Genomic DNA, 144,179 nt, shown 5'->3' on the forward strand with positions numbered 1-144,179 from the left:
AGAGACAAGAGCATGATATATATCTCAGGCCACTCTCGGCAGAATAATTTAAGGATCCCAAATTATCAGGCAGTTAGATCTCATCAGATCTTTTTTATTGTTCTTTTTTTTTTAAAAAAAGATTTTATTTATTTAACAGAGGGGGAGAGAGAGAGGGCACAAGCAGCAAAGGGAGAAGGAGAAGCAGGCTCCCCGCTGAGCAGGAAGCCTGATGCAGGGCTTGATCCCAGGACCCTGAGATCATGATCTGAGTTGAAGGCAATTAACAGACTGAGCCACCCAGGCGTCCTTCATCAGATTTTAATGGTGACTAAGAAACTTTACGAACCATTAGAACTTTGGTCAGCAGTACATAACTTAAGGCAATAATGTCTCTGTAACAATTTAGCAAAATAATATGGCAAGGAAAAACAAAATATTTTTTCAGAATTTTGAACAGCCCCCCACCGCGTTTCTTTTCCTCATTTTTAAAATGCAGACTGCATCCCAAACAAGTTATTTAAATATTAACAATGATCAGATAGGCTGCTCCTATCCAGGAAGGTGGCATGAATAAGAACCCTTGAGCTCTTAAGAACCAGGACTCAATTTTTTAATTTGTGAGGGTGGGAAAAAACCACCTACCCTGCAAATTCATTACGAAGATTAAAACAGAAAGCCTAACACAATGTCTAGCATTTCATAAACAAACTATTCTTATAATGTAAAAATTTTTTTCTGGACCCTGGGTGGCTCAGTTAGTTAAGCGTCTGCCTTAGGCTCAGGTCATGATCCTGGGGTCCTGGGATAGAGCCCCCACCTGGGGTTCTCTACTCAGCTGGGAGTCTGCTTCTCCCTCTCCCTCTGCCTTTTCCCCTCGCCCCTGCACCTCGCTTGTGCTCTGTCAAATAAATAAAAAGTATAAATAAAGAATGCATTTTTTTCAATGAATCTTAGTAAGAGATGCTGTGTTATAATCAAATCATAGTGGCTTGCAGAATTTCTCTTACTGCAGTAAATGGCTAAGAGGTGGTATCTTTCTAAAAAGATAAAGACCTCCTCCTTCCAATTTTCCCTGTAAAAACTGTATATTGATTATAAACTAAAAATACAAAATGGAATAAATTGCCATACCCAGGCAGGCAGCCTTTTAGTAAAATTATTGGTTAAATTTATTTTAATAAAGTTCCCGTCAAAATCTTTCAACTTTTGAGAGGTGATTAAGATGCTTTTATGATTTTCATCCGAAATGTTCATCAATCCTCAAAGGTAGTGCCAAAATCACACAATGAGGGAAAGCAACCATATTTCCCCATGACTTTGCGTATCAACAAAGAACATTTTTTTCAAACCTTTTCCCATGCACAAACAGTAGTACTGAACCTGTGATTCTGATTCATTATAGAGAAAACAAGCAGAAAAATTAAGTGACTTGTCAAGGTCATGTTACATCAGATACCGCAAGTTTTGAGAGGAAAAATAGTAGATTCTAAAAATTATAAAAATGAGCTTGACATTTATCACTTACCAAATTCTAGGGCTGATTAATAAACAGACGGCATGTGAGCAGTTGGAAAAGGAGGTAGTGTGGTTTCACTGAGAATAAGGCATTTCCAGCTAACTTCATTTCCTTTCTTGATTTAATATATTAGCAGATTAGGCTACATCCACAGACAGTGCAATCTGCTTGTCTGTCAAACATGACAAAATTTCTTATAGTGTCCTTTTAGGAAAGATGAAGAACCATGAGCACATAAGTGATTGGCAGTTGCTTCTACAGCTGTCCCTAAAGTACTGATTAATGGATCAAAGTCACCTGGAGCACAGGCTCTAGTGGCATTCTCACGAGGGTCTGCATTTCATCTTGTTCTGTTCAATATTTATCATAAACTTGAACAAAGCCACTAAATACTACAGGCATGCTTCATCAAAACTGAAATGGACACAAGGCCAAGAGAAAGAACCAGAACTCGTAAGGACCTTTAAAAGTAAAATCAAGTAAGGATGAATGCAGTGCTTCAATTAGGTTACAAGAAACTGTCTTAAATAATTTTAGGAATGGATTTGGCTTGCCAGCAATGCCTGTAAAGCTCAGCAAGAGACAACAGTATGATATGCTTCCCTAATGGTGATGGTAACAGATAACATCAACATATTCCAATCGTTAACAGTCATGAGAATCACTCTGAAGCTGGCAATAAAGCCTCTAGACCCTGCTCTTGTCAGACCACCGAAGAACTGTGTTTAGTGCTGAGCAATGTATTTTAAGAGGGATTGAAAGGGCCAATGCCAGGTTGGTCTGGATTGGACATCATGTGAGAACTGAGAAAAATGTGAAGTCTGAGGGAAGGTATGAAGAGGTGACCATACAGAAGAAACAGGGCCTTTCTGTCTAGTGTCATGTGTGCTATTTATAAACACATGTGGGTGACACACTTCTAACAATGAAATCCGTCCCTTGTGGGAGTGCTGAGTGGCTCTAACTCTGGAAGCAGTGGTTGGATAAAAATCGTATGACAATTATAAAAGGATTTGACACTAGAGAATTATAAAAGGATTTGGCCCACTAGGTGGGCCAACCCTGTCTCTAGCTCCAAGGCTATTTTCTAGCACGTATCTATTCTATTAAGGAGGAAATCACAATTCTAAACATTCTAAAGCTTCTAAACAAAATGATTCATTTTCTAACTTAATATGTGCATAATCTATCAGCACTCAATTTACCTTCTGAAATGGGTGAGGTCTTTGAACCCTCTGGAAGTCATGAGGAATCTTCCTCAACAGGTAGATTTGATAACAGTCCTATGCCTGTTCTGGAGGAAGCCACTGAGGCGAGGTGGGCCTCTGTCCCAGAGCTTTGAGTCAGGACAGAACTACGCAGTCCTGAGTCAGTGTGGAAATCAGGCTCTGCTGAACCCACAGGATTGCTGAGAACATTTAGGGAGGAGAGGGCAGGGACTACTCCTTCAGAGCCCTTCCAGGAAGTCCATCAACCACTTCTGTATAGCTGGGCTATTAGGGCTTTCTTGGGTCACAGTTCAAGGACTATGAAATCATGTGCCCAGGAGCCTATTCCAGGCTTTTTTAATAGCTGTGTTCTTTGCCATTAATGCTAAATCCTCTAGGGGTTTAAATTATAGAAGTGATGTGACTGCACATTAATTAAATATTAGAAATGACCACTGAGTACATCCTGTTTATTGTTTATGATTTACACGGAAAATGATGGACTGGGGTTGTTGAACAATAAACCAATCAATACATTTAGACCTGGGCTTTTGAAAACTTGCATTCCATTTTAACAGTTCATATATATTTAACAGCTTATATATAAATCCAAATCACAAATAATCTTAAGAGTTAGCTCAGAGATAAACAAGAAACACAATAGAAAACCACATGGATCTACCTTTAAATATCAGCATTCATATTACAAGGAAGAAAATGTTTAAAAAAAATAAAATTATTAGGTCAAGTCACTTAACATAGAGAAATAAGAGAAACAATATTTTTGTCAATATTTATACTTATTCCTAATTTACCTTCATATATTCTTAACTTTTCCAAAAGGATCCAAACAGTATTTCAGAGGATCAAACAATATTTTGGTATCTGACCTTTTCTACCTTTGTTTGTATCAACTTGTTACAATGAAAATCCTAAGATCTGAATTTTCTTAAAAAAATTTTTTTTAAGCCAACTCTTACTCAACTTTTCTCCTTCATAGCAGCTGTTTATAGATAGTAGGGAGCCAAGAATGAAGGATAGAAACAGATGGAAAGCAAAAAGTACAGTCGCTATCTTAAGTTCAGCTCTCAACACTACTGGCTGAGTTTGGAACCAAAACCTCTTAACAACTGGCAGATAATAGCTAAATCTTAACAGGCAAAGGAGAAATATTTTCTTTGGGACAGCTGCTACTAGGAGAAGAAAACTGATGTCCCTTAATACTGCCTACATATAATTTGTGGCTTACTACAGAGCAATCTGTAGCAATGTCAGTTTAACCAGTAAGCATCACAACTGATCAGTATTACTTAAAGGAAACAAACAACAAAAAAGAAACAAGAAAAAGAAAAGAAAAAAATAAAAAAAATCACACTAGCCACAAAGTTCCACAATATACACATGAGAATTAATTTTAATCTGATTTGACTCCTTGACACTAACTGATCATCAATGAAATATGGTATGGAAAGATCACAGAGTAGAAAACAAGCAAAGATTAGTTTATACAACAGTGACTATATACATCAGAAGGAAAACATGCTAGCTAATGCAACATTAAGGCCTGAATGTAAGCATTTCCAAAGTCACAGAAGCCCCAAAGAACCCCTAAATTACAAAGTCACCACATTACATGCATGCAATGTTCAATTTTGTTTTACCCATAAAAGGATACACAGTATTTTGCTGTAAATACCAGACACACATTTACAATATATGCAAAAATTAGAATGCAAGTGTTATGTTCCTTATATTTAAGCCTCAAATGTGCCAACAGTGAAAATTCATTTAAGAATGGAGAAAAGAGATGGAATATAAATACTCAGAGAAATTACACAAATAAAATGTAATTTTGCATTTGGGAAGCCATATAAATTTTCCTTTTACATGTCCAAACTAAATAATGTACTACTCAGATGGATGTACACTCACTACATGCTTTACAATTTTACTTGCTCAAATGTGGTATTCTAACACCTATCATTCTCGGTACTGATAGCAAATCACATCTGGAAGTTAAATATTATGTCCATCTTTGTACATATTTGCCTACTGGGTGTAATCACCTAAATGGAAAGCTGTGCAATCTTATTTTGGGATTATATAATTATGGATGACCCTAAAGGCCGAATTTCCCATAAAAACAACTAAGGAAAGCTCATTTCTTCACTTTTATAGAAGAATTGGAACAGAACTGTTTTATTAGAGGGCAAATCTGGGGTCAGGGTCTTCTTTTCCCTTTTAGAGAAAGGAAAGTAAGAAAGGAACCATGTTACATGTTCAGTTCTGCTCATAGTCACTAGGTTCATCATATAATCTACTCCCTTTTCACCCAGGGCTTAATTTGGTTTAATTCGAAACAACCCATTTTTATTATTTATTTCCAGGTGAATAATTTTATCAAAATAAATGAGTGTAAAGAAACAAACGCTGAAAATGTACTGTGAATAATCCTTGTTCAGGAATACTGTAAAGGAATAAATTATAACAAAGGTTTAGATATGTTGTAAAAAGACATGGCCAAATCTGTCCTATACCCCATCAATTTTATGCTTTATACAGATTGGTACAATTAACCTTCCAGTTTTTTAAGGATCAGATTTCCTCTTGGGCTACAACAGAATGAATGTTTAAACACTCTGATGCATGTTTTCAGACTTTCCAAAATATTTCAGAACCAAAATTACTTTAAACAAACTGTATCTAATATTTATAAATTTATAAACACACTTATTTATAAATTTATAAATTAAAAAACCAGTATTTATTTAACAAATGTGCCATGAATGTTCTCAAGAGTAACTGTAACCAGGCAGAAAGGGAGAAAGGATTTCATAAGGCCATCTAATTCACCTCATCATACCAAACACTGAGCACACTAGATTGTTCATAAGCTTTACTAACCTTACCGGAAGCACCAACCATAGTAAAACACTCATGCTTTGCTAACCTTACTTTAAGCACATCCACCATTTAGAAAAAGGAAAAAAAATTATTCTACTGTCTAACCATTCCAAGGGGAATTACGTTTAAGATTTTAAAATTTTGCGATGTTTAAGCCAAAATTTTGGCCTTGGTTTGGCATTCTAAAACGTCCTAATTTTAAACAAAGATGGAAGAGTAGACACCTTCCTAAAGAAACCACTCAGTATTAGGAACCAAGAGGTTCTGATGTAGCAAAAGCAAAGCGACCAATGAAAAAAGCATGTTTTAGAATTCTTTTTATTTCCAATGAAACCAAATTTTACTACTGTTGTGATCACAGTCTTCACATTTGATGCAAATAGGAGAGCTTAATTATAATCACTTAGTGGCAGTACTTCGGACAAAACCAATAATATGTGCCACATATATGATTATTTCTTCTGGAGAGAGTTAATTTGGTAAGCTTGACTTTACAATACCAACGTATTCAACAAAAGAAAATGGATGCACTGCTTCAACATTCAGCCTGAAAATGTTTAGTACTTTCTGTGAACCTAAATTTAGTTTAGAAAGGTTAATATTCTTCTTTCTAAACTATGGCATAGACTATATATAGCATTTTAAATTTATTTATATATAATTATTTGCACATCAGATTGAGAAGGAATTTGCAGATTGACTTTGACAGAGTGATGTCATTCAAGGGTTAAGGTTTAGGGGGCTTCCGCAGAGCTGTCGCCAGAAGGGGGGGCCTCCTGGTCAGGCTCGGAGGATGCAGCTGCCGATGCCTCGATGACGGCAGGTGGGAAGTGGCGGCGGCACACGGGGCATGTTCCCGACTGGAGGGGGAGGAAAACAAGGTCAGAGCCAAAGGAAGGGTCCTAACTGCCATATAATATCTTAGCAAAGAAGAAAAACCAGTATTGGTATCCTAAAAACAAATAAAAAAAACTTAAAAAACAAAACAAAACAAAACAAAAAAATCAATCAACTTCAAACCCACCCAATCCAGAGAGGCAAAATTGTGATGCTATTTCCTCTTTATCCCAATCAGATTCTAATTTCTTTGAGGGTGAATAGCGTCTCCTAATCGTGTTTGTACCTTTCAGGTCAGTCATCTTTCATTCAGGATTAACAGAGAGTCTACTACACTCCTTGCTCAGCACTGGTGCTACGGTGGAATGTGAGCAAGGAGTCACAGTGCATGTCCTCACCTGAACTGAATTAGCTTTATTATTTACTCCCATGATGCCTACATTAGAGAAACCACAGACCTGATTAATTCACATATTTGTTAACACCAAATCATCCCCTAGGACGGACTTCCCTTACATATACCGAAGTCTCAAGTGTATGTCAAAACAGATGGGCCTCAGACCTTTATTAGCCATCCTTTTGAAAAAGATATGGAGAGTGAAGTGCCTTCTAACTGATGAAAGAAATCAACTGTAGAGCTAGGAGGGAAGATGGGACAAGGAAAGCAGTCATACTGTGAGTACATCTTTGGACCAAAGATGACAGAGATGTGTCATCTGGTGATAGATTATCCCCTCAAGAATATGTTTTCTCCCCCAAAGAGACAGCCCTGATAGAAATCGCACTGTTGAACAAAGATTTGTATCTTGGGGATCTTTTCCCCAGAGGAAAGGCTTTTTCTTGACGGGAAAGAGACGAGGAGATTATTACTTGGGGTCATAGCCAAGTCAATGACAATTCAAAGCTGTACAACATATATAATGTTTACAATTCAAGAATTTAATTTAGCAAGCATTTATTGTGCACCTGCCATATGGTCTGGGCCTGAACAACATTTTAGAGTCAGATGAGTGTGGTCTCCATCCACCCCATACCAGCTGTGTAGCCTTGGATGAGTAAAAGTCACTGGAAAATGTGAGTAAGGATATGTCCCGCTATGTCCCAGAGTTATTGTGAGAATTAAATGAGAAAACACACAGGTCATGTACCAGTGCCTGACACATAGCAGGAACATTCAGATCCTTCTTCAGGCTTAGATACTACCATGAGAATTTAAATAAAGGGGATATGAAGGACAAAAAAGGTGGAATTTAAGCTGGCCCTACCTAGATCATCTAATCTTACAGATGGTACAGGGGGAAAACTATGCCAGCTAAGCAAACATAAACAAATGTACAGAGGAGTAAATGTAAACAGACAGACTGGGGGCTAGATCACAGAAGGCCTTGAAAGCCGAGAGAAACTTCAGATTTTATAATGGAATGGTGAACATTTCTGCATTGGATTTTACAAATCTTAAGTAGAACTCTGACAACCATGAAGTGGCAGTAGAACGGTAGCAAACAGCAAAGAAAGAGAAAGGAAAGAAAGGAGGAAGAAGGGGAGGGAAGAAGAAGGGGAAAAGGAAGGGAGTGGCTGTAGGGAAGAGAGGGCGTTATATCCCTATGTAAATAAGCTGTGAAAGTGATCTGGAAATTTCTACCTTACTGCCTGTAAACATACTTTATGTAAAAATAAGAGTGCACAGAGAGGATTTAAGTAAGACTCTTTTGTTCTCAAGTAATTCAAATGTAGTTAAAAATTACTGGGTAAATATTTAGGGAGAATATATATAGCTGGAACAGGAGGTACCTGGTAGGTTATTACATATTTCTCATATACATTTTCAAAGACAATGATCTGTATTAGCAGAATATCTGTATATTATTACAACACTTTGAGTAGTGCCAAAGGCTTTTTTTTTTTGCTTATGATGTTTTTGAAAACACAAATTTCAGGGATGTGATTAAAGATCTAATTAGCTTTATCCTAAAATGATTTTTTGATATTGAATCATTTCCAAAACTGATTAAATATGTCAAGCAATTAGTGGTCTATATTATTTTTTAGAAATGTTAGTAAAATAGTTTCATATTATCATTAATCTGTAATCACTAAGAGGTAATCAATTTTTAACACTTAATTAAAAAGTACTGCGAGTATGCAGCTGAATAAAATAGGCTTAAAAGATACGAACTATCATCATTAACTTTCAGGAGAACTATTAAAATATTAACTTCAAAAAGTAAAAATAAAACTCACTTTCTGTAGCCAAATTGAGACACAAGGTTTGTGAAAGAAATGGTGACAGGGAAGCTCTGTTGCTATATCATCCTTAATATACTCGCTGCAACAGATTGGACAGCACTGCTCCTGACCAATTGCTGAAAACAAAAAATACTCTGATCAATCCCACAGAGTTCAATTTTAATAAAACTGAAAATCAACATATTAACTCACAGATGATACTTATGATAGAAGAACCAATCTTCAAGAAAGTAACTGCCAAACATGTTTCTGTAATATACGACAATTCGGAATGTAATAAATATTCCTTTCGTAGAAAAGCTGGCTGGGGCACATTTGCTCCAGCCCACGACTTAGTAAGTTAAAAATATTCTACTAGGTGAAAGTTTGTCAGAATTTGGTTTCAGAGAAAAACTAATGAAAATTTCTAAGTCAGTATTTTATCTTTCACGTGGATTGAGAACATACTTACACATGCAACGTGTCATCTGACATCAGAGATTAACTCTGCCCTTACCAGTGTGGTCTTCAAGAACAAGGGTCTCTGGAAGACCATCAATGCTTTCCTTACTGGCTGGTGGATTGGCCACCTCAACATCCACTGCAAGAGACTCTAAATGTGCCAGGGCAGTCTGAAAAAGAGGTCACAGTTCCTTGTTAGGAAACACTTTAAAACAGTAACAAAACACTATTTTTTAAGGTATCTTTCAAAATTATATGCATCACTGTTCTTCCGCTGCAGTCCGTCCCTTTTGTCTCCTCCCAAAAGGAACCACCATCACACCAAAACAGCAAAACACACACCAAAAGAAGCACCGAACTCTTCACAAGATCAACAAAAATCTATCCCGTCTCAACAACCATCTACTTGCCCACCATTTTTGTATCTTCAGAAGAGTGGTTACCTCTTCCAACTTACGAGTTCCTGTGTGCAATCAGTAACATGAGAGAAAGTAAACACTTTTGGACAGGCTCAACCTTTGAAAGATAAGGTTACCAGATGATGCTCAAGGCAGAGGAGCAAATAATGTATTCCTGAACGGCTGTATCTATCAGTGGCATAGAATCAGCACACCCACATGACTAGTTCACTAACACTACTAGGTTATCTGGGATGTGAACTTTTATTAGGGCTTCGATGTCTATATAAAGCTACTATTCTAACAAGGATGAAAAGAAAAGAACAACAGATCATATGACCTCCTAGTATAATCTTTTGTGGCTTGATTAGCCCTTCCGACTACAATTAAATTAGAACTATAGGTGGGACTTGTATTCATGGTACCTAAAAGGGAGAAACCCAAATACCCATCAACAGATGAATGGATAAACCAAATGTGGTTGGTAAAGTATACAGTCAAATTCAGAGTATTATGATACTATAATGTGGTAATGCATCAACTGCTTGATACTAGTATAAAGATTAAAGGACAAGAGTTATCACTATAGCTACAATAATTTGTTTATGATATACAATATAAAAAGAGGTAAGTTGTAACAACAAAAATATAAAATGGAGGAATAAGAATAGAGTTTTTGTATGTAACATAAGTTTAGTTGTTATCAGTATAAAACAGAGTGTGAAGATATTTTATGTAAGCCTCATTGTAACCACAAAGCACAAATCTATGTTAGATTCACAAAAGATAAAGAGAAGGAAATCAAACAATACCACTATGGAAAATCGAATCACAAAAGAAGGCAGCAAGAGAGGGAGAAAGGAAAAAGAGAACTACAAAATAGCTAGACAACAATTAATAAGATGGTATTAGTTAAGTCCTTACTTATCAATAATTATTATAAATGTAAATGTACCAAATTCTCTAGGCAAAAGGCACAGAGTGGCTGGCTGGACTGAAAAAGCAAGACCCAATGATATGCTGCCTACAAGAGACCCACTTCAGCTTTAAGGACGCACAGGCTCAAAGTAAAGGGATGGAAAAAGAAATTCCATGCAAATGGAAACCAAAGAGAGCAGGGGTAGCTACATTTGTATCAGAAAAAAGAAACTTCAGGCCAAAAGTGGTAACAAGTGACAAAGAAGGTTATTTTTTAATGATAAAGGGTCAATTCATCAAGAGGATATAGTAATGACAAATAAACATGCACCCAACATTAGAGAACCTAAGTATATTAAGCAAATAAAAGCAGATCTGAAGTGAGATTATACAACAATAAATAACAGGAGGGCACTTTAATACCTCACTTTAAAGAATGGATCATCCAGATAGAAAATGAAAAAGAAAACATTAGACCTGAAGTATACTTTAGATAAAACAGATCTAAGAATATACAGAACATTCCATATAATAGCAACAGACTACACATTCTTCTCCAGTGCACACAAAACATTCTCTAGGATAGATCATATGACAGGTTACAAAACAAGTCTTACCAAATTTAAGAAGACTGAAATCATACCAACTCTCTTTCTGACCAAAATGGCAGGAAACAAAACAATCAACAATAGAAAGAAAATGGGAACATTTACAAATATGTGAAAATTAAACAACACACTCCAAACAACCAATGGGTAAAAGAAGAAATCAAAAAATATCTTGAAACAAAAGCAAATGGAAACATGTCAAAACTTATAGGATGAAGCAAAAGCAGTTCTGAGAGAATTTTATAGTAATAAATGCCTACATTAAAAAAAAAAAAGATCTCAAATAAACAACCTAACTTTACACTTTAAGGAAATAGAAAAAGAAAAACAAAGTCAAAAGTTGGCAGAAAGAAATAACAAACACTAGAGCAGAAATAAATGAAATAGAAATCAGAAAAATAATATAAAATATCAAAACTAAGAGCTGGTTTTTTGGAAAAAAAAACCAAAATGATAAATCTTTTAGTTAGACTAAAAAAGAAGACAAGACTCAAATAAAATGAGAAATGAAAGAAGAGAGGTTACAACTGACACTACAAAAATAACAAAGGATCGTAGGAGACTACCATGAATAATTATACACCAACAAACTGGATAACCCACAAGAAATGGATAGACTCCTAGAAACATACACAACATGCTGACACCAAGAAGAAATAGAAAATCTGAACAGACTAACATAAGTAAGACTATTCAATCAGTACTCAAAAATTTCCCAACAAAGAAAAGCCCAGGATCAGATGGTTTCCCTGGAAAATCCTATCAAACATTTAAAGAATTAAAGCCAATCCTTTCCAAGGTCTCAAACTCATTTTTTGAAGCCAGCATTATCTTGATGCCAAAGTCAGATTAGGACATAAGAAAGAAAATTACAGCCCAATAACCCTGATGAACAGAGATGTAAAAATCCTCAACTAAATACTAGCAAGCTGAACTCAACAGCACATGAAAAGGATCATACACCACAATTAAGTGGGATTTATCCCTGGATGCAAGAATGGCTGCAACATATGCAAATCAATAAATGTGATATACCACATTTATAGAGTAAGAGATAAAAATCATATGATCATCTTAATATATACAGAAAAAAAATTTGACAAAACATCATTCTTTCATGATAAAAGCTCTCAACAAATTAGGTATAGAAAGAATGTACCTCAACATAATCAAGCACCCATATATGACAAGACCAGAGCTAATATCATAAGCAACAGTGAGAGGCTGAAAGCTTTTCCTTTAAGATCAAGAACGCCCACTCTCACCACTCCTATTCAACACAGTACTGAAAGTCCTAGCCAGAGCCATCAGGCAGGAAAAGGAATAAAAAAGCATCCAAATTGGAAAGGTGTATTTGTTTGCAGATGTCATCTTTTATACCGAAAATCCTAAGGACTCCACCAAAAAGCTGTTAGGACTAATCAACAAATTCAGGGAAGCTGTATGGTACAAAATCAAGATAACAGAAATCAGTTGTGTTACTACACATTAACAATGAAGTATCTGAAATAGATAAAGAAAACAATTCCAATCACAATGCATCAAAAGCAATAAAATACTTAGGAATAAACTTAACCAAGAAGGTGAAAGATTCCATTTACTGAAAACTGAAAGATGTAGGAGACAAACATTAAAATGTCCATACTACCCAAAGCAATCTACAGATTTAATGCAATTCCTATCAAAATTTCAATGGCATTTTTCACAGAAATAGAAAAAAATCCTAAAATCTGTATGGAACCACTAAAGACTCTGAATGGCCAAAGCAAAGAACAAAGCTGGAGGCATCACTTTCTGATTTCAAACTGTGCTACAAAACTGTAGTAATCAAAAACAGTACGATACTGGCATAAAAACAGACACATAGACCAGTGGAACAGAATCAAGAACCTAGAAATAAATCCTGGCATATATGGACAATTAATATTTTTGACAAGGGAGCCAGGAATATTCACTGGGAAAGGATACTGTCTTCAATAAATGATACTGGAAAAACCGGATAATCACATGCAGAAGGATAACTGCATGCATGAAATTGGACCTCTACCTTAACGCCATTCACAAAAATTAACTCCAAATGGATTAAGGACTTAAACATAAGACCTGAAACCATAAAATGTCTAGAAGAAAACACTGGTGCTTGACAATGAGCTTGCCAATGATTTTTTGTGTATGACAACAAAAGCACAGCAACAATAACAAAAATAACTAAGTGGACTACATTAAAAAGCTCTACATGACAAAAGAAACCAGTAACAAAATGAAAAGCTAAACTAGAGTGGAGGAAAATTTTGCAAATCATATCTGATAAGGCGTTGATATCTGAAACATATAAGGAATTCATACAACTCAGTAAAAAAAAAAAAATGATTTTAAAAATGGGTAGAGGAAATGAACATTTTCCCGAAGAAGACATACAAACGAGTAAGTACATGAAAAGATGCTCAGCATCACTAATCATCAAAGAAAGGCAAATCAAAATCACGAGGTATCACTTCACAACTGTTACAATGGCTATCACCAAAAAAACAAGAAATAGCCAAGTGTTGGCAAAGATGTGGAGAAAAGGGAACCCCTTGGGGACTGGTGGTGGGAACGTAAACTGGTACAGACAACAGTATAAAAGTTCCTCCAAAAATTAATAGGACTGCCATATGATCCAACAATTTCACTTCCGAGTATATACCTGAAGAAAATGAAATCAGGATCTTGAAGAGGTATCTGCACTCCCACGTTCACTGCAGTATTACTCACAATAGCCAAGACAGAGAAACAGCCTAAGTGTCCATCAACGAATGAATGGAGAAAGATGAGGTACCTATATATACACACCGGAATATTATTCAGCCATAAGAAAGGAAAAAAAAAATCCTAAGAGAAATAAGTCAGACAGAGAACGTAAGTACCGTATCATATAACTTAAATGTGGAATCTGAAAAACCTGAACTCACAGAAACAGAGAGCAGAATGGTGAGGAGTAGGGGAAGCGGGGAGATGGTGGCCAACACTTCCAGTTATAAGATGAATAAATTCTGGGGATCTAATGTATAACATGGTGATATAATTAACAATACTGTATTATATACCTGAAAGTTTCTGAGAGTAAAAGTCTTAAATGTTCTTACAAGAAAGAAATGGAAATTATGTGAGGTGATGGAGGTGTTAACTAACCCTAAAGTGATAATCATTTTGCTCTATGTAAGTGTGTCAAACCAACACTCTGTATACCTTAAACTTATACAATGCTATATGTCACTTAAACCTCAATAAAGCTGAGAAAAATGTGGTATATACATACAATGAAATATTATTCAGCTTTCGAAAGGAAATTCTGACACATGCCACAATACGGATGAACCTCTAAAGCATATGCTAAGTGAAATGAACTAGACACAGAAGGATAAATACAGTATGACTCCACTCAACTGAGGTACCTAAAGTAGTAAAACTCACAGAGACGTGAAGTAGAACGGTGGCTGCCATGGGTTGGGGAGAGGAGGGAGTAGGGAGTTACTGTTTACTATGTACTTAATGCTACTTAACTGTACACTCAATAATGGTTAGAGGGATAAATTTCACATTACGTGTATGTTACCAAAATAAAAAGCAAACTGGGCCTCCCATGTAGGAGGAGGATTCTGCCTGACGGTTAACATTGCCCTCTCTTGGATGGCAGACATAACCTTTGGTATTCTCTTCAGGATTTAGCCCAGATAATCTCACAATGAATTGTCTTTCCAAATAGGATTTGAGATGACTTACAGTAGAGGATAGGGCCAAGGCCTAAGCAAAGTCAGAACTAAAAAAGGAGAAAGCAAAAAAGGTTCATCATAAGAGTTAGTAAATATAGTTACTAATACTGAACACCAATTTGACTCTGAATTTGCACAGACTGCAAAAAGAAAAATGGTGTGCCAGAAAAGGAATTACTGACACCAAATTCACCTTTCATTTCTGTTCTGTTAAAACAGATCTGGGCCTTTTGAGTATTTTTCTCTTGTTGGCCAGCATGACCTTAGGTTTTGTCAGTAGAGGGCTCTAGAGAGCTCTCACAGAAGGACTTTGCTTCTTGGTTCTAGTGGGCTTGCTGGCCAGGCCCTAGTAGCGTTGTTAAGGGTTCCCTGTGGTGGACTTCTGCATCACAGATGACTTCTCCAGCATGAGGCTCCTCCAGTGTGAGTGGCTTCTCCAGCGCCCGGCTCCAGAAGCACATGCCATTTCTCCAGAGCCTGACAAATGCAGTATAAGGTAGCCAGCAGCCTCCCCTGGCACCTATCTTGGGTGGCTTTGCAGCGGTGTGCTTCCAGTTAGTCACCTCCCTATGAACAGTTTCTCTAGCACTCCAGAGGGCAGATTTCCAGCAAGTTCGGCCAGCAGAGCCACACAAGCACTTCTCCAAGAGCCATGGCTGTGCCCTCCCCAACACTCTGGATCTCAGCCCGGGGCGGAGGCTGGGGTGGGGTGTGTGTGTGCTCTATCTCCGTCCTAAGATTATTCCGTAAAGCTGCTATTCCTGCTCCCGGCCAACAGGATGGAACGTTATCAATCCAAAGCCTGATTACAAATAATCACATTAATCACAATCAAACTACCACTGCGGTCCCTTGCAATGAAGTGCAAACGAATACATGTGTCTTGGGAGCCCAGGTGCCTGCTGCACTTGACCTTATGGCAATAATGACTATAAAATCTAATGTGGGATGGGATCCTTTAGAGTACCCCTGCTCACATACGAAGATAAAAAGACAAACTCGGGCCCATTAACTCTCAGAGCCAGGTACCATGTAAGAATCACAGATTCCATGATAGCCCTAGAACAAACATCTTACCTCTGAAAATCAAACACAAAATGTAATTGTGTGAACTGCTGAATGAAAATGAGAGTTTAATTTTGTCTTGTCAAGTTTCTCAAAAGTTGTATCACTGATTGGTTCAATCAGGAATCTGATACTTAAAATGGGAACATCTGGTTGGACTCAGAGGAAACAGACTATTTTGAATTCCCAAGTCACTCAGAGCCTCCTTTTTTCAGTAGTGCTTCTATGTACCCTCCACAGACCAGCTTTCCTCAACTTGAGAATCCTGTGATAATCTCGCTTGGAGTGGACATCTCGTATGCTCAACAGTGAAGTTATCAGAAAACGACAACATCCAAAAAAAGGGGCAGGATGACTGAGAACACATACTCTTCAGGAATGTAGGTTCAGGTCACTCCACCAAGTAAAGAATCCTAACCAGCTGAGATTCTTGCTGAAGGCACAGAGAACATGGAATGGGTTCCCGAAGAAGGAAACCACAGCTATCAATTATAGCCTGTGACCAAATATAAAAACAAGGACTAGTAGGTTTTGCATATTTTCTATCTGCTTGTTCTGTGTTTATTTGTATCTGCTAACCATTTTCTTTCTCTCTCCTTCTCATTTTTATTTCATATAGCAGTTAACTTTACAGTTTAATCTTTATGTAAGAGAATATTCAATGTGCCTGACAGAACTTGTAGAGTAATTAATATTTAGTGATGGATATAATGACCCTTGGGAATCTGTTCATCTGCTCATTCTTGAGAAAGGGTGAAAACTTCATTTTAAGAATAGCTATATCTCATTAGGTGGAATAGTTGCATTGCTGTTGAAAGGAGTTCAAATGTGTGTAGAAAGGTGTATATGGGATCCAGTTCCCATATACAGGTGTATATGGTTCTCCAGTTATCAATTACTGCTCCTCAAATCTAAATTCACTATTTTTGCCAGCTCTGTGAAATGGATTTGGGCTATTTTTTTCCTCTGATAGCTGTCACACCGTTAATTAAACTTTGTTCATCGAAGATGCTGCAGAGACACTGCAGAAGGAAAACGGCTTTGCTTCTAATCCCAGTGTGCCTGCTTGACACAGGCTCCCATGGTATGCATGGTTTTCTCCAGCAGCAGATTTCTGCAATACCCACAGTTTCTCCAGCATCTAGCTCTTGTAATGCATGCTGCTAGCAGAGCTTGGTGGCCAGTAGCTTCCCCCAGCATCCACCCTGGACAATTCTGTAGCACAGTGCTTCCGGTTAGACATCTCCCTATAAATAGCTTTCCCTGGCAGCACCCCAGGGCTGATTTCCAGCAAGTTCTGCCAGTGCAGCACTACAGTGACTTCTCTGCCATTCAGCAAGCCACAGCTGTGCCATCTCCATCAAAGTGTGAATCCCAGCCCTGGAGTAGATTGGGGATTCTTTCTTAGGTGATCTGAGCCGGACATGTGGTGGCCATTCCTTATATGTGCTTTTTCTATATTCTTTAGAAATATCTTTATTCCTTACTAAGTAAATCCTTGTTACTCTAATCCCCCAATTATAGTTAACAATTCTTTAACCTTTCCCATCAGGAAACAGAAAATGGAAAGTAATAGCCTATTACTTGTCCCTTCTTTCTCATATAACTATAATCATGAATCTCCTCCGATTCCCTGTGTACTTCTCAAGACAGACTGTAAGTATCCATCTAGTACCACACATTAAAAAAACAGGGGGATACTATTTATAGCAAGTTCCATTTTTGGTAGGATACTTACACTTTGATACATGTTTGTCTCAATAGGTTCATTATTCCTTTCTGATGATTATCTGCACATATGCAGTGCTAATACATACCCGGAATTTCACATATGTAAAAATAATTTATTGGCTTGGTGCTGACAAATACTTAAGGTGATCTGGAGTCACTTATAAGCAACAAGAGCAAGAGAGACTGCTTTAAAAACACTGCTATGAAAATCCATAAAAATACAAAAATCTATACCTCAGGCAGTATAATATATTTTCCTAAGTTAGCCAAGTGTTAGAAAGACAACAAGATAGACTAAATAGCACAACTGGAATATACTTAGGTTTAAAGTAGCATAATCTTTTGTCAGTACAAAATTTAGTTTTTAAAGAATAAAACACAATTTAGTTTTGGAAGAATGAAGATTTGTAACAAGTGATTTAATACTGATTATGAATATCACTGAACCAGATTTGCTAGATGATTACCACCTGTTTGACTGATCTGATCTTTCAATACAGCCATTTATTGAGAGCTTACACTGCACCAGCTATTTTACTAAGTGCTTTAACATAATGTCACAATGATCCATAAGGTAAATTTTATTATTCCCAATTTGTAGAAGAGGACCTGAAACTTAAGGTTAAATGAACGGTGCAAGGTCACACAGCCTAAATGAATCTATCTAACTCAAAAGCACATGCTCTTACCTCACGTACTACTTTCCTAAAGCCAGTGTATATGAGGTGCTCTGTAAGTGTGTAAAGACTTTCCAGAGGTCCATGGGTATGGAGAGTCTTAAGAGACTCAATTTCAATTCAGTTAACTTTCTTTCATAACCTTTCCTCAAACTAATCTTCCTAAAAATGTACCTGCATCAAAGTACCATGCTGGTTCTCAGTTACCATATTCTTTTTTATATTAACCTTTTCCTCACTTTATAAATAAAAGCATACTTCTTACCCATTCAAAGGGACAATCTGAAATACTGGGGTCAAACTGAAGTAATGACTGAATAACATTTTTGTAGGTAGGTTCCAGTCATCTGCTTTCAAAAAAAATTGGAGGATCTAGACAATCTGTCAAGTTGATGTGATTCTGGCAATATCTCAGAAAAACTAAGTGACATTGCTATGATAAACTCCTTCCATCCCCATCAATTTATTATGTGAATAAGGTTTCTCAAGCTTACATTCATAAAGATGAAAAACAAAATTGATGTTGAGCTATATCTCATTTTAGGAAAAAATAGAATTCACTCATAAACGTAATAAGGAAGGAAAAAAGTCTCCCTCTATCTCATTAAGAAATACATTTCTGGTCAAATTTTACTTTATGTTTCAATATTTATCAACATTTATAAATTTGTTTTTATTAACTGGATTCTACAAACAATTTTAACTCAGTCTAAGTCAATTTTTTTATATTTAATTTTTTTAAGATTTTTATTTATTCATTTGAAACACACAGAGAGAGAGAGAGAGAGAGAGAGAGCGAGCGAGCGCGAGCATGAGCAGGGAGAGAGGCAGAGGGAGAGGGAGAAGCAGGCTCCTTGCTGAGCCAGGAGCCGGATGCGGGGCTCGATCCCAGGACCCCGGGATCATGACCTGAGCTGAAGGCAGACGCTTAACCATCTGAGCCACCCAGGTGCCCCTGTATTTAAATTCTTGAACATGTTTTTATTGCTAAGAGGTATGAAAGGGTAAACAATATTGTTTAGAGTTTATGCTAAAAAATTTTAGATGTCAACATAAATGTGCAAAGGGAAATATTTTTTTCAAAACTGGTTCGGAGTAAAAAGCTTTATTATCATTGTATCAAACAGTTAAAGATCTTAAATATTTTGTCCTGTTCGTATTCAAATTTGAAACAAGATATGAGGCAAATGTTTATTGTCAATATTTTCACCAAAAGCCTCTATCTGGAAAAACAGATCAGTCTGGTATTAGGAAAATAACAGAAATGAAAACAACCAATGCTGCAAAGAGATCAGGCTGCTTGAGAAAAAAACAAACAAAAGCACACAGTTTGTCTTATTAGTTGTTTTTGTTTCATTTAAAGAACGCTGTTAAATATTATAAATTATTTCAGCTTCATTTTTCAAAATGATTAAATAACTGAATACCAGACACAGAAAAATAGATTTCTAGAGAGTGATAAGAAGATGGAACTATACCGATTGTCAACTGAATTCAAATAAAATAAAGCAGAGCACTAAATCTGAGGAAGTTGCTAAGCTGTAGTGAAGGGAGACACTTAGCAGCCCATTAGTCAGATGCAGGAGGACAGATGGGTCAGAATGACCCGTCACTGGGTTCCCTAAGAGCAGCAGCCAACACTGCGGGGACTCTAAGTTTTGGCCGCTCTGCTAGTGCCTTTACATGGTATGACCCCCACCAATCCGACCAATCTTTCTGCTAGAAGCCAATCAAATGTCACATTTCCTACTGGTAACAAATAATAAAACTTCTATTTTAATTCTCAAAATTTCTTTTTAAAGATATCTCTATACTGTAGGAGATCATAAACCACTAGCATACTAATGGGAAAAACTGTGTAAGCACTGTGAAACCAGACTCTAGGATGTATATATTCCATCGTGGTCACTTAAAATTTAACTCAAGGAAGTTAGTGATCCTTCATCTTTATATATTATATGTCTGATACAAGCTATTACACTGTGCCACTATTTCATGTGTCGAATTTAGTAAGGCAAGGAATAATCTGGGAAAAGTCCTAAGTGTATTGTCTTATGATGTTCTTTCTGACTTTTCTCCTAGTACACATCCTGCTATGGTTACTTTAAAAAAAAGATACACCAAACAAATCATATAACTGATCAACGTTCTCCATGGAAGATTACACACATGTAAAAAAAGTGATGTCGGGCGCCTGGGTGGCTCAGTTGGTTAAGCGACTGCCTTCGGCTCAGGTCATGATCCTGGAGTCCCGGGATCGAGTCCCGCATCGGGCTCCCTGCTCAGCAGGGAGTCTGCTTCTCCCTCTGACCCTCTCCCCTCTCATGCTCTCTCTCTATCTCATTCTCTCTCTCAAATAAATAAATAAAATCTTTAAAAAAAAAAAAAGTGATGTCAAGGCAAAGCTACCTTAAGTGTGTGTCTGTGTAGACAGATAGGTCGTTCTATCTACCTAAACTACCTACTCTCTAAATTATGAATGGACTTTCTAACCTCAGAAAATTTCAAGATAAAATGCTATTATAATGTCCCTGAAAGTTCTCTCATTCATTTTTGTTCTCTTACTTTTGACTCATTCAATTATTTTTCTACTTTGGAAATCATTTCAGAAATAGTAACTTAAAAGATGTCTAATAATGAAATCCACTAGTGCAGTGGAAGTTCCCAAACATGAAAAGTTTGGACTTCTCACCTTAGGCAAATACAAGTAAGCACTTGTGCTTTAGTCAAATAAGGAAAAGAAGGCAAGACAAAACTTTGTGCCACACTTATTTATGTACATGGAGATAATGGGAGTAAAATGTCTAACTTCGTTAAGCAGCAAGGTAGTACTCAGAAGCCATGAGGACAAAAAAAAAGTGATTTGTAATATATCCTTAGAGATCTTCAATTTCATTTCATAAATACACCTGTGTGTGTATATAAAAAATATTCAGATTTACAGACCCAGATAATTCAATAAAGGAAAAGTGCATTTTCTAAATGCAAGCAAAACATTTTCTATTCCGCACTAACTAGGAAATACTGCAAATTCTAGGCAAATTGGCAGAACATCTAGAGTAATTTATATACATATACTAGTGGCAATCACTATTCAGTAAATGTTACTGATGAAAAATTATTCACCTCTTCTTAAAAGCAGTTAAAAAAACCTTTAATTTTTATAATTTTGCGTCCCACCAACTTATATATGAGCATTAGAGAGTCACTAAAATACCTCCATAGCCTGGGCTAAGCGTTCTTCCAGTGCCATGTAGGTGAGGAACTGAGGATCCACATAAGAAATCGCTTCAGCAACTCCTAGTCCATCTGCAAAGCCATCAAACAGGCTGAGAAAAAAAAACAAAAACAAAAACCATGATTTGGGAAATTTTTATGAAGACATAATTATATTAGCAATTAGCAATTACCAATAGGCCAATATAGTATAAGCAGAAAAGGTTAAATATTTTAATGATAAATATTTTAATATAAAAATATTTTTATTTATTTTTTATTTTTTTTTAAAGATTTTATTTATTTAATTGACAGAGAGAGAGACAGACAGAGAGAGAGGAAACACAAGCAGGGGGAGTGGGAGAGGGAGAAGCAGGCTTCCCGCCGAGCAGGGAGCCCGATGCGGGGCTCAATCCCAGGACCCTGGGATCATGACCTGAGCCGAAGGCAGTCGCTTAACCAACTGAGCCACCCAGGTGCCCCTAAAAACATTTTTAAATAAATAAAATATTTTAATATAAATCTTGTGTGGTGAGGGGCAGGAAGAACCCAACAGAAAAGTGAAATACTAAGCATAAGGAGTTAGGATACCACTACCTCGCCCAGTAAGCTGCCATACTCACGACACAAAATTTCTAGGAAAATTCTTATGATTCTAGCTCTACCTCTGGGGATTACTTAGGACTGGGATAAAGGTAGTACTTTTTCCCTCCTAATTCTTTCCCATATTATTTCCCCTTCTGTTTGTTTGAGTTGCCAACCTAAATTTACATGAGAACATGGTAAAGACAATTACCTCATTTATTTCAATTCTATCATTAGTCAAAGCCTCTTTTTCTTCTCTCACCTTTTGTACTGCTTAATTACTTAGGCCCTAAAAATATTTTATTTTCTCAAGTCTTTCTATGCTCTTGAGAAGTAAGCCTCCTCCAACATTATTCAGATTGAAAAATATTTAGCTCTTAACTGTTCATTTTTATTATTATTATTATTTTTTTACTAAAGGACTGTAATCCCCTTGAAGAATATAAGTTTTATTCTGGTCCTAATCTCCTTCCACCACCCCTAGACAGAAGTAGATTCCTCCTTTTCCTCTAGTCTTGGAAATACCACATTCTTCAAAATTCGGAAACCACGGTATGTCCTCAGTCCTCTTCTTTCTAATCTTGCCTACTTGGAAATTATATTCAAGTCCATTTCCTCAGTTATCCTCTCTGTAAGTTAATTCCTAAACCTCCACCTAATTCCAAACACTCTTCAGCTCTTGACCTACATTTTTAGTTTTCTGTAGGGCATTTTACCTCGATTAACTCTCACCACCTCAAAACCAGCATCTCCAAAACTGAGCTTATTTTGTCTAACTAAAGGCAAATTTCTGTTGACTTCTGTGTTCCTATGAGAAGTCGAGTACAGTCAGGAACATCCGGTAATACAAACTAGCTCAAAATAATTTTGATGTCAACTTTTGTGCCATCATTAAAATTACAAATCTATTGCCAAAAGATACAAAAGTATTCTTAGGAAGATTAAAGCTCAGTAGCGTGTAACAATTACCAGACACCACCTAGTACAAAGGAACATTCTCATATAACCACAGATTTTAAAATTAAAATTTAAACTACAAATTAGTGAATCCAACCTCCCTTGCAACACTAGAATTCCTTCACCTAGCAGTGAGATATAGAGCAAAGACGAAGAGCCCCGGAGTTATAAAATAGAGATTTAACTCCACATTTAACTGAGTCATAGTTAAAGAATGTGAAAAATGTATTTAACTGTTACTCTGTTTCTTCATCTATAAAGCGAATTAAATGAGTCGCTGCATGATGCCTACACATGCCTGGCACAGACATGGCACCAGAGCAGGCATTCAAGAAACAGAACCAGTTCCTCCATGGGGAAAAGACACTGCTTTCTGGGATGGTACCTGCCAGTGTGGAAGAGCCCTGTCAGAAGTCTGACTTACGTGAAATAAGTGCTCTAGTTTTGCCTGCTGAAGCAACACCAACTATGTCCACAAAACTTCAAATGGTTAGAGTCAACTATCTCCTAATTCTTTTCTTCTCTAGACTAAACAAAGCTAGACATTCAAAGCAGAGTATCTGCTTGCAAATTTGGTCACTGCAAAATAACCAGCTAATATTAAAAATTCTAGTATCATCCCTCTGGCAATCACCACAGTAGTAAGTGTTTCAGACAAAAAAATCACTAATGGTACTAAAACTAGTAGATGGAAGTTTGATAGTTTGAAAAAAAACAGGTTATTTACATAGTCTCAAAGTATTTTCCCACTAGATGTTTATTATTTGTTTAAAAATATGGCAACTGTATAGTGAAGAAATCTGAAAGGTAACACCTTAACCAACTGATCAGAATTAAAATCACCGGTAATGGGACAATTTGGCATTATGTGCCTTCTGATATGAACTAAGAAAAACAAAATATCATTTCTATGGTGTTCCTGCTGAAAATCTGTAACTTGAATCTAATCATAACATCAAATCTAAACTAAGAGATATTCTACAAAATAAATGGCCTATACTTTTCAAAAATGTCAAGGTTATGAAAGACAAAAACTGAGGAAATGTTCCAGATTAAAAGTGACTAAAGAAACATGTTAAGCAAGAACAATGAGTGGTCTCAGTTGGACTAGAAAAAAATTCTCTAATGGCATTCATTAGTAGGACAACTATAGACATTTGAATAATGTCTGTAGATTAGAGAATAGTATTGTTATCAGTGTTAACTTCCTGATTTTGAAGATTTTACTTTCTTATATAAGAAAATGTTCTTGTTCTTCAGGACTTCATTCTAAACTACAGGTAAAGAGGCACCTTGTTTGCAACTTACACATAAATGGTGGGGGAAAAAATATAAATATAGAAAAAGAAAGGAAAGAGAGAATGATAACACAAACATGGTAAATGTTAACATCTAGGAAATATTAGTGAAGAATATATGGAAATTCTTTGTATTATTTTTTGCCACTTTTCTGTACTTTTTGAAGTAATTTCAAACTTGTTTAAAAAATTCATGGTCGTATCCACAGGGAATTAATTTCCCACAATCATATTAAGTTAATAATTATAACCCCAATTTCTTACAGGAAAATAGAGAGGTCAAGTAGTTACCAAAAAATAAATCAATGGTACAGTTGGGATTTGTCTAAATCCAAAATCAACTCCCACGACACTAGTTTATAAAATACTCTCCGGGTATTCAACAACACTTCTGGGAGGGACATCATCAAAACAAATAAATACACTTTGATGGAGAATTTTTTCCGTTTTCTTTTAAACTAAAGAATCAAAAAGCTTCAACTTTTTTTAAGTTGTGGTGAAACAACAAAAAAAAAATATGTTAAATTTTGGCTTTAGAGGTAAGAATTGCTGCTGTTTGTCATGGCTTTTTAGCTGTCAAAATGACGTTATTTTAATCTGAAAAATCATATTTTTACCTTATCAACCTGTAGCGACTGCCACATAAATTAATATAGTACCACATAAGCAAATAATGAGGTGATGCCATATCTACAGAAAATTCAAAATAGTAACCTTCAAAATTCTGTCTTAAAGATCAATGTTAAAATGCTTTCCGTATTTAAAAAAACTACTTTGACGCTTCCCAAATTTGGGAACAATCAGCAACATCTCTAAAATCTTAACACAACAGCCATGTCCAGAAAGATCATCAATGAATTAGAACCAAAAATAAAGTTTTCAACTTTAAAAATTATATTCAAGAAAGACCACAATTATTTCTTCAAATTTTTATGTGGTACAACCTTTTTTGAAAGTTATTTAGAAATATATATCAAGATCTTAATAAATACCACTTATCTCAGTAATGTCACCTCTGTTAAACGCCCTAAGGAAATAACCTGAAGTACAGAACAAGTTATATGAGCAGAAAGGTTCACTGCACTATTTCAATGGGGAAATGATCATTTAAATTTTAGTGCAACTACAGACTAGAGCATCTACATAATGGAGCTGTAAAAAATTGTTTTCATAAAATTTTGAAAATGTCCAAAGAAATTATTTCTTCATATTAAACCATAACTGCCTCCCAACATGCAGAGATGATGCTAACTGAATTGACAATTCTGTCATCTGCTGAGCATTATGAGGAATGACTTTGCATAATGGAGACAGAAGACAGCAGCATAACAAGTTCAGAAAGAGGGTAACAGGCAGACAGAGAGAAGGGGGGGGAAGAGATAGGAGCACCAAGATCAGCAAGACCAGGACCGGGGAGCCACTGCTTTTCCAAAAAGTCTGGGAAGCCAGAACATGGGTTTTAGAGCCAGCAATGTTTAAGGAATTACAAACTGTTTGTGTGGCTGTGATGAAACACCACTTCCTACTTCCACAAAATGGTCAATTTAAAGTCTGCTTTGCACATACAACTTTCTTCCCCTTGGGAAGTGAGAATAGGAAATGGTAAGGAAGATTTCAAGGAGATGCTGAGTTTCATATCTGCAACAATTTGGAGAAGCACAAAGAAGTAGCTACACACACAGAAGGTACAAAGGAGGACTCAAAAACGTAAGTTCTAGAAATCTGCAGTTATCAGGGGATGTGAATAAGTTTTTCTTATCTTTACTGTTCTAAATTTTCTGTAATGGAATTTTAACTAGAAAAACAAAACAAATTCTTAAAAATACATCTGTATAGAGATAGAAACAAATAGTACCAAGCCATATTTTCTCCAGAAAAAGTAACAAGAAGAGATTAGTTGGACCGTATATCCTCTCTACATCTCAGTTAACTAGCTGCTTCAGGAGGTCTGCTACACATTTGAAAGATAAATCTAACTATAAACCAAAACAATTAAATTATGACCATTATATTATGAGACATAACAATTCTATAATCCACTTAATTCATAGGCTTCTTTTATTTGAAATTCATTATTCTTTGTCAGCATAAAGTAAACTGATACTTTCAGCATTTCTGGGAAGGTACAATTATATTTTCCATATTTTGCATACAGAGAAGGATAACTATATTCTTATGATTCTTCTGATTTAATCACACGTTTTGAAATTCTTCAAGTAGATTTATTAAGGACTCTTTTTTTTGAACGATTATATGAAGGGCTATATTTAGCATATATAGCTAAATGTAAAAATTGGAAACCTCAAACCATGAGTTTATAAATAACTAGGATGTAAGGTGCGCTTTAAGAGAGCCAAAGGCTAAAGAGGAAAAGAGGTCACTGCCTGGAGTAAGTAGGAGGGAATCTACATAGGAAGTGGCATCCAGAATGAGCTCTGAAGAGGAAGCCTGACAGATGGGCAAATGAGAACACTTCTGAGAGATCCGAGATACAGTTTTCGTAATTTAGAATCATGAACAAATTCTATTCAATGAACAATTAACCATGGTAATAACACTGTGTTACATACCTCCAGTCCACATCCAGGTCTTCACTCACACTGGAGTCATCCTCAAGGTTATTGTTACCATCCAGCATGAAAGCTTCTGGCTGTGCAAATTCATTGGCAGGCTCATTTCCCTCATCACTGCTGCTTTCATTGACTTCATTGTACTGTAACCAAGGAATTTCTCCCTCTTCCAAGGATGTCTGTTCCCTAATACAAACATTTTAAGGGAAGAAAAAAATACTATTTTAAAACACATCACAAAATTGTTCTCTAAAAAGAGTTCTATTTAGTGCAAATAGATTATTCTTTGAGTTCTAAACTCTTGGTACTTACATGATTCTAAAAGTCTGATCTTATAAGTTATTTAAAAGGTAAGCAAATTTGCTATAGGGTCATATGTATGTAGAAATAGCTCCCAATTACATAAGGACCTATTTTATTTTATTTTATTATGTTATGTTAGTCACCATACATCAGTTTTTGATGTAGTGTTCCATGATTCATTGTTTGCGTATAACACCCAGTGCCCTCCATAAGGACCTATTTGACAAACAAATTACCTATGTTCTACATTTCCTCTTCGTGCAGAAGAAAAATAAGAAAAATTCATTCCAGACAATTTTATTTTTTACACAGTGCTCTTGAGGGTGCCTGCACGGCTTAGTCAGTTAAGTGTCTGACTGTTGATTTCACCTCAGGTCAAGATCTCAGGATTGTGAGGGGCGCCTGGTTAAGTGACTGCCATTGGCTCAGGTCATGGTCCCAGGGTCCTGGGATTGAGCCCCACATCAGGCTCCCTGCTCGGAAGGAAGCCTGCTTCTCCCTCTCTCACTCCCCCTGCTTGTGTTCCCTCTCTCACTGTCTCTCTCTCTCTGTCAATTAAATAAATAAATAAAATCTTAAAAAAAAAGTTCTCAGGATTGTGAGATCGAGCCCCACACTGGGCTCCTCGTGGAACCTGCTTAAGATTGTCTCTCTCTCTCTCCCCCTCCTCACACTCCTCACATCCTCACTTCTGGTCATTTACGCTCTCAAATAAATAAATAAATAAATAAACAAACTAAACCCTGCTCTTGAGTAGTTTCCCTTCACAGTTGAAGTCCAAATTCTTCTGCCTGGCCGACAAATCCCTACACCATACCTGCTTTCTCCTTGGCCCTCTTCTCCAACTGTTACCTCTCACCACTCTTCCCCCTATTTACTATATTCCTATTATTCCTTCTACCTTTGGAACACATGGAGAGCATTTCCACCTTGGGGCCATTTCCTCTTCTTTCACCAGGTTTTTGCACAGCTATTCCCCCCTTGATATTCAGGTCAAAGTCAATGTCAGCTCCTCAGAAAGGCCTGTCTTAACCACTCATTTTTAAGTAGCTGTCCATCACCACGTAACTCTGCTTATTTTCATTATAGAACTTACTTCTACTTATCATTTTCTTGTTTATTGTTAGTCTTTCTCCCACTAAAAATAAGCTCACAGGAACAGGGACAGACAAACAAAGAAAAGAAAAAAGAAACATTTCAAAACAACAAAAAAAAGAATTATTCAGTAAATGATATTAGGACAACTGAGTATTCATCTAGAGGGAAGGAGGTTAAATCTCTATGTCATTATTTACCCGTTAACAAATTCCAAATCCACATTTTAAAAATGCATGTGCACCCCACCACCACTTCTAAAACAATGAAAGTATTGGGAGAATCATGAGAGAAATTTTTACAAAAATCTCAGTGTCATTGTAAGCATGATGTAAAACCCAGAAGCCACAGACAAGATTGTTAAATTACACCACTTACACATTAAAGAAAAGTCAAACACCAGAAGTACGGACACAAAGATCAAACTGAGAAGAATTAATTATAATACATGAGCAACTAAATCAAGGCTGCAATGACTGAACCAAAGGTACTTTATGAATTTATAACTAAGAAAATTATACCGGTAGAATTTTCTTATTTATATTTCTTTTATTTAACAGAAAATACTGTTTAGTATATCAAAAGGAGGTTAATTATTAGAGCATAGTTCTGACAAAGATGAATTTTAGTTTGGATTTTAAGAAGAAAAATAATATACAATAACACATATTTCAAGAGCAGTTCTAATCAGAATTCTCTTCATTCTAATGTGCAAATTTAACTTTGGGGATAAAAACATTTATGAAAGAGATGTAGATGATGCCCACACATAAGAATCAACACATTTTAAAGACACAGAAATAGTATCTCTTTATACACCTAAACCCGCAAATATTTCTTTAATCTCAGATCCTAAGCAACACTTCAAAAACAACAGGTTTGTAAGATTCAGTATCTAATATCGTCTAATAAAATCAGAGAAATTAGCATAACAAAACATGCTTAATTTGTTGAAGGTTTAATATCTAATGTATAAAGATAGCGGATATTTTCTTTTCATGCATCATAATTAGGTCCAATGAAAAACAAAACCCAAAATGGATTTAAAATACAAGGTCAAAAATTCCTAAGCAACAGTTCTTTGTTTCTACCTGTATTAAGGCACTCACCATACTGTTTTATAACCTTTCTGGTGACTCACCTGTCTCCTCCCAGACTGGGAGCTTTCCAAAGGCATATAGTGCTGTCTCTCATCACTGTAGCTTCACCCCTTTGCAATAAGTGCTTAGCACTCAATAGGTACTCTCTATTTGTGTTGCAAATGTTAACAATAAATCCTTGAAAAACAATCTTAAAAAACAAATAATTTGGGGATTAAGCCTGGAATAGCCCTTGGAAATTTTTGTTCTTTCTAACGTACTCCTACAAGAAATGCTTTTCTTTTTCCTATTATACACACATCAAAATGACTCAGTTAGTACTCTGTACTCAGATTTAGAACATAAAACTTAGATATACTGGTGAAAATGTTTCAGTATAAGAAATAAATATGTTTTTTTAATTCAAATAAAACTAAAATAAATTATTCTGAATATAAATAATTTATAACACATCATTAATACTCTATATAAGGAATTCTTGGCTACATATTTTGCTTTAACATTTGATTCTGTTTTTAATTAGTCATAATAATGTAATCATAGAAATAGAAAATAAGTAGTATATAGTATACACTTTCAATTAATTACCTAAAGTTCACATCATTTCATACCATTTAACGCAAAATTTACCAGGCTAGAAGAGTGGCACTGTGCTGGGCCAGAGTTGGCTTGATATTGTAACAAAAGGAATTTTGCTCTTTACAAAAAAAAGAAGAAAAAAAGATTCTGAACAATAGGGTCAAAAGTATCTTTCATATTGTGAGCTAACAAAACCAATATCCTCATGGGAACGTAAGCATATAAGGTAAGTTTAAATGCTTCAGAAACCTTGAAAATATTTAAAGCACTATCTCAGTCTTCTCTCTCTCTCCTTATACACATACACATTTACACACATGCCAGACATACCACATGTAACACATTCACAAAAATTTAGACCTTCAATGTCCTTTCTTCATTTTGGTAATTCAAAAATTAATAAAATGCCATATCATGTTACATAGTAATTTATGAGATTTAAAAAGACATATTATCTAATCATGTCTCCAAATGGTCAATTCTAAAACAGGATTCCAGTAGATGGAAGATGTGGAAGCCTGTGCCTATCACAACCACCACTGATGTCACAGGTATTTCAACTGGGAAGGGAAATTGCCAAGTTGTCCTTTCCTTTTGAGCACTTCCAGCACAGCATGGAGGAAACGAATGCTGCTGCCCCGAGAGGAAGCTGAAAATGCTTCAAAATGTATCTCCCCAATCTACTCCCAGTGAAAATCCTAGAAGACCATCATCATTGAATCTCTTGACTACAGGCTATGCTTTAACTCAAATCTTCAGATAAATAGACTGATGTTCCCTTTATGATATATGATTAAAGATCCCCATTCTTCAATAAAAGAACCTAAATTTAATAACATGTGAATAGCAATATTAAAATTATCAAGATATATTAATAAGCCAATATGAAGTATCTTAAAGAAATTTTCATTAAAAAGTTTTAGAATATGCTAATATATAACCATGCATCATAGAATTTTCTGAGAAATGAAGAAAATGAAAGACAAGTCAAATAAAACCTCTAAAATACTAACTACTCTGATTTTATATTCTGAGTGGTTTCCTTTAGCTAACTGATCAGCAATTTGAGTATCCGTATTTGCAGCACAAAATTTCAACCTCTGGGTTAATTGCAACATTTTAAAGGGCTGAGGCTTTCATGAAATAATCCATATTATAAGAAACTTCACAAAATCCTGGACAGCATAATAAGCATTCCTAATTAACTGGTATTTAATTAACTGGTTTTCATTTTATAAGTCAAGACACATGTTAAGTAGTTGCTAAGCTTGAGGGATAAGCTCATTTTTAATACTTCTAATTGCAGAGCAAATTTTTTAAGATTTCAAATCCCTATCTTGGAATTAAAGTACAAAGGAAAGTAAGTGAAATTTGAAATAAAAGTCAAAAAAACTTCAAAAGGCACTTATAAAATCAATGGTACCCTGGTTCCATGTCATCCAGTCACAAAGGATGGACCCCCAGCACCTAATCTGAAGAACTGTTTGTTTATTCTAATAAATTCAGTGTTAACAGGAAAGGCGAAATATTAAATTTTTATTAAAACATTTTAAGAATATTTATGTAAAAAGTTTGTAACGTCACCAAAACAGCAGGAAAAACTTGAAAGATACACAAGTGTGAGATACAAATTTAAATTCAAAAATACTAATTTAAAATACTAATTTCAATACTGTCCAGCAATTATTCAATGTTTACCTAGTAAGTTTGTTGTCTAGCTTTCTGAAAGCCTATTTCCCACCTTTTCTTCTCTCTTCAATTTCACAATCGTCCTATCCTCCCCACTCTCAGTATGTAGTAACAATAAGAATACCGAAGTCACCAACGACTCATCTTTTCTTCCCACTGGAGAACCTACGGGCTTACCCACACTTGTACCTACCTTCTACCTTCCCATTAGTTAACAATGGAAGTCTCTGCTCCTAAAGGCCCTCTCCTTAGCTGTGGATCCTAACCCTTCTCATCTTCCAAGAACTTCACTTTATCTTTCCTCTAATTATTAGTCAGCTATTTTCCTCTGCAACATTCTATAAGCAAACAATCATGCTTCCAGTTTTTGGGGGTGAGGACATTTTCCTAGGCCCAACATCCACCTGTGGCTCCTTCCTCCCTTTGTGAAGAATTAGGTATGGTGACTTTCTCTACTCTCTCACCTTCAATTCCCTTTATTTTTTAATTTCTTTTTCCCCCCAAATGTAAAATATATACCATCTATTTAAGTTATAAAGCATATTCTATTTAACACTCATAAACCCACCACCCAAACCAGGAGCTAGACAGAATATTATCACTGACTAGCAAACACCTTGTACACCGCACCTACCCTAACCCCTCGGCTGCCCTCCCGGGAAAAGTACTCTCTGGATGCCACTGTCATTCCATTGTTTTTTGAAACAATTTTTACTAGTTTTGTATACTTAAACAAGATATTTAACTTCTGCTTGCTTTTAAGCTTTGTGAAACAGATATCATACACATTATTTTTCCAGAAACAGCTGTTTTCATTCAGTAACATATCTCTAAGATTCATTCATGTTTTTGCATATAAGTGTGGCTGATGCATTCCCACTGCTGTATAATACTCCATGTATGAATATACCACTAACTTTTCTCCTATGAATATTTGGGTAATATCCAGTTTTATAGCTTTCATGAAAAATACTGTGACGAACATTCTTGTACACAACTCCTGGGCCACATGGGGAAGTTTCTCCAGAGTATACACTTAAAAAGTGATACAGCTGATAGTCTACCATGCAAATGTTAAAATTACTACAAATTTCAGTGCATGTGACTTACTTCACACCTCAAAAAGCATTTATATCCTCCAAAACACCCAACATTATCAAATTTCCTAATGTTTGCTAATCTAATGGGTAGGTAAAAAATGATACCTCCTTGTGATCTTAATGTATACTCCCTTGATTACTAATGATCTAAGTACCTTTTGATATTTTTACTCACCATTAATATTTCCTCTTCGGTGAATTATCTGCTCAATTATTTTGAATATTTTGTAATTAGACTGTCAGTTTTTCTTTCTGATTTCTAGGAGTTCTTTATATCCCACACATTAACAATTTATATTCTATAAATATATTCGACGAGTTTCTTTCCTTTTCATTTTCAGTTCCTCTTCTTTTTATGTCTTTTGTCCTTTATTATTTTCACATCATATCATTCCCACCAAGACCTCTACTACGATGGCTGCTGAAATGGTGCTATGAGCACCCTTGTCTTGCTCTTGATTTTAAGGGGGGAGGGTTTAATGCTTCATTATTGAAAATGATTACTACTGATTTTTTTTTTTTTGTAGATACCTTTTATCAGGTCAAAGAAATTCTGTTCTGATCCTAGTTTCTAAGTTTTTATCATGTTGAGGTACTGAACATTACTAAGCGATTTTTTCCCTCTATCTATAGAATCTATCATATGAATTTTCTCCTGTATTCTGTTAATGTGGTGAATGACATTTACAGGTATTCTACATTAAAACACCTTTATATTTCTGGAATTAACTCAGATTGGTAATCGAGTTTTACCTTCAAAAAATATATACTTAAAAATTCAGATTTCCAATTCTGTTTGGGATTCTGACATGCCTTTAATGAAAGACATAGTTTTTTTTTTTTTATTTGAAGATTTTATCTATTTGACAGAGAGAGAGAGGGAGCACAAGCAGGGAGAGCAGGAGAGGAAGAAGCAGGCTCCCTGCTGAGCAAGAAGCCCCACCCAGGACCCTGGGATCATGACCTGAGCTGAAGGCAGACGCTTAACCAACTGAGCCACCCAGGTGCCCAATGAAAGACATAGGTTTATATTTTCCTTCACATACTCTTTTGGTATTAGGGTTACACTGGCCTTTTAGAATGATTTGGAGAAACAGCTCTTTTTCTTCTCTTACAGAGTGGAGTGACATGATCCTCGAAAGTTTAGTTTAAGAAAATTTAGCTCTAAAACCATCTGGATTAGTTGTTTTCTCCACAGTAAGATTTTAAACCACTGATTACATATCTGTAATATTTATAATATTATTCAGGCTTCCATGAGTTTTGGTGAATTTTTTTTTCCTGGGAATTTGTCAATTTCTTCCAAGTTTTCAAATTTACTGGTACAAAGTTCACAGTACGCTTCTTACTCTATTCAATCTTTATTGTATTTGTGGCTGTGTACACTTTTGTATTTCAGTATTATTTATTTGTGCCTTGTCTTTATTTTCTTGTTCATTATCCAACTGGATTGTCTATTTTTCTTAATCTGTTCAAAGTACCACCTTCTGATTTCTTTGATCCTTTCTATCATAACTATTTTCTAACTTACTGAGTTTTGCCCTTATCTTTCCTAATTCTAATTATTTCCTTATTTTCTTTAAGATTCCTTTTCTATTTTAAATTAAATGTGTAGTCCCTCCATGTTCAAGTTTTCTTTTCTAACTTCTTTTCTATCTTAGAAAGATAAATTTCCCTTTACCAGTTTCACTGCATTCCTCAATTGTGGTGGTATTCTCATTATCAGTAAGTAGAGAGCATTTTAGACTTCAATTATAATTTTTTTTTTTTGTCCTACTGGTTTTTTAGAAGGATGAACAACTTAAAATTATGGATTTTTAAATTTTTATATTTTTGTTATTTATTTCTAAGTTAACTGCATTGTGGTCAGAGAATATAGTCTTCAGGATACTGATTCTTTGAAATGTGTTAATCTGTGCTTTGTAGCCTAGTACATGCTCAGTTTTTTGTGTTTGGTATTCCACAGGGTGGAGTGTTCATTAAACCATGCTTAAATGAGTTATTCAAATCTGTTAAAGATGATGAATTTCTTATATTCATGAATTATAGGTAATTGAGAAAGGTATTTAAAAATTTCCCAATATGACAGTAAATTTGTAAATATTCTCTAGTTTGGTTAAATTTTGATTTACATATTTTGAGTCTATTTTATTAGGTGCATTCAAGCTTAAAGCTGCTACATTTTACTGGTAAACTGGACTTTACTACATACTGACCTCTCATTCTCTCCAATAATGCTTTTTTAAGTCTACTTTGCTAATGTTAATTTAACTGTTCCAGTTTTGTTTTGTATTTGCCTGAAATATCATTGTCTATTCTTTTACTTTCAATCTGTCTGTATACCTAGGCTTTAAGTGTATCTTTTGTAAAAAGCATTCAACTTTAAAAAGATAAATCCAACTGATTTGAAGCTTTGACTTTTACAAGTAGATTAGGCAATTTATATTTGTTACAGGATTTGTTCCATCTTACTTTTACCCCTCTTTTTCCCCCCTTTTTAATGATTTTTTCCTTTCTTTACTTTTATTTGGATTGACTTTTAATATTCTTTTTCCATGTCTTAATTCCTTTTTTCCTCATCTACAGGTTTCCAATACATATACTCGATGTTCTTTTTTTGCTGGTTATCCTTGAAATTTTACCATACAAATTTAACTTATGTCAGAAGTTAATTCGGAACCCTCTCCCAAACAGTACACTTCAACTTTGATCTTCCCCCTTTCAACTAAAATACTATTGGTGTCCAGTGTTTTAGTTCTGTCCGCATCACCCCTCACTTTTATTTTTTTTAAATGAATTACTGGGCTTTATTATTGTATGGTATCAATGCAAGTAACTGATGACTTCCACAAATGTTCCTGTTTACACTCATATATTTCTATATCTAACTATAATCTGGGATATTTCCCTTAAACTTAAAAGTTAAATATTCAAGCGTCTACTTATCATCTACACTGCATGTCTAAATGGCACTTAAAACTTCCAAAAAGCATTCTTACTTCCCATTCCTCTCCCCAGACCTTCCCATCTCAGTGAATGACAGTAACTACCCACTGTTCAAACCAAAAAACCCAGCCATAACTGATTCCTCACTCTCCCTCATCTCAAACTCAGTCCCTCCTATTATTTATAACTCAAAAATATTCTCAAACCTGTTTACGTTTTCTAATCCTCACTACCATCCCCTAGTCCAAGAGCCTTGCTCAACTTTCTTCTCTTTTGTACTTCAATACCTTTCTAATTCAATCTCCAGAGACAAAGCAACTAGAGTGAATCCTTTAAAAATCTGTGTCAGATTAAGCAATTAACTCTCCACTTAAGATCTCCCTATGAATAAATTCCAGATGCTATAGACGCTATATCCTGCATAATCTGGTACCTGCCCACTTCATCTCCTATCACTCTTCTTTTCACTCATTCACTTCAGCCCCACTACCTCCATACATAACAAACCCTTTCCTTTTTAATCCCTCTGCTCTTATCTTTCCTTTTGCCCAGAAAGCTCTTCCTCAACCAAGAATTCTTATCTTTTAGATCCCAGCTCAAAAGTCAGTTCCTGAGCGTACTCCCTGGCCACTCTAATTAATGTAGGTCCCTACCAGTTACTTTCTATCACATGAGTGTTTTCCTTCCTTCACAATAATCATCACAGTTTATAATTCATCAAGTTTGTATTTTGCTTAATACCTGCCTCTCCCACCACAATGTAAGCTTCAAGCTGGAATCTTAGTTTGTCTTGCTCATTTAATTCCAGGATCCAGCACAACGCGTGGTACTGATTAAATGCTCAATAAATATTTGTTGAATGAATAATTACTATCACAAATTACATACAAAAAATTTAATAATACTTAGTAAACTATGTAATAGTGATTCAAGAAGATCAAACATAAAATCAGAAGAGAAAAAACCACCATTTTCAATCACTGTCAAAACAATTATGTTTGTAAATTTCTTTCTTGACAGATCTTCTAATATATTTTATTCCTTATGGAATTCATCTCAAGTTGGAAATTTATACCTTTTGAGAAGTACAAATTTTAATGTTAGTCCAAGCTGAAAGTTATGAAAATATATCTACCAAAACAGATTCCATGAAAGACTAAAAATCAGAACCAATTATCAGAAAAAACATTTAAATTAACAGATACTACCTCACAATAAAACACAAACCTAGGTTTCATAAGAAAATACTGACAACCTTTAATAGAATAAGCTATTTAAGTAAAATATTTAAACAACCTTTAAAGGAATAAATAAGCTAAACATCAAAGGGCTAAAAAAAAGCATACACATTGTTTTAGCAAAGCAAGTATCACACTTATCCAGACCAAAAAAAGAGACAAACGCACTTATGCCTCTCAACATAAAAATCCTATGTCAATAAAAAATAAATTAAAAAAAAAAATCCTACATCAAATATTAGCAAACAGAATCCAGCAGCTCACTGAAACAACAAACTATGACTATGGGATCATGTTTGTTTATCTCAAGAAGACAGGGTAACTATTAGGAAATCTAGTAACAAAATAATTCCTCATGATCATTAGGTCAAAGGCGAAAAATCACTATGATCATTTCCACTGATGCTAAAAACACTTTAATAAAATTTGACAAACATTCTTGCTAGAAACCCATAAAATAATAATGGGGATATTTCCTTAGTGTGATTTAGAAAAGAAAATTGTGTCTGTGTGCGTGCGTGCACGCGTAAATCAACCTAAAAGCCAGAATCATTCTTACTTGGGAAATATTAGAGCAAGGGTTATAAACCATGCCCATGGGTTATTTCCAGCCCGCCACCTGTTTTTATAAATAAAATTTTGTTGGAAGACAGCCACACCCGTTCATTTACATATTGTCTATGGCTACTTTTACACCACAGCATGGGAGGTGAGTAGCTGCAATAGAGACTGGCACACAAAGCTGAAAATATTTACTATCCAGCCCTTCACAATGTAAGTCTGACAACGCCTGGAACTAGAGCATTCCCATGAAAGTTAGGAAAAGACAAAGGCGTTTACCAGCAATCACTGATTTCAGAGGTATCATCGGATGCAATTAGACAGAAATACTAAGACTTCAACTTCTGTAACTTTCTCCATTTCTGTGTTTAAATCGCCGAGTTCCCTCTTGCAGCTGTCCTTCCCCTGCCATCGCCTCCAATGTAGAGCAAAAGCAGCTCTAATTCACTCACACCTAACTCAACCAAAACAATCTTTTAAATGCCCAAGTTTTCTTTAACGCAAAGTGGAAATATATACTGTATCTCAAGAGAAGATAATGAAATTACTAGAATTTTCAATCTAATTGTTCTTTGCAAAATACCAAAAGCATAATGAAAAAAAAGATCAGTAGAATTAATGGTCCTACACAGGGCTTGTACATGCAGTTAACAGCACACCCAACAACTGAATGTCATGGATACCATTCTCGGACAATACACACAAAAATAATAAATCTCACTGTTAAACATACCCTTCCTGTAGAGACAATTCTTGGTTTTCTTCTTCAGGACCACTGCTATCACTCTGTAGTTCAGGTTCATTCTCATCTTTTCCTGGCAAAGTTTCCCAGCTTTCATCACTTGACGACTGATCTTTTTCTGTACCAGAAAACCGATGAGGCAAAGAGGCAGACCATTCTCCATCACTGCATTCTGAACTGCAAATTCAGAATAGAAATACAATAACTGTCACTATTTGTGCATTTGTCATTTGGAGGCATCAGAGTATACAGTGGACAACTGATGCCACACATGCTTCATCAGGTGCCAAATCAATTTAAAAAAATATTTTAAATACAGAAATAAATACATCATTCAGCAAAATGTAACTTTTTCAGATGAATAAAGCATATGGCAAGTTATAGAATATCAATTTATTATTTTCTTCACTAAAGTAAGTAATTCTGGGCGCCTGGGTGGCTCAGTTGATTAGGGACTGCCTTTGGCTCAGGTCATGATCCTGGAGTTCCAGGATCGAGTCCTGCATCAGGCTCCTTGCTCAGCGGGGAGTCTGCTTCTCCCTCTGACCCTCCCCACTCTCATGCTCTTATCTCATTCTCTCTCTCAAATAAATAAATAAAAAATCTTTTAAAAAAATAAAGTAAGTAATTCAGTCGTGCTTAGATACAGGTTCTTTAGTTTTTAAACCAGGTATTTCTAAGTAAAATTTTAAATATAATTTGGTAATCATAAATGCTTTCTGAAATAAATAATAGATTACTCATCCGACCCAACTAAAACAATTTTTTTTAAAGATTTTTATTTATTTATTTGACAGAGAGAGACACTGCAAGAGAGGGAACACAAGCTGGGGGAGTGGGGGAGGGAGAAGCAGGCTTCCCACGGGGCTCGGAGCAGGGCTCCATCCCAGGACCAGGATCATGACCTGAGCCGAAGGCAGATGCTTAACGACTGAGCCACCCTGAAACAACTTTCTAATTACATACTGACAACTGGGGACATATCCTCTATGAATAAATTTCCACTGTTAACCATGTTTTAAAAGCTTAACCATTTTTTCCCTTCCTTTTCTTACGAAAGACTTTAAAATGAAAGGAGATTCAAATTCATAAAAAGCTGCACTGACTAATCTTTACTGAAGTCCTTTGGTAGGACTGTGAACACAAAATAAATTTCAATGCAAGAGAATATGTAGATAAGGAACCAAAGGTATGATAAAAGGGTTAATGAAAAACCTCAGAAAATGACTTTTGGTTATATTTAACTTTGGTTAATTTGGTTACATTTAACTACTCTTTAAAGTTCAGTTATCTTGTACATATTAATGGTGAAAATAAATCTTAAATGCCCCTTCCAACAATACCAACCATTCTGGTCAAGAATCCCCTTAAAGATTTCCCTTTGTGCCTTGATTGTTGAAAAACAAAAAAAAAATAATAAATTTTAGTTTGTTTCTGAAAATGATAATTAGTAAGAAATAACTTTTCTTTATGATGATATATTACTAATGGTTATATTATTGATATATTAACTAGTTAATGAGTTCCTCCTTCTATAGGCAGATGAACCCAAGAGATCAAGATGCTATTAAGGAAGAGGAGCACTAATGTAATCTCTGAGAAGTTAGAGGTAAAAAAATAAAATCAACTTCCAATCTTTAGTAAATGATGGGCAGCAGGGCACAAACATTCTAGAGAAGCGAATGCTATATAGCTCTGGTATAGCAAGTAAAAGGTGTTCCTTCAGTTGGACAGACCCTAATTGCTTTTATTTTATAAAATTTTCTGTAACCCCAAAAATAATCTAAGATCAAGTAAATCATTTCTAGATTTGTGCCAGTGTAAAAATCTAGCAGCAAATAGTCTTAAAAGACTTCTTGAACTAAGTTTCCTTGACTAGGAAGCCTCTCAAATTTAAAGCTATATTACCAGCTCCAATTTTGGTATGTCATTCACAATTAGGCTAAGCTTTCTTTATTAATTTGTGGCAACTTTACTTATTTAAAAGAAAACCTCATATTTAAACATTTTATGATCCTGTCCAGAAAAACAATACCTAAAAACCTGAATTTTTTTTAACTTAATGAAATAATTGATGGACTATTTCCAAATTTTAATATAAAAAGAATGCCTATGATCAATAGTCAATATAAAGCCTACGTCACAGATTGGTAAATTCAGCCTTTCGGCCAAATTTGGCCCCTCTACCTCTTTTTCTTACGGTCTCTGGATTAAAAATGTGTTTTTTCTTTTATTTACAAGTTTATTTTTAATTCTGCCTCTTAGTCAGCAAAATCTAAAAATATATACTATCTGGCCCTTTAGGAAAAAAATCTGCAGATCCCTGCCCTGTATCGTTATTACTCATTATATATAATCCTCACCCCTAAGTAGGTAACTTTTAAATATATATCCCTAGCCCTAACCACCTAGACCTCCGGACAGTTTTAGATTTTCACCCTCCTTTTTATAAAACAAAACTTATCTGACAGATAAGTCTCTTCTTGATTTTCTATCTGCTAACAGTATTTCCCTGCTCTCAAGCCGAAAATCACATATATTTGATGCCTCACAAACTCCTATGTTTAAGTCCTTTTTACTTTCCATTCTTTCTGTAAAATGTCTTTTTCTCCATTTCTCCTAAAAACCTTGGCTCCAGTATTTTTCTCCAAACCTAGACCTAGACTGTCAATTATTAGTTGGTATCCCTAAATTTAACCTCATTCCATCCTCTCACTTAAAAGATGCACTTTAAATATCACTATTGCTTCAATTTATATCAAACAGTCCATACATAATATTACTCCAAATCCTTCACTTTTTTACTAAAGCAGTATTTCACAAAATTAAGCCATTTGCCTACTGCCCTCACAATTTTTGCTGCAGTCATACATTAATGCTGTGTCTTAAGGTACAGTAGTTGAGAACACAGGTTCTGGAGTCCGTCTGCTTGGATTTTAATCCACCACTTATTAGTTGTGAAAAAGTTAGTTAACCTTTCTGTGCCTTTATCACCTCAGATATCAGGTGAATTTAGTAACAGTACCTAATAACTCACTGAGTTCATGTAAGTAAATGAATTAATACCTACAAAACATTTTAACAGTGCCTGGTAAATAATAAGCCATCAGTAACTGTTAGCAAATCTTTAACAACTTTTTTTTTTTTTTTTTTACTCAAATACTGTATTTCCTTTTCAGGTTTATGGAGATATTTAAGTGAATACTGTAGATAAAATGTTTAGAACAATTTTTGGAAGATGGTAAACATTTAGTAAAGGTGAGTTACTTTATTATATAAGCTGTCTGCTTAGATATTTCAACTGGATTTCCAACCAGCACACCACCATTTTCCTCTTCTCTCTAATGAAGAAAATCTACTCTGAACTCTTGGTTTGTCTTACTGAAATGTCAAGATCAGCCTCCTGGTCACCCAATCTGCTTTAGTCTTAGTCTCTTTTTATACCAGGGGTCAGCAAACTATGTCCTGACCCATTAGCCAAATCTGGCCACCTGTCTTGTTTTTTAATGGCCTGGAACCTAAGAATGTCTTTTTTTGTTTTTTGTTTTTTTGTTTGTTTGTTTTGTTTTTTTTTGCATTTTCAAATGGTTATATAAGTACCTATATAATATCCTTAATTTTGCCTTTCGGTCCACAAAGCCTAAAATATTTACTATCTGGTCACCCTTTCAAAAAAGTTTGCAGACCCCTGAGGTTCAGAGAAGACATAGCAAAGAAAAACCAAACATAGGTCAATGGAAGAGAAATCACAGAACAGGAAAGGGTGAACAAACTGCTCAACAGAAGCACTAAAGTAAAAAAAAAAAAAAAAGTACCAAGAAAAGTCAACTGGATGTGAGAAAGAAGAGGTCACTGTTCACATCAGAGAATATAGAAATAATACTGGGAGTTAGATTTCAAGGCATTTAAAAGTGCAGAGTGGCGGTATAGAAACAGTGGGTATGGAATATTTATTCTGAAAATTCAGGTGGAAGAGAAAACAAACAGGCAAGTGGTTAAAGGAAAAGCAAGATCAAGTGAAGGTTTCTCCTCAGGATTTAGAAAAATTACAGAATGAGGTGGAGGGAAGCAACTTTGGTCGAAGAATAATAAAGTCAGGTGTCAGATATGACTATAGACAGAATGAGACTAGTCACCTCTCTTCACTGAAAAAAAAAATTCAAAATAGGAAAGGATACTAACATGTTGCAATATGGAGAAAAGGAAAACAAGAAAGTTCAGATTTAATTATTTTACTATCTCCAGGAAAGCAAGAAACAAAGTTATTTACTAAGAGTGACAGGAGTGTATGGAACTGAAAGCAGAGAGAGAAAAGATTTAAAAATAACTTTTCAAGTAGAATAAGCAACAGAACAAATAGGACACAAAACAATTGTGGAATAGTGAGGACCCATTTGTACTTGAATATAAAAGCAAATATTTGAGTTAAACATTTTAAATTCTCAAAATAAAACCTAAGTACCACTTTGATTTTCATATATATATATATATATATTTTAAGATTTTATTTATTTGACAGAGAGAGACACAGCGAGAGAGGGAACACAAGCAGGGGGAGTGGGAGAGGGAGAAGCAGGCTTCCCGTGGAGCAGGGAGCCCGACGCAGGGCTCGATCCCAGGACCCTGGGATCATGACCTGAGCCGAAGCCAGACACTTAACGACTGAGCCACCCAGGTGCCCCATTAGTATCGTCTCCCATTAGCATTTAGAGCTATATTCAAAAGCAGACAACTGTAACTTGAATGTTACATTTTACATATTCAAATGTGAACCAAAAACACTTTTTTCACATAATTAAATTACATGTGATTTCTAGACAAATAAGATAATTTGTGTAGCACGAATCTTAGATAGAAATAAGATACAGAAGTATAAGCATCCATAAGCAATCTTATTCCTTAAATCCCCCAAAGAACTGGTTTGTTAGTCTTCCCTGGCATTTATTACATCCATAAAAACTGAACTATAGAGGAGCCTCAAGAAAAGTGAAATTTTTGGATAATTTTGTTATCTGACCAGCAGAGGATCAAAAACACTTTCTGAATTTTACTGAAAATACTCTGGATAGAAACTATGTTAAGACATAACATCTTCAGACAGTACACTGAACATAATCTAAGCAGTCTGGGGCATTTTACCGGTAACAATGAACTATGCTGTAATACACTGATACAAATGGTAGTTGTCCAAATCTATAAGGCTGCTTAATTTAGTAAATAAGGCCCAGATGGTTCTGAATTGTGCCTGCCTTTTACAACTTTCCAGTCTTTTCCCTAAATATCAGAATATTGTCATCTGTAACTCCCTAACATGCCTGAGGAACAAAGCTCTTTATCCCTAATTTACTCCTTCTAAACTTTTACGAACTTGGAAATAAGATTAAAAGGTTTGCTAAAATGTTACAGCGTATGCTTTAGGATCTTTGCTGGCTGCTCATAGATGCTTTACTTGTTGGGACACAGGGATATCAGAGGAACTCCTTCTGCAAGGAGCTTAATTTAGTCTCATGATAATTACCTTTGTTTTATCTTCCTCATAAGGCTACTGAACACCAAGCGAACAGGGATCATTATTTGCATTTACAGTGTACCTGGCATAAAGTCTGATACCTAGGAAGATTTCAATAAATCCTTTTTGAATATAACAAACTGAAATCAACTAAATAGCTGATACTCCTTTTATTTTCCCAACATCATCAACAACAAAAACGCTGTTCCGACATTTTTATCTTAGGTAAGGTGTTTTTGTTTTTGTTTTAACATTTTAAGCAATGTCAAGGCTTAGGGCAGAAAAACTCTGAAACCTCAACTGCTCTAAGAAACGGTCAGTGGGTGGCATGCCTCTTCCTTCACTTAGACCCAAGGTTAAAATGTGCTGGCACGGTTAAAAGGTTCTTTTAAACTCAAGATCTTGTCATGAAACAATTAAAATTCTCAGGGTATATTTCAAAAGAGCAGGACGTTAACCTTAGCTCTTTGGTCTAATTCCAAGTCTGGTAATTACATACTGCCTATTAAAATTCCCCTTGCAACTCTAATTTAGGTGGTATTCAGTTCCTGTCAAACAGCTCAAAGCAATTCTACCAGCTGTGATGCTTATTCCATAGAGTGTTATGTTTCAGATATAATTAAGTGATCACTTAAAAGTTTTCAGGGAGGAAATAGATCATGCATTCATTCAAATACTTTTCACTTTTAAAGAATATATGAACTATGTATTTTTTTAACTGTATTTTTAAAAAGTGGCCAAAATTCCTATAACTAAAAATGATTTTAGTTAAGTTCTGGATAAGAGGGTTCTATTTGTAGCTATTATAATATAAACATGACAAGAAAAATTTTCAAGTACAGCATCTTTAGGTTTTATAAAGCAAACTCAAAAATTCAAAGCAAAGGGTATTTATACTTTCTTTCTCAAGACACTTACTGTATAGTCACTGTGCTTCCCCATTTCTCCAGTCTGCTTTTATCAGAACTCAACAAGACTATAGCAAAACATCAAGTAGATGAACAAGTGGCAAAACGAAACTAAGTAGGAATGTATGGTTATTAAATTTCACCCTTTATCTGACAGCATATTAAAAGATATTCTGGCAACTGTGATCCTTTGCAGGGAGTTGAGGGCAGAGGAACTGCAAACAGCATAGAAATAGAAATATTCCACAATCTGTCCAGACTATTGCAATCTGGTCCTAAACCTATCTCAAGGCTTACAGATGGCAAAAGTGAGTGGAATCCTAGGTAAAACCATTATCCTTGAGAACTTATTCTGTGATGGTAGTCTTAAACAAACAAACAAAAAACCCCAAGTGTTTCTGGCATTTCAATGTGTCTTAAAGACTGCTCCAAAATTAGTTCCATCTTTTAAGCACAACCCAACTTCAGGTTCTATAAATCAATATATTATTAAAAAGTGAAAAAAAAAGAAGTTTCTATTAACTGTGTTTTCTTCCTCTGTATATTCTATTTGTAAAAAAATCTATCATTATTTAGAATACTGACACATCACTTAAGGAAACAAATTATAATTAAACATACTAAGACAATACCCTATAACCAAAGTCTATAGTCATTCGAGGCAAATAAAACACTAATACTAATGACACACACACAAAAATCAATTTAAACCAAGAAAACTACCTTTGAGGTTGATAAACAAAGCAAAAGTTTCATCAATTTTATTAGATGACATTAGGCCTGACTATAAAAAGCAAGGAGAAAAAAAATAAGAGGTTTTTATTTTTGATTAGTGTGTCTCCAAAGATGAAGGCATGGCCGACTTAAATTATTTTCTTCAAGAAAGCAAAAATGTAACTGGGGTAAAAATGCAACCCTCTTATACTTTCAAAAAGACAAGTTATCTAAGATGGTAAGTTGATGTTATTATTATTTTTTAATAGTAACCTAGAGGTATAGTAAAGTTTCACAATCCAATCCAAAAACCTTAGGGCTGAGTATGTTTTGAAATTCAGATTTTTTTCCCGAGATTTAGAAATACTACTTAACAATTCCCAGTGGGCTCCAACCCAACCCAAAAACTCAGTAATCAAACACTTTCATATTTCTACAGCAAAATGTTAGGAATGCTTCAGAAAAGGCCTCATGTTAGTTCAGATCCAGATCTGCGTCAAGTAAGTTAACATCAATTCAGGTTTTGCTGTCAATTTCCATTTTAAGAACTCTGTGGATTTTGCATAAAAGATTGTGAAACTAAACTGGAAAAACAGAAATAAGTTAGGCAAAGGTTCTTAACTAATTTTACCCTTAAGCTTAAAAAACAGTAGGTCATATAAATACTGTCTGCTAACCCTTGAAGTTTACAAACTTCGAGATAGTAGAAATTATATTTCAACTGTTTCTACAAATTACTTACATTGTATTATAGAAGCATTATCCGTATGTCCAAAAAAACCCAATATATTTTATTAATTTTATGACATGAAACAAAATATGTAAAATGTATTCATATTTAAAAAGAAAAATTTCTTCCTTTGTAGTACTTTCTAGTTAAAAAAAAAGTAACTTATTTCTACAAGTTAGTAAGATCTTGAAACTGTACTGTAAAACTGAGCAAGGTTGGCTTCAACTAGCTCAAAGGACATGTGAAAGCCTGGGCTCCGGCGTAATGAAAAGTCAGAAGTTGAACAAAAGAAATTTTCCATTTCTCTCTTCTTTTTATGGTCTTACAGTTTGGGGGTGGGGGGGAATTCTATATACAAGGAACCAGAACCAGAATGCTTATTCTAAGAAAAGCTGTGAGGCACCTGGGTGGCTCAGTCGGTTGAACGTCTGACTCTTGAATTTGGTTCAGGTCATGATCTCAGGGTTGTTAAGTTTAAGCCCCAAGTCTGGCTCTGCGCTGGGCATGAAGCCTGCTTAAGATTCTTTCTCCCTGTCGTTCTGCCCTTCCCCACCCCCACCCTCCTCACCCTGCTAATGCTCTGTCTCTCTCTCTCTCCCTCTTTAAAAAAGAAAGGAAGAAAGGAAGAAGGAAAGGAAGGAAGGAAGGAAAGAAGAAAGAAAGAAAGAAAAGTTGTATGTTTTTTTGAGAATATCCATTTGGATTGGGCAATAAGTAGAAACGCAAATTCCAGCTCCAAAATTTACTAGCTTTGTTACTCTGGGAAGTTAACTCGTCTGTACTTCAGTTTCTAGGTCTATAAATGGGGGAAATAATAATATATACCACACTGAGCTGTGACCAAAAATCAAATGCTACATAAAAATAGGTAAAAAATAAACCTAAGGATAAAAAGAGCAAAAAGAACAGAGAAACAGGTACATTAATAAATACTGGCAAAGTTAATAAAACATTATCAAAATTTTCTATAATCTCAATCACTTTTTAAGCCCCGGATGGATTAACATAGGATTTTTTTAAAAATATGATAAATGCTTACCTTGCATTTTATTAAATGAAATACTATGAACTGAAATAATCAGTATCTCTATCCTTCTGTAATAACTAATAACCATTATCTGAACTTACAATTTCTATAAACTCCTGAAATGCCCCAAAGAAAGTTTCTGTAAATAACTAAGCAGTAATTTGCAAGTGTGGTTAGCACTCAGGAACTAAGAATATTTGGCCAGTCAAAATACCCAGTTCCCTGACCACGTCATAGAGCACATCCATCAGACCTCATGGTTACTCGAGATAAACCACTCTGCTTACTATACAATCTGACAAAGCACGAAATCGTACCTATCTTCATCCTTGTCATACAGTTGGTAATAATCTCCACAGCCATTCCAAAAGGTGGTATCCACCACTTCTTGCCTTCCTGCTGTGGCTCCACTTTCCACTGTTATTTGGTTATGTTCTGCTTCCCTGTGCGTAACTCTCGAGTAAGGTGGATCCAAGAACATGCAGTCATGTTCTCCATCGTAGTCATCACATTTTATTAAGAGATCATCTGAGCCATTTTCTTCAACTTCCAAAGCCTCCCTCCATCTCTGAACACTTCTTTGTTTAGCCTCATGCCTATTAAAACCTGTTTCTTGGTCCACCTGGCTTGAACTTATCAATTTTCTAACTTTGGGCCTCACTACCTGTTCAGGAAAATTTCCCTGGTTCTTGGCCTTATCACTAGTATTTTGTTCACTGCAGATATGCCCGGGAGCACACATTGCATCTTCAGCCGCATTTTCTCCCTGACTCTCCTGGCTAGTATCATTTTGTTGTTTCTTTCTAACAACTTCATCTTCAGAAGAGGACCTCTGAAATTCCTGATTGTTCTGATTGACAAACTCAGTATCACCAGTAGAACTTTTGACTAAAGGTGCTGAATCTAACTCTTCAAATTCATCCCTTATTTCACAGTTGAAAGAGGGAACTGGTGGTGAAAGACCAGCGTATGCCTCTACCTCTCCATTTGCCAATTCAAATATTGTATTGCCCAATGCTTCCTGATATCCACCACCTTCCACAACTTCTGCAGAAAGCTGAAGACGGTCATTGGCCTCTCCATGTGTGCCATCTGGATCGTAAGAGTCAGTCTGAACCAATGAAATTCCATTTTGTACACTTGAAGCATTGCAAGCTTCTGTAGTATATTCTCCCTCAGAGTGATTATGAAGATCTGTACTGCTTCCTAAAGTCTCCCTGCCCTCCTCACTATGATGTACTGCAGCAAAGGATGGACTGCTCTCAATGGTTTGATTCAATGTTGTATCACAAATGGGAATTTCTGTTTCACTTTTTTCAAATAAAGTGTCGTTGGGTAAAGAAGAATGAATTTGATCCGATGGACTGGAACCTTCACAGAGAACAAAGAAAACACATTTGGAGACATATTTTATTTAATAATGACTACTTAAGTAGAAATTATGCCAATTATTACGCACTTGAATACGAGTAAATTCCTCTGGCAGGTACCGCTATGCTCCCTCCCTTAACCAAGAGGGCACACTGGTAACCCTATGAGTTCATTTAAGCCATTGTATAGCCCCTTAATATCCTCTCCCTCAGGTGTTTTTTGGAGGTTTTTCACCGAAATCCTGATACCTAAAACATTCTGTAAAAGACATTTAACAGGAGAGGCATAAGTCAAGTCATAGGGTAACAAATCTGCCCTCCCAGTTGTTAGGGTGCACAATTCAAACTTAACTTCTTTTATTATGGGCAGGTAAAAAAACTTCAATAGTACTTTTGAGAGATAAAAGAACAGGTTACAGATCTAACAGAAATGAAACTTTATTGTGTTTGATGTCAATTCAGAAGATTATATCTCAGTCTCCAGATATAAAATATTAGATTTCTATCCCCAAAATGGATTTTTTATAATAACATCTGTAATAATGAGTTAACTTTAGATATGCTATCGCTATGACTACAAAACAAAAAAAAGTCAACAAGTTTAATCTCTTTGCCATAGTTTGTCATAATCTTCAGACAATAATAAAATCATATCTATTCTATAAATCACTTTAAGCTTGACTACCTTTTATTACCACTAATGTAATAATAAAAAAATGAAGATATTTGAGTTCTGTTTGAAGATATCTTGTTTTGTTGGGACAAAATTTATAAATTATAAATAACTAAAGAGCAGTCTCATCATATCACAGAAAGGCTTCTTTAACAGAATGAACTTATTAGCTAATAATTTAGACTCTTGTCTATAAATGACAGTAAAAATAATCTAGAATTATCGAATTTGCTCAGGATAAGAAGACGACCACACTCTAGTCCAAAGATGTGTAATTACAGTACAGGGATATCTGCAAATACTTTCCCAAACCACTGAATAATTAAGAAATTTTACTTAAATAACTATTACTTGACATACGTATTTCATAAAAAGATTTTAAAAAATCAAATTAGCCAAGCTAAATTATTTGGAGATACAATTAAAACAAAAAAGCTATTAAACATAATATGCAAGAAAAATATATTCAGTTCACATTAAAAAGTTTTTTGACTGAAAGATGATCTCCACTGGCTGAAGGATGTGATAAGGTAATCACTGCCATGGCAATGTAGTTATATTTTAATAATTGGCTGTATTCTATTTTCTTCTATGTTTAAATGTATATAGTATTCATATTAAATTCAAATATCAAAATAGAATTTCTTGATAGGAAATGTACATTTGTATTTATAGACACATAAAACCCACACATAATTTCAAATATTACAAGATCAATTCCTACATGCTTATTAATAGCTCTTATATAATCCCATGTTGCACACCTGAGGAATTTTCCTTTGGAACATCATCTAGTTCCAATACTTCATAATCATCACCAGCCCGACCTAAACTTCTTTCATGCCTGGTCATACATGGTTTAAAACTGACATATGCATGTCTTCTTCCGTATCTCCTGCCTGTGATTGTCTGATATCCTCCTGCTGGTTTGGGCCAGGCAGCTTTGCTGGATTCTTGATCCATTGCTGAAGAACAGAGTTAAAAATAAGAGAGGCATAGAATGACTTTTATTGTGGTGACCAGCAGGGTAATATTTCAACATATATGCTATTACTTGCCAGATCATGTGCTACTGAACATCCAGTACACCTTACTAATACTGTAAAACATACTTGAAAAGTAAACATGAAATACTGTGAGAGTTATGTGCCTCTTTACCCCCAAAAATAGCTCTTAAAGTTTGGTACCTTTAAGGTATTTTAGATTTTTATGATGTAACCTACTAAAAACAATTTTTCATATGCCAAATTCATACACCATATTGCAAAAGTTCATTAAAGATTGGACAATGATCCTCCAAATTATCTAAGTAAAGTACCTTATGTATAACTGCTAATACTTATTTGTTGAATTACTAGCACATGAAATGATGGTTTCAATTACATTAAAATTGACTGCATTCCTATCCAAGGTAATAGCTAACTTCTTTAACTGGCATCTGTACTATCATAAAGAACCAACTGGACCATAATAAAACATATCCCAAATATTAGGGTCAGAGAAAATTCTCCAAAAGAAAACAGCAATGAGCCAAGTCAAAGACATGCTACCTCACCTTCCAAAACTACCAATGGTATACACTATGGTATCAAAAGCCATCAACATTTGAACAACTTTAATACTAAGTTCTGATGGCTAAAGGATATATAGTAGTAAACAGTAGCACCTTGAACTAAGAACATTACCATGCCATATATAAAAAGTTTAAATTTCTTTAGTCAATTAGATTTTACATATATTATACAAGAACTAAATATTTTCTCACAGTATATGAAACAATCAATGGAACAATTACATATTTTTGTTTTATTGCATTAAAATAAGAAATAAAATTGCTTCCAAGCACAAATGAAAAACATGTATGTATTTCTAACAAGCAGTTATCAAGTTTTACATTATGTTTTTTAATCCCCTCAACAAACCTATAAGGTAGATATTGTACTTCATTTTAAAGATCAAAAAAATTAAAGTTAAAATTCAGTCTTTAGTAACTGTCCAGTAATTGAATAGTATGACTCCAGAACCAGTACCCTTAACAACTCCTCCAAAGGAAAAGTCTCCAAAATGAAAAGCACAATAACAGCCAAGAGGGTACGGAAAGAAAATAAGAATTTTTATTTATACTTATTTTCATATCAAAAATTAGAAATTAAGCTTTACAAATATTCAACATATTGATCAAAAATGGCCTTAAATAAGACCATGATCCCAACTCATATACAGTATTCAAGGTATCTAGAGAGAAAAATACAAAGTCCTCAATGTAGAGGAACTGACAAAGACACTTTGCTTACCTGCTGGCTCTTTTTCAGTATACTGTGACATATATGGCAGTTTTCGTGTACCCAGTTCAGTGCAATTATGGATGTGATTTAGTTTTTACTCACACAATGAATAAGCTGCAGAAGATTCCTACAAAGAAACCATGGATTAAACAAAATAATAATGCAAAACACAAAACAGAAATGGCAGAACTAATACTCCTCCTAATGAAGCTCTTCGTTAGCCCCGTAATATCAGAAAAATTTACGATCTGATTTGACAAGTCCATCAAAAAACCTTACAACTATCAAGATGGCTATTTGAAAAGTTACATCTCCTCTTGAAAAACTTAAGTATTTATCATCCTTAAGACTGACAATGATAACAAGACACATATAATTTAAAAGTAAATAAGCAAATATATTGGAAGAAGTGTTTACTGAGGTATGTAATCAAAATATCTGGGAGTCTACTACACTACGCTCTCTTTGCTTCTCCACCAAGCAGTAGAGTTCCTTTAGCCCTGGCACTGTTAAAAGAAATTAACCCTAAGAGTACAGACTTTATTTTTAAAATGTATAATGGTTTATAACAATTAAAAATCAATGTGTGTAAATAATGATATTCTTTACAGTCAATTTGTCATTCAGATATTTTAATCCCAAATAAGAACCTATTTTAAATTAGAAAAACTAAGTATTTTATTATCATGTAACAAATATAAAAAGACCTTCTTTTGTTTTGAAATTAATACATTTACTATTTCAAAAGTTGAAACCTGTGCTTTTTTTAAAAGTGTGGTAAGGGCTTACACTTCTATTTAAACATCTTATTTACTTAAACAATGGAGCTACTGCTAATTGCCTAACACTTATTAGAAGATGATAGTTCTGCAAATGAGCTTAACCGTGTATGTTATCTCTCTAGCCACAGATAACTATATGTTAACATACATAAGAGTACACACAAACATTCTCCAATATAAATTATAAATTCAGCAACAGATTGTGATCCTCTAATATATCTGAACCAAGTCAGACTGTTAGCAACAACTAAAGGGTAAATAATAGCAAAACAAAACAAAACCAAAAACTTCCCACACTGGCAAAAACATAAGCTCTAAGTAATACTGTTTTAATACTAAGAAAAATGATCTGAAATAACTTGAATCTTCACATATTCACAGTACTGTACACGGCAATTGTAAAGCATGACCACGGATTTAAGTTCACGAGTATTTTACCTCGTCTTTTTTTTTAGACTAAAGCTTTTTTCACTATGTTCCAGGCATTATTTCCAGGGCTGAGGAAATGGTAACGAACAAAGTGGACAAATATTCCTCCCCTCCTAAAACTACAGTATGTGCTACAGACACTAAACAAAACAACAAGTAAATAAATGTATGTTAGACAAAACATACTGTAGAGCAAAATAAAAGAGTCTGAAGAGTTGCTGAGGGTATACAATGAGAAACGGGGTGGTTAGGGGAAACCTCACTGAGAAGGGATCATCTGAGCAAACACCTTGTGAGGGAGAGAGCCATGTGAAAATCTATGGAAAGAACATCTCAGGCAGAAGAAAATGTTCCTGAGGTGAGAACTTCCAGAAGTGATCACAGCAAGAAGTCTGGGATGGAATGAACAAGAGAGAAAAAAAAACAGATGAGGTGAGAAAATTAATTAGGGTGGGCAGGTGGAGGGTGAGGTGGAAGAGATCACATAGGCCCTTATAGGATAATGCAAGAAATGTAGGTTTTATTCTGAGTGAGCTGGAAAACCACTAAAGAGTTCTGAACGCAAAATAGATACTACCTAACTTCTGTTTTAAGAGGAAGGAACACTCTGGCTACTGTTTTCAATAGACTGAAGGGGAACAAGGCCAAATGCAAGGAGCCTGGTTGCAGAGCTATCGAAATCATACTGCCAAGAGATGACAGTAGTTTAAACCAGGGTAAAAATAGAGGTGGTGAGAAATGGCCAGATTCTGAATAAATTGTGAAAGTAGTGTCAACAAAATTTTCTGATACAGGTTATAAAAAACGGTAAGGAGTCAAGGTTGATTAAGTTTTATAGCCTGAGGAACTAGAAACTTATATAAGAGTTACCATTAACTGAAGTAGGAAAATTTGTGGAAGAAGCGGGTTTGGAGAAAATATCTTCAGTTTAGTTTTAGATGTGTTAAATTTGAGGCATCTATCAGACATTGAAGTAGAAATGTTAAATAGGAGCCTGGAGTTGACTAAAGAATGTTGAGCTGCCAGTATAATTTGGGAGTTACCAGTATACAAATAATATTCAAAAAGGCGTGAACTTGGACAGGACATCTAAGTGTACTTGGGAAAGGAAAAAAAGAGTCCTGAGATGATCCAACATGAAGAGGCCTTTAGGAAAAAAGAAATGTCAGAAAAATTGACAGAGGCCAATGAGAGAAAAGGAAAATCCAGGGGTGTGGATGCCAAATGAAGAAAGTACCTCAGACAGAAGAACTGATCCACTGTGCCAAGTGCTGCTAAGAGTTAAAGTATGAGGAGGATCTATAACTGGCCGCTGAACTTAGTTAACATGGAGGATACTGAAGATCCTGACAAGGGCACTGCTGGTAGAATGGTGGATGTAAAGCCTGATCAGAATGTTGTAAAGAGATAGCGAGAGAAAAGGAACTGGAACTGGAAAGCGTACAAAACACTGAAAATCACTGTTTCTGAATAATAGGCTGGTTTTGTTTTTTAAGATTTTTTTTTAAGATTTTATTATTTATTTGACAGAGAGAGACACAGCGAGAGAGGGAACATAAGCAGGGGGAGTGGGAGAGGGAGAAGTAGGCTTTCCGTGGAGCTGAGAGCCCGATGCGGGGCTCGATCCCAGGACCCTGAGATCATGACCTGAGCAGAGGGCAGATGCTTAACGACTGAGCCACCCAGGCACCCGTTTTTGTTTTTGTTTTTTTTTAAGTAAGCTCCACACCCAACATGGAGCCCAACTCAGGGCTTTAACTCACGACCCTGAGATCAAGACCTGAGCTGAGATCACAGACACTTAACTATGTTGGACACTTAACCGACTAAGCCACCCAAGCACCCCTTAAAAATCTGTCTTTAATGCGATTCCAATTGCTTCCTAAAGATATTCTCTTCTGAGCCCTCCAACCTCCTCATCTAAACTTAGTCTACTTGTTTTCAAGGCCTATGACCCTGGCTCTGATATCTTTTGATTGTACTTCTGAGTTAAGTCCACCGATTTGAATCCCATGTTCTCGTGTGCATGCGTGTGTGTCTGTCTTTACCAGATCAAACAACTGTTTCAGAAATTTTATGTAAGGAGATAAACTCGGGGTCCTTGCATGCCTGAATTTTCATTTCTCCCTCACACTTTAGGTACAGCACAAGAAAAAACCATTTTTTCCAAACTGTGAGAGACATTGTTTTCCAAACTCTTGAGAGACATTGTTTTCCAACATCCCATGTTGCATATGGCATCCTATTCTGCCCATTTCTCATTTTTTGGTTAACTAAACCAATTTTTCTCCCTGGAATATTTAGGATATCCTCTTAATAAATGATATTCTATAATGCCACAAGGACTTTTTAAGGGGCAGGCCATTTTAAAATTTCTCCTACACGGCCCTGATTGGGCTGTTTTAAAGACTTGTGTCGGTTTGTCTCAAAGATGTCCTTTTTCAAAATTCCTATTTTCTCTGTATTTGGCCTACCTAGATTAATCCTTTGCAAACTTTTCTTTCTTATTTTCACTCTATGGGATGGCAAACTTCATCCACTTTTACTTCCAGCCTTTCAGTATTCTCTGTTATAATCTTTAAATTTCTTGTACTTTCTTGTCCTCTGCTTCTTTTATTATTTTCAAAAGTGCCTCATGCCTTATGAATAAAATGTAGAATAGAATCTCTCTGCAGATACTAATTATTTTTATTTCACCTAAGGCCAGCTCTAGTCAAGTATTCACAACAGTGTTATCTCATTTCCAAGTAAAAAAAGTATAAAAAAGAAAAAAAAAAGGCAGAACAGGGGGGAGAGAGGATGAATAATAAGAAATAAATTTGTATCTCAAGTGAATGAGAAACCTTCAGTCTGAGTTCTTTCTGAAGAGATGTTTGCTTTGCTGAATTAGTCTCTTGCTCCTTGTACTAATCACATAATAAGTAACATGATTCCTCTCGACTTGTGAAAATTATTCAATTCAAACGCTTTGGGACTTTTACATATTTCTTACTAAGGTAAGAAATAAAGCAAACTATATACATATGTTGCTGTAATCAGCAAAGTATTAATTCTAGATCCTATTAACCTAGCAGTCATCCCTTTATCATTTTAACTAGGATAGATATGCCAGCAGCTACAGCGAGACAATAAAAACAACCTTCAAAAGAATACAACGGAAAGCTTGGGTGTGGGATACACACCTCCCACAGCAGAATTTAAAGAGTGGTGATTTTAAAGACAAAGGCCTTGTTTTATTTTTACTTGAATGCACTATTGATGCACTGCTTCTAATACATTGTCTGACAGTATGTTTTTATTTATTTTTATTTTTTTAAAGATTTTATTTATTTATTTGAGAGAGAGAGAATGAGAGATAGAGAGCATGAAAGGGAAGAGGGTCAGAGGGAGAAGCAGACTCCCTGCCAAGCAGGGAGCCCCGATGCGGGACTCGATCCCGGGACTCCAGGATCATGACCTGAGCCGAAGGCAGTCGCTTAACCAACTGAGCCACCCAGGCACCCTCTGACAGTATGTTTTTAAATGGCTGCTGAACAAATGGATGAAATGAACAAACAACAATTCTGTTCTACAAATTCTTTGATACTTCTTCAAAAAGCAGAGACGAATCTGCACCACTTCACTGTGGGTTGTACTTAGTGACTTGTTTCTACTGAAGACAATGTGATAGTAGTGACAATGTATAATGTACAAGATTAGGGCATAAAAGGCATTGTGGCTTCCTCCTTGCTCTCTCTCAGCTCACTCTCGCTGGGAGAAGCAAGCTGTTATATCAGGAGATCATTCAAGTAATCCTAAGGTCCACATGTTGAGGAACTGGCAGTTCCTGCCAACAGCCAGAAGGAACTGAGGTCTTCTGGAAACAGCCATGTGAATGAACCACCTAGGAGGCAGCACCTTAAGTCCCAATCAAGTCTTCAGATGACTGCAGTCCCAACCTATATCTTGATTGCAACCTCATGAGAGACCTTGAGACAAACCACCCAGCCAGGGTGCTCCTGAATTTCTGACTCAGACACTATGAGATATAAATGATCAGAGCTAGTAAGTCTATTGAAGCATAACAAATTATCCTGCAATAAATAACAAACACAAATAATTTAAATTACATGCACTTAGATACTGGATTTTCTTATACTTCTACCTATTACTAGAACAAAGATTTTCTAATGCCAACTCATGAAAGTATATTTTCTCCCTTTTAAAAGATCTGCTTATTCTCAGCATAGGAAGTGCCATGCTAGGGTTGACAGTATCAAAATGAATTATAGTGGTGTTTTGCTTGTGGGCAATGTCAGACCTGCTGCTTAGCTCCTTTATTCTATTTATCCTCTAATAAATATTCACTACATAGCTACTGCCATCAGGAACACTTACTTTTAGAATTTAAATCTAGCTGACTTAAGTTTTAGGCAAAGGGAAGGAGAAATCAGCTGAACTCCCAGAGAAGAGTTTCAACTAAAAGCTTGGATCTATACCCCTAGTGACCTATTTGCTGGGAGCCAAAAATGACTCACTTAAAAACAAACAAAACAGAGGTATAACTGACATATTAGTATAGGGTATACAACATAATGATTCGATATTTGTACATTGTGCTAAATGATCACCAAAGTAAATCTAGTTAACGTCTATCACCATAAATAGTAACAAAATTCTTTTTCTTATGATGAGAACTTTTAAGATGTACTGTAGCAACCTTCAAATATACAATATGGTATTATTAACTACAGACACTATGCTGTACATTTCCCATGACTTATTTTGTAACTGAAATTTGTACCTTTTGCCCCTCTCCACCCATTTTTGCCTGCCTCCCACTACCACCTCTGGCAACCACCAATCTGTTCTCTGTATCTATGAGCTTTTTTACTGATTCCACATATGAGATCATACAGTATTTGTCTTTCTCTATCTGGCTTATTTCAGTTAAGTATAATGCCCTCAAGGTCTATCCATATTGTTGCAAATGGCAGGATTTCATTTTCTTTTTTATGGCTGAGTAATACTTCATTGTACACACACACACACTGCATCTTTTTTCTTCCCCAGGAAAATCCCTTCCTCTTTTCTTTTTTCTTTCTTTGTGTAAAACATTCTCTCACAGGTCTGAAAATTAAAGGTCCAGAATCAAGGTGTCAATAGGGCCATATCTCTTCCCAAAGGCTCTAGAGGAGAAAGCTTTCGCACTTCTAGCTTCTGGTGAATGCCAGCAAACCTCTGCATTCCCTGGCTTTCTACCATATCTTCCTTAACCATTCATCAATCAATAGACAGGTTGTTTCCATATTTTGGCCACTGTAAATAATGCTGCCAAGAATATGGGGGTGTATATATCTTTGTTTTCTTCAGATAAACACCCAGAAGTGGAATACCTGAATCAGATGGTAGTTTCCATTTTTAATTTTTTGAGAAACCTCCATTCTGTCTTCCATAGTGGCTGCACCAGTTTACATTCTCCCCAAGAGTGCCCAAGGGTTTTTTTCTTTTCATATCCCTGCCAACACTTGCTATGTCTTGTCTTTTTGATAAAAGCCATTCTAACAGATGTGAGGTTGGTATCTCATTGTGGTTTTGATTTGCATTTCTCTGATGATTAATGATGTGGAGCATCTTTTCATGTACCTGTTGCCCATCTGTATGCTGTCTTTAGAAAAATGTCTGCTCATATCCTCTGCCCATTTCCTAACTGGATTGGTTTTTTGCTATTGAGTTGTATGAATTCCTAATATATTTTGGGTATTAACCTTTATCAGATATATAATTTGCAACTATTTTTTCCCATTTAGTAGGCTGCCTATAAATAACCATTGTTAAACTATCTTTCCTAGAAATAGAAAAGTAAGTTGAGAAACAAATACAACTTAATCCAACTATTTGAAGGGCAAAGTCTTGATTACTCTTTCAAGCCCACTGGAAAATTTGTTTTATATTCTCTCATATTTGCCTTTATAAAAATGCCTGCAAAATGCCCTAAAAATGTTTCTTAAAATTCCTCATAAAACAATCTTCTAAAATTATATAGCCTGAATTTCCTTTCAGTAAAATAATTATTTGACAAAATTTTGGTAATTATTACTACACTTGAGTTATAAATTCAATAATACAAACTTTATGACAAAATGAATTTATGACAAACTATGACAAATACTGCTAGAAAGTTATTTTGTATATGTTGGAACCAATTACATTTTAACTGAAAGATTTTATTTATTTGAGAGAGAGTAAGAGCGAGAGAGATCACAGAGGGAGAAGACTCCCCGCTGAGCGGAGAACCTGACACAGGGCTCAATCCCAGGACCCCAGGATCACGACCCGAGCTGAAGGCAGACGCCTAACTGACTGAGCCACTCAGGCGCCCCTTAACTTAATTTACTAACATTATCTCATCTTTCTATGATGAGCTGCTAAGGCAAAGTAAATATTCCAAGAGATTAATAAAGTATCTACTTTGAACAACAATCTAAGCTTGCTCTTAAATTATTTCTCATACTTTCATGTTTTCAATCTATCTCTAGATTTTTCCCATCTCCTAGGCACAAGCACAAAAGGCTGCTTTTACATATAGACAACTGCAAAATATTCCACTAAATATAACTACCAGATACACAATAAATAAGGATTAAGGTGGTATTATTCCTATATACTGCTATAAACAAGTAGACACATTAATAAAATCAACTGCAGCAAATCAAATAATGTACTATCAGCCACTGGACTTTGAAGTTACAGGCTGCTACACAAGAAAACTTCCAGGGTATGACTACTAGATTCCGTAAATGAACAGCTGTAGAAATGACAATAATAGATAAATCAGAGAGAAATTTTAAAAGTATAACTGTTAAACTTCTGAGATCAAATGGGTTTACTATCCCTAGTAACACAAAGAGATAATCTGATAAAAGGCTAAGCTTACTTAAATACTATCTTTCAGGACAACTTTTCTGTAAATTATTGTAAGAGCTTTAACAAATTCAGCACTGATATAGTGAAAATTTCACTAAAAATATAAAATATATGTAATCAGAAACAGACCTTTAGATAGTCCAAAATTTTTATATTTAAGTAGATACAAAACTGTATTTCCAACTTGTTCTGGCAAAGCCTCTATCTCACCAAAAATGGTTTAAAAAATTGTTTAAAAAATTGTTACAAAATGGAGCTCCATGTCAGGCTCCCTGATATGCAGGGAGTCTGCTTCTCCCTCTCCATCTGCCCCTCCCCCCACCCTCTCAGCACCCTACGTGTGCATGCTCTCTCTCATTCTCTTGCATGAGCACTCTCTCGCTCTCAAATAAATAAATCTTTAAAATAAATAAATAGCTGCTACAAAATGCTATTTTTTTAAAAGACTACCCATAGAAAGAAATCTGTGAGGAAAGAATTAAACAAGCATATAGCCAACACACTAAACAATATTTTCTATGGTTTACTGGAAATATAATTGGCTATGGGGGAATTAAAAGATTAAAGTCAAAGACAAATTGAGATGGAAGAATAAAATACCAATCCATTAAAAAATAGGATGAAGAATATTCCTCAAATTTACCTCTCATTTAGATAGGAAGATCTGATTCAGATGTGGCACAACAAAGGGCCCTGCTCAACCCACCATCCTCTGGGATGCCAAGTCAAATCAGTTCCAAATAGAGAAACAACATAGATTTATTTCCATGTCAATGAGCCAAGAAAAGAAGAGTACAGGAAAAAAGGAAAATAGAAAATTCAATGTTATGCATACCAAATGTAGCAAATTTCATTTGATGATAAAAATTCACAAAATGTGTTCAGAACAAATTAATATACCTGTGATATTTAGACACTTGTATATGTGTTAACTACAAAAAAAAAAGAGCTTATATGAGTGGGTTTGGAGAAACAAAGAAACAAGCATGGCAAAATGTTGAAGCAAGATGTATAAATGTGGTTTCCTTGTACTCCATAGAAATTCACTTAGAAATTTTCATGATAAAACTTTCAAGTATTCTCCTTTTCTCTGCCATCATTTGTTGAAGAACTATTTAAACAAAGTACAAAACTCTTGAGCATACATTATAGTTCAATGAATGTTTTCTTATGTTATATATCTGAATAACTACTACCTAGATCAAGATATAAAACATTACCATCATTTCAGAAGGTTCTCTCTTACCCCTTCCAACTCATTAAACTTCTCTCAATCCATAGGCAACCACTTTCTGGACTTCTACCCCAGATTAGTTTTTCCTGTTTTAAACTACACAATTGGAATCATACATATGAACTTTTTGTGTCTGTCTACTTTCGCTGAACACAATGTTTCTGGGATTCATTCATGTTGTTATAAATATTCTTACACATATTTTTTACCTTTCTTGGGTAGTATGACCTGGAAGTACAGGGCTATGTTTAGCTCTAACAGTTCCTACCAGTTTTCCAATGTGACTGAAACAATTTTCATTCTCATTAGCAATATATAATAGTATCAGTTGTTTTGTATCTTCAGCAACAAGTCTGGCCATTCTGGTAGGAGTGTGATGGTGACATTTCTTTGATGAATAGTAATGTGGAGCAACTTTACCTGTGCACACTGGCCTTTCATATATCTTTTATAAAGAATCTGATCACTTTTTTGCATGTTTTTAAAAACTGAGTTTTTTGCCTTTTTCTTTTTGATTTGTAATTTACGTATATTTTCTGGATACAAGTCGTTTGCTGGATTTATTGCAAATATTCGTACAGTCCGTGGCTTACCCTTTCCTTTCTTAATGATATATTGAAAAATAGAAATTCTTAATTTTATGCAGTCTAATTTATCGATTTTATGTTCTATTTAAGAAATCTTTGCAAAGGTGATAGGATATTCATCTAGGTTTTCCTCTATAAGCTTCATAATTTTAGCTTTTACATTTAGATCTATGATCAAACTTAAACTTTTGAAGATAGCACCAGGTATAAATCAAGGTTTATTTTATTACCATGTGGATATCCAGTTTATCTAACAATTTATTAAAAGTAAATGCATTCTCTTCTTTAATTTCAGTGGAGCTTTTGTCATAAACCAAGAATGGTTTATATGAAGGGCTATTTCTAGACACTCATATTCTTACATTGATCTTTTTATCTACCTTGTTGTAATACACACTGTTTTAATGACTGTAAATTCACAGTAAGTCTTGACATCTGAGACATTGACATTTTGATATAAATTCTGGAATCCATTTGACCAAAGAAAAACAAAATTCTGGGATTTTCAGACTGTTCTGAACCCACAGCTCAACTTGAGGGAAACTCACATGGTAACAATATTGAGTTTCCTACTACATAAAGATGGAATATTTCTCTATTCATTTAAGTACTTTAAAATGTCTCTGGGAGCACCTGGGTGGCTCAGTCAGTTAAGCATCTGACTTTTGACTATGGCTCAGGTCAAGACCTAAGGGTTGAGAGCAACTGAGCCCTGAGTCAGGCTCTGTGCTCAGCATAGGGTGACTGCTTGAGATTCTTTCTCCCTCTCCCTCTGCCCCTCCACCCCCACACTCTTCCCTTCTCTCTCTAAAATAAATAAATCTTTAAAAATAAAACGCTTGAGCACTGTTTTATCATTTTTAGTATAGAAGTTTTTCCCAATTTTTATTGTATTTATTCTTAGATTATATTTTGATGTTATTCTTTTTTTTTTTTTTTTTTAGTATCTATTTACTTGGGGTGCCTGCGTGGCTCAGTCGTTGAGCATCTGCCTTCTGCTCAGGTCATGATCCCAGGGTCCTGGGATCAAGCCCCACATTGGGCTCCCTGCTTGGCTGGAAGCCTGCTTCTCCCTCTCTCACTCCCCCTGCTTGTGTTCCCTCTCTCGCTGTCTGTCAAATAAATAAATAAATAAAATCTTTAAAAAAATTAAAATAAAAAATAAAATAAATATTTACTTGAGAGAGAACGAGCACAGAGGGAGAGGAAGAAGCAGACCCCTGCTGAGCAAGAAGCCCAATGTCCTGGGATCATGACCTGAGCCAAAGGCAGATGCTTAACCAACTGAGCCACCCAAGCGCTCCTTGATGCTATTCTAAAGATACTTTTCTAATTTTATTCTACACATTTTTGGCTGCTAGTATACAACTTACAATTTTTGTATACTGGCCTTGTATAACATGTATAACGATGTAACTGAATAGAAAGAAAGATACTGGAGATGAAACAAGGCTTTTCATTGAGTATGTTAACTGTACATTTTCTGATACTTTTTTTTTTTTTTAAAGATTTTACTTATTTGAGAGAGAGAGAGCCACGCACAAACAGGAAGAGGAGGGGCAGAGGGAGAAGCCAACTCCCTGCTGAGCAAGGAGCCTGACACAGAACTCCATCTCAGGCCCCTGAGATCATGACTTGAGCCAAAGGCAGATGTTTAACCAACTGAGCCACCCAGGCACCCCCATTTTCTGATATTCTTTAGGAAGTTAAGGATATTTCCTTCTACTGATAAGTTGATAAGGATTTTTACCATGAATGGATGTTGAACTTTGTCAAATGATTTCTCCATATCTACAGAAATGATCCTATTATTTCTCTATATTGTTCTATTAAAGAGATGAACTACACTGATTAATTTTAAAAACATTAAACCAACCCTGCATTCCTGGAACAAATTTGTGATCTATATTATCCTTTCTATGTATTACTGGATTATTTCAGTATCTATGTTCATGATAAATACTGGCCTATAATTTCCCCCTTTTTGTCATGCTCTTGTCAGTTTTTCCTATCAAGATTATGCTAAAATCATAAAATGTTGGGGGTGATGTTTATTTTTTTCCTCAGAAGAATTTGTGTAAAAGTGGCAGTATATCTTACCTAATTGTTTAGAATTTACCAGTGAAGCCATCTGGACTTGGGGTTTTGTAGAAAAGTTTTTATAAAGTCAACTTGTTTAATAGATATTAGGCAATTCATTTTCCATTTCCCATGTCAGTTTTGGTAAGTTGTGTTTTTCAAGGCTTATGATCTTTCATTCACTTATCAAACATTAATATAAAGTTCATAATTTCCCCTTATTATAATTTAATATCCATAAGATCTGTATTAATGCCTCCTTTTACATTCCTGGTATTGGTAACTTGTGTCTTTTCCCATTTTTTTCTTCATCCCTCATTACAGATTTATTACTTTTAAAAAGTCTTCTCAACAAACTGTAAAACATTTGTTGTTCCTTAATTTCTACTTTTATATATACTAATTCCTTCTTTCTAGTTTCTTTGGGTTTGATTTGTTCCCTTCAGTTACAAGCTTAGACTAACAATTTTTAATCTTTTTTCTTTACTAATATATGCATAAAAAACTACAAAGTTCTCTCAAAGTACTGCGCCAGTTCCATTCCATAAGTTCTGGTGCAACATTTTTGTTGTTTTTCAGATTGAAATGTTTTCTAATTTCTATTGTGACTTCGTTTTTGATTAATGCAGTATTTAGAAATGTCTTGCTTAACTTCCAAACATATGGGGCCCTTCTAGTTATTTTTCTGTTACTGAACTGTAATTAATTCCATAATGATCAGAAAACATGCACTACATAATGCCCATCTCAAATGTGATACTTCTTTAAGAATTATTTTGTCAACTGTCCCAAGTGCACTTAAGGGTGTAGTCTTCAATTGTTAGATATGTTGTTGTATAAATGTCAATTACATCAAGTCGATTAATCATGTCATTCAATTATATTCCTTTACTGATTTTTTTACATAACTGTTCTATCAGTTACTTTAAATGTGTATTTAAAGTCTCAGCTATGAATACATATACATCTTTCCTGTTAGTTATGCTAACTTCTACATTCAAAAGCTGTATTATTAGTTAAACACACATTTAAAATTATTATGTCTTCCTGATGAATTGACCCACTTATTATAACATATTCCTCTTTACTTCTTATAATACATCTTGTCCTACAACTATTTTGTACAAGATTAATATAGCCACATCAGCTTTCCTTTGGTGTTTGCGGACAATACTCAATTCTTTTTACTTTCATCTTATTTGTATTTTTGCATTTAAAGTGTTTTTCATAAGCAGAATATAGGAGGGTCTTACTTATAAGGCCTAACAATATTTGTACTTCCATTGAAGTGCTTAACCCATTTACATTTAACATAATTACTAATATAGATGAGTTTAAGTATCATCTTTCTCATTTGTTCTTTGTTCCTTTATTCTTCCTTTCTTGACTTTAGTACTGGTCAAAAAAAAAAATTTTTTTTTTTTTTTTTTTACTATTCCATTTTATTTCACCTACTAGCTTGTTTGATGTATCTTTTAGTACCAACGTTTCAATGGTTCCCCTTGAAATTACAAAATGCACCCTTGCTATATTCTGAATGTTATTTCCTAGAAGCTCACGATAAAGTATCTTTCCTAAAGAGTGTTTTAAGTTTTCTCATCTCAGGTAATTATATTGGGGAAAGACAAAGTGTGGGTTGGATTAGAGTACAAAATCTCTCAGAATTGCAGAAACACAGAAAGTTGGCATCTACTCACAGGCTCTTATTCGTATGTGCTGAAAAAATTGGGAACCAGGCTGAAGACTAAAGAGGCACCTTCCAGAGTGGAAGGAAGGTACAAAGGAAAAGAGTAAAATCCTACCTGGGCCCTTCACCCATATGGGGGAAAAAAACCCTTACACTACTGACAGAAGGACACCAATCACTGTCTTCCATTGTGGCTAGGGGAGGAGTAAAGAAAAAAGAATTTATTTCTGGAATAGAATTAGAAAATAGATCAAGGATTTCAAGAGCTGGAAATGCAAATGAAAGAATAAAAGACACATTAACAGTGACCAAAAAAAAAAAAAAAAAGCATTTTATGGGCTCATCAAAGGACGAGGGAGGGAAAGTACATATGAACTTCAAGACAGGTCATGAAAAATTACTCAAACTGAAATACAATTAAAAAAAAAAAAGGTGTGGGGAGGACACAAAAAAGAGCCTCCAAGAATTGTAGGACTATATCAAATGAACTACCATCTATGTAATGGGATTCTCACAAGAAGAGAAAGTGATGCAGAAGAACTATTAGAAGAGAAATTTCCAAATACGATTTAAGAGATCAAACCTTAAACTGAAGAAAAGCTCAACAACCACTCACAAAAAGCCCTATAAATAGAATACATGCACACCATGAGACAAATATTTTTCAACCTGCTATGAAAACGGAACATTAAGGAAACATTTTTGATGCAGAGGAATGAATTACAACTGACTTGTCATCAGAAACCGTGCAAGAAAACAATATATATGGCATATTTAATATAAGAAAAACACCGTGAACAAAGAATTCTATACCTGCAAAGTACTTTGCAAAACAAAAAACAAAAAAACAAAAGTACATTATAGCCAACCCAAGAGATGTTACCAGTAGACCTGAACTACAAAAAGAGTACAAAACAGACATTTGATTCTACGAAGAAATGTGGAACTTTAAATTATCTTCACTTTAAGGGAATATAGAATATATAGAAAATGTAAAATATATTTTTCCTTATTTTTAATTACTTCGAAACAGATGTGTGTGAAGTAGCATTCACTGTCCAAACTTTCTGAGATGATGGAAATGTTCTATCTTACACAGTTCTATCTGAAAGCTAAAAGCTACATGTGGCTACTAGGCGCTTTAAAAATGGGCTAGTACAGAGGAAATTAATTTAAACTTAATACTAACTACTCTAAATTCAAATGAAATAGTCACACTGGCTAGTGACATGATGGACAATGCAGGTCTAAAGCAAACATAGTAGCAATGTATTATGAGCTTATGGCATATGTAAAAATAATATATGTAGCAATAATAGTGCAAAAAATAGTTAAGAAGAAATTGGCAATTTACTGTTGAGGAGCTCTGACACTATATAAAAAGTTGTATAACACTGCCTGAACATAGAAGATGTATAATAGAAATCACAGAGGAACCAGTATTAAGAGTTTTAAAGAGGCAAAATAAGTATAAGTAGTGAGATAATAATGAAGATAAAAATACAGAACATTCAGTAGATAGATTAAATAAAAAACTACTAAGATGATAGGTTTAAATCCAATCACATTAATAATTACATTAAACATAAACAATCTAAACAACCTAATTAAAAAGCCAGGCTGTCAGGATGGATTAAAAAAAACAAAAGTGGGTTGTCTATACCAAAACTACTTTAAAATATAATGGCATAGATGTAAAGTAAAAGGATTTATCATGCAAACATAACCAAAAGAAAGATAGAGTGGTGATACGAACATCAGATAAAGTAGACTGCAGAAGAAGGAATACTGTCAGAAATAAGGAGGCATATTATATAATGATAAAGGAGTCAATTTACTAAAATGACTGAACAGTCCTAAATATATATGCACCTAACAACAGAGGTTCAAGATTCATGAAGCAAAAATTGTTAGGAAAGAAAAAATAGATCCACAATTATACTTGGGACAGTTCAACTCTTCTTGCAATGATCAACAAAACAAGTAGACAAACCCTCAGTAAGGAAACAGAAAACCTAATAAGCTCCATCAGTCAACTTGACCTGACAACTACAGAATACTTAATGTAAAATATAAAATTTAATATGAAATACACAACAGAATACTCCACCCAAAAGCAGCAAAATACACATTATTTTGAAGTACATATGGAACATTTACCAAGAATGACCATATTCTGGGCCATAAAACAAACTTCAAAGAACTTAAAGGAAATTATACAAAGTATGTTATCTGCCTACAAAAAAAAAATAAACAGAGAAATCAGTTACAAAAAGACATTCACCAAATATTTGGAAATTAAAACAATATACTTCCAATCATGGGTCAAAGTGAAAGTCACATAAGAATTTAGAAAATATCGGGGCAGCTGGGTGGCTCGACTAGTCGTTAAGCGTCTGCCTTCAGCTCAGGTCATGATCCCAGGGTCCTGGGATCAAGTCACACATTGGGCTCTCTGCTCAACGGGAAGCCTGCTTTTCCCTCTCCCACTCCCCCTGCTTGTGTTCCTTCTCACTGTGTCTCTATCAAATTAATAAATAAAATCTTAAAAAAAAATTTTAGAAAATATCAACATAACAAAATTTTGGGAGACATCTAAAGTAGTGTTTAGAAGGAAAAGATGGTCTCAAAGCAATGGCCCAAGTTTATACCTTAAGAAATCCTAACAGAATGGATTTAAACCCAAAGCATACAAAAAGAAATAGTAAAGACCAAAAATCAATGAAACTGAAAAGGTTTTGTTTTTTTTTTATGCAATGAAACAAAACTGGATCTCTGGAAAAATTAATAAAATTGATAAGCCTGGACACAAACTAATAAAGACAAGAGAGGACACATTGCCAACACGCGGAATAAATGAAAAGACATCACTACAGCAGCTACAGACACTAAAAGGATAATAAACAACTCTATGACAATGAATAGATGAAACAAACTCCTTCAAAAACACAAACCACTAACACTCACATATTAAGTGATTCATGCAATCAAAAACCAAAAGCTTTCAAGAAGTAGATAACCCTAATCATCTTATACCTATTAAAGTAATTGAATTTATCCTTTAAAACTCTTCAAAAAGAAAACTCTGGGCCAAGATGTGTTAGCTTGCAAACTCTAACAAAAATTTATGAAACAAATACCACTCATCTGAAATTTTTCAGAAAATATAAGAGGAAGAAACACTTTCAAACGCCATGAGATTAGCATGATCCTAATACAAAAAATTACATGAAAAAGCATCCTTCGTGAACATAAATACAAAAAAGTATTCAACAAACTATGAGTTAAATCGAATCTACAAATTTATAAAAATGATAATACATCATAACCAAATGAGGTTTATCTAGAGAATGCAAAGTTGCTTCAACATCTGAAAATAAAGCAATGTAACTCATCTTATTAACAGACCAAAGAAGATAAACCATATGATCATCTCAATAAATACAGTAAAATTTAATGTCCATTTGATAAAAATTCCCATCAAGGACAGAATGGGAACATCTTTAACTTGATAAAAGACCTCGTATACTTAATATGGTAATACATAATATATACAAAATGATACTTAATATATAATAATAACTTGATAAAAGGCCCTTTTATACAATAATGAAAGACTGAAACCAATAAGTCACTTCTAAAAAACTTTATGGAAAAGCAAAGAAACTAGAATAGCCACAATGATTTTGAAAAATAGAGAAAGACAAATACCACATGATTTCACTCATATGAAGAATTTAAGAAACAAAACAAACAAGTAAAGGGACCAAAAAAAAAGAGAGGCAAACCAAGAAACAGACCATTAAATATAGACAACAAACTGATGGTTATCAGAAAGGAGGTGGGGAGGGGGGATGGGTTAAACAGGTGATGGGGATTAAGGAGTGCACTTGTGATGAGCACCAGGTGATGTATGTAAGTGTTGAATCACTATATTGTATACCTGGAAGTAATTATTACACTGTATGTTAACTAACTGGAATTCAAATAAAAACTTCAAAACAACAAAAAAGTAAATACTTCAAAAAAAAAAAGAGTAAAGCTGGAGTACTTGCACTACCTGATTTCAAGACTTACTATAAAACAACAAAATAATCATGACAATGTGGTATTGGCAAAATGATACGTATAAAGATCAAGGGGTTAGTCCAGAAATAGACTCATATGTATATGGTCAACTGATTTTTTACTATGTTAATTCAGTAAGGAAAGGAAAGTGTTCCTAACAAATGGTGCTACAACTGAGAAAATGAGCCTTAGTTCTTCTCACACCACATACAAACATTAACTCAAAATGCATGACACACCTTGTCATAAAAGCCAAAACTATAAAACCTGTGGAAGAATAGATAAGATCTCCATTAACTTTGCATTGAGCAAACTCAGAACACAAACACAAATCATAAAAGGAAAACTGATGAACTGAATTTATTTTTTTAATTTTTTAAATTATTTTATTTTATTTTATTTTTAATTTATTTATTTGACAGAGAGATAGCGAGAGAGGGAACACAAGCAGGGTGAGTGGGCAAGGAAGCAGCAGGCTCCCTGCTGGGCAGGGAGCCCGTTGTGGGACTCGATTCCAGGACCCTGAGATGATGACCCGGGCCGATGGCAGACACCCAGCAACTGAGCCACCCAGGAGCCCCTGAATTTATTTTTTTTAAAGATTTATTTATTTATTTGAGAGAGAGAAAGAAAGAGGAGCACAAATTGGAGCAGGAGAGGAATTGGGAGAAAGAGATTCTCCAGCAAGACTCCTGGCTGAGTGCAGAGCCCAATGAGGGGCTGGATTGCCTGACCACAAGATCTCAACCTGAGCTGAAACCAAGAGCTAGACGCTTAAGGGGCTGTGCCACCCAGGTGCCCCTGAATTTAATCAAAATTAAAAGATCCTCTATTCTGAAAAGTTTGGAAAAATAAAAAGGTAAGCCTCAGACTGCACTGTGTATGTATGTGTCTGTGTGGGTCAAAGGACTTACGCAAAAATATTCTTACAACTCAATGAGACAAACAACCTAATGTTTAAAAATGGGCAAAAGATTTGAACAGATACTTCACAAATACACACAAATGACCAACAGAACATTTTCAGTGTCCTTAATCATCAGATAAATGCAAATTAAAATTAAAGTATGATACTACCACATACTCACTAGAAAGGCTAAAATTAAGAAGACTGAAATAACCAAGTGTTGATGAGGGCATAGAGCAACTGGAACTGTAAAACAGGAAACAGGGTGGCAGGTTTTTATATTTAAACATTCATTTACCATACAATGCAACAGATCCATTTCTAGGTATTTACCCAAGAGAACAAAAATCTGTGTTTCACACAAAACTTATGAATGAATGTTCATAGCAGCTTTATCAATAACAGCCCCAAACTGGAAACAATCCATGTATCTATAAATAGGTGAAATGGTCAGCAAATACTGGTAAATCAATACCGTGGACTACTACTCAACAACAAAAAGTTATGAATCAGTTAAACACACAAAAGCATGTATGATTGTCAAAGACATCATGCTGAGAGAAAAAAGCTAAGTGCCAAAGAGTACTTATTATGTAATTACATTTATACGAAATTCTAGAACAAATGAAACCAATTTATAGTGAGAAGGAGAGGACAATGGAATGGTATAAATGTCACTGTACAAGGCAAAAGGGAACTTTTGGGAATGACAGATATATTCTATATCTTGACTGTGATAATGAAAACATTCTACTCTTGAATGTGGTGGTGGTGACAGGGATGTACATATTTGTCAAAACATACTTAATTGTGTATTTTAAATACACACATTTTGTTGTATGTAAATTATCCTCAATAAAGTTGATTCTTTAAAATGGAGCTCTCTTGGGAAAATATTAACCAGGGAATATTGGTGATGCCTTTTAACCACTAAAGTCAAAAACATCAATAAAATTCAATACCCACTTATGGTTTTTAAAAATGTCATCAGAAATAAAAGAACAAAAAAATCATCTTAGAAAGCCAAGAACAGAAAATATTTTAACTTAATATTCTCCATTTATCAGAAAGTTTCAGCAAACATCATAACTGATGCTAAAACATCAGAAGCATTCCCTCAAAGTCAGAAACAACACATTTTTAGCTATCCCTGCTATTCCAAATTATATATTTAGTATACTAGTCAAAGCAATGAGGAAAACACATAAGTTATAAAAAATGAAAAGAAAGCCAGAAAGCTTGAATACTTTCAGATAATCACCAGCTCAAGTGATTAGATACATGATAAACAGAAAAAACACAAAAGTTTTCCTATAACCAGAAAGAGAGAGAGAGAAAATGTTACCGAAAGTTTCCATCCACCAGAGCAAATCAAATCATAAGATAGCTAGGAATACTAGTAAGGAATGCCATACATATGGGGGAGGAAAAAAAAAACAACTATAAAACTTTGCCTAAGAATATAAAGCAAGACGTGAATAAAAGGGAAAGACATACCATACATGCATACAGAAATGAGGGGGAAAACTCAGTATCATAAAGGTTAGTTTGCCCCAAATTAACCTAAAATTTCAATATAACATCATTCAAAAAAACCTAAGGATTTTTTTTTTAAGATTCTATTTATTTATTTAATTGATAGAGAGAGAGAGAGAGGGAACACAAGCAGGGGGAGTGAGAGAGGGAGAAGCAGGCTTCCCGCCAAGTGGGGAGCCCAATGCTGGGCTGGATCCCAGGACCCTGAAACCATGACCTGAGCTGAAGGAAATCCCTCAACCAACTGAGCCACCCAGGTGCCCAAAACCTAAGGATTTTTTTATTTAACTTTTAAGCTGAGTCTAAAGTTTATCTGGAGAAGAAATGCTTAAGAAACCGTCAAGAATAATTCTAAAAAGAGGAAGAAATGGTTATCAAAATTTAAAATATGCATACCATTTAACCCAGCAATTCCATTTGTAGGAATCCATGCTCCAAAAATAATCAAAAGAAGTTTCCCTAACAATTCACTTTAAAAATAAAGGTAGGATTAGAAGGGGAAGTGGGAGCTTCATTTTTTACCTTACATTCCTCCAAAATGTTTGATTTTTTTAAATTTTTTAAGATTTAAGGTTTGTAATTAAAAACTAATCAAATTAAAAAGTTGTCTTCAAATAAAGCATTATTTGTGATAGCAAAAAAAACCTAAATGTCTTTCACTAGAAGGTTAAATAATTATAGCTCATTCAAACTCATGAAATCCTACTTAACCTTTATAAAGTATCAGAGAGATCTATGTATAACAAATAAAGATGTACAAGACATATAAACAAGAGAAAGAAACAAGTGATATACCAATGTGTTTGGTATTCCTCTCTGCCCCCCCAAAACCCAACTTCGCATGTACGTATGTGTGTTTAAAAACACATTTATAAAGATGCACAGTAAATGGTTAACTTTAGACACTGGAGTAGGACTGGAGGATGAGAAATGTTCACATTTTACCTAATAGTCCTTTTTCTATATTGTTAAGTTTTACATCAAGCTTGAATGTCTGTGGTTAGTTTTCAAAACTTAAACTTATTTCATATAAAAATGACATGAATTCTAGGAGACAAAAAACTAAAAAAACAGTTAAAACGTTTATTTATCTTCATATTTATTTACATACTCTTCAAATGATGTGTAGTCTTCAGCAGAGGTGGCTGCCATTTTAAGGAAATTTAACTGACCAAATAGGTCATGATAAAAATAATACAGTAAGCCTTTTTTTTTTTAAAAAAAAAACGTGAACTTCACAGAACCAGCAGACTCAAAGCAGCGTCCATGCATACGCAAAAAATTTTTACGCCTGGAGAGGGGAGTCTCCTAAACAGATTCTTCCTCTTGCAAAAAGAGTATTTTACCTCCTCCCTTTTTCTTCAACTTGGTCTGGGCGACTTTAAAACTCACCATTTTGAATGTGCGCAAAATGATTAACAAGCAGTAATCTCAGAGAGGCCCAAACTGAAGGTGGCTCTACCAGAGGAGTGCTCTGACCTGACATCGCTAACCGGCAGAAGCATTGATGGAATGGTGCTAATATCGGCAGAAGAGCGATTGCTATGGTTTGTATAGGGTGTCTGCGTGCCCAAGGCTCGGTGACAATCGGGAAAAATGCAAATACAGCCAGGAGAGCGACCGCAACGGAAGATTTCGAGAGGGAGGGGGGCTGCAGGCCTGTGGCGTAAGATGGATCAGCTCTATGCGGGATGACTGGAAATGGGCAGAGAAGGCGGCTGTGAGGTTTTGGTGGGGTCACACTCATACAGCCGCCAGTGTCGGGAGAAAGAAAGCGGGGTCCTTGGCCAAGGCACCAAGGACAGCAGAAGAGGCAGCAGGGAAGAGTGGCCGGTGGAGACCCCCAGATCTATCGATGCCATTCGCTGGGGGGAGCGGGCGCGGCGGCCACGGACTCGAGCGCGGCCTCAGGTCCGGGTTGGACCGGGCCCAGGAGGCGAAGAAGGCCTCTTACAGCCATCAACCCCACCCACCATGGCCGGCGCAGCGGGCAGGGACAGGCCCTGCTCCTTCTCGAGGACAGAAATTAAGAAATGGAAGGGGTTGAAGGCAGCAATCTCCACGCCCCGACCCTCACATTCCTGACATCAGAACAAGCTAGATTAAAAAAAAAAAAAAAATCCCCTCACCGAACTGTGCAGCGGCTCCGGAGCGAGAACAGCGCTCGATCCTCCACCCGCCACCACCGCCTTCTTCTCCGCCTCCGACTCCTCCCCCGCGGAACGCGCAGCGGCAGGCGGCGGCGGCGGCGGCGGCGGAAGCAGAGGCGGAGGCGGCGGCGCGTCCCGCCCCTAGCGCCGCGGTAGAGGCGAAGGAGGAGGACACGCAAGCCCCGCCCCCGAGCAACACCGACCAATAGACTCAAAGGACCTCTGCGGGGGGGGGGGGGAATCCACCTATCCAATCGGAACCCGAGGGATGGGCTCACGTCAATGGTTGGGACGTGGCAGAAAAAGGGAAATATACTTGGACTGTGTCTACTCCCCGGACCCCCTTCTGGCTCACAAGGACTTCACCCATTGGCCGGAGAGCGGAAGGATGAAGCTACACTCCCCCCAACTCCGGCCCAGTCTGGGCCCACCTCCTTTCCCTGCAGCACTGCGACTTTCGGGCAGGGGGCGGGGCACCAAGCTGGGGCTGGAACAGCACGGCCTTTTGTGGTTTGGCCTGGGAGAATAGGCGGGGTCTCAGGGAAACGGAAGGGGGTGTGGAGAACTAAGGGAAGGGCTGGCGCAGCTAGACTTTTTCAGAAATCCCAAAGCAACAACCAAAATGGAGGAATTAAGATCAATCCTAACTCTACTGGAAACCTGACTAACAAGGTTAAGGTCTCCTGGCATAAAGCTCAGTCCGTTGCAGTTCAGATATGGGTGGGACAAGAAAAAATAGAGGGCACGTTTGCCCACCCTGACTCTGCGCACTATGTAGTGCCTTTTCCCCTCCCTCCCTGCAGTGAGACCCTTGCATCCTCATTTCAGATTCTCTTCGGGCGGGGGATAGGGGATGCCTGCGTTTCCTCTCTATAGCCCTGGGCTGACCAGAACCTTCCAGTTTGCATCTAGAGGCTAGTCGGCTGTCAAGCCAAGAAGTAACAGCTCCCATCACATGCAACCAAAATAAATAACTACAGCTGTAGTCCCTGGACATCTTGCTTAATTTAAACACGGGTTAACAGTTTAATCATGTCAGTGATGCTAAATTGTTTCTTCGTCCCCCACATGTCCTTTTTTTTACCCCCATCCCGAACATGTCTGCTTCTCTGATTACAGTCCTGCTCTCCTCCCACCTTATTCCCCAACCCCCTCAACTCCTTCCATGTACACGCCCAGTGCCCAGGATATATTTATCGCGTCCCACCCCCAGGAATTAAGCGCCCCACTCCTTGTGCTGTCCCTGGCAACTGCAAAATCTGCTAGTGAACCGAGACCCTTTTTTTTTCCTTTTGATTAAAGCAAATTATCCAAAATTTACTATGGGAACTTTGGTTACGAGAATTTGCTATAGACATTTTGTGAAATCAAATCTAAGTTTCAGCCCACCCTTGTAGTACATTTCTCACCAAGAAACCGTTTCTCACTTGATGTTTCTCTACTTTACACATGTTGCTCTAGAAGCTGTGGCTCTTTTCCATCCAAGTCTCTCCCTCTTTGAAAGATAATTCGTACTTTAATCAAACTTCCCTAATCTCCCTTTGGGATGTTGCATATTGATCCAATTGGATATACTAACATGTTTGTTAGGGCAGGGTTTCTCAAATTTCAATCTTTTCATACCATACCTGTGTGTGTATAATACTAACAGTATTATTTATTATTTTCTTTAAATGTATTTTTTCTTCAATTTCTTTAAGAGGGAAACTTTATAAAAAGACTATGATGGAAAATCTCCATCATCTATCCTAGGTTGAAAGTAATGGTAAGAAAAGTAGACAAAACAATTTTTAAAATAATAGCTACAAACTATTGCCTACCAACGTCTCTGAGCCTAAACTGAGCCTGTTAAAAGGGGAGGTTACCAAGCATTAAACACATTAAAGATCAAGCATGCAAATGGCATTTTTATCATTATGTAATCAAAAGATAGAAAAATAGAGCTAAAATAGGAATCACTTTCTCACTATGTGAGTCACTGTTTTTAATCATGCATGCATGCCCCAATTGAAGTCATCCAAGGCATCAGAAGTGACCTGTTACTCTTTGGGAAACACTGTGGAGGCCTAAAGCCTGTATTCTAGAATCAGACAGACCATATTCTTATAATAATTCCTGCATTTATAGCTGTATGCCTCTGGGCAATCTATTTACCTCTCTGGCCTCAATTTCCAATTTAAATATGGGAAAAGTAATAATGTCTACTCATGAGTCATTGAGTAGATTAAAAAACCTAATAAAGATAAAGCATATCATACCTACCATGTTGTAAGTACTAAATACATATTAACTTATGTATTATTTTATTATATGTATATAGAGATGATAATATGTATTATTGGCTTATACATATAATTACTATTGATTCCAGAGTTAAGAAGCACTCCCTAAGGCAATGGGTTGAAGGTATGGTGTAAAAGAGTGGTTCTTAAAGAGTGATCCCCAGACCAACAGCATCAGTATTACCTGGGAACTTTTTAAAAATGCATATTCTCAGTTAGGTCCTGAATTGGAAACTGTAAGTGTGGAGCCCAGCAATCTGTAGCTTAGTGAGCCTTCCAGGTGATTTTGATGCATGTGAGGTTTGATGCCCACAGATATCATAGAAAGAGGATTGACTGATCAAGGAGTGAGAGGGCCTGAGTTTTAATTATATAGTCTTTAAGTGACATCAGCAGAATGGAGGCATAAGGACCTCTGAAAATTCTTTTCTCCACTAAAGCAGTGAGAAAACTGGCAGAATTGTCAGAATAAACTTGTTCTGAATTCTGGATATTAACCAAAGGCTTGCAGCAATCCAGAAAGCATTTATTCAAGAAAACAGCTGAATCTCAGAAAGAACAGCAAACTTTTGTGATGTTTTGACTTGTTTTAACCCAATCCCTTCGACTCCAGCTTGGCTGTTGCCTTGAAAAACAGTAGCCCACAATCATGGTGAAAACCAGCAGCCTGGCAGCCCTCTAATGAGGCTGAATGAGATTGGAGTGCCTTCAAAACCTAACTCTAAGAGAATAATTTTACCTAACTGGTGGTTCCCTAGAAGATCTCACTTGCAAGGCTGTCTTTATTTAATTTGATTCAGAGGCAAACCAGTGCAAAAAGCCTTTACCCCAGAAGCATTTGTCAAAAACAATGAATGAGAGGGAATCGATTAACTTTCCAGTCACTTTAGGCAATGGAAACAGTTGGGACAAACAATAGACTAACAAAAAAGCTTGGAAAAGTTGGAGAATGTCTGTAGGAGCTTTGAAAAACTCCAACATATTCACAGGAATCTAGAAACCCATACACATTAGAAACCCCCCTACATACCCAGGCGTGTGTTAAACTGTACATAAAATCAGGAAAAACCCAAGGAGGCCAGAAGCATTCACCATAGGCTGACCTTGAGGCTCTGTAAAAGCCAGAAATGAAGGCTAAGAGAGAGTTGGCAATGCCTGGCTTAGTGTTGATACCATGGCCCAACAGACCTTCAATAAACACTGGAAGACATAATGGGTCCAGACATTTAAGGAAATCTGTCTAATCATAAGCTGAGCACTAAGCTAACCAAGCAGAATCTTTCATGGCCACACACAACAAAGAATACAGACTTTATGCAGGTACTTCAGAAAAGTCACTGAACAAATAAAAAGGAACTATAACAAACAGCAACAACAAAAAACCCCAGGTAGGAAGAAGAATCTGATTACCAGAGTTTCTACATTATGTTTTTTTAAATGTCTGGTTTTCAACAAAACCAAAAGTTGCTTCTTCAAAAAGATCAACAAAATTGACAAACCTTTAGCTAGACTGAACAAGGAAAAAAGAGAGAATACTCAAATTACTAAATACTCAAATTACTAAAACCAGGAATGAATTACTACTAGAATACTCAAATTACTAAAACCAGGAATGAATTACTACTAGCCTTACAGAAATTTAAAAAAAATTATAAGGGAAAACTAAGAACATTTGTACGCTAACAGGTTAGAAAACCTTGACAAAAATGGACAAACGTCTAGAAAGACACAATCCAGAAAAACTGACTCAAGAAGAAATAGAAAATCTAATCTTAGCCTTGTCATTTATGACCTGAATGACCTTTATTTATGTTGGTCATTTAATTGTCTTGAACCTTATTTTCTTCAACTAAAAAACAGATATAATAAAAACTATGCCATACATTTAAATGAGGGGATAGAGAGGTTATGTTAGATATATATTAGGTATATTAAGATACTCTAGCCACTGAAACAACTAAAATCCTTAAGACTCCATAGCACCTACACAAGATTACTTATTATTAAATGACCATTCAGTAGGATGGGTGGGAAGCTCTGCTTTACATATAGGGACCTGAGCTCTATCATCTTTAATACACGGCTTTCATTTAAAGTTTGAGTACCAACATCTAGCCAATAGAATAAAGGAAGCATGGAGGAAAAGAATGTGAATGATTTCTGAGGTTTTTTATTAGCCTAGCATGGACACAGTTTAGTTATTAGTGATCATGACCAGCAGGTCACCTTGTACCTATGGAGGCTTCGTTTTAGGCTGTTAGACTACTCTGGTTTTGTCCTTACTATTAGGATGTAGACCTTATGCCTAGGATGTGGTTCTGACTCTTAGGCTGTGGCCCTTTTTGGGGTCTCAACTGGAAACCTGGGATATTTACTAAGATCCCTCTCTCTTGGCAGGACTTAAATTCCTATTTTTGACTCCCAAACTGTATGGCTACTGAAACCTCTGCTTCATTCTTTATAATCTCTGTCACTGTTTTCTGCTGGGTTTCTTGGAGTCTTGCTCTTTGCCTGCATCGTTTAAGAATCAGCCAACAACTTAAAGGGAATTTATATGAAGGTTTTGAGGTTCCTTATTTGCAGTTCCTTCCTCTTAGGGATTTTCTACTATAGTTCAGCCATTTTGGCAACTCTGTACTCTGACCTCTTGTCTTCTCCGTGTACTAAGATTACCACATTCTGCTTGAACTCTAGTCCTTGGTACCCCAATTTGGTGTATACTCTTAGGGAAAAAGCCAGAATAATGTGAAGCTCACCTTGTGTTTAACTTCTCTCAAGAATCATAGGCTATCAAGTCCTACCTGCTTTGTAACTCTTCAATGTCTTCAAACAGTCGTTTTACATGTTTCCACAGTTTTTACAACTGCTTTCAGTGGGAAGGTTAGTCGGATGGAAGTTAATTCATTGTGGTTGCAACCGGAAGTCCACCAAATGGTTGTTTTAAAGTTTGAACAGGGAAATGCTTTTCTAGTCTAGACTTATAGTTTTTTAAAATATTTTATTTATGTATTTGAGAGAGAGGAGAGAGAGAGAGAGATAGCAAGAGACAGCATGAGCAGGGAGGAGAGGGAGAAGCAGGCTCCCCACTGAGCAGGGAGCCCAATGTGGAGCTCAATCCTAGGACCCCGGGATCAGACCTGAGCTAAAGGCAGACGCTTAGCCGACTGAGCCACCCAGGCGCCCCTAGACTTATAGTTTTTTTATCAGTAGAATTCCTTCCAAATCTTAATAAAAGTTCTGATATTTTTCTCCCATGCAATTTTATGATTTATTAGCCATATCCAAAGTTCTGTGCCAGATTTAATTCTCAAGTCTGGTTTAATTCTTTGCATCTTAACCTCCATGCCTCTCTTTTAATTTAATGGTGACTACTGTCAGGTTTGGGTGAGAAAGCCATACTCTTAAACCGGACTTTTTCCCCTAAAAGTTAGTCTTCATTGTCCTGTGTTGATCAAAACTTTCCTTAGTCTTTTATCTACAGGTTAGGGTCTGGTGGAAGTCCACTTTTCCAGTCATTTGCAGCCCCAAAGTTTCTGGAATTTCTCTATTTTATTTCTATTTGCATACACCCATTTCTTGTCTGAGCTCATCTCTTTGATCTCATACTTTGCTAAACAGTCAGTAGCAACAATATACACCTCTAACATTCTGTTTTCAAAACTTTTCCCCTGGAGTTACAGACTGAAGACACTTTATCTGCCTCCCAAATTACCACAGGGATAGCTGTTTTTTTAACTAAATGCTTCGACATTGAGTAGTATGGATTTCCATCTTTCAAGCATCTGAAATCAGTTGCTTCACCACTCACTGACCAACTGCTAAGTCAGTGCCATGTATGTACAATATTTTGTTACAAAAAATCATGTATTAATTAAGCAACCCTAGATAATGTAACAGATAAAGTCTAAACTGTTATGAAACACTCACTGGAAGTATATTTCCTGAAGACATAAGCTCCACCTAGTGATGAGAGAGAGAGAGGTGATCGGGGAGGGGTCCTTCTTTATAGTGGGATTCAATGACCCTTGCTGGCAGAGGAGGAGCCATCTTCAATCATGTGTTCCAAGTTTATGCTGAGAAACCCCACCAAATAAAGAACTTTGACCAGCTGCAACCTGGTTGAAGGCAAGAGAACAAAAGAGGAAAAAAATGAAACAAGACAAACTGAAGGTTGCTGGAGGGGAAGCGGGTGGAGGGACCGGGTAACTGGGTGATGGACATTGGGGAGGGTATGTGTTGTAATGAGCGCTGGGTATTATATAAGACTGATGAATCATAGACCTGTACCCCTGAAACAAATAATACATTATATTATGAATTTATTTATTTATTTTAAAGATTTTATTTATTTATTTGACATAGAGAGAGAGAGAGAGCACAGGCAGGGGGAGTGGCAGGCAGAGGGGGAAGCAGGGAGCCGGATGCGGGGTTCCATTCCAGGACCTTAGGATCATGACCTGAGCCAAAGGCAGTCGCTTAATGACTGAGCCATCCAGGTGCCCCAATTAATTGAATTTAAATTTAAAAAAAAAAGAGGGGAAAAAAAGAACATGAAATAGATAGTTGAAAAAAGAAATTATAAATACTCAACCAATTACAGCCTATGATATAATTTATTCTATGGATTACACCTGTGGTTCTCATACTATTGAAACTGCACAAGCAGCATCAGTCAGCAACCCCTAGGAACTAAATGGAAATTTTCATGCTATATCCTAATCTTACTGAGTCAGAAATATTGGGGGTGGGGCCCAGCACTGTAGTTAGTGAACCCTCTGGGTGAATCTCACGTCGCTAGGATTTAAGAACCACTGGGTTTCAGGGCATCAACATAGGACTGAGAAGTGGGTGTGGTGATTGATACAGATTTTGGTTCTCTCCTTCCCCAGAGAGACTAAATACAGTTATACGGTAGCTGTTTTTGTGTGAAAGTTTAACCGTGAAAAGAGTGTGGGGCTGTACTATGATGGACAATAAAGACTGGCTTCTTCAGCCTTCATTCCAACCTTCCAACATAGCTTTGCACGTTGGAGAAATAGGAAAGTTAAGAACTTCACTTCTTAGATCCTGTTGCTGCTGGGGTTACAGATGTGGGAACTACAGTGATGGTTTCCCTGAATCACGGAACAGCTCTTAACGGCTCTGTTTTTCGGCTGATGGCAAGGGCAGAAGTTCTCCCGGTGGGACCCAGTTTTTCAATGTGATTTGGGGGATCGTTCTTGGATGCCCAAATTAGAGCCTATTTCAGCAGCTCTACCAGCCATTTTGTAGAATATAATAAATCTTTTTTGCTGCTTAAACTTGCAAGAGTGTGTTTAGTTTTCTGAAACTGATTTTGAATAACAGTAGGTGACCTCTTTTTTTCTCTGTGAAAGCTTTTAGCACATTTTCTGTATCTTTTCTGTTCTAAAATTTTGTAACAATTTGTTCTAAATGTGGGTCTATTCTGATTCATCTGTTTAGGCATTAAGTAAATTTTTTCTTTATAAAGAACTAAATCTTTGAGTCCTGGAAAATTTTTCTATATGATTAGATTACTAATTTCCTCCCCTCTCTTTTCTCTTTTTAGATATCTTTCAATTCTTTTCTCTCACCCTTTCATCCAATTTTTCTCTAGCTTTCTTAGAGTTCTTAAACTTTATCCTTAATTCCTTCCATTGAATTATTTTTTCAGCTATCATATTTTTAATTTCTAAGTTTTCTCCCTTCTTAGGCCATACTGCTTTTACTTTTTTGGATATAATAATCTTTTCTTGAATCTTTCCAAAGTTTCTCCCCCTCCTCAGTTTTATTGAAGTATGACTGACAAATAAAATTATATATATTTAAGGTATATAATGTGATATTTTGCTATACATACACATTGTAAAATGATTACCACAGTCAAGCTTATTAACATATACATCACATCGCATAGTTACCTTTTCTTTCTTCCTTTTTTTGATACCCTTTCAGAAAATTTCAAGTATATAATAAATTATTATCAACTATAGTCACCATGCTGTACATTAGGTCTCCAGAACTTGTTTATATAATTAAAAATTTGTGCTTTATGACACTTTTACCCTGATTCTTTCACCGCAATAACCACCATCCTGTTCTCTATTACTATGAGTTGACTTTTTGAGTCTCCACATATAAGTGAGATCATGCAGTATTTGTCTTCTTTACCTAGCTTATTTCACTTAGAATAATGTCCTCCAGGATCATCCATGTTGTACAAATGGAAGGATTTCTATATTTTTTGATGCAAAATAATATTCCATTTTTAGAGGTACTCATTCACTATTTCTCACTTTCCCCAATGGGAGAAAATGTGGATCAAACAGGTCTCTCTTAGTCCTGATCTGTGCTACCTTGGGGGAGGGATGTCACAGGTAATGTGAAGCTGTTCTTCCTACCCTCTTGAACACACACATCACATTCTTGGATTTTCTGCTCCAATGTCTCCATTGGACTCCTGGACTCCCACCAAGGTACTCTGATCTGTGTGCGGTTGTCAAAAATCAGCATTCTGTGGGGGAATGATAAGAGAAAACTCCTATTCTGCCATCTTACTGATCCTAAAGATTCTAATTAGAGGTTTATTTTATTGTTTTTAAAGTTCCCTTCCATTCTTTGAAGTATCTGTTTCCTTCAGTGTTATTTACAGTATTTTAAAATCATTATTCTTTTCTTAACACAAGCTTTCCTCACGTGTATGATAACCCTTGATTTGTGTTCTGATTTGAAGGTAATAAGTAAATTATAAGTTCAGTGAATGTGAGTGGGGCTTGTTGAAGGGAAGACCTCACCTTAAGGACCACTAGCTCTTTTGCTGAGAGAATCATAAATACTAAGATGCCAAAATTTTGATTCAGGCCCATCCAGTTTCTTCAGGGGAATGAAAACATATTTAAATTTTTGTCTTGAAGAGACACTTAACTATTTTATTTTTCTTCATTCTGTAGCTTTCACATAGAACTACACTGTGGATTATAGGAGCCATTAGCCACACGTGGCTACTGAGAAACTGCATTGAAGCGCCTCTGAATTAAGATGCACAGAAGTGTAAAATACACATCAGCTTGTAAAGATATAGTTCAATAAAAAGGAAAATATCTCAAAAATTGTTAGATTTTTTATATTGATTACATGTTGAAATAATATTTTAGATATGTTGGGTTAATTAAAACATATCAACATTAATTTCATGGTTTCTTTTTATTTTTTTAACTTGGCTTCGATAATATTAAAATTATGAGTGTGGCTCAAAGTATATTTCTATTGCTCAGCACTTACATAGAGTTTTCAATGATCTTTCTTCAGTTCTGTATCTTCTGCTCTTCATAGTTCTCATTCCTAACTTTCTGAAATATCAAGTATCTCTGAAGTTCTTTAAGTGTGCTTGTTTCCCAGCTCAGCTCTAATAACTCCTTCCAAGTATTCTTGAGTATTTAGCTTTTTTTCTACCTGGCTCCAGTTAATTCCTCCATCTGATCTTTGTTTTATAAAAATTTTTGAGATCTCACATGTGCTGATGCCCTTGCTCCCATTATCTTTATAAATTATGGTTTACACTTTTAAATCTCTTTAATATTACTTTCATGTATATTCAGGAGGAAGAGGAGATAACATGCTGGTTTGAACATACGCTTTGACACAAGAGATTATTCCAGCCTAGAGGACGTTCTCTGGATCATAAACCTGGGTATGCGCTTAGTATTGCCTGGCACAGAGGACTAAAAACAGTAGAGATTCGGTTTCCAATGGGTCTCACACTTGTAAAAGAAAGGAACTATACAGTTAAATGGAAAGTGATGAATCCTATTTCCTTATGATGGAGTCTATATCAGTTAAGATTGTAATTGACCAAAACTGGTTAATTAAAGAAAAAATGAAAATTATGGAAGAAATATTGGGTAGCTATAGAGACGTGTAGAGAAGACTGGAGAAGCAAGCTTGGGAAACTGGTGGGAACAAATAGAGGCTGGGCATGCAGAATCATAGCCTGAGGCATGCTGCATAACCAGCCTGGTGAGGACACTGCTATGACCCCACTGAGCACTGGATGATACAGCCTACACCAGCACAGAATGGAGCTTGTGGCACTTCTGCCACTCAGAATTGGCTGTTGTTGCCAGACTAATTCTTCCCTGACTGCTTCTTTACAACTACTAGCCACTCAGTCAAAGTCCCTGGAGAGGGCACCTGACTACTGAGCCAAGTCATGTGCCAGTAGAGAGTAGGAGAACAAGTATCTGGCATTTTCTGTAACTATAATGGGAAGCTCTGCCTCCCCTTAAGATTTTTATAGTAGGGGGGCACCTGGGTGGCTCAGTCCTTAAGCATCTGCCTTTGGCTCAGGTCATGATCCCAGAGTCCTGGGATCGAGCCCCGCGTCAGGCTCCCTGCTCTGTGGGAAGCCTGTTTCTTCCTCTCCCACTCCCCCTGCTTGTGTTCCCTCTTTCGCTGTCTCTCTCTCTCTGTCAAATAAATAAAATCTTAAAAAAAAAAGAAAAGATTTGTATAGTAGTGAATTCCTCAAACAGGAAAGAGGTTGAGATTGAAGGCAGCCAAGAGAACTGACACAGATACTTCAGAAGAAATGACATTTCAGAGTACAGAACCAACATTCAGTATAACTTTTAGAAATGTGAATGTTTAGATACCTTTAGAAAATATATTCTTCTAAGTTTAGTTGTTGCAAAATGAACAAATGGGTTTTGAGATCTACAACACTATCACACAACTAGTGAAAATATAAAAAATCTGAAGCTTTAGAAGGAAGAGTTGACACCAATTGGTTCAGCTTCTTACCTGATGTGGAAGTCCTTCCCTAACATCCATTTCAACATTTATAGTATTAGGGGGACCTCACTGAAATAGGATTTCATTTCAATTCTAAGTTTTTAGAGGTGGAATATTAGAAATTTCCTCCTTATATAAGATGAAAATTTCCTTCTTGTAGCATCCACCCATGAGATCTAGATCTGATGACTCTAGTTACTCAGAACAGAGCAGAGTACTTAGAAGTTTTATTTTAACTACTGGGGTCAGACCAATATTTGATTCTGGCCTTAATTCCTAGTAGCTGAGTGACCTCTTTAATTCTTGTTTTCTACATCTGAAAAATGAGCATTGTAACAGCATCTACCCTAAAGAGTTATTGTAAAGTATAAGAAGATAATTTAGAGCTTAAATCAGTAACCAGCATATAGTGAACATTCAAAAAATATTAGTGATGATAATGATTGATTGATTGATGACAACAGCCCTTCTGAAATTGAAAACAGCTGCCATGGAAATTTGGAACGATATTGGAGGAAAAACAGTTGTAATTCTGATTCCACCACTGACTAATTCTTTAACCTAAAAGAAGTTACCATATCATTCTTTTTACAAAATGAAATATTTGAATTAAGTTGTCTTAATAAGATCCCTTTCAGCTCTAAATTTCTGAAACTCTATATGCACTTATGTCATCTGTTTTTATTACTGAACATTACCAGTTTCATCAACTGTACCTCATATATCTTGATCAACAGATTTACCATAACCCCTATCACCTTTCCTCAGCAATGCTTGTCAGTGTTCAGGCTATTATTTTATTAGCAGGTTTGTTTCTTCTACAAAATTCTTATCCATATTTAAAAAATTGAAAACAGAGTATAAGGCTATACATACAAAATACAACAGTATAAAGCTATGAACCATATGGCCTGCATTAACTCTTTATGGAAAGACAGTAATCTTACAGAAGCAAAATTTGATAATTGACATGTAATGTTTTAATTTTTAGAAAGATTTTATGTATTCATTTCAGAGAGAGAGAGAGTGCAAGGGGGGAGGAGCAGAGGGGGAGGGAGACAGAGTGGGGGAGAAAAACTCTGCCCACACTGAGTGCAGACCTTGACTTGGGACTCCATCCCACAACTGTGAGATCATGACCCAAGCCAAAACCGAGAGTGGGAGGCTTAACTGACTGAGCCACCCAGGTACCCCCATTATGTTTTAAATAGAAGTCTTGGATTCCTTGATATATATACATACATATTTTATATAGTCTATATGTTTGATCCCACTCATCTATAAACTTCATGAAGACAAGATAACCGTCTACTTTGTTCAGCACCGTACCCTGCTATTTAGCAGAGTACACACACACACACAGACACACACAGACACAGACACAAACACACACAGACACACACACACAGGATGAATTGAAAACACGCAGCATTTGAGCAACCCTCTACGTCTAAGCAAAGACTGGCATTTTCCTCTTCAAGTGCTCATCTTGCTTTGGGGGAGTGGTGTTATTTAGAATTTCGAATGGCAGTTCAAAAAAATATGGTGCTATATATTTTGCTATATTAATTTAATCCAACCTTTTCAGCCATTACCAAACCTTTGAAAAGTCAATGTTGCATAGACTTTCTATTACCAAGAGTTTGGAAATGTTGACTTAGAGCTGGGAGTAAGTATCCAGAAGTTGCTCTTGTAGAATACCCCCTAATTTTGTTTTGGAGAGAGACTAAGTGTGGATGAGGACACTGAGCAAGAGAGATATTTTGGACTGCAGGGCCTTTATTACGCAGATAATATTCAGCTTTATTCAGCCATACATCTCCCTTTCCTCTAGCCCAGATGGTGAAATGACTCATCGATTCCACCGGCTAGAAAAACAAGGGAGACAGAAGAAGAGCTGTTATAATCCAGATAAAAATGGATGATGTTTCAGAAGCAAGAGGAAAATATTTCTAGGCAATGATGATGGTACATTGATAGTACTTGTTAATACTTTACATTCCTTTTCAGATTCACAGCATGAGTTTCACATTGCTTCTAGGATTCCTGAGTAGTTCTGACCAGGAATTCTTTTTCTCTTCATCATGTATGTAATTTGCAAACATTTTTGACCTTCAAACAACTTACTTTACTAATGTCTCTTTTTAATAGTTTTTTTTAAGATTTTATTTATTTATTTGACAGAGAGAGTGAGAGAGCACAAGTAGGGGAAACAGTAGAGGGAGAGGGAGAAGCAGGCCCCCCACCAAGCAGGGAGCCCGATGCGGGGCTGGATCACCTGAGCCAAAGGCAGACACTTAACCATCTGAGCCACCCAGGCGCCCCTAATTTCTCTTTTTAAAGCCTAACTGTCAACCTTCAAATCTGTGACTTTATTACTTTCCTTGAAAATAATTTTAAATTTTATGTGGAACATATTCTAGTTAAAGATGTGGTTAGGATAAATGTGTAATTCTTTTACTAAATAACTGGGGAAAATGGTTACTGGATAGGTAGAATAATGAGCTAAATAATTATGGGATCTGACAGACAAAAATGAGGAGAGAACGATAAAGAAGGTGTTGTGTATGCTTGCTTTTTTGGTTGCTATTATAGGAGATTATGCTGAAATCTGTGTGTAGGGGTTTTTAGATGTATCATCACAGAAAATCTTGAATCTTGCATCCTTCTCCAAAGATCTGAAAAAAAATTGATTTCTAGGAAATCAGAGTGGTCTTTCACTAGAAAGTCAGCTTCTAACGCAAGAGAGAGTAAAAATAACTAGGTAGGATTTGTTCTTTAGTGTTAATGGCATAACTGTATCTCTGAATCTGACTCCCTATTCCATTTGCTCCCAAAGCCATTAACCTGAGCCTCCTTAACTAGCTTCAATCATATTATTCCTCAATCCTAAAACATTCCATAGCTATATATGCCCTGTGACACTAGGTAAAATCTTTCACTTGTGCACTCAGGAGCAGTGCTACACAGCTGAGCCTACTTTCCTGTTGTTATTTTGTGAGTGCAATTTCATGTTCTATGCCAAATAAACTAAACTTTTTCTATTTATTTATTTGATAGGGGGAGAGAATCTCAAGCAGACTCCCCGATGAGTGTGGAGCCTGACTCAGGGCTCAATCCCTGAGATCATCATCTGAGGCAAAATCAAGAGTGGGACGCCCAAGTGACCAAATGTGACCCAGGAGCTTCCAAACTAAACTTTTTCATAAAACATACAATTTTTCATGATTTTATAATAACATAGCTGACACTGCAATTATTACCTTTCCCTGCTACAGTGGGCATCTCCTGTTTTGTCTGCCTAACATTTATTTCTCCTTCTTCTGATAATAATATCTAGATTTTTTTATTGGGGAAGAACCTCCTCTCATTGTATACAATCTTGGTGGGTTCCTCAATCAAGATGTCCATCCCAACTCTGGCTAAGGAATGGACACACTACTCAAGGTAAACCAGTCAGATTCTATCTTTCCTTGGAATTTGAATCTTGAGCAGCATAAGAATAAAACATAGTTGGAGCTGATTCATTAAGATAATAGTGTCTATTAAAGATTATCTATTATCTCCTACTTTCTAGATATCTAAAGCTGCTATTTCACATCTTTTCCAACACAAACTTATTCAGCTTCTCTGTAATTCTATTAGCTAAACCTTTATCCACCTAATAAATTCCCTACCTGCTTAAGTTAGAGACAATTTCTATTGCTTGTAAACAAAGAATACATGATGGACCCCGTGGTAGGCGGAATAATGGCTCCTCAAAGGTGTCCATGTCCTAGTCCCCAGAACCTGTGAATATGTTATTCTACATGGCAAGGGGGAATTAAGGTTGCAGACGAAATTAAGATTCAGCTGACTTTAAGATGAAGAGATTATCCCAGGTGAGACTAATGTAATAACACAGTACTTAAACGGGGACGAAGGAAGCCGAAGAGTCCAAAAGAGAGAGAACACATCTTGGGACAAAAACATGACCCACTATTGCTGGCTTCAATGATGGAAGGGGACTATGAGCCAATGAATGTGGGCAGCCTCTAAAAAAGTTGGAAAACGTAATAAAATGGATTTTCCCCTAGAGCCTTCAGAAAAACACAGCCCTGCTGACATCTCCATTTTAGTCCAGACCTATATTGGGCTTCTGACCTTCAAAATTGTAAGATAATAAATTTGTGTGGTTTTAAGGCACTAATTTTGTGTTAATTTATTACAGTAACAGTAGGAAACTAATACAGACTGATAAAATATGACTGTGTAAATAAATCCTATATATCTTTCAAAGCAAATAATACTTTCTCCATGAAGTCTTTTATTTTAAATTATCTTTTAGTTGTGAAATGTCTCAAACATTTGTATGAATTGAGAGAAATTTATCATGAATATACATGTTTACCACTCAGTTTTGCCAAATTACAAAATTTGTAATATTTGCTTGGTGTTTTTGGAAACAAATAAGATATAAGAAAGTCCCCTGAGTGCCATCTTCCCTAAATATATCTCTTAAACTGAATGTAACATTCCTGTGTATACTTTTCTTAATTTTACTTATATATAAACAATGCAACTTTCTCTTTCACATTTTTACCTCTATAAACCTGTTAATCAACCATTCAGCAACTTATTTCTTTTCACTGGAAATTGTATTTTTGACTTTTATTCATAATGAAATATATAAATCCAATTTATTTGTTAAAATTTTGGTATCTGGGGGTGCCTGGGTGGCTCAGTCAGTTAAGCATCTGCCTTCAGCTCAGGTCATGATCCCAGGTCTGGTGTTGAGCCCCACGTTGGGCTCCCTGCTTGGCGGGGCATCTGCTTCTCCCTCTCCTTCTCCCTCTCCCTCTGTGTGCTCTCTCTGTCTCTCGAGTAAAATAAGTAAATAAATCTTTAAAAAATTTTTTCGTATCTGATAGTATATAAGCAGTAACAGACTCCCTCAAAATACAGTGGGTTCGGCGCCTGGGTGGCTCAGTCGGTTAAGCATCTGCCTTTGGCTCAGGTCATGATCTCAGGGTCCTGGGAATGAGCCCTGCATTGGGTTCCCTGCTCAGCAGGGAGTCTGCTTCTCCCTCTGCCCCTCCCCCTGCTCATGCTCTCACCATCTCTCTCTCAAATAAACAAAGTTTTAAAAATAAATAAATAAATAAAGACAATGAATCATGGAACACTACATCAAAAACTAATGATGTACTGTATGGGGACTAACATAAGATAATTAAATTAAATTAAATTAAATTAAAAAAATAAAGTGGCTTAAAGCTAAATAAAAGTATAATTCTTTCTCACATAATAATCCAGAGGTGGGTAGTACAAGGCTATTCTCCCCTCTTCAACATGTGGTTTCCCTCTATGGGATGAAGATAGCTCTATTCTAGCTCATCCCCTCTTTCCAGACAACTAAGAGGGTAAGGATAAGAGTAAGGTAGTTCCATCGTTTTTTGGTATAACTAGGAAGTGACATACATTGCTTCAGCTCATATCCCATTGCCAGATCTTAATCGCGAGTTCACATTCAACTGCAAAGAAGCTAGATAATGTGACCTCAAGCTTGGCGGAAAAATGCCCAACAATAATTTGGGAGTTTTGTTTCTAAAAAAGGAGAAATTTCAACATTCTCTTTTCATTAAAATATACCTAGTAGAAAGGAAATCATCAAGGAGAGAGGGAACCTGAATCCTATCAACTGACAGAATCCAGTTGCTATTGATAAAGCACTCTACCCAACAACGGCAGAATACACATTGTTTTGAAGTGCACAAACATTTACCAAGAAAATCATATCCTGGCTCATAAAACAATATGAACAACTGTAAAAGAGTGGAAGTCATGCAAAATACAACCTCTAGCCATAATGGAATTACACTAGAAATCCGTAAAAGAAAAAATGACAGGAAGATCTTTAAACATTTGGAATTTAAAATACACTTCTAAATTCATCAAAGAATAATTCTCAAGGGGAAGAAAAAAATGTTGAACTGAATGAAAATACAATGTAGCAAAATCTGTGGGATACCACTAAAGCAGTACTTAGAGGGAAATTTATAGTATTAAATATTTATATAAGAAAAAGCTTAAAATAAATAAAGCCTCATTCTCAAGAAACTAGAAAAAGAACAAAATAACTCAAAGCAAGTATGAGGAAATAAATAATAACATAAGACAATAACATTAAGACAAGAAATGAGTGAGATTGAAAACACAAGACAATAGAGAAAAATCAACGAAAATAAAAGCTATTTCTTTAAAAAGATTAATAAAATTAATAAATCTGTGGGCGCCTGGGTGGCTCAGATGGTTAAGCATCTGCCTTCGGCTCAGGTCATGATCCCAGAGTCCTGGAATCAAGACCCGCATCGGGCTCCCTGCTCCTTGGGAGCCTGCTTCTCCCTCTGCCTCTCTCTCTCTCTCTCATGAATAAATAAATGAAATCTTTAAAAAAAATTAATAAATCTGTACTAAGACTGACAAAGAAAAATAGAAGACACTGATTACCAATATCAGGAATTCAAGAGAAGAGATACTTACAGACCTTGCTGAAATTAAAAGATAATAGAGGATCACTACAAAAAACCTCTACACACATATATTCAATAACTTGATAAAATGGACAAGTTCCTTAAACTAAAAGATGAAATATATAATGAACAGTCCTATAAGTACTAAAAGTATTGAATTAGTAGTTTAAATAATCTTCCAAAAAAAAAAAAAAAGCCAAAACACACTCCATGCCCAGATGGTTTTAATGGCCAAAGCTGTAATAATTTAAACAACAAAATAAAGTAGTATTGTTTATAGTTCAGAATATAAAATAAATATCTGAGACCATACTGAAATAAATAAATGATTAAATAAAGTAATAAATGGGAGAGAATAGACAAATCTGTGCAGAAGAATTCCAAATAATTTATGATGAAATTTGGAAGTTTTGGGTTCGTGAATGGAATGGCTATGAAAGAATTCCTGAGAGGTTTTTGGTGCCAAAAAGGTGTTTTTATTATAGTACGGGGATAGTACCCGTGGGCAGAAAGAGCTGCCCCTGCACGCTGAAGGGAGGTCATTATATATTTTCAGTTTGGTGGAGGGAGTAGTAGTAGAGATAGTGTAGCTTTCTAAGGAATATTTGTATGTTGAAAGCAGGGTCTTACAGGACCTTGAAGATTTAGCTATTATCAGGATACAGTTGCTTTTAGTCTTTAATGAAATAGAAACATTAAGGTATTAAGGCAGCCATGAACTCCTTGAGGAATGTCATGTTCTGCATGTCTCAGCTATCTATCAGTGGGCTGTAAGTCGTAAGGAGATTTAATTTAAACTACTTTTTTTTTTTTACCTTGGTTCTCCTCGTCAATTTATGTAGATACTCCACCCTCAAGGAAGGGTAGCATAACTCCCCACTCTTTAGGTGTAGGCTATGCACAGTGACTTCCTCTTAAAGAGTACTCAACAGAAAGTGGGCAATAAAGTGTAACTTTACAATGGAGAAACCTGACAAACGCTAACTCAGCCAGATAATCAAGGTCAATATTCATAGGTCATTTGCTGATAATATGCACTCTTGATACAATGTTATGAAAATGACACTTTATCTGTGTGGTCTTCCTCCAGAAAGGCTGTAACCCCTGTCCTATGAGTAAAATAGAAGACAAAAAAAAAAAAAAAAAAGAAAAAAAGAAAAGAAAAACAAATAAACAAGTAGAAGACAAATTATAATAGTGGGGCATCCTATAAAATATCTGACCAGTACTCTTCAAAATTGCCGAGGTCGTCCAAAACAAGTAAAATTTGACAAACTGCACAGCTCAGAGGAGCCTAAGAAACTACACAACTAAATGTTATGTTGTACCCTGGATGTGATACTAGAACAGAAAAAGGACATTAGGTAAAAACTAAAACCATCTGAATAAACAATGGACTTCAGTTATTAATAATGTATCAATATTGGCTCACTGATTGTCAGAAATGTACCATACTAATGTAAGATGTTAATAATAGGGAAAACTTGGTATGGGGCGTATGGAACACTCTGTGCTATCTTCTCAAGTTTTCTGTAAATCTAAAATTGTTCTAAAACATGAAGTCTATTTAAAGAGAAAGATAAAAAATAGAGGGGAAGAAGATCAAAATCACTAGAAAATGTGGGAAAGATAGAAACAGACAACTCACAAAGAGGATATAAAAATTTCCTTTAATTACATGAAAAGCTGTTCAATTCCATTCACATTTAGAGAAATGCAAATTAAAACATTTCTTATTTTATCTTTCCAGAACACTTTTTCTCTTCTGGAGACTATGGTCCCTTTTGTTAAAAAAAAGTGCTCTTCTACCCAGCTGCATCCCTGTGGTTCTAGTTAAAACTGTCATAACCGTTGAAACATACTAAACACTCAGTCATTGTTAGCTAACAAACTGTTATCTGACTTGTAGCAGAATCCACACTTGAGAGCATTTCTATTCATGGATGGCTTGAAATTGAAACACAGTCCTCCTCCTAGGTCTGGGAGATTGGAAAGGGGTTAATAGTCACTACAGCGGTCATAATGGAGGCAACAATGCTGGCAGAGGAGTTAGACAAAGCTCAGGACATATTCTATTATACATATGTCGGGATGCTATTGGGTCAAGCTCAGGATATATGCTATGTAGCTGTATGGGGAGGCACCCTGACTCTGCTCTCCTTTTCCTACTCGCGTGATTGATATCTATCACATTGGCCACCACAGTGACAAGTTCAGACTGGTATTAGTTTGATTTATAGGCCAGCCATCCGGAAAATCTACTGAGGGACTTCCTCCCACCCCCCTTTCTCCCACCCCCCTTCCTCTCTACCTCTGTCTCTGTCTCTCTGTCTCTCTCACACACACAGTTTGTTCACCATAAACTTAAGAGACATGTGGGGAAGAATATTTCACCTCAAAGGCTGCTTGGGCCACATTCATCTCTGTTCTAGGCTCTGAGAAGATGCTCATTCGTAGGTTTCACATAATTGGGCCATCTACCCAGTGGTGGATGCTGAAGTCCAGCTCACAATATCAGCCATCCCCAGTTCTTTTATTCTTTGTAAATTATGGTTTCTCACTTTGCTTATAGACCTTTTTTTGATTTCTAATATTGTAGCTATGGTGGCTTAATTTTAGATTCCAGCATAGAAATCTCTGGCTAGATCAGCATTTGCAAGTGGGCTCAAGGAAAGGCCACTAATAACAGTCAATTTCTAGAAGTCCTGTGACCTGATTAAACCTAAGCCACCCAGGAGACTGAAGGAGATATCAGAATGTGAATTTATTAACTTCAAATGACAGTCACTGTCAGGGGAAATAGAAGACCCACAGTCAGAATGAAGAGCTTATTCTCCCTCTGTAGTCAAGCTACATGTGATTAAAAGTTTGCTGGGTGAACACAGAAATTTAAACAAGAGTCATTAGATCAGTCAAATGTTTGTTACTATCAGGGCTGATGTGTCCATGTCTCCATGGGCATAGTTTTGCCACAGGGACCACGGTACTCAAAATATGATGCCTAAAACTCCCTCTCATCAGGAACCTGTTGGGATGGATACCGCCAATATTATTCCCTATAACCCTCCTTTGTGTGTGCTGTGAGGGACCCCAAACTACCCTCTCAGACTCTCCTTGTCCAGGTTTCCTTGGCTGACCTGACAAGTATATATGTAAATATCACCTTTACATTATAGCTCTGAAGGCCCAGAAAATTGTCTCTTTTGCAGGAGGATTTGCCCATCAAAGATAGGGTAATTATGCTCATTTTACAGTTTTCCTCATGAAGCAATCTATTTCCTTCATTTCTAAGTTCTTGAGGGCCACTTCTATGTATAGCTCTCAATACACACCACATACAGCTTCTGACAAGCACAGCACTTTCAATTTGTTGCCATATGGAGAAAAACTTGTAAGAAACTGATGGATAATAGCCTTAAAATTTTATCTTTATATCAAGAAATGCATTAGTCAGGGGCAAAAATGATGAGTTGCCAAGTTAAATTAATTACAAAAGATAAGTGTGTTAAGTAACCAAAGCAGACATTTGTTCTTAGCCTAGATGGCATGCAATCCCTTTGGATCATTCCTCATGTTTTCTGTGGCTTAACTGATTTTTAATATTAGAAGCATTTTTATCTTAATAAGTGTATTAGATAAAGTTAAATTTGTTTCTAGAATGAGTGAACAATGTCCTAAAATCCTTTTGTGAAGACCATAGCCTGTATTTGAGTGAAAGACCCAAACACATTAAGAATATCAAAGAAACTTTACTATCAACTAAAAAATTTTGGACATTGTTGTCTGCATGTTATTTTTCTTAAAGTCTCATGTAAGAGATAGTGATAAATCTCAATTACTTTTCAATTAGGCGAAGTGTAAAATTATGAAATGTCATCAACTCATTTGCAATTTATATTTTGACTATTAGCCACGTTAACTTCATTTCTCACATGGCTTTTATTTTAGAACATTTCTCTAGAAACTTACAATATGTTAGTTATACAAAATAGCTTGTCTGTTGGAAGGGTTCTGGAAAGGAAGACATCCTTCTATCTTGTTTTTTGGTTCATACGGACCAAAATTCTGACTCTGCAGGCTGGACAGAACTATGCTTCTGGGTCCACACAGGATAACTGGCTCTGTATTTAAGCCAATAACTCCTGGGCAGTCCCTCTGGGGGGCCCTGGGTAGGGAAGATGGAGTGATTTAATTGATACAACAAAATATCTAAAACTTTTATATGTAAATTCAGTCCAGGGAGGAAACAGGCACGTGACCTAGATGTGTTCACCAATCACTGGGTCATGTGAGACTTGGGGAAGTCAATGGCTCAAGGAAGGAAGGTCTGGGACCCGATTCAGCTGGTGAGGATAGTGACTAGGATGTGTGGCTTTTGGGGTGGCAGTAGTGGCATAGTTGAGTTTCTGGACCTGGAGTGGCCTTGGTACCAGCAGCATGTGAACGCTTGACACCCGTGAAAACAAAGCCCCCCAGTGTTGGCGCTGGCAGTGGGAGAACTGGTGTTAGTTTCTTTATACCATTCTTCTTGCAAGTTTGGCGGCGGGTCTAGTTCTCCAGCCTTTACAACAATTCTGTAGCCCACAAAGCAGTCTTTTAATAAACTTCCTTTCTGTTTAATCCTCAGAGTCAGAGTCTGTAGTTACAAGTAAGAACTCTGACTATCATGTACAACTGGTAGATATAGATCTGGAATTTCAGGAGTTCTGACATGAAGATAGGTTGTTTGAAAATGAAGTTAGCATAGAAGAAAGAATGGCTAAGAGATCAAGAGTTAGAGACAGGCTGAGGCTAGATGAGTGCCTGGATCCAGACTTTTTTTGAAGCTACTATGAATAGATATGTAAGCCAATAAATACAATTTTTTTTTTTTACACGCATCATTTTGGGTTGGATTATCTGTCATTGCAATTGAAGGCATTTTGAGTAATGTAGGTCCTTGGTAATATCTATGCCCACATATTTATGGAGCGTCAAAGCATTTGTGGGTGTTTTAAAACCACAACAGTGACGTGGCTGGTGAGTGACAGAGTTGGGATTCAAACTCGGGGAGTCTGAATCTTACCTACTACGCCAAAAGGGAACTATGAATCAGACTATAATATGTATATGTGTGCCAAAAATTACAGACATTAAAAATCATATAGAGCAGTACTTTTCAAGTTTTCTCTTTAGCATCAGAAACCTTTAAACAAATGAATTAAAAAAACCCAAACATTCATTTTTCAAAAAAACTCCCATTGATGAAGGTGGGATCTGGACTGGAGAGGTAGGGATGGAACCCTGCCCACTCAACCACACTCCTAACCCTGAAAACCCCTCCTGCATCTCACAGGAAGCTCTAGGTCTCCTTAGTGTGCCCATCTGAAACTGTCTCTTTATACATGAAAATCCAGGGATAGGTAAAAATGTTCAATATATAGTATTGGTAAGAAAAGCAAGTTAAAAAGCAATAGATGCAATGTGGCCCCATCTTTGTTAAAAAACAAGCATCCCCGTTTATATATAAAAAAAGAATTTAAGAAGACTCATAAAAATATTAATGGACTAGTGGGCTTGCAGGTGATTTTAATTTTTTTAAATTCTTATTTATCTGCATTTACTAAGATTACCTTTGTGTAGAGAAAATCAAGGTTTTTTTGTTGTTGTGAAATGTAACCTTTCTGTGAGATGACTTTCCCTATACTTCAACCCTGATCTCATTACCTTAAAGTAAATCTTTGATGCTAAAGCAAATTAATTTTTCAAAGTTATGAGCAAACTGAGAGACATGGTGATGCCTGGGAAGTCATGCATTTAGCAATATTAGCAGCATGCTGACACTCAAGGGTATTCCAATTCTGATCCAAACTTAGAATTTTTGGTTCTTGCCTTTTTTTCTATTGAATAGAAACCCCAAATTTGCTTCATAGTTCTTGAACTAGCCAAGGAATAGTTGCCCCTTTCAGAAACACGGCTTTTGAATGGAAGCCATGGCTTTTAATTTATTCAATACAGAGGCCTCATCTCCTCTCATCTCTCTCATCAGTGCTCTTGGCAGTCTCACTGAGATAGACGTTCAGATAGTCATTGGATCTGTTCTGGTTCAGTGGTGGACAAAATTAGCCTATATGCAGATAGCATCCTTCCACATTTACATGAAGAAGAGAAAATCGTTATCAGGCCTTTAGTAGCACCACTAAAGATTTTGCCTCTCTGATTAAAAACTGTAGTTTTAAAAACTCATCGACATGAAAGGAGGGGCTCAAACTCCATTCCGTTTTCCCCTTCAACACGTTACATCAGGATGTGTACATTTAAAGAAACCTGTAATGAGAAAACTGGCATGTTGGAGTTGGGAATCATATAGACTTGCTTTGCTGGTAAAGAAACAGGTGCTACAAAGGCTGTGGCTTGTCAGGGTTACACAGTGCAAAAATGGGATTCCTAGCCTCCAGCTCTTCTCACTTTGGGGCCGTTTTGTTCAATCATGCCACACTACTTGTTATGAGAGAGCTTTCTGAAAACTTCCAAATGCGCTCGAGACCTCTGGCATTTCCATGTAATGATATTTTTTTCTTATAGGAACATAGAATTATTAGCTTGTGACCACTGTTCTTTCGCAAAGTATGCCAGGGTCACTGGGCCCTGTCTGAAAGGAAGGCTGTATGTCTGCAGTGAGGGTACATGAATAATATCTGTGCAACTCCAGCAATGAAGCTATAATTGAATATCTCACTGAGGTCACAGTTTTGCCTAGTGGAAAATAATACAAAGGGTCAGGATACACCCTTCTTTATGCAGAGGTCCCACAGACTTGGTTTTAGAAACCAAGGAGAAAATTGTCTGTCATATACTTCCCGATTACCAGCTAAGAGATTTCAATCCAGGGCTCAGAACAGCCAGAAGATGAAGATTCTCACCTTCAGGCAGAGGAAGGGAGGTGATATGGCTATTGATTGGGAATTCATAAGGTTTGAAGGCAGTATGAAATGGTCTACAGTATCATGCTAATTCCTTCTCAATGCAATAAAAAGATATTTAACTCAAATGGGAGGTAACTCCAAGTTCAGGAGATCCTCACAACAACTGTATGATAGAATTATATGACTTAAAAAGCAATTTTAGGGGCACCTGGGCGGCCCAGTCGATTGAGCAGCCGACTCTTGATTTTGGCTCAGGTTATGATCTCAGGGTACTGGGATCGAGCCCCATGTTGGGCTCTGCGCTCAGTGGGGAATCTGCTTGAGATTCTCTCTCTCTCAAATAAATAACTACATCTTTAAAAAAAATTAAAAAGTAAAAAGCAATTTTATTTCATATGATTCTCATACTGGTTCTGTGATGTTAACACAGATGAGGACAATGAGGTCCAGACAAATGAAGTGACAGGGCTTGTGATCAAGCCCAGTTCTGGCTCTGCATGAGGAACCACTCCTCAGGGCCCTTAGTCTGTTGTTGATGCAGCTGGAGGGATCTTACAGACATAAAAACGATCAGTTCAGAAGAACATAAAGATTAAGCCACAGAAAGTGTTCCGTTAAGGGCAAAAATCCCATCACCTAGACAGTCAAAACGCTGTCCTCACAGGGGCAGAGGTGTTCTTCAGCTGAATTTACCGAGTGGCTTCTTTTCATTCTGGCTTTTGGGCACAACTTTGTAACTTTGGGAGACTATTCTATTCTCTCAGCTGGTGTAAGAAAATGAAAATGTTTATTTTTTAAAACTGTTTCCAAAAAGGGAACAAATGCTTTTCATATTGTTTAATGTGTTGTTGGGGTGTTAGATTAGAAAGCAACTGGGTTTTGACATGCCCTCATTATGGCTGATCGACTTAAAAAGCAGTGCAACTGGAAATGAAGGTCTTCTGCCCCGCGGGGAAATGTACTTTCAAGTTGTGCTGCAAAATCTTTTAAAGCATCTGGAGACCGGTTCACAGATTGTCAACCTGCAAAGCTGTCTGGATGACCTTGCCACATCAAAGCGACGTAAAGCAGAGTGCTATGTTGGTAATAACCAGCAGACTTAGATGCAAGTGTACTGGTTAGAGCATGTGATAGGTTTCACTTCTATTCATACTTCAAATTACTCATAGACCCAGTTCTTTTAGGTTTAGTTCAATCTCATTCATTTTCTATAATTTCCATGGCTGATTTAGCATAAAAAAATTCCTTGGATATCATTCATTCCTTCATTCAGTATTCACAACAAATACTTATTAAGTTACACATTGAGCTGATCACTGTTTGCAAATCTTGGTCCTCTTTTATCTATTTGTGACTTTCTATGTACACTTCCCTCCATCTAGATGTCTCCCCACCTTCCTTCATTCCTACCTAACTCCTCCTTATCCCGAATACTCTTCTCTTCTGAAAAGACTTTTTTAGCACACAAAAGTGCTTTGATGCAAATACTTTTATTTACTCCCCAATGGCAATAGTTGAGATCACTTGGGAAGAACATGTCATGTGAAAACAGAAGAACTGGTTTGTAAGGGATGCATGGAAGAAGCAAGCAATGCTTGCAGAAGAGATGGAGCAGGAGTGGCTAGTGATGTAGGAAAGAAACCAGGAGAAAAGTCAAAGAAGGACTGTTTCCAGGTGCAGAGCATAGTAAGCCCTGTTCACTACCTTAGAGAAGACAAGTATGCTAAGAAATGAAAAACGTCATTGGTTTGTATGTGTATCTGCTTGTATGCATGTAGAGTAACATTGGAATGATTTATAAAAATCTAAGAACAGTGGTTATCTGCAGAGGAGAGTAGGCCCTGGGCAGATGAGGGATATGGGTGGAAGACTGACCTTTTTTTTTTTTTTTTTAAGACTTATCTACTTATTTTAGAGAGAGAGAGAGAGCACAGGCAGGAGGAGGGGCAGAGTGAGAAGGAGAGAGAGAATCACAAGCAGACTCCTTGCTGAGCATGGAGCCCAATGTGGGGGCTTGATCTCATGACCCTGAGATCACCACCTGAACTGAAACCAAGAGTCAGACACTTAACCGACTGAGCTACCCAGGTACCCCAGAAGATTGACTTTTATATTTTGCATACCTTCTAAGGTTTTTGAGTTTTGAATTATGTGAATGTATTACATATTCAATAAATTAAATTAACATTAATCAATGTTAACATTGATTAACGTTAATCAATGACTAACTGTAACTCTCTTATTAGTGTTCATAGCAAAAAGCAGAATATACAAACTTCCAAAATTTTCATATGAAATTAAGATTGAGTTCAATGGGTCAAATGATCTAATCAACACTTACATGAAATTTGTGCAATGAATCCTTTGTAAAAATTATTTAAGTGTACCAGAAATACCAGATTTACATATATCTAGTGAGAGATCAAGTCTTTATGTTCTTCATGGAGTTTGTCTAAGAATTAAGAATGTTTTAAAAAGACGACTTTCTGTTTGGGGACATGAAGTAATGAAAATATAGAATTTTTTGCTTTCCAAGGAATATTTGTCAAAGTGTTCGTATTCAAAAGATCCCATCAGATAGGCTAAGGATTTTTTCTTGTTTATATATGCTGTATTCTATCATTATGGATTCTTAGTACTGTCTTTGAAAAACTTCTTTCAGTGTACTGGTTACATGTGGTATTAAAGCTTTTACCATGTTTCTATTTAATTTGTTGTAGTTGATATTGTTTTCTGTATCAAAACCCCCTTGTGGGGTCTTGGGATGACACCCAACCCATCAGATCCTCCTTTCTGGGCTTATTTGTACCGAAATAGAAGATTGTTTTTCACTGATTTTAGTTGAGCAGCCTGAAATAAATTTTAATTAAAAAAATTTTTTTTGATAAAAATCCAAAATTAGGAAATTCCCTGAAGTTCAGTACAAATCACAGTACCTCTTCTTTTTAAGAAGTATATAAAATATTCTTTTTTTTATACTAACTTTTCTAAGGCTTCCAAAAGGATTTTCTAAGAGCCTAACAGTTAACTTTTTAAAAGTAAGATTTTCTTCGGATGGTTAAATTTCATACTTTTACCTAAGAGAAATTCTTCGGGTGTATAAATGGATGTGTATTAGATTTCAATTTAGTAATTCCAAATGGTGATAATCCATCTTCAAATAGTTTTGTGAAGCCTGGTGGGCATATATGAGTCCTTAAGAAAAAAACATCAAAAACCCAACATTTGATTCATTCCCTATTTCAAACAAAATTATAATAACAGCATAATCTACATTTTATTAACTGTAAGAGAAAATAAACTGATTTTCAAATTTTGTTTTTCTTTTTAAGATGAAGTCCCAGTCAAATCATTTTTTATACAATTTATATTGAAAATTTGGTTCCCCAATTGAGTTAGGACAGGCTGTGCTATCCTGCAGTAATGAATTAATCCTGGAATCTCTATAACTTAACACAACAAAGGTTTATTTCCTGTTTATAAAAATTCTAATTTGGAAGGATACTGTCAGCTACGTAGTGACTTGGGGATTCAGGCAGCTTCCATCCTGTGGTTTCGCCATCTCAACATGTGGCCTTGATTGCTGTGACAGAGGCATCTTTAACTTCACTTACACATCATTGGCCAGAATCAGTCGCATGGCCACAGTCTATAAGGAAAGTTGTAAAATGCTATTTTTCTGGTGCTCAGGAATAGAAAATGAACACACAGCATCGCCTTTGCTGTGGTTTTAAGTGTAAATCCTTTGAGAGCACTTTTTCTAGTACCAAATATCCTTGGAAAAGGAGAACAACCTCCATGACTGAAACCAAATTAGAGCTGTTACTCATCTCTGATTCCTTCTCTTCATGATGGAAAAGAAAAGGTTACAATAACCATGTACTTACATATAGTTGACCATCCAATCATGGGATTTGTGAACATCCCTGGCTCATTATTGCCTTCAAGATTTAATGTCACCTTTTGTTTTATTTTGATTGGCTATTGCAAATAAGGAGGGACCAGAAATGTAAGAATGTAGCAGTTTATAGTATTGCCAAGCAGAGTCTCTCATCATGACTTTAGCTTCCCTTTTGAAAATATTACCATCAAAACTGGTGCATGCCTCTGATAATAAATACGGTCTTAAAACTTTTACTGCATTAAGCATTTGATGGAGTTGAGAGCCTACATTAACAAAATGAAATTATATCTAATAAAAATACTCTATAAATGTCACAGAGATAAATGAGGTATTTTCATAACTTAAAATTCTCTCTCTTCTGGGAGCATTTTAAATGTTAAACAAGGATCAAAATTGTCCCCAAATTTTACAGTTTCCAGCCACTTTGAACTCTACCAGAATGATTTTTTTTTTTTAAACAAAAGTTTCCTTTCCAAACCTTAAAGTATAGTCTGAGAAGGTTGAAATATTTGCTATTGGTTTGCTTTATTAATGCGAAGACATCCTGGGCACAAAAGAGAATCAAAGGCCATATATCTAACATACCTAGACTTTTCCTTGGCACACAGGGCACTTGGAACAGACCATATAGCTGTCATTTGAGGTCTGTGGGTTGACCTACTGGGTACAACATAAGGGTTATATATGGTAGCTGGCCTGGCAGGTTTGAACATTGGTACAATATTTATGAGTTCCAGCTTTGCTCCTAGACTCTTTATAGTCTCAAATAAGTAACAGGTGAAATCCCAAAAAGTAACTTTATTGTTGGAAGTAATGCAAAGTTTTACTTTAGCCAAAATAACAAATAAATACATAGAGAAAGAAGCAAGAAAATAAAGCTTTTTAAAAATTCCACAAAAGAGATTTCTTATCTCACATTGCTATTAACAACATTGATGACAAAAGTTAACTAAGAAAGGAGAAACATGGGAAAAAGCACATTTTGAACTCTTACCTCCTATTGACTGAGAAACAGGGAGACAAAAAGATAAAGATTGTTGTTTAATTCCTGCAGCCTTTAGGTGCAAAGTCATAACTGTGGACCAGGATGCTAGGGAAATTGTTGCATGAAAAAGGAAAAGAACTCAGAAAAAGTAGCTCTCTTCTGTAAGCTGTCCTTCCTAGCCTCAAAACAAGGAACAGAAAACACCTATCTTGGCAATGTTCTAAAAAATGAGCCATAGGAATCATTAAACCCAATGATCAGAGGAGCCAAGAGAGAGCCAGCCATGTGACCAAACTGGATGAAGTCTTCCAGTGGTCAACATAGCCACTGGAGTCAAGATGGGATAAGAGAAGATGATAAGAGATATAAGAGTGATAAGAGAGATTGGGAAAAGTCTGGAAGTGTCCTTAAACTTAAGGCTTGAAGAATTAAGTCATGGATCTTCTAGCTGGTGGTCCAAGGTTGTAACCCTTTTGAAGATCAGTAGAAGACACACCAGTCATTTATTGTTTAAAAAAATGTATGTATGTGCATGTATATTATAGTCGCATAACTTCCAGGTAAAGTGAAGTCAATAGTTAATAAGACTGTTTCTACAGTAGACATATTTGTTATTTTCATAAACCATCCTATATAGTTTATATATATATATGTATATATAGCCTATACCTAAATTGGGAGTTCAGTATACATTTTACTGTTTGCCTGACTGTTTTCCAAAATTATGAATTAAAAAACCCTTGAGGTATTATAAAAACCATAATACCTTCCTGACACAGATGTAGCCATTTGATAATCTAGTGTCCTTATAATTTTCCATGGAGAGCGACTGTTCCATAATTGACACGCTTAGAGAGATAGGTTCCTCAGTGTCTTCTGAGTAGAGGTCAGGCCTGGCTTTGACATCTGCAGGGTGTTGCACCTGCAAAAAATGGTTTTGACTGACCAGTAATGTGATAAGTGGGTAACCATCACTAGAGAAGGCCTTTTGGAAGGAATGTATTCATTCACCCATCTACCCATCCTATTACCCATTCAAGAATATCTACTGACTGCCTACATTGTGCAGTCATTTGCACGAGTAAGACTTACTCCTTGCCTTTCAGATGGTGCCAACTTAGAAGGAAGATAAATGATCAATGTAAGGCAAATGTGCAATTAATTTGAAGGAATGAGAGAAGTTAAGATTCAATTTTGGAGAAAATCACATATGTTTTGAGAATTCAAGCAAGGATGGAGAGGTGGGAAGGGCTGTGAAATCAAAGAGCCCTCTCAAGAAAGAGCTTTGCTTATCTCCCATGATTACTGAACTTTTCCACCCCAGCAAAACTGACCACTCCTGACTTTTTCCCCTGTTGTACCACCAACAGCTTTCAGTACAATTACCTTTAATTTTGTTGCTTAATTTTGTTTATGTTTTCCCTCAAAATTCTGTCTTGTTCATCTCTGTATTACCATCCGCTAGTGTAGGATCTGTAGTATCCATCATTTAGATGATGGATAGCTTTATCAGTCACAGTGGTTGATATTGGACTAGTGGTTATCTGCATTTTGAGAGTGTGTTGGCTATGAAAGCAGCTGGAATAATTAGGTTGGCTCCACACACATTAATGATTACTAGGGTACATTTTTCATCTACTTCATGGTACTTTCCTCAGTTCTCTGCAAGGATATAGTTTTTGCTCAATAAATACACAATCACTTGCTATTTAGACATGCTAAGCCAAGTGCTAGTGCTTGCTTTACTTGACAGCTCATGGTTGCTCTTCAAAGCAGATATAAAGAATGTGAGGGGCGCCTGGGTGACTCAGTTGATTACGAGTCTGCCTTTGGCTCAGGTCATGATCCCAGAGTTCTGGGATCAAGCCCCACATTGGGCTCCCTGCTCAGCGGGGAGTCTACTCTCTCTCTCCATCTGCCTCTCCCCCTGCTCATGCTCTCTCTCGCTCTCTCAAATAAATAAATAAAATATTTTTTAAAAAGCAGATGTAAAGAATGTGAAAAAAAGAGTAACAGGAAATACAACGTTGGCTCTTAGAAAAATGCTCAACCTCTTTCACCATCAAAGAAACGTAAATTAAAACCACATCGAGATATCACTCACCTATCCATTGACAAAGATCAGGAAACTTAATAGTATTCTTTAAGAACATTCAAGTGAAAAACTTGCGCAAACTAGAATAGTAGTTTCTGGAAATGCAGTCTGACAATGTGTATCAAAGTTACAAATGTAGCTACTCTTTGACTCAGGAATTCCACTTCCAAGGATGTTAAGATCAATATTCTCATATGTGGGAAATGATGAGTTGGCGATGTTATTCAGTGCAGCATTGTTTGTGAGAGAAACATATCAAACAACCTAAATGTGTAGTCAGTAGGTGTCTGGTTCAATAATGGTACTTGGTACAGTGGAATACTGTGCAGTCGTAAACAGAATGGAGTTTTCTTTTTTGTATTGGTGGAGGAAGAATCACTACGATATGCTAAGGAAAGACAGGAAAGGTACAGAATAGTTTGTTATAATTATGCTATTCTTTGTGTAAAAGAAGGGAAGAAAGAAAAGCGTGTGTGTGTTTACTAGACATGCAGGAGGTACCTCTGGAAGACAACAGAAGAAAACTAGTAACATTGATTTGCCCTTGAGGGGAACTGGGTAGCTGAGAGGCAGGAATGGGAAGCAGAGTTTTCACTGTGCGCCCTTTCTATTTTTGAAATGTAAAACCTTATGACTATATGGCCTATACAAAAATTAAATAAAAATAAACAGAGGACAGCAGATGCGGTGGTTCCCGGCAGGGAGCAGCTGTTGCCATGGTCACCAGCCGCAGCTGTCACACTGGTGTGGTCACCTACAGTGACATCTGCTGGTGCTTCCCGACAGCTATTTTAGGTCCGTGATTTTCAAACTGCTATTTTGAAAGTGGGCCGTGCAGTCAAGTTAGTGAATCCAACTAGCATTCGAGAGAAAGAGAGAAAATCACATAGAACCGAAAATTTCAGAGTACATAACCAGTAGTAAAAGTAAGTCCTGCTGTGTGAACTTTTGTTTGATTTTTTTATATGCATATGTGTTCCGACATAACCTATCTCTCTTACTGTGCTCAAAAATGTTAGAAAGCCACCATCCACAGTGGTGACCTTTCTCAGCCTATCTAGACTTCCATAGTTCCTCTTGAGCAACCAGTATATAATAGGGAAGTTCCCATCATGGTGGGGCCAGGATTTCCAGACCGTGGATGTGGGGTTCCCACCTTTGCAGGCTCATCCCTCTGCTTATGTCTCTGTTACTACTGTACGGAGTCTAGGCTGTGTGTCTCCTCACATCACAGCACATCCATTTTTTAGGAGAGTGCATTCCACCCCAATAGTCAACAGGGCTGTTTGGAGTCTAGTTGGGGTGATGGGGACCAACACCCAACCTGCAGTCCTTTGTGGATCCTGAGCTTCAGTGACCCTGTAGCACCTTCCTTTCTTAGATTGACCCCAATGCCTTGGACCATGCAGCTGCACCATCCGCAATGCCCTTCTCTCCATCTCTGCTTACTTCCTTCTAGTTTCCTTCAAGATCTTGTCCGGTGCTATTTCCCCCATGGAACCTTCCCTCATTTCCTCAGCCTAAAGTGATTTCTCATGTAGTTGCCATGCTTTCTTGATGGCAACTGAATGAAACTTGGTTCAAACTGGGCTCAAGCAAAGAGGGTAATTAGCTCAAATAATTAAAAGTTCAAGAATGGTTTGGATCCACAAGCTAAAGCCACCATCAGTTTCAGTTTCTCTCTTTCTCTCTCTCTCTTTCTTTCTCCTCACCCCCCCCCCCCATTCCCTTGCTTTCCTCTATGTTGGCTTAATTTTTAAAGAGACACTTCTTTCACGGTGGCAAAATGTCTTCTGGAAGCTCAATGATTATGTCCAACCAGCTGAATTCCAACAGGAAGAAAAGCCTTGTTTTTCTCATGACCCTACCAAAAGTTCCAAGAATGGGTCTCACTGCCTAACTTGGCTTATGTGTTCAGCACTGAACCAATCATTGTAGTCGTGAGGTTAGAATTCACTCATTGGCCAATCTCAGATCACATATTCACCCCTGGAGACTGGCCAGCCCACTTGTGGAGAACAGCTACATGAAGTATAGAAAGGGACGGTTCCTCAAATGTATTTTAAAAGCGCTGTCACCTGAAAGAGGGGAATGACAAAATAGACAAAAACAGCAAATGTCCTTGTCAAATTGCAATCTGTACAGTGAAAATGCCAATGACCTAGTATGTTTTCTTGTAGGACTACCTCACCAATGTGACAATGAATCGCTTGTGATAAAAATGTAAAGCAAGTCAGATTAACTTGTCAATTCTTATTGAGTAAGCTATCTTATTCAATTGTTTCACATATTTCGGGCTTCTCCATGATGTGTTTTCCCTCAGGATTCTATTTCCATCACCCATGAACCAATTCTTACAGGAAACGGAGTAATTTGTCAATTTCTAAAATCTGTACCAATGATAGAAATATTGAACTCATTGTTTCTTTGCCCCATCGATTTTGGCCAAATATTTTAATCACAATAGAAACTCAAAATCTATGAAAGAAGACTAACGTATACTCTGAGGAGCATGTCTCCCACTTCTGCTTTAGCTCATTCTTTCTCAGGAAACAAAATATTTTTAAAGAGAAACATCTTCACACATCTGTGTGTGAATTTTCTAGTTCTCCAGTTTAAGCCACACACAAAAAAGTGGTATCATCTGTTTATCTTTTATACGTTTTGAAACATGAGCCTCTGAAAGCTATTTCCTAACATACGTCAATTTAACATCTGCCAGCTCCTAACTGATAGCCAGAAACAGCCGTGTCTGCAACAGTGCCAAGGTATTTCCCATTAGAACTGTCTTCACTTTGGGGTTGTCAGTAATACTTTTACTCTAGGGGTAGCCGATTTCCCTAACTTGAAGGAGACACGTGAATTAGAGGCACAGGGCAGAAGGAATAAATAGGATGATGTCTTTACAGTTATGTGGAAGTATAGCAGAGGAAAGTTCCCCAAAAAAGTATTAGATAAGAAAGCCTATGTCCTAGGTCACAGACTCAACTGCTTCTTCTGGGGAAAAGCATGCTTCACGATACCACATGCTAATTTCTCCTTGTTCTTCAATATCAAGAGTGTTTGCAAACAGAATTAAGATGCATTAGCCATATCTAAGAGTACCCAACTACGTCCGAAGCTTCTTTTACATCTCTTCTCTTTTTTAATCCTTTGATGGAGCTTAAAGTGTATCAGCGAGCTTCAATTTCTGTCTAGAAATTCATAATAGAATGATATTTTGACATTTGTTTTGAAAGAAGTGGCCAAAATGTTGGTCCTAGGAGAGATCAACATTTTTACCTGCCCTAAGAGAAGCTGGTGCTGAATTTAGTAGTTCAACAAATTTAAGACCTAGCAATTCAGGGCCTCCCAATGATTAGTGTCATTTGTTCCCTTCATTCTCCCTACCCCAGTAACATCATTGCATCTTCCTTCATTGGATTTTAAAGGAGAGGCATCACTGTGGGTTCATTAAGGTCAAGGCTATCTGCATGTTATTGTTGCTGTATCCTCTATGTCAAATCCTGTGCTTGACACATACTAAGTGTAGAATAAATGAACCAATCCTGTCCTGAAATTCTGAGATCCAACATTTGCTCCTGGAGTCCTCAAATTTGGGTATCTTAGACAGTCTTACATAAATTATAAAAACATCAAATTGATTTTGATAAAGAAAGAAGAAATGAGTTCTCAGGATTGGACTTTCGTAGGAGAACTTTAATGGTAGTTCTCTCTAAATAAATGTGGGAACTCACATGATACCAAATACTATTTATGGTAATGGCCACTTAATAACTTTTCAGTGAATATAGTGGTTTTGAATATAAATGTAGGGGTAGTGGAAAGAGAAGGAACTTTGGAAGCTAATGGTCTAGAGTTGAAATCTTGGATCCACTCCTTGCAAGGTTATTTAACCTTTACCTCCTTGTCTTCCAAATAGGCATAACAATACTAGCACGTAGGCCTGTTGTAACAAATTGAGTACGGTGATAAAATAAATAAATAAATAAATAAGTAAAAGCTTAGCAAAGTGCCTGTTCCTTGCTGTCCTTCACTAAGTGATAGTTATTATGATCCTTGTTATAACTGTTCTGATATTATTTCGTTACAGAGAACAGACTCAGTTACATATAACCCAAACACTTTCAGGCTTTAGAAGTTAAAGCCAAACTCTACCCAATGCTATGTTAGTCATCTAGCAGAATGGTAAATGGTGCTCCTTTTTCTGTCATATCTTCAGCATCTCAATTTTTGCCATGGCTATGAGGAGACAGCGCTAATAAAAGTCATGCCATGAGGCCTATAAGACAGACCCACATATTATTAACGGTAATGCGGTGAGAGACACGTTTAGTATTTCAAACCAGGTTTCCCCTGTTGAAATTATACCTTCCCAATCTATGACATATTATTCTACAGACTGAAGTGTATATTTGCATTTTGTAAATCGCAGAGACTTAGCATAAATGTCGCAGGTTAATTTTAATGTGATGCAAAAGCAGGTTTCTAAGGGAGCCCTCTCAGCCTCCCTCCCTTTATTTCTCCTTCCTTTCTGAAGGTGTGCCAGGCATTGTGCATATAAAAAAATATTTACAGTGGATGAGACAGGAGATGAAAGGGATTCCAATATGTTTTTTATTTTGACCTGTTCTGGAAAAGGTGAAAGCCATTCCATGTAAAGTTAAGTGCTGTAAAAATACACTGACTCTTGGTTCACCAGAGTCATGCTGTGAGTTATGTCCTTAAAACTTTCTGACACATGAAAAGATGAAATAGAAATAATTCGTTTCAACCTTACAGTCAATTTGCTGAAGTCTTTTAAAAAAAAAATAGTTGCCGTAATCTTCCTTAACAAAATAGATGGAGTACAGAATGCAAGTCTTCCATACTACATGGGTTGATGAAAGGTATTTCTTGGAAATTATTTGATAATATGAGCTATAAGCAAGGGTGAAAGTTGGAGTTCTACCCAACTATTTAGTTTCGTATTATTCTAGCAATAGTTTATCTCTAAAGTTACTGATTATGGTGATAAATTACTTAGAAGTTTACCTACTTTTAGAGAAAAAAGAGGCCTATAATTTTATTTTATTTTCTTTTTAGAGAGGGAGAGCATACACACGCGTGAGCAGGGCAGGGGGAGGGGCAATGGGAAAGGGAGAGAGAATCTTAAGCAGGCTCCTCACCCAGCATGGAGCCCAACATGGGCTCGATCTCATGACCCTGAGATCATGGCTTGAGCTGAAATCAAGAGTCAGATGCTTAACAGATTGAACCACCCAGGTGCTTCAGAGGCTTACAATTTTCATATGGTTATAGTGTATGAACAAGAGAGCATTTAAATGCAACCCATCTATAGACATAATTCCAGCCAAAACTTTTTGGATATATTACTTATTTACAGACAATATATCAGTATATAATCTTCAGGACATTAATTAGGTATACAAAATCTGAAAGCCCCCTCAAACCTGTCAGAGACAAAGAGAAAGTTAAAAAATTTTGCATGTTGCTATTTCATGAATTTTAAGATAATTTGCTTCCTCAGAAGCATTCAAGACCAATGTCAATCTGATTCATTATTTGTACAATTCATAGGTTATAAAATGTAAGTATAATACACTATCCAAATTAGTTAATGATATATTATTATTTTCTGAGAAGCTTCCTCTTCCTGTCATGCATACTTCTAAATAAACTTACAGTTCACTCTAGATTTAATTGGACTTTACAGAGGTAGTTATGATACATGTATAATAAAATAAACAATACTAAGTCCTAACTATAATTCTCGCTGATCCCCAGCAATACCCTTCATACACCCAAGTCTCCCACGCTATTCTAATCATGTGTTCTACCTTCACTGCTTTCCATTGCTTTCTCTGCTGGAAAAAGTATTAACCCCTTGTTTATCCAGGCTTGAAACACTAAATTTTTCTTCTCTGCCTTTCTTCCCTTTCTAGGTACCAATTGCTGCATAACAAACCACCCTAAGATTTGTTAGCTTAAACCCACAACAATCATTTACTAATATTCTGTTAATTGCTCATAATGTGCAATTTGGGTACGACCCAGCAGGGACTGCTTTTCTCTGCTCCACCTGGTGTCAGTGGGCATTGCCGAAGACAGTTCATTCTTGCAAGACAGCACTGGCTGCAGACTTGGAGCTTACCGGTCAGTTTGGGGCCTTTGCTCCTCTCCATATCAACCTCTTCACAGCGTTTCTTGGGACTTCTTCACAGCACAGAAGCTGACTAACAAAAAGTGGTGGTCCAAGAGGCCTAGGAGGAAGCCCTAAGACTTCTTATGACCTATAGCCCAACTAGTATCAGAATGCTACTACGTTTGCCACATTGATCAAGTAAGTCACTAAGACCACTGAGAGTCAAGGCAAGCAGAAAGAGTCTATGGAAAGAGTAGCAAAGAATTTGAAGACATTTCTAATCTACCACGTCCTATATGTTTATCCAAGTTCTGCTGAAATTGGCCATCATGGCATCTCTCACATCCATTTCTCATGCTTTCATCCACCCAAATCCTCTTGTGCAGAGCAGGCAAAAAACATCTGCATTGGCAGCGCCAATGGATCAGGAAGGAGATGATGTAAGACCCTTGCAGCAATGTGGTGGCCTCCGAACAACCACAGAGGCAGCTTTGATCATGTTGAGGCATGGGAGACAATACAGGGAAAAGATCTTTTCAACAGAGGTCCCTACCATTGTCATTTTCATCTGTGTTCTCATAATCCTCTTTAAAATCACTTGCTAAATTCTCCCTTCTACTCTGTGGAGTGATTTTCAAAAACTGTATATGAGTATTTATAAAGAAAAAAAAGTGGAGACACATTTGTAGATTCTCTGTTTTTTTTTTTTTGTTTTTTGGGTTTTTTTGTTTTTTTTAAGTATCTGGGCTACTGAAAACAAGTTTTCCTCCTCTTGGAGTTCTAGAAAGGAAGAGAGATTAATGCTGATTGAATTTATTAAATTCATTTGTAGTCAATGTATGATAGTTGAATTTCATTTTTTAATGTGCTATAGATATGTTACCCGCTGCATAATCAAAGTAGATGGAAGCCTCATGCTCATTTTATAGATGTGAAGTATGACTTTTACTCTAAATTATAATGGACACATCTCATTGTTAACCTTTGTTTTTATGGTAAGTTAGCAGGCAATAGCTGCAGTTTATTTGTTTTTGTGTCCCCTTATTTAGGACTATGACCCTCTGTTACAACACTAGTCTTAAGAGGGAAATGATCTGTGTTACCATAGATCCCTATACGGTGTGGTTTCCAGGAATGCATTGTGGACATAAACAAGGACTGCCTGTACTGTTCCAGGAAATGGAAATGAAACAAACCAGCACTTGAGTGAACACTGAAATGTACCTCACAAACAAACACTGGATCAGGGTGCAAGACAAGTAAGGATTCTAACGAACTTGGGAAAGAGCACTAAATGGGATTTAACATATTGCTCCCTAACTGATCTCTGTTTATGACTCTATAGAGGGCTAATTATTTTCCTCAATACTGTGGCAAAAAGAACCGGAGGGGACAGGAAGATAAATGTTGAACTTCACTGAGACCAATTTAATACTTTTAAATGTAATAGAATGTTATTTATATGAATGATTTTTAAGCAGTATTTTCAAGTTTGAATTGGGTAGACAACTTCTTAAATTGATGAACTTATATCCAATTATTTCAGGAAAACATGACTGGAGCACACGTGTTCATTTTATTTAAATTTTATTTCCATTTGTGTCCATTTTCAAATCTGAAAACCTTAAAACTTTTAGACACCTATTTTTATTCTTTTTATTTTTATTTATTTACTTATTTTTTAAGATTTATTTATTTATTTGAGAGACAGTACACAAATGGGGGGAGCAGGCAGAGGGAGAGGGAGAAGCAGTCTCCCCACCAAGCAGGGAGCCCGACAATGTGGGGCTCAATCCCTGGACCCCGGGATCATGACCTGAGTTGAAGGCAGATGCTTAACTGACTGAGCCACCCAGGTGCCCCTAAACACTTATTTTTATTTAATATGTTGTGTTTACAATGCAATGCTAAGTGAAAACATTATAACTAAACTATATTTTCCAAATTTTCTACAATAATCTGAAAAATATTGTAAATAATTAATTCCATAGGCAACTCTTAGAATATATCTAACTGGCAAATTTGATCCAGAGTTGATCCTTACTTAGCATACCATATAAACCAGAAGCTGGGACATCTGTCTCCTCTTCTTTTAAACCTCAGCCACAATTAAACATCCATGTATTTTTCTAGCAGGTGGATATTTCCTAAAAGCAATTTTTTTCAAAGAAAGGAAAATGTTATCTCTTTCACGTGAGCACTTTCTTCCTTACTGATTTTCATATTTCCTCCTTTTCTTACAAACTTCCAAGGTGGGGAGCAAAGCTGACATTTATATTTTGAAATTTTCTCTGGATCAGGTAAAAAAGCATGCGAATTGCATGATTTTGAAGAAAAATGACACAGTGGATAGCTGCTTTAGGGTGAAGATATGTAGGGAGGGATAAAAATGTCTGTCTTGTTTCTCATAAAATATAAATGAATCACTAAAATTTTCCTCCCATTACTTCATAGTAACTGGGGTATAATTTATGGGACGCTGAAAGTAGAAAAGTCTCTTGCAAATTAATTTTGTTTGGTGGAGACTGATAACAGCATGGGAGAAGTGGTTCTTGCCATTTGATCCAGGATCCTGGAGAGCTATGGCTAAGATTTTTTTTTTCCTGTTTACTCAGTGTATAATTTAATATGATTATTTGTAAATCGAAGCCCGAAACTTATTACATAAAAATGGTGTGTAGTGAGGGGAGCTTGGGTGGCTCAGTCGGTTAAGCGTCTGTGTTTGGCTCAGGTCATGATCCCAGAGTCCTGCCTGGGATCGAGCCCCACATCGGGCTCCCTGCTCAGTGGGGAGTCTGCTTCTCCCTCTCTGTCTTTCTGCCACTCTCTCTCTCTGTGTCAAATAAATAAATAAATAAAATCTTAAAAAAATGACGTGTAGTGGATATGAAGGAGAAAGAAGTGTGAAATAGAGGAATATGGTCAGCAGAAATGTATCTTTGTTGAGCAAAGGGTACGAATATAATTTCTTTTTTTTGGCTGGCCTAGGGTAGCTGCAAGATGAATGGCTCTGATAGCCAAGCAGATGACAGAAAATACACTTAAAAAAAATCTTCCAATGATATTATAGGGCTCAGGTAACCTGATTTTCATAGTCCACATGACTCTAGAAATAGAAATACCACTGCTTCTCAAAAGGAAAAATTAGAATGAAAATTCTAGTTCCTGTGAGAAAGTGCTAGAAGAAATCATTTAAAAAAAAAAAAACAAAACAAAAAAGGGGTTCCTGGCTGGCTCAGGCAGTAGAGCATGCAACTCTTGATCTTCGGTCATGAGTTCGAGTCCCACACTGGGCATATAGATTACTATAAAAAATCTTAAAAACAATAAAAAAATAGAACCCACTTTGCTATTTTTTATTAATATTGCTCCCTGAAAACAAAAAATAAGATAGTATTGCAAAAATGACTATAAAACTCTGAGGCCATTAGAGATAGCTGAACTGACATGTTAGAATGTTTTTATTTCTTTAAAAACAGAACTTGAAAAAAAAAACAAAAAACTAAGCTAGAATGTTGGAGCAAAAAGTTTTTTTCAAGTTATGTCATATTTTAAATATACAACGAATACCCATATACTTGCTACTTAACTTTATCAAATCTCAACATTTTCCTTATTTGTTTTGTAAAAGAAATGATACAGTTGAAGTTTCCCGTGTCTTTCCTTCGACCCTCTCCAGAAGTAACATGATAGTGAACTTGATGTTTATTTCCAAGAATTTTTTTATAATTTGATAAATAAATAAATATCCATATACAACTTGTCATGTTTTTAAACTTTATATAAATTGTAAAATAATGTAACACTATAAAAACCATACTTACTTATCCATTCAACTATTTACAAAACATTTAGTTGTTTCCAAATCTTTGCTGTTACAAAAAATGTTGCCTCTATTATATATCTAGAAGTGGAATTGCTGGGTTGTAGAATATGAGCATTTTTAATCTTCCTTAATATTGACAAATTGCCTTTGAGAATGATGACAAGTTCCATTCTGCCAGTAGTGTACAGGAGTTCCAGTTTCTACCCATTATCAGAAAACTTAGAGTTAACAGATATTTAAATTTTCATCAGCGGGACAGGTGACTTTGTAGTTTTAAGTTGTACTCTTTTAATAATAGTGAACTTAAACACCTTTTCCTATGTTTATTGGCCACGTAGCTTTCTTGCACTGTGAATGGATTGTCCATTTTTCTATTAGATTATTCATTTAAAAAATTTACCTGTAGGAAGTACATATGTATTTATTTCTGTATTGCATGTATCTGTGTCCAGGGCTTGTCTTTTCTCCTTGTGATATTTTGAAACACAAATGTCAATTTTTGTTTTGTGCTTTGGTATCTTATATGAGAAATTCTTCTTATCCTGAGATGAAAAAAAAAAAAAAACAACCCACAAACACTTTATTTTCTTCTTACAGTTTTAAAGCTATGGTTGAAAATACCTAGGCCCTTAGTTGTCCTGAAATTTGTTTTGGCTCATGTGAGATTAAGATTTAATTTTGTTTAAATTTAGTGTTTTCCCACATGAATAACCAACTCTGTCTTTGATTTTTGGGATGCCACCATGGATTTTTTTTCTTGGATTTCTAATTCATTTCATTAGTCAAATAAGACACGCTATTCCCCACCTCCATATTGTTCTTCTTAAAACTCTATTTTAAATCATGTGTTATTATATATGAATTATATGGATTATTAATTTGGGGTTTAATATTCACTCGTTAATTTATACAAGCAATTGTATTGGTATTTTGACTGGAATTGTATGTTTTTTGGAATTGTATTTAATACATAGATTAATCCGGAGAAACCAACATTTGTATATTATTTAGTCTTTCCATCCATGAACATTGTATATCTCTTCATTTATTTCAGGACTTTTTAATGCTGTTTAATAATGTTTGACAGTTTTCTATATAAAGGCCTTGCACATCTTTTGTTAGAGTTATTCCTGAGTACTTTATACCTTTTATAGTTATAGTGAATGGGATAATCTCATATATTATGTTTTCCAGGTGGTTATTGTGAGTATACATATAGTAATGCACTTGATTTTTGTATGCTCATCTTGAGAAGAAAGTTTTAAGGCCAAGTTGCAATATTTACTAGCATAAATTTTTATTAAATAAATTTGACATTCATTCCAATTCAGCTAAAGTCATGGTTGTCTAAAGACAATTCAGCTAAAGTCATGGTTGTCTAAAGATGAGTTAGTAATTACCTGCATAGGAAAAAACAAAAACAAAAACAAACCTGTCTAGGGGTGCTGACTAAAACATTGTGGATTTGTTGCTTTAAGACCATTAAATTTTAATGGATTCAGTTTGGTAATGACTTAATGACTCCATCTAGTGGTAGCTTCAAGTTCTAAGTGAAATGGCAAATGCACTTCCAGATTTTATTGGATAGCTACTTGGGTTTAAAATATAATAATCAATATCTTTGTTGGAAATGTCAAGAAACAGCAAGCATTAATCTGACACATCAAAATTAATTATGCATGTTGTCTTAAGTGTTGTTGATTTCAAGATTAGAATGAGGTATGTTATGGAGAATATTATGTACAACCTCCCATGCTGGAGCCAAATTGTGTATATAGAGATTTAATTTTATCATAGGTCATGTTCAAATCATATTTTAAAAATAACACCAACAGCTGGCCAAAGTCAATCCATATGACCCAATGAGGACTAAATACTAAAGTTAAGGGCCCTTTAAAATTAGAATTAGTTTTATATTTTATTATTTTGAACTTTTTCTTTGTGTAAGAAATAACAAAAATTTATGTATTGGGACAACTTGGTAATCATTTGAAGAAAGTATATTTAATTCTAAAATAAACTCAAGATGTATTTAAAATTTATATGCACACAAAAAGTTTTTTTAAGATTTATTTATTTATTTATTTATTTATTTATTTACTTATTTACTTAGAGAGATAGTGCACGAGTGGGGGAGAGGGGCAGAGGGAAAGGGAGAGAGAATCTCAAGCAGACTCAGTGGAGCATGGAGCCTGACATGGGGCTATATCCCATGAACCTGAGATCATGACCTGAGCCAAAACCAAGAGTTGGATGCTTCATTGACTGAGCCACCCAGGCATCCCCACAACAAGGTTTTTTTTTTTTTAAGATTTTATTTATTTATTTGAGAGAGAGAGAATGAGAGATAGAGAGCATGAGAGGGAAGAGGGTCAGAGGGAGACGCAGACTCCCCGCTGAGCAGGGAGCCTGATGCGGGACTCGATCCTGGGACTCCAGGATCATGACCTGAGCCGAAGGCAGTCGCTTAACCAACTGAGACACCCAGGCGCCCCCCACAACAAGGTTTTGTTTTTTTTTAATTTTTAAATTTAATTTTTAATTTCTAATTTTTTTGTTTTTTTAATTTTATTTTAATTTTTATTGTTATGTTAATCACCATACATTACATCATTAGTTTTTGATGTAGTGTTCCATGATTCATTGTTTGTGCATAACACCCAGTGCTCCATGCAGAATGTGCCCTCTTTAATACCCATCACCAGGCTAACCCATCCCCCCACCCCCCTCCCCTCTAGAACCCTCAGTTTTTTTTCAGAGTCCATTGTCTCTCATGGTTCGTCTCCCCCTCCGACTTACTCCCCTTCATTCTTCCCCTCCTGCTATCTTCGTCTTCTTTTTCTTTTTTCTTAACATATGTTGCATTATTTGTTTCAGAAGTATAGATCTGTGATTCAACAGTCTTGCACAATTCACAGCGCTCACCATAGCACATACCCTACCCAATGTCTATCACCCAGCCACCCCATCCCTCCCACCCCCCACCACTCCAGCAACACTCAGTTTGTTTCCTGAGATTAAGAATTCCTCATATCAGTGAGGTCATATGATACGTGTCTTTCTCTGATTGACTTATTTCACTCAGCATAACACCCTCCAGTTCCATCCACATTGTTGCAAATGGCAAGATCTCATGCCTTTTGATGGCTGCATAATATTCCATTGTGTACATATACCACCTCTTCTTTATCCATTCATCTGTCGATGGACATCTTGGCTCTTTCCACAGTTTGGCTATTGTGGACATCGCTGCTATAAACATTGGGGTGCACGTACCCCTTCGGATCCCTACATTTGTATCTTTGGGGTAAATACCCAGTAGTGCAATTACTGGAGCGTATGGTAGCTCTATTTTCAACTGTTTGAGGAACCTCCATACTGTTTTCCAGAGTGGTTGCACCAGCTTGCATTCCCACCAACAGTGTAGGAGGGTTCCCCTTTCTCCGCATCCCCGCCATCATCTGTCGTTTCCTGACTTGTTAATTTTAGCCATTCTGACTGGTGTGAGGTGGTATCTCATTGAGGTTTTGATTTGGATTTCCCTGATGCTGAGCGATGTTGAGCACTTTTTCATGTGTCTGTTGGCCATTTGGATGTCTTCTTTGGAAAAATGTCTGTTCATGTCTTCTGCCCATTTCTTGATTGGATTATTTGTTCTTTGGGTGTTGAGTTTGAGAAGTTCTTTATAGATTTTGGATACTAGCCCTTTATCTGATATGTCATTTGCAAATATTTTCTCCCATTCTGTCGGTTGTCTTTTGGTTTTGTGGACTGTTTCTTTTGCTGTGCAAAAGCTTTTTATCTTGATGAAATCCCAATAGTTCATTTTTGCCCTGGCTTCCCTTGCCTTTGGTGATGTTTCTAGGAAGAAGTTGCTGTGGCTGAGGTCGAAGAGGTTGCTACCTGTGTTCTCCTTTAGGATTTTGATGGACTCCTGTCTCACGTTTAGGTCTTTCAACCATTTGGAGTCTCTTTTTGTGTGTGGTGTAAGGAAATGGTCCAGTTTCATTCTTCTGCACCACAACAAGGTTTTAAAAGTGTAATATGAAACCTTACTTAATTTTGAAGTGGGGAAGACCTTTCTAATGATAGAAGGAAAGTCTAAGAGTAAAGGGTAATTAAAAACTTCTGTAGACCAATAAAAAAATTAAATTAAAACAACAGTGGCATATCTTTGGTAAAAATTTAAAAGTGATGATGCCCTGTGTTAATACAGGTTAAGAGTGAAGACATCAAGAATAGGCTTTATTATGTTGCTAGTTGAGAATATACTTGGAATAAACTTTCTCAAGGGAGATTTGGCAATGCTATCAAAAGCCTTACAATATGCATAGCCTTGGCCCCAGAAATTCAGAATAATTATAGGCATGCAACAAAGAAATGATTACAAGAACATTCTTTATAGCACTATTTAAAATATTTAAAAATTATAAAAAATATAAATGTCCATCAGTAGGAGAATTGGGAAACTAATTATTAGAGGAATTCTATGCTATTATTAACCCTAATGCTATAGAATAATATTTAAAGACACTTAAAATATTTTACATATTTAATTATGTAATTACACAATTAAGAGGAAATTTATTCTCAGAATATAGTAAATGAAAAACAGAGAGTACAAATCAGTATATTTTCATTTTTTACAGTATTTGTTTTTGTTCTTATGCAAAAAACATAATTGAAATTCAAGAGGGTTTATATTCTGAATTGTGATGTTATGGGCTAAATGTTTGTGTCTCCCCCCAAGATGTATATGTTAAAGCCCTAACCTCCAATGTGATGGTATTTGGAGATGGGACATTGGAGTAATTCGGGCTAGATGAGGTCATTGTAGGGAGAGACACCAGAAAGCCTGTTCTCACTTCATCTGAGGACACTGTGAGAAGGCAGCCATCTAAACCAAGGGGAGAGGGCTGACCAGGAACCAAGTTGGCCAGCACCTTGATAATGGGATTTCTGGTCTCCAGAACTGTGAGAAAATAAATTCCGGTTGTTAACCCACCCAGTCTGTCGCATTTTGTTATGGCAGCCCAAGCAGACTAATAATACATAAGAGGTGATAAGATTTTCTTTTCTTCCTTTTCCTAATTATCTGTATTTCCAATTTTTTTCCCACTGAGCATACTATATTTGTAATTTTAAAAGGTATTGTAAAATATATTAAATAGGATTAGATAAAATTTCCAGTGGATACAGATTATTCAGAGAGAAACTCACCATTAGTAAAATCAGTTATTCAAACCTGGTTTGTGATTACCTTGCCATATCTTCACTAATTCTCTTCATACACTAATTATTTGGCCTACAATTAGATTTAACAAAACAGACTGAATCTTTTCTTAGCTATGAATGTCAAAGATTGATAAGATTTCTAAATATACCACTGAAAAAATTTTATTTTCTTCCCAAATAACTACTCTACAGTTATCATTTGGGAACATTGACCATTTTAATCATTATATTTCCAATCAGAGTGAGTAATTAGCATTCTGTCTTGAATCACATGCCTAATAATGGTGAAATTATTTATTTTCTTTGCATTACAAGGCATTTTCCAATTATCCTACCCATCCATCCTATTTTCCTCCTATGCCATCAAATTTCTAAGAAACAATTTCTAAGAAAACAATTTCTATTTTGTTACAATTATATATAACCATAAACCAGAGGTGAGGTCATGAGTTCTTCCACTGTATCTAGTACACACATACACACACACACACACACACACACACACACACATGCTCTCTCTCACCCACACTTCTATCAGTTTTATTTTTATCATCTCAATATCCCCTCCTAACACTGGGTATATGCTGGTATGCTGGGGAAGGGAGAAATGAAGGAAGTAGGGCTACATATTTGAAGAATGGCAAATTTTCTTTGTGGCAGCAAAGGGTTTGAAAAATCTTGGGATCTGAGGAATATGGAGTCCATCTCCAGAGAGCTGAGAAATTGGCAGCAAGAAATTTCTCCTCTGGGACAGAAATCCACAATCAGTGTACAGAGAACACTCAAAATGATTAACCCTGTAATATACATTCATCACTTGATCTACCTGACAGCTTTGAGCACTCTCCTTACATTGTGATAATTTCCCACATTATACGTCTCACCTTCCCAAAGAGGAAGCCAAAAACTTGCAATCTCAGACTCCCTGAAGAAGGCGGCAGGCATGTGACCTAGCTTCCTCTAACCAGAGGAACTATCTTTTGGAGACAGATCTGGAGAGAGCATGTGAGGAAGCAACTGCACCTCGGTTTGGGGGCAGGCCAGGTGGGGGAGGGATTCATTTCTTGGGAGCAGGGAGTGGCAGTGCTTCTGGAATCCAGTTCTGAGCAGCACTGGTGCCAAGTGTCAGTGGTGTTTCTGCCAGAAAAGGAGTGGTTGATCATTGCTCATGGATGTTCAGATTTGTTGTTGGGTCCTCTGGCCCTGCCAGATATTCTGTGAACTGCCTAATATCCTTGCATCAATTCCTTTTCTGCTCAAATTTGCAGACGTGGATTCTGTAGATTGCAATTAAGCATTTTGCCCAATATATTATCCCAATCATAATACTCTCTCCCTCCTCAAAGCAAAACAAAACAAAACAAAGCCCAAACCTAGTAAAATTTCACTGTCCATTTTTTAATTACTACCAAGACCAACCAGATTTGTAGATATTCATCTGGGGAAAATTCTAAATGTAAATCAGTGCTATCTATTTATTTACAGAGCTTTAGTAACTAAAAAAAAAAAAAAAAACACACACAACAACAACAACAAAAAAACCAAAAAATAAGAAACAAAAACTCCAAAAAACTTTTTGGCCAAAGCCTCTTCTGTCTCTCTGCAGTGATCTGCAGCATTCTTTCTTCCTGTTGTCTTGATTCCAAGGATTCAAACAGAACCTGTGAAGTTGACAACTTCCTCATTAACACGTTTGATCTCAGCAAAACCTCTATTCATTTACTGGGTGCTTAACCACTTATTTCCCTGAAATTCTACTTCATATTGCATGCAATGTTGACTATGACATGAAAAACCTAGGGATCAGCCCGCGAAAATCTTCAGTGTAAATATAAACACCAGTAGGTGAGTGTTTTTACTAGGAGCAATGTGTATCCTGGGTGAAGGGAGAAAAGGACACGGGGAATCAACCAAAATACATTCCCACATGCAAGGGCTGTAATTAGTTAGAGACCACTGCATTCAACAATAGATGAGCATCAGATTCAAGTGGTTGAAGTCAGAATTTTTCCCCAGCTTTACTGAGATACATTTGGCATAAAACACTGCAAAAGTTTAAGGTGTACAACATATTGATTTGATAAACATTTATATTGCAAAATGTAAAATTGGAATTTAAAGAGATTGTAGGTACCTAGTAAGTATTTCATCATATGTTAGAGTAGTTATATCTCAAAAATAATTTTTACTTTCCACTTGGAATACTATACCACATAAACATTTATATTTTATGAGGGTTATTTTTAGCTAAAATTTATTGGACATTTAGTATCGGCCAGCACTAAGACTTTGTATCCTGTAACTCATTTATTCATCCTGACAGCATGAGGCAGTTATTGTTAACCCTATTTTAGAGACAAAGTGATTCCCAGAGAGGTTAATTAATTATCCAAGGTAATACAACTACTAATGATAGAGGCAGCACCTGTCTCTAGGTCTGTTAGACACCCAAACTCCCTGTGCTGAATTATGAAGTCTATGCAGCAACACTGAAATATTGCTTTTGGCCTTATATTAAATGCCAAAAGAAGAGTAGAAGGTTGTATACACATTATGATGGAACAATGTGAAATGTTATACAAATATGGACAAAGGCTTGGAAGAAAGCATATGTCATTCGTTGCTTGCTTTTGTGTCCAAGAAGCTAAGAGAATCAGGAAACACACCTCAAACAAACAAACAAACAAACAAAAGAACGAGTGTGTGTATGGGTGTGTATGCACAAGTTTTAATGGGAAAAGGAAAAGGGGTCAGGAAACTTGAACCCATTTACTAAACACGTAGAATACATAGGTTCAGATCTCACAGACTGTTTTCTATGCAGTTGGGTACTGGGATTACTAGAGTTTTGTTTTTCCCAGTATTTTTTCTCCAAAGTTCTTGAAAGCTGCTATATTGTTTTTATAATAAAAAGAGAGATAAGAATAAGCCATGTACAGAAGCAGAAAGGTTCAGGGTTTCAGCCCCTGAGAAGCACTGTTAGTAAAGGCTGAGGAAACCGGGGTCAGTCCCACCCCACTGCCTCCAGGGCAACTGCTAAACTGCCCTCAGCCAAAGCCAAGTTTGGATTGAGAGTCCATTAGGTCACTGAGCAAACAGCTTTAAAAGTTCGTGCTGTCTCATTGATAATCAGGGACCTGCAGGAAGGTAAACATGTCCATGTTCCAAGAAAAGAAACATGTTATCCTAGGATCCTAGGGATGAACCCTTCTATGATTGTTGAGAAATTGGCAGTGTTTTTAAAATCAGTGATTGACAATCTCTTTACCTATGGGGTTCCTCCTGGTACCTCACATCTCACAGACTGGCTTCCAGGACTAACGTGTTACAAAGTTCTGCCACACGAAAAGCAGCCTGTGCCCTCTTACTCTCTAATGGGTAAACAACAGAAAAAGAGATACACAGATGAAATGTAAAGGCAGCTCGGAGAAGGGAGGGATGAAGGATCAGAGGAGACTCCCTGAAGTTAGGCCAAGAGAGAGAATATGAACACCTGGGGAATGGGGTAAAGAAAGTTATTCTGAATGAAGAAAGAATAAACAGAGAGCAAAGACTCAGACAAAAGACAGTTCAAGGCAAGTGTTCCTCTGAAGCTCCGTCTATTGATGATAACCGTAATTACCTGGAGTCTCAAAAAATGAGGATATTGGATGCCATATCATCAGTTACAGATAGCTGATCCTTGCCTTCTGGTAGCTAATGCTCTTCAATAAACATATTCAGGTTTACTTGGAAGAACGAACAGATATAAGCCTTAAAGTATTCATACTGCCTTAATAGGGTCAATGTTTTAGCTTGTGCTTTGAGAAAGGAAAACGGCGGCATCATTCAGTAGTTCAAGATAGCTTAGCTTGGAAGGAACAGAAAAATAGAGACAAACTGGATGACTGGCATCAATGGGCTAAGCGCATCGAGGAGTGGCCAGGGCTGAAGAACAGCTACACACAAGGGGATATGGTATCCAGACTCCAAGATGCACCCAAGGCTCCCTGCCTTCTGCTGTTCACACTCTTGACATATTGTACAAGTGTTGGTCTGTGTGACCAATGAAACACCACAGAAGTAACAATATGTCACTTTTGAGATTAGGTTATAGAAGACAATGTAGCTTCTGCCTTGGTCTCTCTAGCTTTCTTGGATCACTTGTTTTGGGGAAAATCTGCTCACATATCATGAACCGTCCTTTGAAAAGATCCACATGGTGAGGGACTGAAATGTGCTGACAGCCACATGAGTGAGCTTGGAAACGATTCTGCACCCCTGGTTAGCAGCCTGAATTTGTGGAGACCTCATGAGAGACCTTGTGCCAGAACCACAAAGCTAAGCTACTTCTGGATTCTTGGCCCTCAGAAATTATGGGATAATAAATTTTTGTTGTCTAAAGGTACTAAATTTGGGAATAATTTGTTACATAACAATATGTAACTAATACTAGAGGAATGGTGGACACCACAGGCTCCTACAGGGAGGACATTCATGGAAGTCATGTGATAGAGAGGAGCAGGCAAGGCCCCAGAGCAGAGCATAATTTAGGGAGTCAGTAGGAGCAGGGAGAAGCCGTGGGACTTGACAAATCTGGTTCTATAACCTCAAAGATGGCTTGTTAAATGGATGAACTTATGTGCCCTAACTTCCCTTACAAACCTCTTAACCAAAGACCTACTCTGGATCTTCTACCAGATTTTAAGGAGTGTCAGTTTTCTGTTGTTTCAGACTCTCAATTACAAACCAAAAGTCAGGCGACCTCAGAGATTCATACCCTTGAATGCCTGTCCTTGGCAGCAGCACCCCTGGAGGCAGATGTGTGAATGGCTCTGAAGTGAATCCTGACTACTTTATCTAAACACAACTAGAGGTTCTCACTGGTGGTTCTGGAGTTCTACAGGGACTCAGACCTCCTTTTCATACCTAACACGTAGTGAAGCTAACATTTTAAATGGCTGGGCTGCTGACCCTCTGCTAAACATTTCATATGAATTTTGTTATTAATGCTTATGACAGTCTTGTTACATAGCATGGTAATTCTCATTTTTTTTTAAAGATTTTATTTATTTATTTGACAGAGAGAGACAGCGAGAGAGGGAACACAGGCAGGGGGAGTGGGAGAGGGAGAAGCAGGTTTCCCGCTGAGCAGGGAGCCTGATGCGGGGCTCGATCTCAGGACCCTGGGATCATGACCTGAGCCGAAGGCAGACGCTTAACGACTGAGCCACCCAGGCGCCCCGGTAATTCTCATTTTAGACATGAGGAAGTGGAGGCAAGAAAGGTTATACATTGTCCAGGGCCATATGGTTCTTAAATGACAGAGTTAAGGACAGATGTGATCAGTCAGGCTGATGTTACTGCGCATGATCTTAACTACCATGCTGTTGAGGCCTGGAGGGAGATTTCGCCACCTGTAGATGTCCCACTTCTAGATATGCAGCATGTTTTGGAAGATGTTTGATTCCTCACACAGAACCCTTCCTTCTTTCTGACTGATTGCAATATTCAAGCTAAGCAACCCAGAATTCACCTTTATCAAATCCACAGCTTAAAGCAATTTTACTAAAAGAGAATGGTAAGTACTTCATTTAAAAAACAAAACAAAACAAAACATAAGTGGGGAGAAACATGGCTTTCTTATCAATGTCTAAATTTCTTACACCTCATCTAAAATGACATACTATGCTGTGCCTCTTCACGCTCTTTCCCGCGGCCATCGGCTTTATGATAGAATGCTTTAATTTGCTCCACATATAATATCTTTGCACCGTTTTCTGTAATTTATACCACATGTTGTCCACTTTCTTGTACTATTTTATTCAGGAAAGCACTTTGGATATCAGTTTATATGAAAGATGTTATTTAAAATGAAGTTGTATTGCCAGCTACATTATTATAATTTCCTTCTTGCTTTGGTCCTGCTTCATCTTACACGGTTGCCTGATGTTTGATGCAGTGCTGAAATCTAAATGGGAAGAGTGTTTGGAATTGATGCTCATGTATTACTTATTTAATCTGCTGCCAGAGTGATCCACTGTTGAGTTCTCTGTTTTCAGTATCTTCTGAGGCCTGCTCTAACATCCATCTTGCTTGTTTCATGGAGAAAATCTGTATTATGTACATTGTTATAAGTGCAGTACAAGTGGGCAAGTTATTTTGGTTTTTGGGATATGTCATAGGATACAACTTAATAACACTGAACAATTATGGGTAGTAGAAAGGTTTGTCAGACCTCAATCATTCAGGGATAATTGCCTTAGGGCTCTGTTTCTGTTCTTTTTTCATTCTGTCCTTTTGTCTTTCATTCATTCCAATGTTTTACTTTAGCATTTTGAGAAATTAGACACAGAGGAAGAAAAATTGAACTGGTCACTTGAATGACTTTTTGGCAGCTCTTGATAAAGACACAACACTAAAAAAAGAAAAGATTACTTTGAGGACAAAAGTGAAGCTGGTGCCCGAAATTTGCATGCTTTCTTAGATTTGTAATTCTCTGGATTTGAGTATACATATTAATCATTTTTCAGGTACTGAATAAATATTGCCTATTTTGCTAGGAGGGCTATGTTGATAGTGAATAACAATAAAGATAACAATAATGTTATTATTTACAAGAAAAAAGACATTCTAATGTCTTTTGGGTAGAAAAGAAATACACTAATAAGGTAGACAGTGCACAAGATTTTTCTGGGTTATCATTCTTCTGTTCCCTTGCTCCAGTCTCTAAGTGTTTAAACCTATCCTGTGGTTTAAGGCTTAAGGCCCCCTCCCTGCTCTGACTCCTAGAGCACTTTGTGGTGCTTTTCTGGCAGTGGATGTTTATAGATTATGCCCAAACCACAGCATGCACTCTTTGAGGGTTGATAGATGTTTTGGTGATCTTTTGTTCTTTCTACCCCACTTGTAGAAAGGAGGTGTCAGAAAGTACTTTAATAACCAGATTTTATTTTTTATTCCAAATATTATACAATTTATTAATAAAATACTATTGACATGCAAATAACTATAGATTCTCCCAGTCAGTCCTTGAAGTCAGGCAAGAGAGAACTGGGGGAGGTCTTAGACCTCCTCCAACCCAAACTCAGATTTCCTGGTAAGGCGGTGGTTTAGAGGTCTTGGGTGGAGACCTGCATCTCACATTTATTGTCAGCACGATCTTGAGCAAGCCATCGACCAACACTGAATTTAAATTTTCTCTACTAAAAAAAAATAGAAGTGTTTACCTTATACAGTTACTGTGAACATGAAATGAGGTGATGGATGCAGAGTGCTCTGTAAAATTGGAAGCTCTCGATCAGTGGGTCAAGAAACTAGTGCTTCAAGAAGGTAAGGGACCACTCCACGGTATTTGCCAGTTGGTAGCAGAGCCAGGTTTCTTGAGGTGGTTACAGCATAATTAAGTAAGAACTAAATGTGGAGTGAGAAGGAAGGTGTATTTCAAGCAGATCGTAGTTTTTCTTGGAATGTCCCCAGAATATCCTTTCCCCTTTGGTTGATGCTAACTTGAAATATAACAATTGAAGTTGAGAGTTTTGAAAAATAAAACTGACATCAAGATACTAATACTGTTTGACCTCACTTGGTTCGCGATAGGTAGACTGGGGATGATAGCTTAGACAGAGCCTTGTGTCTATCGAAGCAGGTAATGTGTGTGGAGGTATTTTGGTAAACAGTAAGGAGCTATGTAAAGGTCATTATTACGGCCTCCTGCTTCCTGCATATAACTTTATATTGCTTTTCTCACATCAGGAAGAAGAAAAATAATTCTCATGCAAATTGCACATTAAGTCACCGGAAGAGCCTCGTATGAAAGTTTTGGGGAAATAACATTGATTTTCCCCCCAGCATGATGAGACAATTAAATCTTCTTTTCATGATATCCATTTCATTTTTCAAAAATTTTTATTTTATTTTTCTCTCAAAGACCATTGCTGTATGTTTGTTATTATGTTTTGGTCCTACCCTGTCTCCTAGTGTTAATCATTTTTTCTGTTTCCTGTCATTAATCTGTACCATATACTCTTTTTTTATCCTACCACCTGAGCAACTCTTTCCCTCCCTCCACACCCACCAAACTTGCGGTGTCTTATAAATAAGTGCTCTGAATGAAGACAAATTCTTTCAGGACTTCTTCAGTTGCCCTTTGGGAAAATGGCTGAGATTCTGAAACTTGTGTTTCTCTTTAAGAGAATTATAATAAAAGAAAACTGTCAGGGATCGTAACTCTTCCTCCTCCCCAATTTATGGAGCTCCCTCTGCAGAAGGAAAGAATCCATAAAGAATCTCAAATAAACACCTAATAAAAGAAATTTAGCTCACATTAAAATACTAGAATACCAGATGGTGGAGTTTAAGTATTATTCAACTACTGTTTATCCTACCCAGTGCTCATTTTAAATTCAACATTTCTGAGAATTATTCATGGAGCCACAGTTGTATTTCATGCAGATAACAAGGCTTAGTTTGGAGTGAATTACCAGAATGCACCCATAATTTCCATACTTCCTTGGTTATTGTTAATTTGGATTGCAACTATTAGTTAAAGTTGAGAGGCTTTTGAAAGCATATTGACATCAAGCTATCATGGACAATAATTTGTTCAGCAATCTGCGGGGAGGGCAAATCATTAAATTTTACAGGGTGTAGGAACTCACCAAAGAATGTGATGTTCCATCTGCCAAAGCTGAAAAACACAACTGTTTGATGAGTGTGTTTCTTCCTCTGTAGCAGCCTGCCCACTGAGCAGGCAATTATTCTTGCTTTTATCTAATGGCTGTGGCGTAACTTTTAAGTGAAAGTAAAATGCAATTTCATCTTCTAACACCTCCCCATGTGAATGGATAAAAGATCAGCAGAGCTGTCTCTAACACAGCACACCTCCCTGTGTAAAGTCAAAGGGCCCTATGAATTGATCACTAGGACACACATGGCAAGTGTAGATTACTGGACCCCTCCCATGTCTGGTTCCCACCATACATTTGTATTTTATTCACCTTGTGTTAGGGAAAATGACAAGCTTTCCTCCTCCAAGTCATTAAAAAAAATATTAGGATACCTTTTAAAAGAACAACATCCATTCCAATGCTAAAAGCTCATGCTTTGACAGCTTGAAGAGTTTCCATCCCACATTTAAAATTAATCTTTGAACAAAAAAAGTTAAATTCAATATGACACATCCCCAATGCCTAAAAAAGCTTTTACATGGGAAAACAGGACTTAAAAATCTCTTTCTAATTTTATCGTTGAATTTTCCAAGTTTTGAGATCAACAGAAATTGAAGAGACTTTGCTAACAATCATCCTACACGTCATCATTACTGCTCCCTATTGTTGAGCACTTACTATGTGCTAGCACACTATGCTGGGAGTGTCACACCTGTGGTCTCATTTAACTCCTACAATGAACCTGCAAGGGATTCTCATTTCATAAATGAGGAATTCCAACTTGATATTGTCTGATTTCAGGGCTCGTCCTTTGATCTATAATAGCATACTTCCTCCTTGAGCATAGTAGACATGAAATTATATATGAAAGTTAATAGTTACATTTTATTTTCTTTTATTTTTTAAAAGATTTTATTTATTTATTTGAGAGAGAGAGAGAGAGCAAGCACAAGCGGTGGGGAGGGGCTAGAGAGAGAGGGAGAAGCAGGCTCCCCACTGAGCAGGGAGCCCAAGATGGGGTTCAATCTCAGGACCCTGAGATCATGACCTGAGCCAAAGGCAGACACTTAACTGACTGAGCCACCCAGGCACCCCAATACTTACATTTTGAAAGTGACATCACAGAGAGGAAAGCACACTTTATTTTTTAAAAAGCCTAATGGAAAGTTTACCTTGGGTGCATTTTTATGCCAAACCCCACTCCTGTACCATTTGCGACACTATGGGGAACATGTAAATAGTAACACACTCCCAGGGAAAAGCATGTAGCTTATTGCCTTCACTTAATGGCTCCTTATGTTCTCTCTAAGCATAAAGTTATTCATTTGTAAGAAGAATAATTATAGAACCTACATCACGTTGGGAGGTAATTCTCTATGAGTGTATTGCATTTCTTTGGGACCTGCCAGCAGAGGCACTGACTGCCTTTGTCCTGGCCTGTTTGTTCAAGGATGTCTGTACAGGAAATAGCCTCAGAAGATAGGGATAGTGTCTCCCTTAGAAGCAAAGAGTGGCACGATTGCTGTTTATTTTGAAATATTCAGTTTCCCTAAATTCAGAGTTCCTCTCCTATAATGCAACCCACTGTGTGTGTGCATGACTTTCTTTCTGTTGTCCTGTGGGAACTGGGGCTTAGAGAATTGGCCCAACAAAATGCTGATATTCTGGTTTCTGCTACTTCTGTGGGTGATAAAGTCCTTCATCTCTGACCCAAGAATCTTGTGTCTTCTACCAGCATCCATAAAACTGTGGCAGGCCATCTTGTTAGCTTGCAAGTAGAGTGACATCTCAAACCCTTCATAATTCTTGATACCTCATAGAGCTGTGACAATTAAATGAGACAATAGGTGTAGAAAACTTGGTGACTGGCACATAGAAAGTACTAAATACATATTGGATATTGATGGTATTACTGACTCAGAAGAAAACAGCACATCATTGGTTCATTAATAATATAGGTATTTTGATATTTTATATGAATTAGTTTCAAATTGCTTTTTTATGTGATAAACTAATAGTAACATTCTTTTATATATGCTATAGTTAACTCAGTTGGGACTCTTGGAGGGTCAAGTCAATTCTGCAAAGATAGGGTTGAGGGATTTTTTTGCCTCTAAAGGCTAGGGCAGTTGGTACAGAAATAATTGTGAAGGAATCTTTTCCACTGTAACTTAAATATAGGTCTCACAATGTTATAATTGAACACTGGGAGAAAATTAACAAACCAATCATACAAATGGCATTTAATAGTCTACCAAATTTTAATGACTCAAAACCCCCAAAGCCCATGGTTCTTTATGTACATGATCTGAGGAACCCTGAAAATATGATTTTTAAACATCTGTGAACCATATAACTTACTGGTGCAAAAATGAGTTAAGAAATACAAATGAGGAGCACCTGGGTGACTCAGTCACTTAAGTGCCCAACTCTTGATTTCAGTTCAGGTCGTGGTCTCAGGGTCATGACATCAAGACCTGCATTGGTTCTGCGCTGGGCGTGGAGCCTGTTTAGGATTCTCTCTCCCCCTCCCTCTGTCCCTTTCCCCCTAAAAAAAGAAAGAAAGAAGTACAAATGATAACAGAGCTCTGATAACTATGAAATCCATCTGGAATTCCTTCTGTTTCTCTTCACAATTGATCTCTTTATTTTAGCTCTGCCCTTGAATTATTGAAAAAAGGAAGGTTTTGTTTTGTTTTTGGTACTAATGGCAAATTGTTTCACTCCTTATGTCCTTTTCATGGTGCGTCTGGTTTTACATGTTATGTCTTTAGCAGTTTGAAGATTCTCTACTTTACGATGATCATAACAGCCACCAATTACTTATGACTTTTGTTGTCACTGGTAGAGTTCTTCTATCTGTGGGTTACATTTACCTTTTCTTCAAAAGTGAGCTGTTTAGTGGGTGAAATTTAAGGAGAAATAGGACATTTGAATAATTTCAAAGTATCTCTTACCATAAGTAAATAAATACTTAATTACAAAGGGAGAAATAGTAGATGTGTGGGTGGGGAAATTTGGCAGACACAGCCTAGATCAAGATTAACATCAACAATATATGATGTATTCACATCATGTACTCCCTGGAATGGCACAGTGATGATGGGCAGGCCGCTTTTGTGGTATTCTTCCTAATGATGCATAATCTCAGTCTAAGCATGAGAAAACATTAAACAAACCTAACTTGGGGAACATTCTACAAAATAACTGCTCAGTTATTCTTCCAAAACCTCAAGGTAATAAAAGACAACAAAAGACAGAGTAAATGTTAAAGATTGGAACAGACTAAAGATTTGACAAACAAAATGTAGTGTGGAATCCTGAGTTAGATCCTGGAATGTAAAATAAAAGGACATTAGTAGAAAAACTGGTGTAATCTGAATAAAGTCTGTAGTTAATTGCATTGTATCAGTGGTGATTTCTTGGTTTAGAGATAAGCACTCTTATCTCTTCAGGTTATGCAAGGTGTTAACATTAAGGGAAGCTAAATGAAGTGTACATGTGGACTCTGTACGTTATTTTTCAACTCTTCTAGAAGCCTAAAATTACCTTAAAATAAAAAAGATTTTTTTTTGAAAAGAAAAAGTGAGTTATTTTTTAACCATTGTGATAAAACCCTGGTTTTATTTTCCATGCTAGGAAATAAAGTTAACAGGTGAAAGAATACAACAGATTATTCTTCATAAGAAGAATAATTATGTAATAGCATGGAGACACAGGATAAAATAAAGTCATTTATGGAAGACAGAAAAATGCATCACTTTATTTTGTTCTCTTTTAATGTGTAGGTGGGTGTATAGACATAGTCTGTCTCCCCAAACAGATTTTAAGACCTCCTACTCTATTTTCTCACTGTCTGGCTCAGATTTTTATATACTAGATGTTCAAAGAATGTTTGTTTTGGTTGTTGAGAATGATAACCAGTGCTCTCTGCTGGCTCAGATCTCATGCACTTTTTTTTCTGGATGCTGAATATTGGCTGTATTGACTTTACAGTTGCATATTCAATATAAGGTCTGAGCTAACAATTTTTCTAAAAGAAAAAAAATTTTTTCTTTTACTTCCAATTCACAATTTCTTTCAGCATTACCATTATATACACTTAAGAGGATGGCGTAACACATTTTCTTTACCCAGTGACAAGAAAAATGTTTCATTTCTACTACTCAGTTATTTTGAATGTTCATGTTAATGAATTAAGGGTCGAAAGGGATAGGTGGGGTTTTTATGTTTATAGTGATATTTTTGAGAAACTGGAAAAAATATGCAAATTATATTGATGTTCATACAAAGGAATCTTATTCTGCTACCATCTCCTCCTTCAGATGTATTTTTTTCTTGAAACCCCGACAGTTTTTCATTTCTCATCACAAGACATTGTTTAAGGATGTTCTGTCCATGTCACTACAACAGAGAGGGACAAAGACACATGGCCCCTGACTTCAGGATTTTTTATAATTGAGACAATTTGGTGTCCCACCAAACTCCTCAGCATCTCCTTCTGAGACTATAATTGGGAAACAGTCTCCCGTATCAATCTGTCACTGATATCTAAAACTTCACCACTGAAATTTCATTCTGTGGTTGCCTCTTATTCAAATACAACCAAAACTTAAAAAGGCAATACACTGTGAATTATACTATTAAATTCCTTCTAACTTAAAAAGGCAATACACTGTGAATTATACTATTAAATTCCAGCCAACATGGTAGCTGGCTGAAAGTCAATCTGAATAGGAAGAACTCAGAAAAGAGGGGCAACAAGAAGCGAGTAGAAAGTGGGGAGGGTATGCTAAAAGGGGTTTTAGAATTAATAAGACCCAAGGTTACATTTTGGCTTTTCCATTTACTAACTGGTTACCTCTGGATATATTGCTTCCTCTCTTTTTGCTCAGTTCCTCCATGTGTTAAAATGGAAGTACTTAGCTCACTTCCTGGAATGTGTCCAATTTCAGTGAGCTGACAAGTATGAACACACCTAGGACAGCACCAGAACTGAAGCAGGTGATGAAGGATCTCTATTTTTTTCTTTTTAACTGAAGACAAACTTTGTCCTCTCCCGTTTTGACTATAGGACCATTTTTACTAACTCGGAGGTCTCCACACTATCCCCAGAGGCTTAAGTACAGGACCAGAGGCATCCTTCAAGTGCATCTCTTCACAGGTTTGGATCTTAGAGACAGAGTTCTGGGTGTGCAGCCTGCCATTGCTCTGCCTGTGCAGAAAGCAAGTAAAACAGCTGTTCTCTCCGTCCCACCAAGGTGTGAGCTTATTTTCTTCCAATAGCCCTCGAGGCTGGCTTGACCTGGAAAGCAGTTAAGTTGGATGATGGAAAGAAGTTATCAATGACAGAAGAAAGTCTGTGTGACCCAGAGCTTAGGGAGGAGACCCAGGTGATCACTAAGGATGACCTCAGTTGGTGGGGGGGGGGGGGCAAGCAAGGTGAAACTCAAGGGCTTCCGAGAGGCTGAAGAGATTTATGGGGAGGAGAGTCCTATTTTCAGTGTCTTTGGGGGAGATGATTGGTCTTTTGCATGGACCTGATATAGGTCATCTGACTTCCAAGAATCTCTTTCTTGACCTGGAAAGGTATAAGTCAGGCTTCTGTTTGTCCTGCCTTGGTGCAAACACCATGAATACCCATCTCAATTTTGAGAACAATTTCTAAATAGCACTCTCTTAGCAGCTGAAGGAAGCTTTTCTTGAGAGCCACTTTTAGAATCCAATTTTGCTCTTTTTCAGTAAAAGGACAATTAAAAACAGCAACAAAAAGCAATGCTTATTTTTTTCTGAGGCTTTTCACTGAGGTTTACTTTATTCATCTGTTTTTATATATTTACTTCAATTTTGTCTCATTATGTAAAACAACACTAACCAGCATGCACTTCTGTCATCATCTGAGTGTTCTCTTCTTTTGGGATTTCTTTTAATGAGTATCACCTCTGAATAATATGAAAAAATAACCACGAATTTGAAGAAGCCATCAGAGGAAGCCCCACATTATCTTCCATTTGTCTTCTATAATAGTTGTTCTCTATGCTTATGAGTGAGGATATATCTGTGTTTCAAAGCCTGTTGGCAATGTACACAGTCAGTGTTATTACTTATTACATATTATTTTGACTCAAACAGCATTACCCAGCTTGATCACTGACCTTATTTACCAGGTACGAATACAAATTGACTTTTTCTTGATGTTTTGGGGAATACAAAAGATGGATTTTTAGGAAGTGATTTCCAAGCTCAGAGTTTATAATCTATGAGTAGAAGTAGGATACCTAGTAAGAAATTTAAATGTTTCAAAAAATCAAGTTTTGTCAATCTTGAACATATTCAAAAGTATGGAATGTGGGGTGCTGATGAGTCAGTTGGAGAGAAATTGGTAGTAACAAGAATTTTTAAAAATATACATTCTCCCTTTTCCAGAAATTCTACTTCTAGAAATTAAAATAACTTCTAGAAATTGAAATTCTTCTTCCATTGAAATAATCAGGTGTGAACATAAATTCATGTATAGGTTATTCACTACAATGTTATTTATAAAAACAAATTATGGAAAACATTAAGCTATACCTGGCAATAAATTATTATACATTTGTTGAAAATTATGAAGCCATTAAAATGATAGTGACAATTATATTTAATGATCAGGGGAGATCAGGCCTGTCACTACCTCCACCCCTCTTCACTCTCCTTTTCCTGTCAGTTTTTATTTGTGGTAAGGTTGATCATTTACAACATCGGGAGACTCTACTAGTTATAAACTAGTTTGCTGTGAAACACAGCAAAACTCCAACTTTTGTCCTCCCCAGAATTAATCACTTTCATCCCTTTCACCTGATTGTGTTGTCATGTAGCTTCCTGACAATAATAGTATTCTTTGTTGCTACTGCTCAATTTTTTAGTTTCTGGCATTGTTAACTGACTCCCCATTACAGAAGATAAGAAAATGTATCTCTCTTTCTCTCCTTCCTCCCTTCCCTCTCCACATATGCATAGCCCTCTCATTTCCTTCTCCTCCAGTAGAGTTATATTGTAATTTTGGTTAAATTAATATTACATATTAATACATTGTTATGACTTCATAAATTCTACTTCTAGCTGAGACATAGTGTAAACTATGAGCACCATTCTTTGCCTGCACAACATTTTGTCTTCCCTGGAGTTACAACTGTTTTCATTTGCTTCATTTTTTATGTGTGTAATCATTGTTCAACCTCTCTTCCACAATTGTCTAAATCTTCTCTCAGGAGTCTTCCTGAAAACTCTTCTCCTGAGTTTTCATTTCTGATTATAATATTTTTCATTTGTAAAAGCTCTTCTTTGTAATCTGAATGAACTGAATCCTTATTATAGCATCCTGTTCTTGCTTTTGCTTGCGTGATCTCTCATTTCTGTAGATGTTACTGCTGTTCTGTTTTTATTTTTAGGTTTCCTTTTTCCTGCCCAGTCTCTGTTATCTCCAAGTTGCTTTAAATCTATTTGTTTTGGTTTCTGTTTTTCAAATTATATGCTGGCTTCCAATGTCTAATAACCCCTGGTTGTCTTCTATTATTGTTGTCTTCTTATATTTTATAAGATTTTAGATATAATTATATATGCATATATATATTATTGTCTTCTCACAAGGACATATATTGTCTTTTCATAGTTTCTAGTACTGAGTTCGTTAATATATCTTATAGATGGTGAATTTCATTTAGGGTCATCAGGTTGGGCTATTTACTTGACAAGTTTCTGAAGTCAGCTTCTTTAGAACTTACTCTTGTGTTGATACTGTTTTTAAGACCTTTAATTTCTTCTCTGGATGGTGAAAGCCTAGCTACAAGCATATGGGGAACTGAGTGGGGAAAGATGGCAAAATTTATTGAATTCTCCAATTTTTGATATAGTACTCATACACTCAACTTTTTCTTTTTGTTCCCAGAGACCCTCTGTCTTACACATTTTAGAAAATAAACCTCCAGTCCTCAATAAACATAATGGATGTCTGTTCAGAAATCTTTTTTTAAAAATTTTATTTATTTATTTATCAGAGAGAGAGCGAGCACAAGCAGGGGGAGCAGCAGGCAGAGGGGGAAGCAGGCTCCCCGCTGAGCAAGAAGCCCAATGCAGGACTCGATCCCAGGACCCTGGGATCATGACCTGAGCCAAAGGCAGATGCTTAACCAACTGAGCCACTCAGGTGTCCCTATTCAGAAATCTTATATAAGAACAGAATTTGTCCAAGCATGTGTTTTCTGGGGAAAAACGTGCTTCAGAATTCCTAAGAGCAAACAATAGTTTAATAAGAATAACGAAATTATGAAGCATCAAACCTACACATCCATCATAATGGTTTGTATTCCAAACATAGAAAGTGTGAACAGCCAACTTCAAATTAGAAGGAAGTGAGGATGGGCATTGAGGCCCTTGATTTCTCAATCCTGAGCATCCTATCCTTTTAAGAGAAGGTGGCCCAGTGTAACTTGTCTCCCAAGAGCAGAATGCTTCCATGTAAATTATATTCAATGGTCTACATTGCAGTGTGCTTCTACCCATATCACTTAGGTGACTTGGAATGCCTTTTCAGACTACCTCTCTGAGATCAAGGTGAACTTTAAGGTAAAAATACGTATTTGCTTTCACTACTAAGGTAAAATTCATCCCTGGCATTTATCTATAGTGGTAGTGTCCCTAAAGCACTTTGTTCAACAGAATATTCTTTTCCTAGGATCCTATTTATAAAGACATCAAAGAGTTGAGGGAAAAACATTTCTTTTCAACCATAGTGTAAGGCTTCTTTCATGTTCTAAAAGATCTTAACTTTTATTTGGGTTTGAGTAAGGTTTTCTTTCTGATGACATCTGACATTTGAATAGGTCTTGTTAATAAAATATAAGCCACCTTCCATTTGACTAACTGCGGATGATTAATTTAATCAATCAGGCTTTCTAACATTTTCCCCTGTGAATTAAGTTTGGAACTTTGAAAAATATGAAACAGTCAAGTTACTGTTACTTGAAATAGATACAGTGTGTGTGTCATGCTGCAGTTTGGTTTATAATGGGAGATTAAAACTCATTACTATAAATTATAGGAGTTTTCTGGCTGGCCTTCATTAACCATCTGGCTTTAAACATTGATTTGTGCTTACATGTGTTATTTTTAGGGAAGAGCACCTGATCATCTATTGAAAACATTTGTTTCATCTTGTTCTACATATTTTTAAAAGGGCATGATTCTCAGTGTTGTTAAAATCTCTTAGATCCTATTGTATCTTCATCTTTGACTTATAATCATATATAATTTATCCAAAGAAAATGCCAGTCATGTTAGCAAGTCTTGGTCCTATAAGCTTCTTTTCCTCAAGAAATTTTCTAGGTAGTGTAATAGGAAAAGAGAGTAGATGGAAGACAAATCTAATCCTATAGATTTCCATTCCAACGTAGTGAAAAACTTTATATACTTTCAGGACTTGGATGTTGAGGTACTTTAAATTAGAGGATACCAAAATCATTCATTCATTAATTTAGTCAGCAAATGTTCACTGAGAACCTTTTAGGGAATAGATGCTGAAAATGCTGGAGATACAACAGTAAATAACAAGGCTCCTCCTCCATGTAGCTGGACAACAAACACAGGAAAGGACAAATTATCTATAGATAAGAGTATGAAGGAGATAAATTGGACTCTGTCATAGAAAAAAATTAGGGGAGGAAGGCTACTTTAGATTTGGTGGTGAGGAAAAACCTCTCTGAAAATACAAGAACTGAGACCATGTGAACAACACATAGAAGAAACTTCCTGGTAGAAGAGGCAATGAATTCCAAGGACCTCAGTCTGTAAAGAGCTTGATGTGGTGTGGGACAGAAAAGGGGCCTCTATGTTTAGAGCACCGTTAGTGCCAGCAGTTAGTGGTAGGGATGAGGTGGGAAGTGCTGGCAGGAATCAGATCCTATAAGGCCATGATAAGGAGTCTGGGTTTAATTTTCATTGTGACTTACATTTTAAAAATATTATTATGACTATGATGTAGAAAAACAATTTTAGGGTTGCCTGGTGGCTCAGTCAGTTGAGCGTCCCACTCTTGGTTTTGGCTCAGGTCATGATCTCAGGGTCCTGGAATCAAGTCCTACATCATAGGGCTCCGAGCTCAGCAGGGAGTCTGCTTCTCTTTCCCTCTCACTCTGCCCCTCCCCCCACTTACGCATGCTCTCTCTCTCTCTCTCCAATAAATAAATCTTTAAAAAAACTCACAACTTTAGGAAGGTGAGAGTTAAAAGATAGAAACGACTTAGAAGGCAGTATAAGAGGCAAAGTGGCAGACAATGATAACCCAGCCTAGAGTAATGACCTACAGATGGAAAGGGATAGACAGGTGTGTGGTTTTAAAAGTGGGTCAGGATGACATACTGATACCCTGGATGTGAATAGTCAGGCAAGAATGGGAAGCAAAGATGGCTTCTAGGATTTTGGATTGAACCAATGAATGGATAAAGGTGCCATTTACTGAGATGGGCAATTCTGGCAGAGGAAAAAATGAGTGTACCGGGAATTCATTTTTTAATAAGATAAATTCTGAGGTGTCTATTAGGCTCTAAGATGAAAACAGTAGAAGGAAATTGAATATGTATTTTGAGGGGTGTAAATGGGTCAAGATAAATGAAGATGACCCAGGGGAAGAGTGTAGACCAAGAGAAGAAGGCCCAGAATAAGTACTGCATTGGTGATGTTCCAGGAAGGAAACAAAAATCATGATAATTAGAATTACAGTTGACTCTTGAACTATTCAGGGGTTAGAGGTGTCCATCCCTGTGTAGTTGAAAATCCACTTTTAACTTCTGACTCCCCATAAACTTAACTACAAATAGCCTACTGTTGACCAGAAGCCTTATTGATAACACAATCAATCAACACATATTTTGTATGTTATACATAGTATATACTATATTCTCACAGCCAAGTAAGCTAGAGAACAGAAAATATTATTAGGAAATGATAAGGAAGGAAGAATACATTTACAGTAATGTACTGTATTTATTGAAAAAAATCTGCTTGTAAGTGTATTCATGCAGTTCAAATGAGTGGTGTTCGAGGGCTAGCTGTATAGGGAACTGGTTATGCAGAAGCTGGAAGGCTGAAAGAGCAAAAGGAAGATGCTGAGGTGCCTAGAAACTAATGACCATAGGAAGCAGCTACTATCCTCAAGCTTGGAGGCCTTAGGGAAGAGGCGTTTAACCAGAACCTTTGAGCTAGGAGGAGGGACCCTGCAGATCTAGTGGTTGGGCTTCTGGGAGAAAACTCCACTCAGCAGGTGTGTGAACCCTGGAGGAGGTGCAGAGCCCAGTGGGTTCTCCCAGGGCACAGGAGGAGTAGCACAGTTGGTAAGGGGATCCCGTGTGCCCCCTACAGGGACTGCCAAGGGTCTCAGCTTGGCTGCTACTAGGCAGCTTGGTGAGAAAGGAACTCTGAGTTCTGGAAGAAGGTGAAAGTTGTAGCCAACTATTATTGTGGGCTATCATTGAAGATTGCTCGCACGAAGTAGAAAACGGAGATAAACCCCTCTCCTCTCCTAGCTGCTTCCAGTACTCCTCTGGTGACCACATTGGTAAAACCTAATAGGAAGCCAATTGGCAAGGATATCTTGGAGATATAGTTTGGGTAATCCGAATGCACCAGTAGAGAACGTAGGCTTGGGAGCTGAGAAATGGCTTCTGATTATTCCTTGATTTTCAGTGTGAGGTGACAATTCTGCTTTCACAGCAGGTAATGCAGTTCTTGCATGAATATAAAGTGAAGGCTATTAATGAAGCATTATTATACTGACTGTCCTACAAGAGCAAAGTAACACCTCCTTATCTATCGGCAGACCTAGGTCAGGCGTGGTATCTCACCTAGTTTTTCTCCCATGCTGAAACCAGAACATGAGTTTCCTACCTGATCCTCCCCTGGAAGAAATGGCTTAACATTTTCCTGGGCACTTTCCAGAAATATTCTTTGCATATATGGGAATCTTCTTTATTCACACATTTATTCAACATTTATTAAGAACCTACTCTCTGGGGGCACCTGGGTGGCTCAGTCAGTTAAGCATCTGCCTTTGGCTCAGGTCCTGATCTCAGGGTCCTGGGATCAAGCCCCGCATTGGGCTCCCTGCTCAGCAGGGAGTTTGCTTCTCCCTCTTCCTCTGCCCCTCTCCCTGCTCACTCTCTCTCTCTCAAATAATTAAAATCTTTAAAAAAAATAACCTACTCTCTGTATTTGGCACAGCTCTAAATATTGGAGGCATAAGGATGAACATGACAAAATTCCTGTCCTTTTGGACCTTAAATCCTAATTAGCTGAAGTGTGTGCAAGAGGGAAGGGTTGGTGATAAACCTATAAAACAATTTTTTAAAATGAGATGTTTTTAAGTAGTGCTATGTCCTCTGAAGAAAATCAACCCGGGTAACTCAACGCAAGTGATGGAGTTGGGGCACTGTAGCTATTACAGACCCCATGTCACAAACATGTTAGTAATATCACACAGTTCCCAGCAAAAGAGGCTGATTCCGTCAGTGAGATATGGCTACTAGCAGGTCGAAGTTCTCTCTAAAGAGGAGGGATTTGCAGCAAAACCTAAAAGATGAGCAGAAGCCAGCCACGGGAAAGTCGTAAGACATCCAGACAGAAGAGATAGCAAGTACAAAGGCCCTGAGGCTGAAATGAGTCCAGCTTATCTGAGAGCCTATCTCTCTTATCAGGGGGAAAGGGCTGAGGGCAGTGAATGAGGAAGAGTGGCAGAATATCCCAGTACCTCCATTACTTCTTTTAGCAAAATATCTTGGAAATCAGTCTGTATCAGAACACCCCTCTTCTTAATGACTGCATGATATCCTATTGTACAGACATAAGCATTTTACTATTGTCAGATGTTTAGATTGCCTGCATTCTTTTGTTCTTCCAAACAGTATTTGTGCTATAATAAATATCTTTGTACATACGGTTTTGCAGTTTAGCGTGATTATATCTGTAAGAAAGCCCTAGAGATGTGTGTGCATTACAACTTTTGCTATGTTCACTTTACATTTTGGTAGATATGTCCAAACAGACTTCTTAAAAATTTTATCAATTTCCATTTCCACCAACAATAATGCCTTCACCCTCATCCATCCACTGAACCTTAAAATGTTTGGGTCTTACTCAATCAGGACATGAAAATGGTATCTCACTATAGTTTTAGTTTGTCTTATTTTCTTTGTTAGAGAGACCTAGTTTATTTTCATGTGTTTAAAAGTCATTTGCTTTTCATGTATATGTGAATTCTCAGCTCATGTTTTTAGCCAATTTCCACTGGATTACTAAGTTTATTTCTGTAATGACTTCACTACTGGTTGTCTCCTCCAGCCAAGCCATAGGGTTAGTGATTATGCACGTGAATGGGAAAGAGCAATGAAGATCCTTATCCTCACTTAACCACCCCCAGCCCAGTACATTATTACCTTTGCTACCGGTCAATTGCTACCGGTCAACAAATAGTTGTGGTAACTTTGGATTCTTCCCTGTACTCTGGCCTAGGAAGGTGAAACAGAATATTTCTAGTAGAGCGGTGGGGGTGGGAGCCAAGATTCTACCTCTCTATTCCCCCACCACCTCCAGGTTCTAAATCTTTGGCACAGAGCTGAGAAACGTCCCCGACCAACAAGGTGTTCTGAGAAAATCCAAATGTGATCACAGAGACTTCTTTCCAGTTCCATGTATTTCTCTTCCCTGACACAAATGGCAGAAGTTCTTGGTGGTAATTTGTCTCATGCTTGTACTTATGGCTGGATGAACATGTGAGAATGTTTCTATTATGCGCTCAATGTAGTTACAGCCATGAGTAATAGAATACAAATATGTTAATCAGAAGAACCAAGAAGAGTATAATATAATATAGTACCTGTCTCAAAATCCTTCTGCATCACTCCCCTCTCCCCAATTGACTTCCCTATTCAAACACACATACACAATTTTGTATACATATTGGAATCTATGTTTGCCATGATTTAAAAACAGTAATCAGAGAGATATTTTTCTCACCAGAAATGATTAAACAAAGATGCATAATTCTGGAGATCAAATAATCACACATATGGAGTATTTTTCCATAGTGGAGACCCTCCCCCACCCCAGTTGATGTCATTGTAAATAAGCAGGTAGTCTCAGGTTTACCTAAATCCATTCCCATTTTCCCAAACTACAGATCATATATGCTCTATCATATGAACTTGTGCAGAGAATCTGATAGGGGTGAAAAGAACCTTTATAAAAAGGTAAAAAGTAATCTTTAGGGATTTCAAGGGCTTCCTTTAGAAATACTTTAATTTTAGTGCCTTTGCAACAAGATAGTTATGCTCTAAAATTTAGAATTACTAAGTGTTAATTATAATATAATTTACTCTTACAAGTTCTCCATTTTATTTCTTGCCTGTTTCTTACCTTTAATTAATGTTTCTCTTTGAGCTAGGAGAGCAATAATTTTCTTGGCTGTTTTTTCACTAAGAGATTTGCTATTCTTTCCAGATCTTGATCTTTTAGCTTCTTAGACTACTAAGAGAAACCTAAAAAAAAAAAAAAAAAAAAAAAAAAAAAGTGTTCAGAGTCAAATACAGGGATTCTACATTCTGAAATATTGTTAAAATATTGTCAATCTCAGAACTTCCCTGAGTCAGTGCTGAACAATATTTTCTATTTCCCTCTATGACCAGCATTAATTCATTCATCCATTTGTTCATTTATATATCTATTCATCCAACAAAGTTGTTGGTTTTCTATGAAGGCATTTCATTTATAGGAGAGATGTGGGAATGAATAAGTGTAATATAAGTGGTTTATTCTATTCCAACCTCAAACTGGCCCTGTAAGTTAGTGCTATGGTCTGAATGTTTGTGTCTCCCCACCCCTCCCACAAATTCATATGTTGAAATCCTAACCACTAAAGATGATAGAATTAGGAAGTCAGGCCTTTGGGAAGTAGTTAGTTCACAAGGATGAAACCTCATGAA

At 36.5% G+C, this 144,179-nt stretch overlaps 1 protein-coding gene and 1 pseudogene across 1 annotated transcript; one reads left to right on the forward strand and one right to left on the reverse strand.

Annotated features, from left to right (window-relative positions):
* Positions 1–3,155: 3,155 nt before the first annotated feature.
* PJA2 (praja ring finger ubiquitin ligase 2) lies at positions 3,156–73,908 on the reverse strand. Its single transcript, XM_028102723.2, has 10 exons — positions 73,824–73,908; positions 51,489–51,606; positions 49,959–50,159; positions 47,469–48,522; positions 38,255–38,440; positions 26,911–27,096; positions 21,502–21,613; positions 9,191–9,305; positions 8,689–8,810; positions 3,156–6,470 (listed from the first exon to the last, which is right to left on the reverse strand). The coding sequence occupies exons 2-10, from the start codon at positions 51,517–51,519 to the stop codon at positions 6,345–6,347; spliced, it is 2,133 nt and encodes a 710-aa protein (XP_027958524.1). The 5' UTR covers positions 51,520–51,606; positions 73,824–73,908; the 3' UTR covers positions 3,156–6,344.
* Positions 73,396–74,053, forward strand: LOC148164378 (uncharacterized; annotated as a pseudogene).
* Positions 74,054–144,179: the final 70,126 nt, after the last annotated feature.

Source organism: Eumetopias jubatus, unplaced genomic scaffold, assembly GCF_037043125.1.
Source record: "Eumetopias jubatus isolate StellerSeaLion01/CBP00866 unplaced genomic scaffold, mEumJub1_p1.0 scaffold_5, whole genome shotgun sequence".
In the NCBI taxonomy this organism is placed as follows: domain Eukaryota; kingdom Metazoa; phylum Chordata; class Mammalia; order Carnivora; family Otariidae; genus Eumetopias; species Eumetopias jubatus.

Bases quoted from the DNA above. Each gene is read 5' to 3' on its own strand.
- PJA2 (XM_028102723.2), bottom strand. From the start codon at position 51,519: ATGTCACAGTATACTGAAAAAGAGCCAGCAG. The intron at 38,441-47,468 runs GTACGATTTCGT...CTGAATTTGCAG, and splicing joins TATGACAAGGATGAAGATAG to TTCAGAATGCAGTGATGGAG. The intron at 9,306-21,501 runs GTATTTTAGTGA...CCTCTTTTTCAG, and splicing joins GCTTAGCCCAGGCTATGGAG to ACTGCCCTGGCACATTTAGA.